At 44.7% G+C, this 130,722-nt stretch overlaps 1 protein-coding gene across 1 annotated transcript; it reads left to right on the top strand.

Moving 5' to 3' along the window:
- The first annotated feature begins 52,079 nt into the window (after positions 1 to 52,079).
- Positions 52,080 to 127,386, top strand: pou2f3 (POU class 2 homeobox 3). The gene is made up of 14 exons (XM_056285173.1): positions 52,080 to 52,185; positions 52,551 to 52,607; positions 61,751 to 61,785; positions 62,604 to 62,708; positions 63,113 to 63,215; positions 69,584 to 69,672; positions 77,581 to 77,757; positions 77,845 to 77,986; positions 102,495 to 102,628; positions 102,742 to 102,906; positions 123,255 to 123,297; positions 123,462 to 123,576; positions 124,193 to 124,679; positions 126,889 to 127,386. Exons 2-13 carry the CDS (start codon positions 52,559 to 52,561, stop codon positions 124,233 to 124,235), a joined length of 1,200 nt encoding a protein of 399 aa, XP_056141148.1. The 5' UTR covers positions 52,080 to 52,185; positions 52,551 to 52,558; the 3' UTR covers positions 124,236 to 124,679; positions 126,889 to 127,386.
- The last annotated feature ends 3,336 nt before the right edge of the window (positions 127,387 to 130,722 follow it).

The following is a 130,722-nucleotide window of genomic DNA, read 5'->3' as shown; positions in this document are numbered from 1 at the left end:
GTGAGAAACGTCTTACTTGTCTCATCCATGTGGAGCTGAGTGTAGGCCTGCGTCAAGTCAAGTTTAGTGAAATGCAGTGACGCCTTTTGCACGGCCCAGCTCTGCACTGAAAACTGCTCTGTGCTCTGAGGCAACACATTCTCACCCCCTAGGCGCCATTTTCTGTAGATTAGTCAAGTTCCTTATGCGTCAGTATATGATGCTTTTCACCCACCCTGGGCTTCCACTTCTGAAGCCCTGAGCAGTGGTCTAATTTAGACGGAAACGCGCATGCGCACTGCTCCAAGGGTCGCTAGATAGCGATTCATTGCATGCATTAGGCCTATGCACTGATTTCTTGATCGGAAATGTAGGCTATTGCTATTAAAAGTATTCCTTGCTATTTCACCATAATACTGGCGCTCATACGTACGTAGCGCTCATGAATCACCTTTTTAGCGGGTTTGAAACACCTTTCCAACGATGACGGTCGCGTCTTCTTGCTGTGCGTCTGTCAGATTAAAGTTGTGTTTGCAGACATGTCGACATTCAACTCCCATGACACTCCTCAGAGTCGCCGCCCGGACCTTCTTGTCCTTGACAACCAGCCCTGTGGCTAAAGCATAATCTTCATATTCTGCTCGGAAGATTTCCAAATTCGCACTCAGGTTGCCACTGAGCTTCATGGAAGCTGGCGGGGGTATGGTCGCGGCCATGGCTATTCACTGCTTTTACTGCGGTACGGCTAGCTAGCATTAGCAAAACAAAAAACTTGCAAAACTCGCTTGACGGCTCAATGTCCCTTCAGCCAAGAAGAGGGGGAGCAGGTACGGAACCTGCTGGTAGAGAACAGACACCTCTTCACTTCGAGTGATCTGGAGTGTGGCCGCACCAATCTTGTACAGCACCACAATGACCCAGTCCGCCAGAGAGCTCGCCGTCTCCCTCTGATGAAATTTCAAGAGGCAGAAGCAAAGATCCAGGAGATGGCAGCTGCAGGCATCATTGAACCCGCAGATAGCCCGTGGGAGTCCCCTGCCGTGCTGGTTACCAAGAAGGATGGTTCCCTCCGATTTTGTGTGGACTATCGGCGACTAAACAACCTGACCCGGAAAGACTCATACCCACTCCCCCGCATTGACGAAGCTCTGGACTGTGTAGCAGGTTCCCAATGGTTCAGCTCCCTGGATCTAAGAAGTGGGTACTGGCAGGTAGAGATGGCCCCAGAATCCCATGCAAAGACTGCCTTCACCATTGGCCGAGGACTCTGGCAGTTCACAATCATGCCATTTGGCTTATGTAATAGCCCGGCCACATTTGAACGCCTCATGGAGCGTGTCCTTGGCCCCATCCCTCGCTCTGCCTGCGTGGTGTACCTGGATGATCTCCTGGTGCATGCAGCTACGTTTACAGAGGCCCTCTCCAACCTCCGACTGGTGCTCGAACGCATCAAGGCAGCCAACCTACGACTGAATCCGAGAAAATGCAATCTATTGCAGCGGGAGACAAAGTTCCTTGGACATGTGGTGGGGCCCGGAGGTGTGTCCACAGACCCTGACAAGGTCACTGCTGTCAGGGATTGGCCAACGCCCACCTCCGGAAAGGAGGTGAGGAGTTTTCTGGGACTGGCATCATATTACCGTCGGTTCTTGCATGCCTTGGCAGACAAACCCCGTGCGCTCCACCAGCTCCACTGGACTGAAGCATGTGAGAGCTCCTTTCAGATACTCCGGAAAGCATTGACCCAAGCACCAGTGCTAGCTCTCCCAGCGGCGATTCATGCTTGACAATGACGCCAGTGATGTAGGTGTGGGAACAGTCCTGTCGCAGCCCAATGGGAAGGGGAAAGAGTGGTGGCCTATCACAGTAGAGCCTTGAGTAAGGAAGAAAGGAACTACTGTGTGACTCGGAGATAACTCCTGGCAGTAGTACAGGCCGTAAGGCATTTTAAGCCTTACCTGTATGGAAAGGACTTCCTACTGAGGACGGACCATGCATCCCTCCGCTGGTTGCTTAGCTTCAAAGAACCAGAAGGGCAGGTAGCCAGATGGATAGAAGCCTTGCAGGGATTTACCTTCAACACAGAGGACCGAAGAGGCAGCCGACACAACAATGCTGATGCTCTCTCCAGACGCCCCTGTTCTGATCAGGTCTGCCGCCATTGTAGCCGGTTGGAGACTCGAGAACAGCAATGGGTGGATCGTGTCACAGTGCGGACACTTGTGGTCCCAAGTGCGCCACTAGAGGAGATGTCACCAACCAAGATAGGGGAACTCCAACGTCGGGATAGCCACCTGGGACCCGTGATACATTGGCTAGCACATAAAGAGATCCCAAGTAGAGAGATGGCAGGTCCCCACTCCCCCACCACCAAGGCATTGTTGGGACAGTGGAACTCACTCATGCTTCATGAGGGCTGCCTCTATCGCGTGTAGGAAGAGCCAAGGAGGGGAGGCAGTATGTGGCAACGTAGTTGTTCCCCATGCACTACAACAGCAAGTGTTAAGCACAGTTCATGGCCCCCCTGGAGTGGGACACTTCGGCATTACCAAAACTCTGCGGTGGCTGCAGGAAAGATTCTACTGCGGGAGGTGCCGGCAAGACGTGGAGCGGTTCTGCCGTAACTGCAACACCTGCAATGCAAAGAAGGGGCCAGCTGGGCAATCCCACCCCCCCTGCAGCAATACAGGGTGGGGGCGCCCATGGAAAGAATAGGAGTGGATGTGGTTGGGCCATTCCCCGTGACATAGGATGGCAATCGTTACATCCTCACAGTGATGGATTATTTTACCAAGTGGCCAGAGGCCTATGCCATCCCTGACCAATCTACAGCCACGTTGGTAGACTGCCTCATTGAGGGGATGTTTACCCGGTTTGGGGTGCCAGAGGAATTGCAGAGTGACCAAGGGCGCAATTTTGAATCCCAGGTGCTTGGGGAGATGTGTTGGCGCCTTGGGGTGCGGAAGACCAGGACCACTCCCCTACACCCTCAAAGTGATGGCCTGGTTGAGCGGTTCAATCGGACCTTGGTCACACAACTAGCCATGCTAACGGCGAGGCATCAAAGGGATTGGGACCGCCATCTGCCCCTGGTACTCATGGCATACAGGTCGGCCATTCAAGAGTCTACGGGGTGCACCCCAGCTGCACTAATGTTTGGTCAGGAGCTACGGACGCCTGTGGATCTGGTCTTTGGCAAGCCGCCAAACCCACCAGTACAAGGGCCGCCGGGCCAGGACTATGTAGACGCACTACAGGACCGGATGAGGCTACTCATCAGCTGGCTCGAGAGAATATGGCTTCTGCAGGGGAGCAGAAGAGAGCCTATGATGTACATTGCCACCGCAAAGAGTACCAGCAGGGGGATAACGTATGGGTGTATAACCCACAGCGAAAGAAGGGACGGTCCCCAAAGCTGGACACAAACTGGGAGGGGCCCTGCCTCGACCTGAAGAGGATCGCAGAGGTTACCTATAGAGTGAAGCTCCACAGCCGCCCTCGGATAGTCATCCTTCACCAAGATCGCCTCGCACCTTACTTAAGCCAGGACAGTGACCAAGCCGGGACTGAAAGTGCGGTGGGAGGAGGTGGGGTGTCAGACTCCTCTTCCTCTGTAGACCAGGCTACCGGGGTCCAGGGAGGGGGTAAGGACACTGCTGGGTCAGAGCCAACCTCCCTGGATGTCAGCAAGGAGCTACCATCAGAGCACCTTGTTTTGGACCAGGGAGGGGGCGGGGACACTGGGTTTACAGAGCTGCCGTCCCTGGCCACGAATGGAAACAGCGGTGACGTTGAAGGTGGGGGCTCAGACCCAGCGGATGCAGAGCCGCCCCCGTCATCCATCAGCAGCCCGCGGCAAGGAGCAGCCCGGGATGGGAGAGGTGCTCGGCGGAAGAAACCCTCATGGTGGATGGACCCATTCACATGGGATTTGGGTTAAGCCAACGGGACGTTGGTCTTTTAAGGAAGGGGGCAGTGTGGCGAATTCTACTGGAGTGTTGCTGCTCGAAGTCAGGGGGTTCATTTGCATATTACCCACGATGCAACTGAAGCGTCAATGTTTTGGTTATGTTGTGGGATATTGAACATGTTAAAAACGGGCATATCTGTTGCAGATAGCGGGGATGTGGTGGAAGGTAATGGGGACGTTAGGAGAGAAGTTGTATTAGACAACATGCTATTTCCCACCAAATAGATAAGGTCGCTTCTGTGGCCAAGAGAAGAAGATGAGCTGAGACCGATACGAACTTGGGTCTGTTATGACTAGCTTGGCTTGCGGTCATTTAAAGCTTGCTTGTTAACTCTGAAAGGTTGGCTGAGAAGTCCATTATTTGACCACGTCACAGTATACAGCGGCGATGGTAATGACCGTAAGCTCCCTGGGCTGGTAAAAAGGCCTGCACTGAATCATAAGGAGCTCCAGATCAGCAGAGCAATGGCGTACAACGATCTTTATATTGTTGCACCAACAGTTACTGACATAAATACTCAAACCTCCTCCGCGGGTCTTGCCGGAGTCCGCTGTCCTGTCGGCACGGAAGGCTGTGCGGCCCCGCTAGCTCGACTGCCGAGTCGGCTATGTTGCTGTTGAGCCAGGTCTCCGTAAACATCAGCAGGCAGCAGTTCTGCAGCCTTTTCTGAGAGGACAGCCTGAGTCTTGTCTCCTCCATTTTGTTAGCTAACGACCGGACATTAGCCATGAAGATGCTGGGGAGGGAAACTTTGAAGGGAACGCTAGTTAGCTTAGCATGTAGCCCGCCTCCTTTCCCCCTCTTCTGTTTACGTTGCCGACGGGGGGGCAGCATTTTCGCTGCGAGGCCGGTGAGCGGATAATATTGTAGCGAATTCGGGGGACAACGCAACCACAGGAACTGCCGCGGCCGGGACGCGAACCCGTATCGCCCGCACCGCAGGAGGCATCGCTAACCGCTCGACTAAAGGGTCAAGCCAGCGTGTCTTCTTATCCGTGCACGTTACACTATGTCTGTTAGGAAACGACTGACACCAAAATTAACATTTCAGCAACTTTAACACTATTTTTAAACAATTTAAAATCGCCGCTGTCCAACACATGTAAATACTGCAACACCTCGGTGGTAGTCATGGGGAGTCAGTAACCAGACGTGGTTGGATATCATCAAAAAATCAAGTTTAGACTGTTACTCTGCAGTGGAGAGCGCTAGTGTGTTTCTAGGATAGAGCAACGAACTTCACGAAGGAAATGATGCGAAAACACGTCATAAATAGTGACATGACACGCACGATCACGCGCAAATTACGTTCGGTCATTTTGACCGCTAATGGTCGTTTTAGGTAGATCTTATCATAACTTCCCTTTGTGCAGTTGATCTAAAAATCATTTCAATGCAAATATAGGCAATTTTATGACCATTCAGGGAGCAGCAGGTTTGTATCTTTTCTTTTCCCCCACAAAGTTATTAAAACTTTGAAAATCCAAAACGGTCAAAATGACCTGCTCAAATTAATAACAACATAAGAAAATCTCACTCTAAATAGAAGTATGCTGTGTTATAACGTATACGCAGAGCCTACCCTTCCGACTGCAAAAGTAGGTGAGCTTGTGCGCTATGTGGCGTTTCGCTCTTAGAAGTTTAAGGACATAAAAGGACAAGTATATAATATAGCCACACCTTACATTTTGATTGACATGTAACTTCGAAATGGAAAGGCATATCAAAATTCTTTCGACAACTTTTTATCAGCATTGTCTGGAGATGACGCATACCAAATTTCATGCTAAACGGATGAACAGCCTCCGACTAGTTCATTTTACTTGCTCTTCCGGTTTTTTTGAAAATGGCGGAAAATTTGGAAGGCGGAAATTGGCAAGAATGGGTGCGTTAGATTCAGGAGCTTGCAAGGAATTAGAAGAAAAAAATAATTTCTCAAAAATTCCATACAGAGCCCAAGATATGACCCAAAACTTAAATGCGCTTATTGTGACGCCCTGCAGAAACAACAATAATAGAATAAAAAATAAAATATAATAATAATCCTTAGAAAAACAATAGGGGCTCCCGCAGCTGTGGCTGCCTGGAGCCCCTATCAGCTGCACATACTCGTTATTTCACATCCTTATTATTGTAGCAACAACGGATAAATAGACTCGCTAGCCCTTGGCTAACGGGCCGGACCCTTTAGTCGACTTGTTAACGTTGTCGCCCGTGGTGCGGGAGATCCGGGTTCGTGTCCCAGCTGTGGCGGTTCCCCGGCTGCCCCTTGAATTCGCTACAGTGGTGTCAGAAGTGGGATGGTGAGTCCGTGAGGCCATCGGAAGCGCGTGCACCCAGAGGCGTGAGGGAGCTGATATGCTGAAGCGCCGGGACGCGCTTCCCGAAGGAGGGGGTGGTAGTGTAACGTCCACGGATGACTAGACTCGCTAACCCTTGTCTGGTTAACGTAGTGTTGCAGGCCCCGGGTTGCGGTCATGCAAGCAGATTATATTCCCTGTAATACGGGAGAAATAAGTTGACAGAGAAACGTATTGTAACGTGCATGGATAAGTAAGAGACGTTGGTCCTTGACTAACGGGTCGGACCCTTTAGTCGACTGGTTAACGTTGTCGCTTGCGGAGTGGGAGACACGGGTTCGCGTCCCAGCTGTGGCGACGGTCTCCCAGACTGCCCTCCGATCGGGGTGGATTCCACAGGAACCGCCGCGGCCAGGACGCGAACCCGTATCGCCCGCACCGCGGGAGACATCGCTGACCGCTCGACTAAAGGGTCAGACCCGTCAGCCAGCGTGTCTACTTATCCATGCACGTTACACGTCAGTGTCTGGGGAGGTCTTCTGTCACACGTGGATCTCCTAACTGATTCATTCGGAGGAGTCACAGGCCTGTCATTACCACTATCTTCACATCTGACCTGTTCATCTTCATGTTCTCCAGTATGATCAGGTTCCACAGGGACGGATTCATAGTCGGGTTGTCTCTCCGGTAGTCCTGGAGTGGTTGCTCTTTCAGCTGTAATGACTACACTAGGCACCAGTCTAGCCTCTCTTGCAGGTGCTGTAGGCCTTGACTGTCCAAATGGTCTTGGATCCGGGAAACTCACTTTGCTCATTTGGGGTTCACAGGTCGGTCTCACACTTGGCATTTGAGGCTCAGTCCGTGTTGGTACTCTTAACCAGTGTTGTACTCTGGGAACTTCATCGTCAAAGTCTGAGGACTCACTGCTTTGAGACAACTCCACCTGTCTGTGTTGTCTGCCTTGACCTTTGTCGTTTTGTTTTTTATTTTTATTTTATTTAACCTTTATTTAACCAGGAGGATCCCGTTGAGATTACAAACCTCTTTTTCAAGGGAGATCTGGCCAAGATAGGCAGCAGCAATTAGAAAGCAGAGTTACAAAATCACACAGTTGCAAAATTACGCATTTGAAAACACAAACAAAGGACAAAAAAAATTAAGAAAAAAGTAAATTAAAAGCAAATTATAAAAAACAAGTACATGTTTTGAAATCAGCTTCACGTACTCTCAATTTGGATTTAAAACGGCTCAGTGAGATTAACTCTGTAAATTTCCAGTCATTCTGCAACATATTCCAGGTTAAAGGTGCAGAATGAACAAAAGCCTTTTTACCCAGTTCAGTGCGGGCATACGGAACAGAAAGCAAGACATAGTCAAGACAACGAAAGGAGTAAGGGCCAGCACTTCTCAGGGCAATTCGGTCACAAATGTAGGAAGGCAGTAGACCGAGGATTGCCTTATATATAAATGTATACCAATGACTGAGCCTTCGGGGGGCCAGAGCAGGCCATCCCACCCGAGCATACAACTCACAGTGATGTGTCAATGATTTGCAATTAGTAATAAATCTCAAAGAAGAATGGTAGGCAGTGTCTAATGCATGGAGACATTGAGCAGAATCATTCATATACAAAAGATCTCCATAATCCAACACAGGTAAAAAGGTGGCAGCAACAAGTCGCTTTTTTACATTTAAAGAAAAACACAACTTATTTCGAAAATAAAAACCCAGTTTCAACCTCAGTTTTTTCACAAGATTCTCCACATGTGGCTTGTCAGTGAGGGAGTCATCAATCAGGACACCCACGTATTTGTACACAATGAGCACCTCTATTTCATTTCCCTCTGAAGTGGTAACTGAACGGATAATTTGTGACATCTTCCTAGAATTTGAAAACAGCATAAGCTTAGTCTTATCAGCGTTTAGAACAAGTTTCAGCTGAATAATGAGTGCTGGACAGCTACAAAGGCTTTCTGCAGGGATTCAATGGCCTGAACAAGAGTAGATCCACAGCAATAAATAACTGTATCATCAGCGTAAAAAAGAAAATTAGTATCTGACACATCAAGACCCAAGTCACTGAATAAAAGGGGACCACAGGGGGGATCCTGCGGCACCCCCCTGTGGACAATAACAAAATCAGAACACAGATCCTAATGTGTAGTGCACTGAGTTCTGTTACTAAGGTAATTTGAGAACCAAGTGACTGCTTGCTCTGAAAATCCTGAAAGGCGGAGTCTACATTTTAAAATACTGTGGTCAACAGTGTCAAACGCTTTTGACAAATCAATAAAAAGTGATGCACAGTGTTGTTTCTTATCAAGTGCAACATAAATGTCGTTAACTAACTTCATTGCAGCTGTGATGGTAGTATGTTTTTTTTCTAAAGCCTGATTGATATTTCGATAGGATGGCATTGGAGTGTAAAAACTCCCTTACTTGCTCCCCCACAAGAGCTTCAAGAATTTTGGCCAGCGCAGATTGATTCTATATTGGTCTATAATTAATTAAAATCGCTGGATCACCCCCTTTTAATAGAGGGAGAACAAAAGCTGATTTCCATACCAGGACAATTTCATTATTTTCCACTGTAAGATTAAAAAGGTATGCCAGAGGCTCTGCTACAAAATCAGCTGCCAGTTTCAAGAAGTAAGGTTCAATTTGATCAGGTCCAGAAGATTTTCTTGGATCTAAAGCCTTAAGGGCACTATAAACTTCCTGAACAGAGAAAGGTACAAAGTTGAAAGGCTGACCACCATACATTGAGAGGTCTGCGAAAGATTTCACAGAGACAGATACAGAGTCAAAGAAAGAGCCAGAAGATACAAAAACGCTCATTAAAACAGGTGAGTACCTCCATTTTATCATAGACGGGAACAGAATCCTTTAAAACATAGGTAGGAAGCGCTTGAGAGCTTTTGCTCACAGAAAGAGAATTAATAACTTTCCAAAAGTTTCGAGGATTATTTAGGTTTTCAGTGGTGACAGACAAATAGTATTCTGATTTGGCTTTCTTAATAAAAGAAGAGCATTTGTCTCTTAGTTGTCTGAAAACAAGCCACTCAGCTGAGGAACCTGATTCCTTGCCTTTGCCCAAGCCAGATTACGCACATGAATAGTATCTGCAAACTCTGGGGAGAACCAGGGGTTATCTCGACCCTTTACCCTCTATATTCTTAATGGGGCATGTTTATTTACAATTTGCATAAAACCATCCCTAAAGAATGTCCAAGCTATCTCGACATCAGGGATCAAACCAATTCTTTTCCAGTCAAAATTAGGCAGATCATGACGATAGGCTTGTTCACTAAAGAGCTTGAGATTCCTTTTATGAATAATGCGAGGCTTTAATTTGTGCACCTTAGTGTTTCTAACAGCAGCAACAATACAGTGGTCACTTAAGTCATTGCAAAAGACACCCAGAGCTGAGAATTTATAAGGAACATTTGTGAAGATCAAATCAATCAAAGTGGACTTCTCAGGGCTTTTAAAGTTTGGCCGAGAAGGTAAATCGACCAACTGGGTGAGATTAATGAAATCACAGAAAGATTTAAAATCATCAGAAACTGGCTTAAGCCAATCCCAATTCAAATCACCAGCTAAAACTAGTTCACTATAGTTCAGTCTGGACAAAAATGTACAAAGATTGTAAAGCCTCCTTGGAGGTGGATGGAGGCCTGTAGCACCCAACAACAGTTAAACAAAGGCCCTTAGCAATTTCCACATTTAATGCCAACAGTTCCAGTTGTTTGCAGATGGACTCAGACAGAACTAACAAAGCATCAAATTTTGAATTAACATAAATAGCAACACCACCACCTTTCTTTGGCCTGTCGACATGATAAACAGTGTATCCAGCCATGTAAATATCTTCATCAGCAATGGATTTAGTCAACCAAGTTTCAGAAATTACAACAATATCTGCATCTGTTGATTTAGCCCAGATCCTGACCATGTCTATCTTGGATAACAAGTTGCGCACATTAAGATGAACAATTTTAAGCCCTGACAAAGAATTAAAATCAGATGGAGTCTGGATACACTGCAACTCAGGGCCGGGGTTAGGTTGCACATTACCAGATGAAAGTAATAGTAAGACAATCAATAGTCTCTGTTTAGCAACATTACATGTAGAATCTGACATTTGGTATGTTGAAGTCAAGCAGGATCTCTCACGAAACGTGAGATAATTATGCAGTGCTAAAAGGCTTTGGAGGCGAGGTAAGTCTCTTGGCAGATCAGTTAATAAGATCTTGTCCTGTGCCAAGTGAATTGGTGGATGCACAAGTTGTACAGCAGCCAAAGAGCAAGTGCATCTGTGAGCTATGTCCAGCAGAATGCATACATTATTAGCTGTACTCACCCAGGAACGATTGTTTGCCCCCGAGTCCCACACAGTCAGTAATAGAAGTAAAGTCAAAAGAAATTCTATTGTCCATAACACTCAACACTTATCAATGTAGAGTGAATAGAAAGCAGCAAGCTACACAGGCCTCAGTGTGGTATAGATGGCTCCAGCAGGCAGCACAGGCCTCAGAATGGTGATAAAGGCTTCAGCAGACAGCGCAGGCCTCAGAATACAGATAAAGGCTCCAGCAGGCAGCATAGACCTCAATGTGGTGTAGATGGCTTCGGCACACAGCTCAAGCTAGATTAGCCAAAGTAGCTGAGATTACTGCTGCAGATCCAGGCTAAAGGCAAGCCACACTGCAGCAGGAGGTCTCTGTGTTGCTGACTTGCTGTGTGTCTTGTTGCTATGTTCCTGCTACAACTCTAGGCTAAGAGCGAGCCAAGATGCAGCATTTCCCTGGGTCTCAGGAGTTGGAGGACAGGCATTCAAAGCAGATGGAGTAGGCCAAAGCCCTCAAAAGCAGCTCACAAGGGTAACTGAGATAAATATGTCCGAGCCCCATAAACTTATATAATACTTAAAATAAGTTAACAATCCGCAACATAAAAGAAAAGGCAATTTTTCAAGATTAAAAAAGCACTAAAATCATTTTGTGGCACCGGCGGGTGCCACAAAACAGCTTTAGGTTGGTCTTCTTGGTGGGCAGCAGGTCGTGAAGAGTCAGCAGTGTTCGCTTGGGTAGTATTGTTCTCGCTGCTGGGACTGCTTGTTGCTATCACTTTGCCAATGAGTTCAATACTGCCTAAAACAGTTAAGCTAGGCAGGGTCACACTGTGTTTGGAGTGATTTGACACAGGTACTCTGACAAAGGGTTTGTCCGTCTGGTGAATCTCTACTAGTCCCTCTCCAATGCTCAGCAGTTCCAGCAGTACATTGTCGAGTTTGGGCTCAAACAGTGCAAGCGAGTCAGAAAAGCTAATATCTGTGGGCACCGGGCACTTGACATGAGCTACTTGGCCTGGACGAATAGTGATTTCCTTCAAGCCTACCCTCACCATGGCATGTCGTTCCTCTTGATTCTTTTTGAGATGAGACTGATGATAGCCTCTGCGCTAACACTGTCGATTTCCATGGCCCCAGCGAGGGGGTTGGTGAGAATGAACATGAGTTTAGGCCTGCTCTCATTGCTCTTAATGAGTTCTTGAATTACATTAAAGCCAACTAAGGGTCCGTCTAGCTTCAGACGACTCACTAGGAAGGGTACACGAATGGATAAGTCTGGGTCATCATCACCTTGAAGGTTTAACACCACTTCAACCCATCCGTCATATGGCACTTCCTCTCCCGTGACAGCAGTCACATCAAGGTCTTGATTGAGGAGTTCGCTGAGGGGCCAAACATCTTGATGTGGTAAGTACCTATTCTTCCAAATGCGGTCAAGGAGGCTCACATTGGCTCCAGTATCCAAAAGGACAGTGACGGCGTAGCCAGCCATGTTACATTTGAGTAGAGACTTTCGGCCGATGAGTGGGGCAACCCTCTCAGTTGGCTGGACTGGGTTATCACTCTTAGCAGTGACACGGGAGTCAACACTACCTGAGGCTTCGTAGGGGTGGGACTTATGCTTGTGGTCAGTCAAGGGTGGTCCAGCTCCCTTGACTGATTCCCATTTCCCGACTGTTTATGCTTCCTTAAATACCCTATAGCACGATGGCCCTCTTCCCCGCAGGCAAAGCAGTGATTGCAGTCCAGATGACCCCGTGCGATGCGCTGTGTACAGCCATAAGGTCTTGGTGTCTGTTTCTCTGGTCTGGGTTTGTCTGAACCATACGTAAGCATGTGTGGGTGGACCTGGTCGGGTGGTTGGATCAGTGTGGTACGTTGCACCAGTGTGTTCATGGCCTGTGTCAAAGCCTCAACCTAGGCACTTAGTTTTTGGAATGCGTTGTCTTTATTTTTGGGTCTAGCCCTCTCCTCACCTTCAACTTTCTCTTCAGGTCCAGTCAGGGTGCTGTGGACTTGAGTCACCTTGCGGTTGGAGCTGCGGCCAAGTCTGCGCTTCCTTTCACTTTCCTCTGTTGTGGTCTTGCTTACCTGTTTCAACAGGGCCTCGTCGGACACAGTGGGATTAGCAAAGAGCAGCTTCAGTTGTCACCGAACATCCTCGTGCTTCTCTCCTATGCCCTGATAAACGGTATTCAAAAACACACTGTGCCGTGAATGCATCACATCTGACAACAGAGTTTGTCTGTTTGGAAGCGAATATTATCTTCTGTTTCAATCCAATCATCCTATATAAGAACTGCTGTGGTGTTTCATGTTCATGTTGTTTGGCACACATCAGGTCTTGGGAGAGCTCTGTACTGCTTTTTTCGCCTAAATGGGCCTGAAGGAAGCTTTTGAGTTCTGTGACTGTCATGTCTTCCCTATTCACTAACGTATCCTTAAAGTTGCCTGGTTTGATGGCACGGAGTACACCTCGCCCACTTGTTTGCATACACTGCTGTAGTTATTATCAGATGTTGTGTCACTTATCTGGCCATCGTGTATCTTAAACTCTCTTCATGACAGCAGTGGAAGATCTCTAAGAGCAATCATGCTCTCTCCAGCCTGAGTAGGTTGTGAGTCAACAGTGGTGTGAGATGAGTGGGGACTGTGTTGGTGGTTGGTGTTGATATGAGGTGTGTGCCAATGTGGAACATGAGTAGCATGGCCACTCATGAGAGGCTGTGGCTGTGGCAAATGATCAATGTGCGGCCTACTGGACGGTAACCCTAGAGTAGGCTGTGACCTTCCTGTATCAGGTGAAATAGTGTGTATGCTGTGCTGGCCCAGCATGTGCTGTAGCTCATTACTCAGAAGCAGTGCCTGTGTATCAGTGCCATGTGCGTCAGCCTTAGCAATAGTGTAATCATCAGCATGCGTTTTACCCCCTAGTGCTAAGTCATGGGTGTCAGTAGTAGCATTGGGATCAGCTAGTAGCAACAAAGGTGATATTTCAAGTTCAACCTCAGTGTGAACTTCAACAGGTACAGTACCCTTCCCACCATTTGCAATAACCTTATCAACAAAATCTTTCAGGCATAATAATGTTGACATTCCCTCATCCTCTAACTCTAACAGTGTATCACTGGTCATGTAGTCGGAGAGATATGCAACACATTTCTCCTAATCTTCTTTGTTTAGTGTTTCTAGGTCAAATCCCTAAACTGGCCCAATGCTGGTGGTAACCTCGAAAGCTTCATTGGCTGTCAACTTATCAAGTCTTTTCTTGATGGACCAGACAAGTTCCTTGCGCTTGTTGCCAGACATGCTGCACACTGTAGATACCCTGGGCTAACAGTCCTGCACTCTTTAGACATGTGTCCCCTTTGCACATGTCACCTCACCTCCTTAGTCGCACACCGCAAACCCCTCTCTCTGGCAACGTGTAGTCACTCCTGGCCCCAGGTTCATAGATCACTGGATCAGCAGCCAACCATCAGTCCAACAGGGAACAGGAAGCGCCATCCCGGAAGAGCCCCCAAAAATCTGTTGCAGGCCCCGGGTTGCGGTCATGCAAGCAGATTATATTCCCTGTAATATGGGAGAAATAAGTTGACAGAGAAACGTATGCTGCTTTTCAGACGTTGCTCTCAATAGAATGACGAACCCTAGCGATCGCCGAGCAACAACCATTCACTCCAACCATACACCTTCTGTACGTTCCAAAGTCAGGGCCCCGGACTGGTTTATTGTTTTTTGTCCCAAGTAATTCAAGCCATTACACAAAGTCAAAAACTTTGCTCATTGAGGACGTCGTTGAGGACATCGTTGGATGGTTTTCACGGTTGATCTGCACCTTTGATCTGATCCATTGAGGACGGCGTGGGATTTGTTTGTGCATCGCTTTCATGTGTGGATGTAAACGCGGACGCACGGAGAACGCCGACCGTCAGATCAGCGCACCGGAGCTCCAACGGTGGTATGTGGTAGGTACCCATTAATGGCCATTTAATTGTGTGCACACAACTTTGCGTTTGCGAGTGTAAATTCCAATGCATTGGTAGCTGAATGACTGGGCGTTCTAGCCTATCACTGACTTTGGATTGAACGAACTTGCGCGCATAAAGTTACTGCGGATTGTCAACATGGACGGTTCTGAGGACAGTAATGTTGACAAACCCTTGAGGGCCGAGGCGGCTGCGGACAGTGTTGTCACAATGGGGAAAAGGGAAATTAAACCGACCTATAAGGTTTTATGTGAAAGGTTGGGGAAGTTGCAAAATTAAAGATCAGAGAAACTAAACAAAGCTAAAAAGCTGAGGCGAATGATTGAGGTATTTATGCAGGCTACTAATGTGAAAGGGGTACAAGGTGTATTTGATGAATATGGTAGGCTGTGCGAGACAGCCAAAGGTCTGCATAATGATGTCATGTCTGTGTTACCTATGCCCCCGGATGAAATAGAAAAACAAAACGCCTGGTTTGGGTCAAGAATGGCAATTGAGGAGAGTTTCCATGTTCAAGTTGAACAATGGTTGGCGCAAAATATTGGTAATGTGAGCAATGTGGTTGACGTGCACCCAGACCATGTGCACCAAGATAATGTACCCACAGAGGATGTGCACCCAGAGGACGTGCAACCAGATAATGTGCTCTCTCACAATGTGGATGATGATGTGAAACCAGGTGACAGCGCATCAAATGTTGAATGTAGACACTCTCAAACCAGCAGACAGAGTGGTAACAGTACAGCCTCGGAACGTATCAAAGCAGAGGCTGAGAGAGCTGCACTGCTGGTGACAGCAGCATCTTTGAAGGAGAGACAAGCTCTGGAGGCTCAGGAGGAAGAGTTAAGGAGGAAGAAGCAGCAGCTGGAAATTGATGCTGAGTTGGCTGCATCCGCTGCTAAACTGGCTGTTCTGCACACTGCATCGGAGTGGGAGACGGCCACGAACCTCTAATGGAAGGATCTCGCACGTGGAAAATCACACTGGACCTCCTCAACCAATCTCTACTGTGCTAAATCCAGCAGCGAAGCCATTCAATCTTCCTATGCAAGAGCCCGTTGTCAAACCAAAGACAAAACCAACTGTTTCAATCCAACAGCCCAGTGGCAAACCAAAGTCAGTCACTCTTTCACTGCAACAGCCACAACAGCCTGACTCCGGTGTCAAACTAAAGGCTAAAATGTATGGAGCTGCTGCACAACCGCAGCCCTCCCAAATGCCACCACAAAGTGGAGCTGTTGCACAACCACAATTTCATTCTATGCCAGCTCATACTGGGTCACCTGCACTATTGTATCAACCTTCTCAAATGCCACCACAAGGAGACTTGAGCACAATCGTGCAATAACAGAACGAAATCATAGACGCCCTTATGCAACAACAGCTCTCAATGTCTCTACCATCCAGAGATATCCCTGCATTTGATGGCGATCCGCTTCAATACAGGAACTTTATACGAGCATTTGAGCATACTATTGAATCAAAGGCTAACAAAGCAGATCGCTTATATTTTTTTGGAACAATTCACAAAAGGCCAACCACGAAAGCTGGTAAGGAGTTGTCAGCACATGATGCCTGATCGTGGTTATGACATGGCAAAGAATCTCCTGCATGAACATTTCTGGAATGAGTTTAAGATTGCTACATCTTACATTGAGAAGGCTTTGGCTTGGCCCACAGTTATGTCTGAGGATGTAAAGGCGCTACAGGCCTATTCTCTGTTCCTGCCCAACTGTTGCAACGTGATGACAGAGCTGCAACACATGCAAAAGCTCGACATGCCTACCAACATGCGCATGATCATGACCAAGCTGCCCTACAGATTTAGGGAAAGATGGAGGACAACAGCTCACGAGCTACTGGAGCGATGACATCGCAGAGCTGTTTTCAACGATCTCGTCACATTCATGGAACGCCAAGTTAGGATCCTTTCTGACCCACTTTTCGGCGACATCCAGGACCGACCAATTGGCAAAGAAGTATTGAGCAACAGGAGCAAGTCCCAGCCTCAGTCCAAGTACAGCAGAGCTAAAGGCAACAGCTTTGCTACAACTGTGACACGTCTGGACTCCAAAGAACCAGACTCAGGCTCTGTCCAGAAGAGGCATGATGCCAAAGTGCAGAAATCTGGATCTTGTGTGTGCTGCTTTCGGAGTCACTCTCTGAAAAGTAAGAAACACAAGGATAAAATTCTCTTTCTGAAGCAAAAAGGGATTTGTTTTGGATGTTTGTGTTCCGGTCACATGAGTGGTGATTGCGACAAGCGCCTAACCTGCAAGGTTTGCGGACAAAATCATCCAACCATGCTTCATATTAACAGGCCTTATCCCAGCACACACCATCAGCCTAAGGAATCTGCAAGTGTCACTTCAGCTGTCAATCCAGTTGTCAGTACAGCTTCAACGCAAACTTGTGATCTTACTGGGGCCGGTGTAGGTGATTGTAAGCTGTCCAAGTCAAGTCCACAAAGGGAGACAAGATACTGCAAACGTATGCCTTTCTCGACCCTGGCAGTTCTGCAACATTTTGTTTTGACCACCTAATGCATGCGTTGAATGTGACTGGACGACAGACCAACTTCCTTCTGCGCACTTTGGGACAGGAGAAGGTGGTCCCAAGTACCTCACTGAAAGGTTTGGAGGTGTCTGGTCTCAGTGGTGACACCTTCTATAGCCTCACAGAAGTCCTTTCGCAAAGGAAAATGCCTGTGACCAGTGACAATATTGTCACCCAGGAAGATTTGGTGAAGTGGCATTACCTGTCTGATGTCAAAATCCCCAGCATTAAGGCAAATGTTGACTTATTGATTGGTACCAATGCACCCAGATTATTGGAACCTTGGGAGGTGATCAACAGCCATGGAAATGGTTCGTATGCTGTGAGAACTGTTCTGGGCTGGGTGGTCAACGGGCCCCTTCAAGCAGATAATGGTTCTGAAAATGGGCTTCCAGTGGCCAATGTCAATAGGCTTTCCGTGAGCAGATTGGAAGAGATGCCGAGCAACCAATATAACCATGATGTCAACGAAAGGAATTCAGAAGAAAAGGGAATGTCAAGAGAAGATGTTCGATTTCTGAAGATCATGGATGAATCAGCACAGCTCATGGATGGACACTATAGTGTGAAGATGCCCTTCAGAAGTGACCAGTTTGCTCTTCCCAACAACCTCTGTGTTGTCAAGTAACGACTACTTGGATTACAGAGGAGGTTCAAGAAAGATGGAACGTTTCACAAGGAATACACCAGCTTTTTCACTGACGTTATCAGGAATGGATATGCTGAGGAAGTGCCTCAGCATCAGCTGGATCGTGGAGTTGGGCAAGTTTGGTATGTTCCCCACCATGGTGTGCATCATCCAAGAAAGGGCAACTCAAGGGTGGTGTTCGACTGCGGTGCTGAATACCAGGGAACTTCAGTGAACTGTTGCAAGGCCCTAATCTCACCAGTTCGCTGCTTGGTGTTCTTGTAAGATTCAGACAGGAGTCAGTAGCGTTCATGGGAGACATAAAGTCAATGTTTTACCAGGTCAACGTTCCTGAAGAACACCGAGATTTTCTTCGCTTTCTCTGGTGGCCTGAGGGCAATACAAGTCTGGAAGTTGTGGAACACCAAATGACGGTGCACCTGTTCGGGGCAGTTTCCTCCCCAAGTTGTGCGAGCTACGCACTAAAGAAGACGGCTGAAGACAATCGCAATCACTTTGCTGCTGATGTTGTTGACACGGTCAAGCGAAACTTTTATGTTGATGATTTTTTAAAGAGCCTACCCACAGAGGAGGAAGCAGTGGCCATGGTCCAAGCTCTTTCAGAGATTTTTCAGAGAGGCGGCTTCACATTGACCAAGTGAACCAGCAACAGCCGGTCAGTGCTGCAGTCAGTTGCAGAAGAGCACCGGGCAAGGGACTCAAAAGAGCTGAATCTGGACAGAGATGAGCTCCCAATGGAGCAAGCCCTAGGGCTACTGTGGTGTGTGGAACCAGACTCCTTTAAATTCAAGATGGTGAAGAAGGAGCAACCGCATACCAGGCGAGGTATGCTGTCCATCGTGAGTTCAGTGTATGATCCCCTGGGCTTCCTTAGCCCAGTTACACTGCCTGCCAAGTCCATACTGCAGGAGCTGTGTAGAAGAGGGTACATTCCCGAAGATATTGCACACCAATGGACAAGATGGCTGGAGGAACTGGAAAAAATTACGTCATTCAAAGTCAACAGATGCGTTAAGCCTAAAGACTTTGGACGCCCCACTCGTGCAGAATTACATAATTTTTCTGACGCTAGTGAACATGGATTTGGCACTGTTCCCTATCTTAGGCTGCAGAACAGCAGGAACAGTATCCATGTTTCATTCCTCCTGGGGAAAGCGAGAGTCACACCTCTGAAACATATAACCATTACCCGTCTTGAACTGACAGCTGCGGTCCTGGCAGTCTGAGTGGACCAGATGTTGAAGACTGAGCTTCAGCTGCCGTTGGCTCAATCAACATTCTGGACAGACAGCATGTCAGTGATCAAGTACATAAGAAACGAGGACAAGCACTTTCACACCTTTGTCGCAAACAGGGTGTCAACCATTAGAGAAATGACTGACGTGTCTCAATGGAAGAACATCAACACCAGAGACAACCCCGCTGATGACACATCCAGGGGTATGAAAGCTGAAGAACTGCTGACTGGTGACAGATGGATTGAGGGCCCGAAGTTCCTTTCTCAGCCTGTGGATGAATGGCCTACTTATACAGCAGACTGCATTGATGATCCAGAGGTCAAGAAACCTGTTGTCGTGAACACGATCATCAAAGACACACCTAATGCTACAGAACAGCTTGTTACTTACTTCTCCGACTGGAAGAAACTCAAGACAGCTGTTGCATGGTTTCTAACGGCGAAGAGGACTCTTCTGGAGCTGGTAAAAAGGAGGAAGGAGTTGCAGGCTGTTAAGGTCCATGAGAAGGATACACGTGGTTCTTCCACGCACATTGAAGCAGAGATGGAAAAGGCCAAAGGAGCCCTGAGAGGGCAGACCTTGTCATTGGATGACCTATTGAAAGCCGAAGTTTCCATCATTCGATACTGTCAGCAACAAAGGTTCCAGAAGGAAATAGCTGCATTATCAGCTGGAAAATCAGTTGCAAGAGACAGTGTGGTCTACAAGCTGGACCCACGATTGGATGATGGCCTTTTGAGAGTTGGGGGACGACATGAGTAGAGCGGCGATGCCTGAAGAAACGAAACATCCACTCATTCTGTCTAAAGATCAGTACATCTCCACACTCATTCTGAGGCACATCCATGAACAACTGGGACACAGTGGAAGAAATCATACACTGTCGAAGCTTCGCAAGAAGTTCTGGATCACAAACACCAATTCGGCTGTGAGGAAGATCATTGGAAAGTGCTGCTTTTGCACGCTCCACTGTGCAAGGGTAGGAGAACAGAAGATGGCAGATTTTCCCAAGGAAAGGCTTCTGCCTGATTTACCTCCCTTCACAAACGTTGGAGTTGACTACTTCGGGCCATTTGAAGTGAAGAGAGGCCGAAGTATATGTAAGCGCTACGGGGTGATTTTCACCTGTTTTTCAAGTAGAGCTGTCCACTTGTAAGTGGCGCCATCTCTGGATACCGATCTATGCATCAACGCCATACCGAGATTCATCTGCAGAAGAGGGCAAGTATCCCAGATGCGATCTGACAATGGAACGAACTTCGTGGGAGCGGAGTGAGAGTTGAAGGAGGGTCTTGCAGCTCTGAATCAGGAACGGTTGAAGGGAGCCTTGCTCCAAGATGGAATTCACTGGAGTTTCAACCCACCAGGAGCATCACACCACGGAGGCGTGTGGGAGCGAGTTATCCGCATGGTGAGGAAGGTTATTACGTCTGTTTGCATTTGCAAACTCTGGATGACGATGGTTTGCACACTGTCTTGTGCGAAGTGGAGGCAATATTAAACGACCGCCCCATCACCAAACTTTCTGATGATCCTAACGATCTTGAACTGCTCACTCCCAACCATATTCTCCTGATGAAAGGCAAGCCAGTCTTACCACCTGGGCTCTTTGTGAAGGAGGATTTGTATGTGAAGAGGAGGAGGAGGCAAGCTCAGTATATTTCTGGACTTTTCTGGGAAAGATGGGTACAGGAGAACCTCCCTCTCCTTCAAGAACGGCAAAAGTGGAGTCAACCCAGGAGACATTTTGTACCTGGAGATATCATCGTTATGGTCGACTCTACAGCTCCTGGAGGCTCTTGGCTCCTCGGCAGAGTTTTGGAGACCTTCCCAGACAAGAACGGCTTGGTGCGCTCAGTGTGTCTTAAGACCAAATCTAACGTGTTGGAGCGACCAGTAACAAAGCTTTGTCTTTTGCACAAGGCAGCAGTTTCACAGACTTGAGACTGTTAACGCAATATGGTTCCCTATGGCACACGTCTCTTTGGTTGCATTTACATGGTGTAATTGTTACGCCTGCCAACATGTAACAATTAGGGGCCGGTGTGTTAGAGCCAATTTGCTGGTTTAGTGCCATATTTCATATTTCATTTATTTTGCTTGCATTTCTCTATTGTTATGCAATATGTATCATTCTATGCATTATGCCTCTGTATGAAACTGGGTTCTTGATGGCAGTTCCCTTTATTGCCCAGTAGGTGGCTCTACCTGTCAGAGCGGAAATGCCTTACCTGTCTATATAATGTGTACTAGAAGAACCCCGCTACAATGTAGCGGTTTGGTTATCCACCCATCTAAATCTCCCTCCTCTTCATCCTGCCAGCTAACCGCCTTCCCTCTGCCCCTAAACCCCCCCCCCACTCCAACTCCCTCCCCCCAAATGCTCAGAATCATCTGAAATGCCGAGAAAAGTGGTTTTTAGCCATTTTTAGAAAATGCATATTTTGCACAATTATGCATAATTATTATAATTATTTTTATTTTCTGCTATTTTTCTGGTCCTCTCTGGAACAATACCTACCACCTCCAAAAAAAATTAGGATCATAAGTGCATTTTTGCAAAAATGCATATATTTTGCATAATGCCAAAACAGTCCTGTCCCAGAAAAAACTTATATAGGTGAAAAAAATCAAAGATGCTCAGAATCATCTGAAATGCCGAGAAAAGTGGTTTTTAGCCATTTTTAGAAAAATGCATATCTTGCATATTTATGCATAATTATGCATAATTTTAATTTTCTGGGATTTTTCCCTTACTCTCTGGAACAATACCTACCACCTCCAAAAAGAATGAGGATCATAAGTGCTTTAGTTTTCGGTCCCGCTATCTACACTAACACCACACACACACACATTACGAAACTATATGAGTAGACTAGAAGAACCCCGCTACAATATAGCGGTTTGGTTATCCACCCGTCTAAATCTCCCTCCTCTTCATCCTGCCAGCTAACCGCCTTCCCCCTGCCCCTAAACCCCCCCCCACTCCAACTCCCTCCCCCCAAATGCCCAGAATCATCTGAAATGCCGAGAAAAGTGGTTTTTAGCCATTTTTAGAAAATGCATATTTTGCACAATTATGCATAATTATTTTAATTTTCTGCTATTTTTCTGGTCCTCTCTGGAATAATACCTACCACCTCCAAAAAAAAATTAGGATCATAAGTGCATTTTTGCAAAAATGCATATATTTTGCATAATGCCAAAACATTTGAGTCCCAGAAATTTTTTTTTATATAGGTGAAAAAATCAAAGATGCTCAGAATCATCTGAAATGCCGAGAAAAGTAGTTTTTAGCCATTTTATAAACATGCATATTTTGCATATTTATGCATAATTTTAATTTTCTGGGATTTTTCCCTTACCCTCTGAGACAATACCTACCACCTCCAAAAAGAATTAGGATCATAAGCGCTTTAGTTTTCGGTCCCGCTATCTACACTAACACCACACACACACTAACACCACACACACACACATTACGAAACTATATGAGTAGATGGTCCTGGTGACATTCAGGCGTATTTGTTACCGGCGAGGACAAACAAGTTTTTGACCGTCACGTCATGTCGTCTGTTGTGCACTTGTCATGGTAGTACCGTTTGCTTTAGATCTTTCATGCAGTTGTGCATCGGATATTTTTGTGGTGTAAATAAATACACTTATGGAGTATTATTGCAACGGACCTTGTGGAAATTCAATCATTGATCTGACAAGTGGCCTACTTCAACACGGACGTGTCAGTAAGTTCTAGCCGGTTTCAGCCTCCTCATTCAGTGTTCTCACAGCCTTCCTGCCATCATCAGCGGCTTCATGGCTTATCAGCAATAAGCTTTTATCATCCATCAGTCTTATCAGCTCAGCATAGCAATCAGCATTCTTCCTCCTATCTTCAGCTAACTGTTCTTCGCTAGCGCCGGTGGGCTCACGTAGAATAGTCTCTGTTAGCTTCAGAGTAGGTAAGCAGCCTCGGAATCTTGTTTCCCAAAGTTCCTACTTATCTTCGGATCCGTCGAACAAAAGCTGCGGTGCCAAGACTCCCGTTGCTCTGCTTGCCATTTTGCTAACGCGCTGATTTTACCGTGGCCTACTAGCTTGCTATACTTTCTCTTTGCTAAGCTAGCTTGTTAGCTTCATTGGCTAACGCATAATACGTCGCGTAAAATTTCTTCCGAGACTATAAACACATATTAAGAAACTCTGTGATATAAATGCTCACTTGTCTCCAAGCTGGTCCACATGGCCTGCAGAAGTTCCGTGTAGTGCTTCGCGTTAAACTTCTCCTGAAATGCTAGCTTGTGTCCAACTCTGCCTGGGCCCATAACCTGTTCAGCTGGGGTGCGCAATCTTCTTGTTGTGTATGGAGGAAAAGCAAAGCTTTACTCGGTTTTCTCTTTAGCCTTTAACGTTAGGCACGTTTATTTAGGCAAATACAGCAGGTCTTAGCTCTCTACTACCGACTCTTACGACACACACTGTCTAACACGGAGAACGTGGCGACATCACATCCGAATGTACCGTAAAGCCTTAGATAGAACAATAATACGGCTTGCACCGTAATACAAGGAGTAAGGGCGCCATCAAATAACACTTTTCAACAAAGGTATGCAACTTTCTGTGTAGCTGAACTGAAGTGTTTAGTAATGGATTTTAAAAATCTATACATTTGAATTGATATTTATTGGTCATTTTTAGACCTCTGGTTTGCAATGATACTTATTGTTAATTTTTACAAAACTATACAAATGTAGAGTCCACAAAGGTATGCCACTGTTCTTACATTCATACGCTTTTCCAATTGTGTAGCTGAACTGAAGTGTTTGGCTGCAGTGGACAGTGTTGTAGTCGAGTCACTAAACCTTGAGTCCGAGTCGAGTCTCGAGTCCCCAGTGTTCGAGTCCAAGTCCAAGTCCGAGTCACCAAAGAAACGTCGAGTCCGAGTCGAGTCCCCATTACCTGAGTCCGAGTCAAGTCCCTATTACCCTAGTCCGAGTCCGAGTCATCAAGGTTGAGTCTGAGTCGAGTTCCAAGATGGCTCCAGTGATCCACTCGGGCACAGTCAAAGATCTGACATACAAATAAAAAAGGTCTACATTAAACAAAAATGACACAGCTGTCACCATTTCAAAGGGAGTTTATTTACTTTGTGACACGATAGCCAAACAAATGCACACCCACACACTCGCACACATGCACGTGCAAGCATGCGCGCGCACACACACATTTTTAGAACAGTCTGAATTTCTTTGGCATTCTGAACACTGGATGTGCTTCAAAACACATTTGATAGCTGTGAATAGCATGATATTAGCAAATGGTGGAAACAGTATACAGAAGTAAGTTCCACAGCATACAATACATTCATAAAAACTAGTCAAAAGACATTGTCTCTCAGGAATAGTTAGGAACAAAAGGCTGGTGGCACTAGTTTTAAGCATACACGTTGCATTTCAAAAACATAAGATCTGACAGCATGGAACTACTCAACCTTGCACGGTGAGGCCTCATCAAAATGCCTCCATGACTAAATACCCTTTCAATGGGCGCACTGGAGGTAGGGATAGAGAATACCTGTGTGGCAATCTGATAGAGGGTAGGGAATTTGGATTTGTTTTGCTGCCAAAACCTGAGGCACGGGACTGAGTCAGAGTCCTGCTCAGCGATCAAGTTGAGGTATGCAGTCAACTGAGCCTGGCCAGACGGCTTCTTCTCGGTGGAGGAGGGAGTCCTCCTATAGTGGGAGAACATTCTCAACTGCTTCTCAGGAGGAGACTCTGAAAGTTCACCTTCCCCTGGTCCTGTTGCTTCCACTGCATCTGCTGTTGATACCGCTTGCTTGTCACCCTCTGCCTTTATATACTCTGAAATGAGAGGGGGGCATGGGGGACTCATTACAAATATGTTATTGACTAGGCCTACATGACAAATGACATGTCTATGTGCTTTATTGTAACACCTTCAATGATATAAACATCACAACAATCAAATAGTTAATCACTTAACTAACATTAATCAAAACATTTCTCACCTTTGATCTCAGTCTTCAGCACATCTTTGATGTCACTGTCCAGCTGCACATCATGTTCTAGCCGCTGGAAGCCAAATGCTGGGTCCAACACAGATGCTATGAAGTAGGCATTGGTGAAAGGAAATTTGGTGGGGCCTCTTCCTTCAGCCGGCTCACATCCTGGTATCTTGACTGCACTGAAAACCTCTGCAAACCTTGTTTTCAAGGAGCTCTCCAGAGCTCTCACCAGAGGCCCACAGTATCTGGCTTTTCCTCTTATTTCCTGCAGGTAACAGCACAGAGTGAGGAGACAGGGCACAATCACACTGACGGTGACAGTAGTCTCACCCTGAGTTAGGTTGGTTGCCTCTAAGAACGGATCAAGAACTTCGATCAGTTCTTTAAGCTGAGCATACTCTCGCGGGGATAAGATAAGGCTTTTGTGCCCCACTGATTCCAACACACTGGACAGCTTTTGCATGTCTAAATGCACATAAGCCTTCACCTGCTTCAGAGTGGAATTCCATCGTGTGGCATTCGCTGTTGGAATTGTTGCATCACCAGAACACGCTTCAAAGCAGTCTTTAAACGAGGTGCCACTGTGGAGGAGGTTGGCTGCACTGGATAGCTTTGCTAGGGTGCTTGACAGCCCACTGGTGTCTTTCAGACCATCTTTTATGACCAACTGCAGTGAATGTGTGAAGCATGATAGTCTCTGCATCTTACAGTTCTCAGCCAAAGTGTCATTGACTGTCTGTTGATCTTCTGGCATCAGGTCTTGCCATATTTCATCATCCTCCTCAAATGTGCTGGGATCATGAGCTTCAGCATCACAAGGATCCTCTAGGGGAAAGCTGGCCTGGAAAGCTTTTCTCATGTTGGATGAATTGTCAGTTATGACAAAGTTGATCTTGTCCTTAATCAGGTATTCTTCAGCACAGCATTCAAACATCATTGCAATCTTCTCTCCTGAGTGTTTCCCATGCACTCTTTTGCAGGAAAGAAGATATGACTGAAGGCTGAGTTCCTGTTTTTTTTATCCATTGCCACTGTGTGTGCTGTCACTCCAAGGAATGACTGCATCTTTCGATCACTCCAAATGTCTGTGGTAACAGCAACACTCGATGCTTCTGCCAGCTGGTTCTTTATCTGTTCTTTCTTGACTTCCACCATTCCTGGAATGGTCACAGAGGAAATTGTGGATCTTGCTATGGGCCGGTACTGAGGGTCCAGGACATGCAGGAAGTGCTTGAAGTCCTCGTTGTCAACGATGGAGAGTGGCAAGCAGCACTTAATGATTAGATCTTTTACAAGGGCATCACTTATAGCCTTCTGACGTGGATGTTTGAGGTCGTACATCCTTTGCTGTCCATCATTTAAAAATGATGTGATAGTCTTCTGACCTGGAGCAGCTGGCATCACATCTGAAGCAGTGGAGGCACGGTATTCTTGGAACCTAGGGGAAGATAGGATACACACTTTAGCTTGCTGATGCCAAACTGTTTCAAGTAATCTTTCTCACAGCAAAAAATGTGTAACGTTATAGCTATAACAATATGCAATAACAATACAAATGTTACACATTATACACATAGTGGTTTGAACCATAACCAGTTAAGTTACATATTTAGCTATCTATATAACTAACATTACCATATTAGTAGATTAACTAATGTATACTAGCTGGATAAATGAAAAGTATGAGAAAAGATACATAATTTATGAGACTAACAGGACAGGGATTAATTAGCAAAACCCAGTCATTTAATTATTGATTTAAGTCTGTTACATGCTACCTAGCTGAGCTTTAACTCTGTATCCTCCGTGAGTCTGTATGTTTATTCTGTATGGGTCAGGGAGGGTGTGATTTTGTTAGAAGATAGAGCCAGTTCATAGTACTGTTCAAAAGCTACGTCGCGCGTGTCTATTTTTAGAATTTGGCACGGCCAATGCTGCATATATGCAAAGAAAAATATCCCCATATTTACAGTAGCCTATGCGGTGTCACCAATCACCATACGGTTCGGTAGTTTTCGGTACATCGGGGGGGGGGGGGGGAAATGCCACATCCGTCAAATCTCGTACCGTCTCCAGCTCTCAAGAAAACCAGTGGCGGCATCCACATTAGCTTTCTTCAATTAGTCCATTTAGCGAGTAATAGCCTACAATTATTTTTATTTGCATTGTAAAGTTGTGCACATTTTATCAACATTATTTGTGGATACATATAGGCTAGACTTCTTCCTTCTCCGCACTTGGAGAATATTCATGGCGGAGACCTGCAATGTGCGGATTTGTTATTGCTAGTTAAGATTAATGCTAACACGGTAGTTCAGAGTGGTGTGTTTTTTCCGTTAAGTGTATGCTACTTGGTAATTAGCTAAATGATAAATAAGAAAAATCAGTTTTAATCTCCCTATAACACGAAGACGCTGCGTGTTACTTACCAACTCATCATTAGTGAGATGGATGGCACGCTCGTACCGAAAGCGAACCGTACTGTGACTTTTCTGTGCAATGCTGCATTAGCATTCTAACAGTAACGTTACTTAACTTACCTATACAATCTCACTTGGTTCTAGTGATATGATGCACCCGCCACACGACCTGACCCAACATCTTGGACCAGTGGTTGAGTTACTTCAGAGGCTATTGTTACCGTAGCTAGATAGCTAGCTAGCTAACGGTAACTGATCACCAACCATATCATCAACTGACTGCATATCACTTACTTTTCTGGGTGCATCCTTGACAGATGTCTGTTGAAGTTTGAGGTTGTCCCGGTCTTCTCCTCAATAGTTCGTTTACATATCGAACATCTAGCAGTGATCTTGCTGGAATTTGTTGTAAAATCTGTGTAAGCAAAGAGCACAATTCGGGGTGTCTCTTTAGGCATCTTCGCGCTACTGAACATGACGGTATGCACGCCACGTGAATCCGCATGTAGGTGGAACACACGTGCCTGCCCTTACACGAAATTGAATAATGTTACAGTATTAATATAGCTATCAATATATTTTAATAGGGCCTATTATTTAAAAAAAATCTAACAAAAACAGTCTTTATCAATTAAAAAGTCAGAGTCCGGGTCTCCAACTTCCGAGTCCGAATGCAGTAAATTCGCGAGTCCGAGTCCAAGTCCGAGTCATCAGTGCTCAAGTCCAAGTCGAGTCACGAGTCATGAAAATCAGGACTCGAGTCGGACTCGAGTCCGAGTCCTGGACTCGAGTACTACAACACTGGCAGTGGATGCTTGCATGTGTAAGGGATTGAGAAATTGCCTTCATTAAAAGTTTAGAATAACCCCCCCTCCATTTTTTAGATTAAATACAATGTGGGTTTACACCACCAAGTCAGTAGGTAGCGCTGCAGCGCTTCTGGGGATCAGTTCGAAAGAGAGCAAAGTTTCCGTAAGCCAGACCAGAAATAAACTGGCGCGAGCTTGAGTGACAACGTATTGTAGTGAATTCGGGGGGCAGTCCGGGAACCACAACAGCCGGGACGCGAACCCGTGTCTCCCGCTCCGCAAGCGACAACGTTAACCAGTCGACTAAAGGGTCCGACCCGTTAGTCAAGGACCAACGTGTCTACTTATCCATGCACGTTACAATACCCCCCTCCTTCGGGAAGTGCGTCCCAGAGCTTCAGCATATCAGCTCCCTCACACCTCTGGGCGCACGCGCTTCCTGTGACCTCACGGTCTCACCATCCCACTTCTGACACCAATGCAGCGAACTCGGGGGGCAGTCCGAGAACCGCCACCACCGGGACGCGAACCCGTGTCTCCCATTCCGCAAGCGACAACGTTAACCAGTCGACAAAAGGGTCCTACCCATTAGTCAAGGACCAACGTGTCGAATTATCTATGCACGTTACACTACCTCCTCCTTCGGAAAGCGCGTCCCTGCACTTAAGCATATCAGCTCCTTCACGCATACACTTCCGATGGCCTTACGGTCTCACTATCCCAATTCCGACACCAACCTAGCGAATTCGGGGGCAGTCTGGGACACCGTCGTCACAGCCAGGACGCGAACTCGCGTCTCCCACTCCGCAAGCGACAACGTTAACCAGTCGACTAAAGGGTCCGACCCGTTAGTCAAGGACCAATGTGTCGACTTATCCATGCACGTTACAGTATTTTCATTGTGCCTCTCTTTTTGATTCATAGATCCACAGTGCTATTTAGCCTGTGTGTCATTTGCTGGCGCTCCGGATATCCCCTAGGTCTGGAGCCGGTAACAATTGGGGGCTCATCCGGGATTTAGCACCGCCCAGCTGAGGAAGCAGTAACTGTGACGACGAGATCCTGTGCCCAAAGCTTCAGGGAAGACTGCTTACAACACGCCTCATCCAGAGAGCCATAGCCACAGGTGTGAAGTCATGATGTCAACTGTAACCCCCCGGCGGATGCTGATATTCCAGATCCAAAAGAAACTCTCAGATTTGAGAACCAGTCAGCTACAGGCCGTGGCAAGCTCGATTGATGATGGCCAAAGTACTTGTGATGTTAAAGACCTATGTGAACCAGAACTCTATGACTTGATTGTTAATTATGTCAGAAGTGAGAAGCTGGAAGCTATGGAAGATGAAGGTATGGCTAACCTCCTCCTCCTTGATGACATGATCAATGGGGCGTTACTAGCCCAAGACACCGGAGTGGCTGAAGCTAGCCAGGCCACACCCCTCGTGATGGAAACTGAAACATACACAGACCCATCCTCGATAGACAGAGACATTCACACACACCCATCCTCCATGGACAGGGACATCCACACGCATTCAACCTCCATGAACAGAGACATTTTCACTCACCCAACGACCATGGACAGAGAAATTCCCACCAATCCAGTCCCACCAGCCAGAGGTCCCGCCATGCTGATGCCAGCCAAATCCAGCCTCAATGGTGCCGGGAGTACTCCTGGGTCGTGTGAACTCATCCTCCACTATCACAGATCAGGCGGTAAGGTTGGCTGATGTGGCTACCCTGTTTCCACCCAGAGAGTTTAAGGGGCATGGTGGTCAGATCTCTGATGAGGGTTCTGACATCTCATATAGTAGGCTGGGTAAACAGATTGATGAGGGGTTGCGAGGTTTAGTGAGACGGAGGTCATAAGAGCCATACTTAAGATAACTAAACCTGGTGTATTCAGGGAGATGTTAACCAACAAAGATAACCTCACAGTGGATGGTTTGAAGCGGTTTCTCCGCTCCCATATAAGAGATAAAAATGTTACTGAGCTGTTCCAAGAGTTAAGTAATGCCAGACAGCAAGACAAAGAGAGGCCAGAACAGTTTTTGTACAGAGTTATGGGGTTAAAGCAGCAAGTTCGTTTTGAATCACAACGGCCTGATGCATGTTTCAGCTATGATGAAAAGCTTGTGCAGGGCACTTTCCTTCACACGCTCTACCAGGGGTTAAATGAGAGAAATAGCCATGTCAGGCGTGACCTAAAGCCCTTCATTTCTGACATGGAGGTCAGTGATGACTTTCCCTTAGAGCAGGTCACCACATCGACCAGTGAAGAAGAAGGGAGGATAAAACGCCTAGGTACAACAGCCAAAACCAGACCAGTGTTGTGTTAGTGCAGCTCAGCATGACAGTAATGAACAGACTGACCAGACTAAACAGACTAAAGTCGACTCTGAGTTACAGACTAACCGTGCTGCTATTCAGGAGCTGACAGTCCAAGTGTCCGCTTTAAGCACATGGCCCAGATGGCGAAACCCACTGAAAATGTTACTTCTGGAGGCCCAGGCTTAACTATGAAATGTCACCAGTAACTTAGTCCAAAGGTAGGTGCAATGACTGTGTCCAAAATGGCAACGTGAGTTGTCCCCCACTGTTTTATCTGTGGCCAGGCAGGACATAGGGCCATTGGCTGTCTGCAGAAGAGGATGTCGGGAAACGGGGGGAGGTCATTGGAAAGGGGCAGCCAGCGATCTTCAGCAGCAATAGGCCCCCAGTAAAGGTCAAAACAACTAATCGAAACACACAAGTCAGCAAACCTCAAAAAACGTGTAGCCCAACTTATTGGAAAGCGATGTATGGTCTCTTGTTCAATCGATGGCGTCCCTCTCCAAATGCTGTTGGACTCTGGGGCTAAAGTGACCATGGTGGGGAGAGAATGGCTCAAGAAGACATTGACTAGTGTCAAAATCCAGCCGCTTGCATCCTTATTTACTAACCAACCCCTTGAAGTATCAGTGGTGAATGGTACAGAGGTTCCCCTGGATGGTTGGGCAGAAATCGACCTTCAGATCTATAGTGTGAATCATGGACATGTAACTATCCAAGTACCAATAGTGATCGGTCGGGACTGTAACCATCCCCTACTAGGTAGCAATGTCCTTGCAGAGATTATCAAAGAAAACGCAGGGCAGGGCGATAGGCTGGATGTTACAGCTATACTTAAAGAAGCTTTGAGTGTCAACTGAGAACACAGCAGAGGCCTTAGTTTCTGTTCTCCAGATAATGGCCCCTGAGGAGACACCACCCCATTGTAAGTAAAAGTGAGTAAGAAAGGTCTAACTATTCCCACAGGCCAAATCAGAGAAGAGAGATGCAAGGTTAGGGGGTGGCCAGAGGGTGGCACAAGGTTGTTTCAGCCTAGTCCAGAGAATAACTACCCTGAAGGTTTAGAGCTGTTTCCAGCTCTAGTAGATGTTCCTTGTGGGTCAGCTAAATGTACTTTAGTCCCCATTCAGAACTCCACTAGGCATGATATATATATAGCACAGAGAACAATCCTTGGAACTCTCGAAGAAGTCATTGATGTGAAACCAGTCAAGTGTCCCACTTTGCGTTCTGAGCCCACACCCCGACCCACTGCCCAAACATGCTCAGCTCAGTTGACTACAGATAAACAGATATGAGCAAAGGGAAAGACAGACACTCAAATGCGCAAACGACAAAATATAAGTTGCATCCACCTGTTGACTTGTCACATCTCGGAGAAGATGAACAGAAGATAGTTAGCCACATGTTATTCAACGAGTCAGATGTGTTCGCCAAGGACGATGCAGATATAGGTTGCATCCCAAACCTGCAACTCAAAATCCACATAAAAGACGAAACACCAGTTCTCAAAAGTCATACAATGCGATTCCAAAGCCACTGTACAAAGAGGTAAAGGAATATGTGCAGAACCTGCTCAACTGTGGATGGATCAGAAAATCCACCACACCGTATTCTTCTCCCGTGGTCTGTGTTAGAAAAAAAGACACAAGCCTACGTCTGTGCGTTGATTTCCGTGAGCTGAACAGCAAAACAGTCCCTGACCGCCACCCACTCCCACGCATCCAGGATCTACTGGATAACCTTGGAGGCTACTCATGGTTTTCAATACTCGACCAAGGCAGGGCATACCACCAGGGCTTTGTCGATGAAGGCTCCAGGCATCTGATAGCTTTTAGTATGCCTTGGGGGCTGCATGAGTGGCTCCATCTCCCCTTCGGCCTGACCAACGCTCCAGCAGCCTTCCAGAGATGTATGGAAGGTGTTCTTGACGGTCTGAGGGATGAGTTCTGCTCCCCATACCTGGATGACGTGCTCTGCTTTTGCAAAACCTTTCATGACCACGTGGAGGATCTGAGAAGAGTGTTTTGTCACTTACGGGAGCAAGGTGTGAAGTTACGCCCAAAGAAATGTGAGTTGTTCAAGCGCCAAGTGAGGTATGTTGGACGCCTGGTGTCAAGTGAAGGTGTTCAGATAGACCCTTAGGACATGGAAGCAGTACTTCAGTTGAAGGAGAAGGAACCAAAGAACGTGGGAGAAGTCCGCGCTCTGCTAGGGTTCTTAGGCTACTATCGATCCTTCATTCAAGACTTTTCCAGGATAGCACGGCCGCTGTTTAAGCTTCAAGAGGGCCCCGGGGAGTCTAGTAAGCACTCTGTTACATCTACGTCTGCCAAGGCTACACTGAAGGGCACAAAGAGTAGCCAATTGTCATCCAAGACACCCATACAATGGACCCCCGAACACAGTGCTATCGTGTCTCACCTGGTCAACATGTTGACCAACCCCCCATCTTGGCATACCCAGAATTCAATTTACCATTCGTCGTACACACCGACGCATCCAATGAAGGCCTGGGGGCAGGGCTCTATAATTACCACCTCCATTCTAGCAAGCTCGAGTTCCTCGCCTTAAAGTGGGCGATCTGCGATAAGTTTAGGGACTACCTGTATTACGCACCCACATTCACGGTATACAAAGATAATAATCCCTTAACTTACGTTTTAAGCACGGCCAAGTTAAATGCTGTCGGACACCGCTGGGTGGGTGAGTTGGCCGACTTCCATTTTATGATCAAATACAGGCCAGGCAAGGCAAATATTGATGCTGATACCCTCTCTCGGTATCCATTGAAACTCCAAGACCACATGAGAGAATACACAGAGACCATGCCCCCCGATGTCATCTCCGCCGTCTGGCAAGGGGACAAGGCAAAAGACACGAGGATGTGCCATGGATGGCAGCATTACAGCTGGGTTCCATTGATGATGACTCACTTCCTACGAGCACGCCCATGTACACCCCAGAGGACAATCAGAGCTGCGCAGAAAGATGATGTGTCATCTGGGAATTGATAACCTTAAAACAAAGAGGATGGAATCCTAACGATAAAGACAAGAGACAGATGGGACTGGAAACACGAAGACTGATACATGAGTGGAACAAACTCAGACTTGACAAGGGGATTCTGTACAGGCAGACAGGACAACATAAACAACTCGTTCTTCCCAAGATGCTCAAGTCCATTGTACTAAAAAACCTGCACGATGACATGGAACACATTGGGGCTGACAAAGTCATCCACCTGGTGGGGCAGAGGTTTTATTGGCCATTCATGCAGCGAGAAATCGAAGATTATGTCATTAGCCAGTGCCAATGTATCAAACTGAAGCGACCCACCATCCCAGAGAAATCACCAATGGGCTCGATTACAACCAACAGTCCCTTTTGAGCTCATTTCTGTTGATTACCTCCATCTCGAACCAAGCCGAGGAGGTTACAAGTACATCTTAGTCCTGGTAGATCACTTCACACGATTTGCACAAGCCTACCCGACTAAGAACAAGTCAGGCAAAACCGCAGCGGAGAAGATTTCTATGACTTTAGTCCACGCTTCGGATACCCTCAAAAACTACATCACGATCAAGGCCGGGAGTTTGACAACAGACTATTCTAACGACTTCAGTAGCTGGCGGGAATTGCCCATTCTCGAACCGACCCCTATCACACCCGCAGGAGACAAAAAAAGCTGAGTGGAAAGACCACTTACCAAACATGGTCCACGCTTACAATTGCACATGTCACGAAGTGACAGGCTACTCACCCTTCTTCCTCCTGTTTGGAAGAGCACCGCGGTTGCCGATCGTTTTGCTCTTTGATCACGCACCTGAGCAGCAGGCACAGAACCGACAGGAATATGCACAGAAATGGGCTTCTCGGATGCAGGAGGCACATAAGATTGCCTAGGAAAACAGCAAAAAGTGCTCAGCGAAAGAAAAAACTACTATGATCGAGGTGTCAAGGGAATCATGCTTCAACCTGGTGATCATGTACTCATCAGAAACATGTCTGAGAGAGGCGGTCCAGGCAAACTTCGTGCATATTGGGAGGAAAAGGTCCACTGCGTGGTTGAAAGGCTGGGAGATGGTCCTGTGTATAGAGTTCAAGCAGAGACCGAGGACGGGATCCCCCGTGTGCTTCACCATAACATCCTCCTGCCAGTAAATGATTTGCCAGTCGAGCTGGAACAGGACTGTCATGGACAAAAGAAACCACAAAGACGGAGACAACAACAAACAAACAACAGAGAGACAGCAGAGGAGGACTCCAATGAGTCTGCGGAGGAGGAAGAATTCTCCTACAACTTCCGACATTTGCCTTATACGAAAGGAAGACAGTCAGAGTTCCATCACCTCAGGTGGAGCAACACTGTCAGCTTAGAGCTGCAGAACCAGAATATCAGTCAACGTGTCAGGAGACTGAGTTTGGCAATGTGCAACAGCAAAAATGAACCTGCTGTAAGGCCAGAGTCAGTACGAGTACCAACACCTGCTAATATGCCATCGGCTGTGGGAGCTCAGGAGCAACCCGAGGGGGATGATACTATGGACCATGGAACTCAAGGGGAACCTGGAATGGTGGTTGAACCTGTCTCAGAGTCAGGGGATGAGGAGGAGCTGCCCTTGAGAAGGTCTGCCCGGGAAGTAAGACCCAGAGGGATGTTTACATATGAACAGTTAGGGCAGCCCAACTACCACCCATGGAGACTAGGAGCAAATGTAATGTTGACCTGTATGCCTTACCCCATTCCTACCTACCCAATACATCCCGAGGCCTGTTACTACCCTACACAAGCAGTGTGGACATACTAGACGCAAAGCGGAAGACTTGAATGAACAAAGGACATGAGAGACTTTGACACTGACAAACACTAACCGTGACCTTACAGCTAGACAGTTGACTTGTTTAGTTCTAGATGTCTAGACATCTCTGAAAGCAGGGGAGAGTGTAAGGGATTGAGAAATTGCCTTCATTAAAAGTTAAGAATAACACCCCCCCTATTTTTTAGATTAAATACAATGTGGGTTTACACTACCAAGTCAGTAGGTGGCGTTGCAGCGCTTCTGGGGATCAGTACGAAAGAGAGCAAAGCTTCCTTAAGCCAGACCGGAAATAAGCTGGCGCGAGCTTGAGTGACACCGTATTTTCATCGTGCCTCTCTTTTTCATTCACAGATCCACAGTGCTATTTAACCTGTGTATCATTTGCTGTCGCTCCGGATATCCCCTAGGTCTGGAGCCGGTACCACATGCATGCTTTGCAGCCAGTATCACTTTTTTAAAAATTTTTTTTAACTTTTGCTGTGTTTTTTTTTCTTTTTTCAGGCTGGCTGAAGGCATCATGCCACATTTTCTTTTCATTGATTGACAATTCATCTCCCACTGTTACATTCCACGTTAAAGGTCCAGGGGATGAGGGGAAGTAACAAAGAAAATAAAAGTATCCCGGGGGAATAAGAAAGGTGGGAGGCGGAACCAGGTGTAAAAACAGATTTATTAACAAAATGAACTTTTAGTCAAACTACAGAATAAACGGGTAACTAAAGATGCTGGCTCTTAACTAACCAGGCTTTAACAAAAACTCAGATCAAACCAAACCGAAACAAGACACTAATAAGTTTCACCCTCCTTCTCAAGGAGTCTAGACACAAGAGCTTGCTTTCTGGTTGGCAGCAATGGCCCACTGGCCGTCTCTCTCCACACACTGCTACCAACAATGGCCCACTGGCACTGTTGGGTGTCTCTCTCCAAGTTATATACCCAGCTGATGAGGAATTGGGGTCACCTGGGCTCAATCAGCAGCTCCACAGGAGGCGGGGCATCACCTGGAGAGGGAAAACGACAGACACATGGCACTAGGGCCATAACACCCCCTCCCATAAGTAAAAACCCTAGGTTTGTATATATGAGAGGGTAATCGCATACACAACACATGGCATTGGGGCCGTAACACACCCTCTCATAAATACAAACCCTAGGTTTGTCTACAAGAGGGTAACTGCAACACACGGGACTGGGGCCGTAACACCCCTCCCATAAATACAAACCCTAGGTCTGTCTACAAGAGGGTAATCGCATACACAACACACGGCACTGGGGCCGTAACACCCCCTCCCATAAATACAAACCCTAGGTTGGCATTCAAGAGGGTAATCCTCTTCACTCCCTTGGAAGTTGGCTTCATTCTTCTCCCCGAGCTGAGCATCAGTCTGATGTTTTCCTCCTGCATGTCCTCAAATGCCTGGCCTGTCACATCCATCTCCCTGAGCAAGGCATCCTCCTGTTGTTTCGCTATATTGAAAGCTTCTTGTTGAGGATGTCGACCTGCTCCTTTACAGAGCGAATCTTCCTCCGGGCCTCTTCATCAGCCATCTTCTTGCCTTCTCTTCGCTCCCTCTCTTCCAGGTCCTTCAGCCTCAGCTCCTCTGCCTCGGTCTTCTCAGCCGCCATGAGCTGGACTTTGTCCCTGTGCTCCTTGGGTGCTGAGCGGTACATATCAAGCAGCAGCTTCATCTCCCGCTGAGACTTCTGGGCTTCTTCGAGTTCTACACGGACAAACCTCAGCTGCTCCATATCTTTCCTCCTTTGACTCGCCAGCTCCAAATGAAGCTCTTCCGCCTCATTCCGCAATGCATGGCACTGGCGTGTGAGGTCAGCGACGGCAGACTCGAGGTGTGCAATTCTCACCTCCTGGTTCTGGTGCTGGTTTAGGTCCTCCCCATTCCCTCTCACCTGGGACACGGCCGCCCGCCGACTGCGGTTCTGCCGCTTACATTTTAAGGCCTCACAATGGGCAACCAAATGTCCAGGCATATGGCAGAAAAAACACCGTTTCTCCACTTTAGGTTTTGGAGGGGTACCAACACGTGAAGCTTGAGTAACTGGCAAGTTAGCGTTTCGTAAGTCGTCGCTGCAGGGGAAGGAAATATTACGCGGCGCAAAGATGTTTTTATGTGGGAGCGCGAATTCGTCCGCCAACACCGCAGCCTGCTGCGTGGACACTTTATGCTCGTACTGCACCTCTAGCTGTCGCATTTTAACAGTCGTCTCTGCTTCCAACTTCCTCAACTCCAACTCCCTACGAAGCTGGAGCTCCCTCTCCTTTTCCCTTTCCTCTTTTTCCAACTGGAGACGAGCAAGACGGACTTTTAACCACACATCCAGTTTAGAACCAGGCGTGGACTCTACGGAGAAAGGTTCAAAGGGGGGTAGGGTAACCGGTTTCTTCTCTGTCACACCACGGGAACCTAGAGTAAAACTAATTGGTATTTGCTCAGCTGGCTCCTCTGCTGGAGAATCAGAGCGGCTGTCAGCCGAGAACAATGCGGCTTCACTACGAGGCGCCGGTAAGCTAAGAACCCCTCCAACAATTAGTGCATCTGTAAGCGCAGCTTTCAGGTCCATTTTAGAAAGAGAACCTGAGATGGAGATGCCATAATGCATCGCAATATCACATAGCTCTTTTTTCCTACAATCATCCAGCTGAGCTAATGTAGGATTAGCTTTAAATTCACAAATCAAACGTAGCCATAGTTGAGAACACCACAACACCACGTACGTGCCTCAGCTACCACCACTCAACCTCACACCTTCAAAAGGTCACATCCACCAGTGGCAAATTACGGCAAGCTGAAATTAGACGTATGGCTAGCCCAACAAACAAACTTCCCCCGTTCCTACCTGGTTGAAGCTTCACCTATCTGTCTTCTCGGAGCGTCCCGGGCTCGAGGCGGCTTTAAAGGCTGAACTTCGGCGGCCTGAGCCCCGAAAAGCCTACCCCCGCCAGGGAGCGTTGTCCCCACCCAGGATTACTCCTAAAACAAGAAAGGCAAAATAACAAAAGAGTGTCCGATGGAAGGACTGGTCACAGCCCAGCTGGACACTCCCCTGTTCTAACCAGAGAAGCTGTCTGAAACACCAAACGAATTTACAATATTCACTGTACCCGCCACTGGAGACAAGCTGAACACAGCAACAATTAACACACCAGGAATCCATCTCCTTACTGTCTTATTCACACAAAATTATCCCGGACGAGCCCCCAATTGTTACATTCCGCGTTAAAGGTCCAGGGGAAGAGGGGAAGTAACAAAGAAAATAAAAGTATCCCGGGGGAATAAGAAAGGTGGGAGGCGGAACCAGGTGTAAAAACAGATTTATTAACAAAATGAACTTAGTCAAACTACAGAATAAACAGGCAACTAAAGATGCTGGCTCTTAACTAACCGGGCTTTAACAAAAACTCAGATCAAACCAAACCGAAACAAGACACTAATAAGTTTCACCCTCCTTCTCAAGGAGTCTAGACACAAGAGCTTGCTCTCTGGTTGGCAACAATGGCCCACTGGCCGTCTCTCTCCACACACTGCTATCAACAATGGCCCACTGGCACTGCTGGGTGTCTCTCTCCAAGTTATATACCCAGCTGATGAGGAATTGGGGTCACCTGGGCTCAATCAGCAGCTTCACAGGAGGCGGGGCATCACCTGGAGAGGGAAAACTACAGACACACGTCACTAGGGCCGTAACACCCACTAATACACCAAACACAGCCCTGAAAGTTGTCAACCATTTGAAGTTTACAGATTTGTGCAAGTCATCTCAGTTTGTCTTCCATTTCTACAAATCAGTGCAATTACTCATAAAATAATATTTACTGTTCACTTTCACTATACAATGTTTGTGATTATGTTGACTCACGTTTAAAAAATGTTTATCTCATCTGTGAGAAGGTAAACATACAATAACATGTAACCCATCATTAATGCATCTCCTGTGCAGTTAGATCCCAGTCCAGTTAGACTACATCATATAACCACTTGTAGATTTTTTTAAGTGAATCCAGCCTCTCTCCAGAATTTGGTACCAGAGCCCTTGCTATGAGTGGAGGTGAGCCCAAGTATATCTACTTGGTACCACTCCACCTCCCGCACCAGCTCAGTCTCCTTCCCTGCCAGAGAAGTGACATTCAACGTCCCAAGGACCAATCTGTGAAGTCGGCATGCCCCGGTCCCCACCTTTGCCTGCCGCCTGGCTTGCATTGCATCCTTCTCCAATGTTCCTCCCCACGGGTGGTGGGTCCACAGGGTTCACCTCCAAGTCTGAGGCCATGGTTCTCTATGGATTGCTCCCTCCAGGTTGGGGATGGATTGTTGCCTCAAGTGAAGGAGTTCAAGTATCTCGGGGTCTTGTTCACGGGTGAGGGTAAGATGGAGTGGGAGACTGACAGGTGGATTGCTGCAGCATCAGCAGTAATGCGGACGTTGTACCGGACTGTTGTGCTGAAGAGGGAGCTGAGCTGGAAGGCAAAGCTTTTTTTTTTTGCCGGAAGGCAAAGCTCTCAATTTACCAGTCAATCTTCATTCCAACTCTCCCCTATGGTCATGAGCTTTGGGTAGTGACTGAAAGGTTGAGATCGCGGGTACAAATAGCTGAAATGAGTTTCCTCCGTAGGGTGTCTGGGCTCAGCCTTAGAGATAGGGTGAGGAGCTCGGACATCCGGAGGGAGCTCGGAGTAGAGCCGCTGCTCCGTCGCGTCGAAAGGAGCCAGTTGAGGTGGTTCGGACATCTGATTAAGATGCCTCCTGGGCGCCTTCCTTTGGAGGTTTTCCGGGCACGTCCAACTGGGAGGAGACCATGGGGTAGACACAGAACTCGCTGGAGGGACTACATGTCCAATCTGACCTGGGAACACCTTGGGATCCCCCAGGAGAAGCTGGAGGACATTGCTGGTGAGAGGGACGTCTGGATTGCCCTACTTAGCTTGCTGCTACCGCGACCCGACCCCGGAGAAGCAGCTGATGATGAGATGAGATGAGATGAGAGCTACTTTTTTATATTGTAGCGAATTCGGGGGACAACGCAACCACAGGAACTGCCGCGGCCGGGAAGCGAACCTGTATCGCCCACACCGCAGGAGACATCGCTAACCGCTCGACTAAAGGGTCAGACCCCCGAGCCAGCGGCCAGCGTGTCTACTTATCCATGCACGCTACAATATTACCAAAACCGATTCAAATTGTCATGATGGTGGTGATGATAAAGAAATTCTAGCGCCTTCTATCGCTTTTCTTGTAAACTATGCAGGTTGTGTTAGCACTCCACACTGTTGTTTGAATTATCCAGGGCACAAAAATCGAGAAAAGACATTCTGGGAAGACGTGGCATTCATGTTGTCGACATGGTGAATACAATAATAATAATAATAATAATAATAATGTAAACTACTAATAAGACACGTTAGCCCCTAGCTAACGGGTCTGACCCTTTAGCCGAGCGGTTAGTGACGTCGCCTTGTGGTGCAGTACACCCCGTATCGAATCCCGCACCGGGCAAGAAAATAACCGGTTACAGTAATAATAATAAATCTTATGTAACCCAGTTAAAACATGTGGTTATAAGGGGTGATGCTATAGTATAAATAGTGTTAAAAACATTTAAATAAGTTTTAGTTTAAAAGGGTTTAAGAAGGTTAAAATGATTTTAAAAAGTGTGATGTGTGGTTTTGTTTATGAAAGAGTGTAATGTTTTCCTGGAAACTGTCTAAACCAGCAGCATTTCCGGGGGTTCATGACGTGCTGCAGGAGCGCCGGTGGGGGAGGTGTTTCCGCACGGACGAGAGAGGGGCGGGACGGTGGACGGCGGAGCCGGAAGGGAGCGGCGAGTGAGCGCGATACAGACGACTTCTGTGTTGTATGTTAAGTTTAGAGTGCCCAACCCATTGTGTAATTTATATCTCAGGATTGTTTACACAACAGTCGGGGTGAGAGTATAAATTATATATTGTCGGAACGTGAGGGATTTCTACCCGAAATTCAAAGCGCGTTTAGGTGTGTGCTAATGCTAATGCTAAGCGCTCGACGTGTAGCATAGAGTCGGTTCATTACCCGTGGACGGACATTTGCTAGCTTAAGTTGAACTAGCTCAGTTGAACCGTTGGAGGGGTGAGCTGCTGCTTCCCACCACCAGAGGGCAGAGCAGAGACCTGGGACGAGGTTTGGAGCAACCAGGGCTTGGGGCTTCACTCAGCGTGTTTCTGGCGACGCGGGAGAGAGCATAGACATCAGACGGTGACTGTGCGAGGTGCCGACCTGCTGCTAAACCTGCGACCGGGACGATCACAAGCAACGAACCAGGCCTGCAACTTTATATTTTGTTTTAACATAATTTTGGTTTTGCCAGCTTTAGGGGACAGTATCCAGGTGTGTGTGTGTGTGTGTGTGTGTGTGTGTGTGTGTGTGTGTGTGTGTGTGTGTGTGTGTGTGTGTGTGTGTGTGTGGGCCCACCAGTTATATTGGTTGAGTTTAAGTGACATTGAGATTGGTTAATTGTGATTTTCTAGGAGAATCCATTTGGGTGTTAAAGTGTAGTGTTGTAGAGGAGCTCAAGCAGGAGTCGTGACAACTTTCTCTTTCAGCTACACAACGTGCACCATTTATTCCTTCCACCATTACAACGACAACAAAAAACCCGCGCAGCGGAAGTGTGTCACTTAGTCCATGGGCCAGACGATATTTCGGTACACTCAAGGTGGCAAAACTTACTTATAATTTTTGAAAGGATCCATGTCTGTAGATGATATTTTGGTATGATAACCATTCCTGAGTGGCAGCTGTATCACAGTTATCAGCTCATGAAGTTAACCACCCGCTAAACTAAATTGCATTTTAGACGCTGGTGCATATCCTGGTTTAGCCTCATGGTCAGGACATTTTTCAATGTTCTATAATATTGTCTTTGGTATCATTTTAAAGGGGACCTTCTTAGCTTTCATTCAAGCCCTGTTGTGGATATTTCTCACAAATATAGAGGTCACTTGAGCTCTTCAACCCGTCAATAACACACATCTTTCTGCAATGTTCGCCTAAACTATATACTTTCTTTTAGCCCTGTGGCATCTAGGAATATCAGGGACACAAAACACAAAAACTGGAATACTCACAGGACTGTAAAGATTCAGAAAATGTATAATATACCCATACTATTTCATTGTGTGAGGTGATTGTGAGCCTTAAATGAGAACTAGACCAAAGCCAGTTAGGTCACAAACTGGTCTCTATACATTTGTTTAAATACACAATCAAAATACATGATAAAAAGGAATCCCATAGTGAGGTAATGAACTATTTTAATATTTTAAACAACATTGACATTTACATATACTTAGTCAATGATACATGTAATCCCATATCATTAGTGGGTATATGTAATGGTAATGGGTAGGGTAATGGGTATATGTGACTATGGTTACATTATTGTTATCAAGCTCTGGGTAACCAAGTCCAGAATCAACATCCTGTGCATCAATAGACTACTACCACAGTAATACCATCAGAATCATCACACTCTCATTCATCAAACTGCTCGTTTCTCTCATCATCTGACTCTCCAAGTTCAAAGTCCAGTTCTGGACCATCCTGCTGTTTTTGGTTACTGCAGGTCTGTAACCTGCACATGTCTGTGCATGGAAGTCCATTTGACAGGCACATGCAGCTTGGCATTTTGCATGAATGCACACACTTGCATGTTAGCATTTCCAAGACCACATCTGGTGCAGGTGGGGAGCGCATCCAGTAAATGGCCAGCTTGCCTTCATTGTCTGTCCATCCATACTCAGTAGGGCTTGGCACCACAGGGTTAGCCTGCAGACAGCACTTCCATATTGCTGCCTGATAGTTGGCTCGTTGAACATGCATAAAGAGACAGTCTCTACATGGTGGCAGCTGGCTGGACTCAACCTCTCCCCTTTTGGTGCAGAAGAGCTGGTAACGCAGTTTGTTCACCTCAGCAGTGCTGCTATTAGCAACATACATCCGACAGGTGAACTGCTCAATTTTCTGGAACAGCTCATCACTCACATTCCATGTCTGTCCCAGTTGACTAAAAGTCTCTTGGCAGGAAGTGTGCTTTCTCACTATCTTCAGGGCATTCAGCTTCCCTCGACCAGCGAATGCACTGACAGTGTCGCAGCCTGTGAAGGCATGTAAGCCAATTAGGCTGTCACAGATGCTGTCTCCAAGTGAACTTGCCAGTTTGGTGATGTCGACAAACCGTGTGCGGTTCTGAGTCCCACACTTCTGGTAGATGGGACAGGTGATGTCCTTCTGGAAGCCAAGACAAGGCACCATGACATCAGTGTCCTCAGCTGTGATGATAACTGACTTTGAGCCCGCATTTGCTGCATGCAATGCATGCAGGAGCAGACGGATGTCAGCTTCTTCATGTGTGGAGTGCAGTTCTGCTGCTTCCTCACACCCATCTTCTGTCAACTTGTAGCAGGTTTCCTCACAGGTCATGTACAACACCTTGCCATGCAGCATAGCTCTGTATCGTGGAAGTTTCCACTCTTCCACCAGAAACTTGATGAGACTGGTCTTGTTGGAGGAACTGCACAGAAATTTTCTCCACTGCTGGACGTGGTGTCCCCCTGCAAGATTCTTGTACTGGAGAGTGATGTCTCCAACCCGGTTCAGTCGTTCAGCATCTTTGATCGAAGTCTGGTGATAGACATCAAAAACAACATCAATCCTCCCACTCTGTGCTCCCTCATGGAGGACCTGGGTCAAGGCTGACTCTGCCACCTGTGCAAAGGTTTTGTTGTTGCCATTCATTTTTTGGACCAGGCTCATCCCATCAATGATGGAAGTAGATGGGATTGGGATGTCTTCTGCAGGAGATACATTCTTTTCAAGCTCTCTGGCAAGTGCAGCCTTGTTTGTTTTTCGTAAGGACCCATCAGCATTTGCCAGTGCCCATGGTAGTGGGCCCAATGGGTAGGCAAGGACATCCTTCAGATTCACCTTTCTGCTTTCAGCCACCAGGATCATGTGACTGAAAAGGTTTCTATCTGCCTTCAGAACCACATCCTGTGCTTTCTTTCCATGAGCTTGTTTTGTGCTGACATTGGAGAATGTTTTCAGACTTTGCTTGGTCATCTTGTCGTGGAATTTCACAGGTGGTGGGTCTGCATCTAACCTTGTTTGCTGGAATGCTTGGTAGGCCTCTTCTCCTTTCTCAAGAGCTCTCAAGAGATCTATGGTCACATCAGGTGGAGCCATGTTGCCAGTGGAGAGGCTAACCAAATCAATCTCATCAGGGGACATAGGATTGAGCCAGTTATTCTCCATAAGGTCCATGAGAGACTGGACATCTGCTTCATCTCTCTTGATCCTTGGACTCTGTAGATCTGGATGAGACCATTTGCACCTGCCTTGACCTGTCAGGTCTCTCAGCTGTCTGAGGTACATGCTTCTATACTCAGCTGTGAGATAATATTTGGTCACAGCTCCTGGCTTCAAGCTGAATCCCTTTGTCCCTCCAGCTGTTTGGGTGTCTTTGTTCACCGTTTCTTCTATAGCTTGGTCAACAGGGATTCGGCCAAAGGGATTGGTGGAGCCCAGTTGGACTGAGAAGCCTCCTTCCATGAATTCTGTGTACACATCTGGGTGTGTGATGGGCAGCTCAGACATCTGGGCGTAGTAGTAGGGGAGGTAGCGTGCATAATTCATCCTGTCATAAGCAAAGCACCATGGGATCATTGCTCGAATGCTAGCCAAGTGTAGCATCCAGTCTCCCTCTCTGGATGCTCGGATGAGCCCCAACAAGATTTCAACCATGTCCAAATAGGACATCCAGAAGTTCGAGAGGCTGCCGTTTCCACCTCTAAGGAACTCACGGTAGACTTCAAATAGATCCATGATGCGTGTACAAGAGCTGTTCTCGAGGACCTCCTTCAAAGAATGTTGTGAGACTTCTTTCCCAAGGCTGTCAATGGTCTTCAGTGTCTCATTCAGGTGAACCTGTCATTCCTGTGAGTTTCTTCCAACCAGGACAGGAAACCATTCAAGGTCAGTCGCATGAGAGCCTCATACAGGAGCTTGTGTAGTCGCACTGCCCTGTTGTACTTGCGGCCATCCATAACACCAGCAATTGAGCCTTCTGCAATCATGCCAGACTCAATGCAGAGGTCTTTGAGTCCAGCATCTTGGAAACGCTTTCCTATTATTGCCAGCAGTGTGCAGATGGTGTGGAATACCCCAAGCCTAACGATGATATCATGGAACTTGTCATGGTGTTTCCATGTGATCTCGACAGCCTTCGCATACAGGGCTTGGTCAAAGACACAGACAATCTTTCTCAGGCCTAAGCACTGCATGATGCTCAGTGACTGGTTAAGCACCTCGTTGACAGTAGACATTTGTGTCGCTGGAGCATTGATGGTAGGCAGATAGCCTATATTGTCGGGGATGACCGTCATCTCTCCTCGAGTCAGGATGTTGAAGCCTGTCCAGCTGCTGACTGACTGTTCTTCTTGTTGTGACATGCGTGCTAGGACCCAAAGAAGGGTTTTCTCTCTGGCAAGCTTAGTATTGGCTGCAGTATCGGCATCTGACTTTTTGCTTTGTGGTAGCCCTACCCGTTGTCCAGCATTGTAAGTTGGTAACATTGGTGGGGGTCCATCAATGCTTCTCTTCTTTGTTTTGGGAACAGTGGGCATGGGTTGGACAGGAAGTGGGTTGACTGGCTTTGCTTGCACAGCAATCCCATTGACTCTGTGAGATGTTCCCTCACCACTGACAGTTTCTTCAAGACGGTCAATATTGTCCCAGGCTAAAGTTGTGAACATGCCAGGATGGATGTTAGCTGGAAGGGCAATGCCACTCCCTGATGATGAGAGTTTCTGGAGACACAGGGCAGTGTTGATCTCTTCCATCTGTGAATAGGACACACTGTGATCAAGTCGGTTGAGGATGTTTATCAACTCTACATTTCCTGTCAACGATTTGACACTGAATGGCAGAACAATGTGCTTGGAAGGCTTGGTATTTCCACATGTCACTGCTTATACTATGTCATGGCCAAATGACTGCAGAAGGCACTGCACTCTCTGGGATGCATGATCAGGATCATTTGAGCCTGTGAGTAGAGAGTACAGGAAGATAATGAGCGACTCTGGAATGGTAGGACATTCTGCTTCTGGTTTGACTTCAGGCGGCCAGGTTTGAGGAACATCTTGACTTTTAATGTCTGCTCTCAATTTGATGGCTGCTTTGGCTATAACATCTTGTGCACTGACACTTTTCAGGGTCTGCAGCTCCCTTTTGAGAGACTGATTTTCTTTGGCAAGTTCCCTCATGGACAAGTTATCGGGATAGAGGAGGAATTTTCCTTTCTCATCAGGGAATATCTGCAAGGCTCCACCAAACTCACTCTCCAGGTTTCGCCTTATGTGCTTCTTGGTTGATTCCTTGACTTGGGCAATACCTTGGGAGTTCATTGAAGCTACCAGTCTAGAAGAGAGATCAGTCATTGTCATCACTTGAGGATTGCCAAAAAGCTCCATCCTGATGAAGAGGAACAGCTCATTGTATGCCTTATTCACAGCAGCTTCATACTGGGCTGCAGCATCATCATCTTCATTGCTGGCAACCTCTCCTTTGGAAACCTCTTCTTTGGTGTAAAGTCTATAGCATGACCTGTGGTAGTGCCCTTCAGCTGCTACAAGGTCTCTACTCACAATGGCAAGGATTCTGCTGTCCCTTTTCTTTGTGGCTGCACTCCTGATCTTTGCATCAGCTCGCAGTTCTCGACACTGCACCAGTACTTCTCTCGTATTCTGTCTCTTGGAATATTTGCTGTTTTTCTGACAAAATATGCACTCTGCATCATAAGTCCTAGATGTACTTGGAGCATGTCGAGCTACTCTCTTAGATTGTTTCTCTTCAGCAGAGACACAACTTTTCTTTTCTTTTGCAAGGAGGCCATCAAGAATTTGCTTCATAGTGAAGATACTGCGACACATTCTGTGGTAGTAGATTGCTGGAATCTGTCCCTCAGGAATGTCTTTTGCTAGTTTCAAAACTGGTGCATGATTTCGTATCTGAGCTGCCCTGAGCAGAGTTCTCCATGAGTCGACACTTTGTAGTGAAACCAGCTTATCTGTATCATCAGAACAGTGGATAATGCACTCCACCCGTGGGCGCTTTAGTATTGGGTAAAAACTTGCTTGTTCACCAGTGGCCATATTCAGTCAGTTTTCACCTGCCACATACAAACAAATACATGTAACTTAGGTGTATGAACACTACTAAAACAAAGTTTACTTTGCTTCACCAGCGTCATATTACCATTATTTATCTTACATAGCCACAAATAGATACATTACCTAGTTGCTATGCAACAGCTGTATTTTGTCCACATGAGGCCGCTAAAATCAACACAAGATGAAAGTTCCTCGTAGCCACTTTAACTAATCATATTAACATATACATTAAAAGAACATGCTAACATTATGGGAAATTAGCTTACAATCTTCTCCAGAGTGAGACAAGAAGATAGATACCAGTTTCCTCTATATGTGTTTAGTAGAAAGCTATCTGGCTGCACGTTAGCCTAGCTTAGCACAATGAATGGAAGTACACAGTACTGGTTATCCTTGGTTGTTGGCCAACTAAGAACTGTCCCAGAGTTTAAGCTAGGCTAATCAGTACCAGGGGTGTTGAAATGCTACATTTGTAAAAATCTGGGCAAATACACAATCGTGAGAGGCACAGAAACAGGTTTCCTGAAAGAAAAATGAAATAGCTTCTCATTTGGAAAGGTTATGTATTATTTTTACTTCTGTTAGTGTACCAAATAAAATGGCACCAGTGAAGTTGTGTCACCTTGGGTGATATCGATATCTGGTCTGACCCATGGACTAACTGGCTTTGGTCTAGTTAGTTTCTTAGTAATAATGCCCTTCTAATTTAAGGTTCACAATCACCTCACACAATGAAATAGTATGGGTATATTATACATTTCCTGAATCTTTACAGTCCTGTGAGTATTCCAGTTTTTGTGTTTTGTGTCCCTGATATTCCTAGATGCCACAGGGCTAAAAGAAAGTATATAGTTTAGGCGAACATTGCAGAAAGATGTGTGTTATTGACGGGTTGAAGAGCTCAAGTGACCTCTATATTTGTGAGAAATATCCACAACAGGGCTTGAATGAAAGCTAAGAAGGTCCCCTTTAAAATGATACCAAAGACAATATTATAGAACATTGAAAAATGTCCTGACCATGAGGCTAAACCAGGATATGCACCAGCGTCTAAAATGCAATTTACTTTAGCGGGTGGTTAACTTCATGAGCTGATAACTGTGATACAGCTGCCACTCAGGAATGGTTATCATACCAAAATATCATCTACAGACATGGATCCTTTCAAAAATTATAAGTAAGTTTTGCCACCTTGAGTGTACCGAAATAGGAAATTTTGGGCTCTGGCCCATGGACTAACTGTAAACCCGAACCGAGGAAACGGCAGCTGTAAACTAACGTTCCTACCGGCTCAATAAGGGGAATTATGTAGCCCCATAACCACTACAGTGTTTTGTTATGCACTTACGGTGCTGAAAAACCTTAAGAGGGTTTTCCTGAAGAAAGGGACATTTCAGTTTGAAGAACATACCTATTATTATTTTATTTTTCATTTTAAATCAAAACTCATTATTTAGTTAAGTAAATAATTGAGACTTATTTTTCTATAAAACCTGAGCTGTGTGATTTTATTATACTTACCTGCTTAGAGGGAATGATTTCATATTGAAGGAGACATACAGACACATTTGGTTAGAAATCTTTATTAAAAACCATAACTTTAAAGGCAGCTTTAAAGGTACGTTCATAATAGGTAGGTTTAAAACACTGCAGGTGTGTACTGTAAAACGGGATCCAGGACAATAATTAAAACTGAGTTAATCAGGGTTAAAATTTATTAAAAGAACCCAAAAGCCCTGCCCTTATTAATATAACTGTTGAGGGGAGCGCTACACTTAGCCCTTTTTAACACTCAAAGTCACTTTACAATAAACGGGGTGAAACAAGACAACAGATAAAGTTCACTTTTATGTAAATTGGATTTTTTTTGGGGGGGGGGGGGGGATTTTGAGATACTTTTTTGACCCCCGTGGGGAAATTATGCTCTGCATTTAACCCATCCTAGCTGTGTAGCCAGGAGCAGTGGGCAGCTGCCGCGAAGCACCGTAGAAATAATAAAAAAAATATTATAAAGATAATATAGAAATTAATATATATAAAAAGCAGATATACAACACAGCTAATGCTAAGCTAATACAGCTAATCTAATACAGTTAAACATCATGTTAAAGGTATGTGTGAATAGCATCAGTGTTGACATTGTTCTTAATAAGCCATTTCTTGACATTACACTTAAATTAATAATAGGATGGGGACTCGCTAATTGATTGTGGTAGAGAGTTCCTTTGATGTGGTGCTCTAAAGGGGAAGATGGGCTGACTAAATGTAGTTCTCCTGAGTGGGATTGTGCAGCCCCCTCTAGCTGCACCTCTAGTAACTCTGTGGTAGAATTGAAGTTGATGAAGTTGGACAGAGGAGGAGGAGCTAAACCATGCATAATTTTATAAACTAGGCAGACATTTTTGTATTTGGTGAGGTTTTCCCAACTAGGTAGATTATACATTTTTAGAATATGGCAATGATGAAAAGTGACCGGCTTCCTGTCTAAGGTTTTGAGTGCTTGTTTGTATAATGATTCCAGTGGTTTTAATGTTGTAGAGTGTGTGTTAGACCAGCTTATCAGACAATAGGTGAGGAAACAACCATTGAGTGGAAGTATATCTTTGCTGCCTCAGTTGATAGGAGGTCTCTGGTAAACCTGAAATTTGCCAAACTAAACTGTACTTTATTGCAGACCCAGGTCACTGGGGGAACAATGTTTCATTTCATTTAATGTGCGCAGGTGCATGGAATGAAGGTAGTTAGGTTGTCCATAAGGACGACCCATAACTGCTTCCGCATGGCATTTCCAACTATCCCGCTCTTTCATGATTGTTTTTAGCTTCTGTATGTTCTCCAGTCCTGTGTCCCTTAATAGTTTTTCCACATAGGTGATTCTTCTTCTACCACATTGAGTTCTTCCATCAGATGGTTGCCAGAGCACAAGTTTGTTGGCACTGGGGCGCACGCAGTGGCCTGTGAAATGCATCCTTCTCTGTTGCACTTTTGTGGATACCATAGGGAGCTCTTTGTATAGCTGTACATTTGTCAGATGTCTCTTCCATGTTACATTGACAGCAATTCTAAGCATCCTAGTATAGCATGCATCTAGTTGTTTCTGTAGAGACTTTGTCACTGTCCAAGTCTCGGTGCCGTAGAGTAAAACTATTTCAACAGTTGCCACAAAAAGTCTAACTATTATCTTTCTTGACAGTGTGGTGGTCCATATTCTTCTCAACTTATGGCACGCACTCCAGGCAAGTGCTTTCCTTACAGCATGGTCCTTTTATGTAGTTTCAGTCAATGCTCCAAGGTTTTTAAAGTTCTTTACTTCCTTTATTGTAGTGCCACCTTTAGCTTTTATATGATCACCGGTTCTTCTTGGTTATAAGCTTGCAATTTTGTTTTCTTTGCATTGCAATGCAGTCCTACTTTTCTAGCTTCATGTTCTAGGCATGTGAGTATTTCTTCTTCCGTAAGGAGTGCAAGCTCATCGGCAAAGTTTAGGTCAGTAATTGTGATTGGTGCGACATGTCGACTCTTCCGCTTATGTAGTTGGAAGCCTAGCTCTTCTTCTCTTCACTGATAGTTTTGCGCATGACATAGTCAAGTGCTATAGTGAAGATGTACGGGGCTAGGGTGTCTTCTTGCAGCACACCTGCAATTACTTTGAAATGAAATGAGATGGAATGAAATGACAAATAAATGTTCCTGATTTCTGAATTATGAGGTGTCTCCAGCCGGCATCAAGAATGAAGACGCGATCCAGATGAATGTTGAAACATCGTAAAACTGAAAACTAATGTCCAGTGAACAGATAAAACCTCCCCTGGATATTCTATCCAGAGTGTTTTAGTCTATCTTCATCTATGTCTTATATAAAGAAATGTTCAACTTTTAATGTCCGATGATTTACCATCATTGTGTACTAAAATACGATGTCAGGACCAAAGTTAAGAAATAAGAGTTCACCCAAAAAAGATCCACAGTGCAATGAAAACTTTCTGACTGAACTGGATTGCCCACTACGGAATAACAGCCGTGTCTTTAGAGACAAATCAATTCAGTTCTTGTGTATTCTTTAAAAGTCGTCCATTAGCGGCTGTTGTTCACCATATACAAGTAATAATGAGTGTGAATACCAAACAAAACCTCAAGGTGACACATACGTTTCCTTTACAAGTCAGTGAAATGCTAATAAACCCATGTACTCTCAGGATGAACTCTTTCACAGTCGTCTGCTGCCTATCTGTCCAATCTCTTGTTTAAACACACACACAAGCACACACATGCATGCTCTCTCTAACCCTGTTGTTGTTTTATGCAAAGAGTGTGAGGCTGGATAGGACACACATAGACGTATGCAAATTCACATGTATCTGCATGTGTGGGGTATGGTGAGAAGATGAGTGTTCCTCCACTAACCAACTCAGGAAAATGCAGATGAGCACACGGCCTTCCAAAGTTTTTCCACCAATATTCGTGTTCTTTTAAATAAACAGGGATTTGGGATATCAAGAAGTAGTAGAGACTGTTCAACTCAGGTGAGCTGTTCCCCCGGCGTTCATCATTTGGACTACACGCTACATATTTCTAATGTTATTGTGCTTCATTTGAGCCATATTCATCATGTATTTGTGAATTGTACTATGATTTTGAAAATGAAAGCTAATGTAAAGACTTTAACTAAATGTTTAACAGGGCTAAACTTATAATCCCCGTTTATGAGTGTTGTAACTAGCAGCTCCATGTGCCTGCTCATTTGTGTAGTGGTGGGGTGGATGGGTGGTGGTGGTGGGGGCATCACATTAGAATAAAGTAAAGATCATTTTACTGGGTGACCTGAGTGCCACCGTGTCCTGGTAAAGTTGCAGTCCTTTAGGAAAATCAGCTGTATTTATCATTTCAGATATTAAGATGAGCACAGACACGGTGGAGCAGTCGGAGGCTGCAGCTGAACATGCAGGTAAGATGATCTCAGCTGGCTTTCTTTACTTCAACACCTTCAGGAAAGAGACTATTTGTTTAACTTGATAATTTGAACCCTAAAGTAGGAAACTGTTATTTCCCATGCTTTGCTTTTTGTCCTTTTTGTTAATTGTACACATGAACTCGATGGTAAGCGGAGTTGTGTTGGATCAGTTTAGATATATCAGGGTTGTGTGAGTCCGGGTCCCGGTTGCTCACCTGGTGGATTGGTACCACATCAGGGCTGAGTCATTACTGCAGAGGCCCAGGTTCGAATCCTGCCCAGCCTTTTGCTGTATGGCCCCCCCTCTCTCTCTCTGCCTTTCCTCTCTCTCTGCTAGCCAATGAAGGCCAAAATGTCAAAAATAATTTTTTAAAAAAAGAAAAGAAAAAAGATTATATGCTTTAAGGACAGAGTATTATTTTACAAGCGCTCGTTGTTTTTTCTTCAGTGCAGTGTTTTAAGCTGTAAAAGGTCTGTGACAAAATAATGAACTTATTTTTTGTCAATCAAAGAAAGTTGAATCAGTTCATCTGGACACGTTTATTGAGAGAGATCTTGTGTCCAGATGAACTGAGCCAACTTTCTTTGAGTTTCATACCTGCAGTATTGAGCAGCAGGGATCAAGAGATTTATTGTTTGCATTTTCTTATTGATCTTAACATCCTTTGTCATACATTATTACTTATAATATTATAAGCAATAATGTAATAATAATAATAATTATTGTTATTATATAACTATAATATAATATATAAAATAATAATATATAATATAAAGAGATAAAATCAGGTGATAATTTCAACAAGTTATGTAATAGTTATATAATATTGTATAATTATATAACAGTTATATAATATATTATTATTATTATATTGCTTATAATATTATAAGCAATAATGCAATAATAATAATAATAATAATAATTATTGTTATTGTTATTATATAACTATATATAATATATAATATGATATATAAAATATAATATTTAATAATAATAATGTATAGTATAAATAAGAAAATCAGGTGATAATTTCAAGTTATGTAATAGTTATATGATATATAATTATATAAGTTATATAATAATTATATTATTAATATATAATTCTTGCTTATAAGCAATAATGTAATAATAATATCATTATTATATATTTATGTGGGTATTTGTTGAAATTTGCATCTGATTTTCTCCATTAGTTTAGTATGATAATGAAATAAAATCAGTCATTCCTACTTTTCATTCATAAACAAATTTGTTCGTTATTTATAACATGACTTCTTTAAAAATTGCTTGTGGTTATTACTGTTGAATGGGTTTTTCCACCATCATTGCTGATACCAGAGTGCAGGTAGATTAAATGACTTCCTACTTGGAGATAAGTAGGTAGTATTACTGTGTAATGTTCCTTGCTTTCTCTATGATGGTGTAACTCCACCATGACAAATCCAATATGTCTGTGAAGTGTTGTTTGGTGAGTAGTTGCCCGGTGAGACAGTATAGTTGCATGGTGAGACAGGATAGTTGCATGGTGACACAGCATAGTTGCATGGTGACACAGCATAGTTGCATGGTGAGACAGTGTCATTGCATGGTGAGACAGTATAGTTGCATGGTGAGACAGGACAGTTGCATGGTGAGACAGGATAGTTGCATGGTGAGACAGCATAGTTGCATGGTGAGACAGTATAGTTGCATGGTGAGACAGGACAGTTGCATGGTGAGACAGGATAGTTGCATGGTGAGACAGGATAGTTGCATGGTGACACAGCATAGCTGCATGGTGAGACAGGATAGTTGCATAGTGAGACAGGACAGTTGCATGGTGAGACAGGATAGTTGCATGGTGAGACAGGATAGTTGCATGGTGACACAGCATAGCTGCATGGTGAGACAGGGTAGTTGCATGGTGAGACAGGACAGTTGCATGGTGAGACAGTATAGTTGCATGGTGAGACAGGATAGTTGCATGGTGAAGCAGTATAGTTGCATGGTGACACAGCATAGTTGCATGGTGAGACAGTGTCATTGCATGGTGAGACAGTATAGTTGCATGGTGAGACAGGACAGTTGCATGGTGAGACAGTATAGTTGCATGGTGAGACAGAATAGTTGCATGGTGAGACAGGACAGTTGCATGGTGAGACAGGATAGTTGCATGGTGAGACAGGATAGCTGCATGGTGAGACAGGATAGTTGCATGGTGAGACAGTATAGTTGCATGGTGAGACAGGACAGTTGCATGGTGAGACAGGACAGTTGCATGGTGAGACAGGATAGTTGCATAGTGAGACAGCATAGTTGCATGGTGAAGCAGTATAGTTGCATGGTGAGACAGGATAGTTGCATAGTGAGACAGCATAGTTGCATGGTGAAGCAGTATAGTTGCATGGTGAGACAGGAGGTGTTTGCTCTGTCGGTTGGTAGTGTAGCAGGATGTAGTTGGGGCTGTTTGCAGACTAACGCTCCTGCCTCAGGGCTGCCTGGTGGCAGGACTGCTGTCTGAACATCAGCACACATGTGCAACTTATATTTACAGAGTCATCTCTGTGAATGTGTTGGTAACCAGAATCATTTTTGTTCAGTGTCATTTTACCATTTTCATCTCAGCTGCTGTCTTACATGCACTGAATTTCATTTACTATGTTGAATGAACACAATCTTAGGACAGTCTTTAAAAAGTTAACTGTTGAGCTCTTAAAAAGGACAATTAAGCAAACAGTATTTGCTGCATTATATTTATGTGGAACGTAAAGGAAGGTTGGTTCATGCTGAATAGGGAAAAAGTAAAATCTACAAATTTTATATATATAATCCAGTTAGTCAAGTAAATTACTGGATTATTTTGGTCCTTATTTGTTGAGCACTATCCCTACCATTGAGTGTTTCTTTTCACAAAATTTATATATATATACACATATACATATATACATATACATATATATACACACACACACACACATATATATATACACACACACACACACACACACACACACACACACACACACACATATATATATATATATATATATATATATATATATATATACACTACCGTTCAAAAGTTTGGGATCACCCAAACAATTTTGTGTTTTCTATGAAAAGTCACACTTATTCACCACCATATGTTGTGAAATGAATAGAAAATAGAGTCAAGACATTGACATGGTTAGAAATAATGATTTGTATTTGAAATAAGATTTTTTTTACATCAAACTTTGCTTTCGTCAAAGAATCCTCCATTTGCAGCAATTACAGCATTGCAGACCTTTGGCATTCTAGCTGTTAATTTGTTGAGGTAATCTGGAGAAATTGCACCCCACGCTTCCAGAAGCAGCTCCCACAAGTTGGATTGGTTGGATGGGCACTTCTTTGAGCAGATTGAGTTTCTGGAGCATCACATTTGTGGGGTCAATTAAACGCTCAAAATGGCCAGAAAAAGAGAACTTTCATCTGAAACTCGACAGTCTATTCTTGTTCTTAGAAATGAAGGCTATTCCATGCGAGAAATTGCTAAGAAATTGAAGATTTCCTACACCGGTGTGTACTACTCCCTTCAGAGGACAGCACAAACAGGCTCTAACAGGTACTATTTAATGAAGATGCCAGTTGGGGACCTGTGAGGCGTCTGTTTCTCAAACTAGAGACTCTAATGTACTTATCTTCTTGCTCAGTTGTGCAACGCGGCCTCCCACTTCTTTTTCTACTCTGGTTAGAGCCTGTTTGTGCTGTCCTCTGAAGGGAGTAGTACACACCGGTGTAGGAAATCTTCAATTTCTTAGCAATTTCTCGCATGGAATAGCCTTCATTTCTAAGAACAAGAATAGACTGTCGAGTTTCAGATGAAAGTTCTCTTTTTCTGGCCATTTTGAGCGTTTAATTGACCCCACAAATGTGATGCTCCAGAAACTCAATCTGCTCAAAGAAGTGCCCATCCAACCAATCCAACTTGTGGGAGCTGCTTCTGGAAGCGTGGGGTGCAATTTCTCCAGATTACCTCAACAAATTAACAGCTAGAATGCCAAAGGTCTGCAATGCTGTAATTGCTGCAAATGGAGGATTCTTTGACGAAAGCAAAGTTTGATGTAAAAAAAATCTTATTTCAAATACAAATCATTATTTCTAACCTTGTCAATGTCTTGACTCTATTTTCTATTCATTTCACAACATATGGTGGTGAATAAGTGTGACTTTTCATGGAAAACACAAAATTGTTTGGGTGATCCCAAACTTTTGAACGGTAGTGTATATATATATATAGTAACGTGCATGGATAAGTAGACACGTTGGTCCTTGACTAACGGGTCGGACCTTGTAGTCAACTGGTTAACGTTATCGCTTGCGGAGTGGGAGACACGGGTTCGTGTCCTGGCTGTGGTGGTTCCTGGACTGCCCCTTGAATTTGCTGCAGTATATGTGTATATATATATATATATATATATATATATATATATATATATATATATATATATATACTCACTGACCACTTTATTAGGTACACCTTGCTAGTACCGGGTTGGACCCCCTTTTGCCTTCAGAACTGCCTTAATCCTTCGTAGCATAGATTCAACGAGGCACTGGAAACATTCCTCAGAGAGTTTGGTCCATATTGACATGATAGCACCACGCAGTTGCTGCAGATTTGTCGGCTGCACATCCATGATGCGAATCTCCCGGTCCACCACATCCCAAAGGTGCTCTATTGGATTGAGATCTGGTGACTGTGGAGGCCATTTGAGTACAGTGAACTCATTGTCATGTTCAAGAAACCAGTCTGAGATGATTCGAGCTTTATGACATGGCGCGTTATCTTGCTGGAAGTAGCCATCAGAAGATGGGAACACTGTGGTCATAAAGGGATGGACATGGTCAGCAACAATACTCAGGTAGGCTGTGGCGTTGACACGATGCTCAATTGGTACTAAGGGGCCCAAAGTGTGCCAAGAAAATATCCCCCACACCATTACACCACCACCACCAGCCTGAACCGTTGATAAAAGGCAGGATGGATCCATGCTTTCATGTTGTTGACGCCAAATTCGGACCCTACCATCCGAATGTCGCAGCAGAAATCGAGACTCATCAGACCAGGCAAAGTTTTTCCAATCTTCTATTGTCCAATTTTGGTGAGCCTGTGCGAATTGTAGCCTCAGTTTCCTGTTCTTAGCTGACAGGAGTGGCACCCGGTGTGGTCTTCTGCTGCTGTAGCCCATCTGCCTCAAGGTTCGACGTGTTGTGCGTTCAGAGATGCTCTTCTGCATACCTCGGTTGTAATGAGTGGTTATTTGAGTTACTGTTGCCTTTCTGTCAGCTCGAACCAGTCTGGCCATTCTCCTCTGACCTCTGGCATCAACAAGGCATTTTCGCCCACAGAACTGCCGCTCACTGGATATTTTCTCTTTTTCGGACCATTCTCTGTAAACCCTAGAGATGGTTGTGCGTGAAAATCCCAGTAGATCAGCAGTTTCTGAAATACTCAGACCAGCCCGTCTGGCACCAACAACCATGCCACGTTCAGAGTCACTTAAATCACCTTTCTTCCCCTTTCTGATGCTCGGTTTGAACTGCAGCAGATCGTCTTGACCATGTCTACATGCCTAAATGCATTGAGTTGCTGCCATGTGATTGGCTGATTAGAAATTTGCGTTACCGAGCAGTTGGACAGGTGTGCCTAATAAAGTGGTCTACAGGAGCTTTTATGACATCCCATTCTAAATCCGTAGGCATTAATATGGAATTGGTCCCTCCTTTGCAGCTATAACAGCTTCCACTCTTCTGGGAAGGCTTTCCACAAGATTTTGGAGTGTCTGTGGGAATTTTTGCCCATTCATCCAGGAGAGTATTTGTGAGGTCAGCAACTGATGTCGGACGAGAAGACCTGGCTCGTAATCTCCGTTTTGGTTCATCCCAAAGGTGTTCGATGGGGTTGTGGTCAGGGCTCTGTGCAGGCGAGCCACGTTCTTCCACACCAAACTCTCCCAACCATGTCTTAATGGACCTTGCTTTGTGCACTGGGATATAGTCGTGCTGGAACAGAAAAGGGCCCTCCCTAAACTGTTCCCACAAATTTGGAAGCATAGAATTGTCCAAAATGTCTTGATATGCTGAAGCATTAAGATTTCCCTTACTGGAACTAAGCGGCCTAGCCCAACCCCTGAAAAACAACCCCATACCATTATCCCTCCTCCACCACACTGAACAGTTGGCACAGTGCAGTCAGGCAGGTAACGTTCTCCTGGCATCCACCAAACCCAGACTCATCCATCAGACTGCCAGACAGAGAAGGGTGATTCGTCACGACACAGAGCATGTTTCCACAGCTCCAGAGTCCAGTGGCAGTGTGCTTTACACCACTCCATCCGACACTTGGCGTTGTGCTTGGTGATGTAAGGCTTGCATGCAGCTACTCGGCCATGGAAACCCATTCCATGAAGCTCCCAGCGCACAGTTTTTGTGCTGGTGTTAATGCCAGAGGAAGGTTGGAACTCTGCAGTTATTGAGTCAACAGAGCGTTGGAGACTTTTACGCACTATGCACCTCAGCACTCATCGACCCCGCTGTGTGACTACGTGGTCTGCCGCTTCATGGCTTAGTTGCTGTTGTTCCTAAACGCTTCCACTTTTCAATAATGCCACTTACAGTTGACCGTGGAATATCTAGCAGGGAAGAAATTTCACAAACTGACTTATTGCAAAGGTGGCATCCTATGACGGTACCATGCTTGAATTCACTGAGCTCTTCAGAACGACCCATTCTTTCACAAATGTTTGTAAATGCAGACTGCATGACTAGCTGCTGGATTTTATACACCTGTGGCAATGGGTCTGAATGAAACACCTGAATTCAATGATTAAGAGGAATATCCCAATACTTTTGTACATATAGTGTGTGTGTGTGTGTGTGTGTGTGTGTGTGTGTGTGTGTGTGTGTGTATGTGTGTGTGTGTGTGTGTGTGTGTATATATATATATATATATATATATATATATATATATATAGTATATACTTAGCACAAAAAGTAAGGAAATTTGTGTTTGGTAGGTTATTTCTTTGTTGTAACAATGCTTCTTGGCAATAAATCTTATACCGTATGAAAGCCTGGTTATTTCCCTTTTAGATGGGGCCACATTTTGTAAGGAACATGCATTTGTGGGATGAGCAGCAGAGCTGAGTATGTGGGTTGCACCCATGAAAAATTTGCCAAATCTTCTCTGCCAATGCCAAACAGCTTATTTTGCTGTTGCTATTGACTTTTGTTTTGAGCTTCTGGTACCCCAGGTGCTGACAATCAGGTGCCTGATATAAGATGTGCCAAGGTTATATATGTATATATATATATAGAGAGAGAGAGAGAGAGAGAGAGAGAGAGAGAGAGAGAGAGAGAGAGAGAGAGAGAGAGAGAGAGAGAGAGAGAGAGAGAGAGAGAGAGATCTCCTGAAAAACAGTTTCCCGTGCAGACTGTTCCAGTGAAACCTTATTAGTATTATTATTACTACAAGAACCTTATTATTACAAAAGTTTGCGATAACTTATTCAAGAGGGCCAAAAATATAAGAGTAAAATGGTCTCAGACGTAGGTTTCCACATAGCTGATTTGTGATGGAGTGTGGTGGACTCAGACTGGTGTACTGAGTTGTGATGGAGTGTGGTGGACTCAGACCAGTGTACTGAGTTGTGATGGAGTGTGATGGACTCACACTGGTTTACGGAATTGTGATGAAGTGTGGTGGACTCAGACTGGAGTACTGTGTTGTGACGGACTCAGACTGGTGTACTGAGTTGTCATGGAGTGTGGTGGACTCGGACTGGTGTACTGAGTTGTGATGGACTCAGAATGGTGTAGTCAGTTCTGATGGAGTGTGGTGGATTAAGACTGGTGTACTGAGTTGTGATGGAGTGTGGTGGACTCAGACTGATGTACTGAGTTGTGATGGAGTGTGGTGGACTCAGACTGGTGTACTGAGTTGTGATGGACTCAGACTGGTGTACTGAGTTGTGATGGAGTTTGGTGGACTCAGACTGGTGTACTGAGTTGTGATGGAGTGTGGTGGACTCAGACTGGTGTACTGAGTTGTGATGGACTCAGACTGGTGTACTGAGTTGTGATGGAGTGTGGTGGACTCAGACTGGTGTACTGAGTTGTGATGGAGTGTGGTGGACTCAGACTGGTGTACTGAGTTGTGATGGAATGTGGTTGACTCAGACTGGTGTACTGAGTTGTGATGGACTCATCCTGGTGTACTGAGTTGTGATGGAGTGTGGTGGACTCAGACTGGTGTACTGAGTTGTGATGGACTCAGACTGGTGTACTGAGTTGTGACGGAGTGTGGTGGACTCAGACTGGTGTACTGAGTTGTGTATGTACACACAGTCCCAGTGTGCAGCCTGAATGAGGCTGCTGTGTCTGATACTGGATTTGCATGGTTTGGTAATTTCCATACTGGAAGTTGGGCTGTGGAGAGTGGGAGGTGAGGGGGGGGATGGGATGATTTCCATTGTGTGGCTCCAGCAGGCTCTCTGCCTTCTGCAGACACCCACGGGCACCATTTGACATTCAAATGATGCAAGATTACCTGACACACCTTCAAACTACCTCCCCCTGTAAGCCTGCGTACTTCTGTCTGTCCTGTGTCACCTCTTCACCCTCGTCTCTTCTCATCTGGAGGAAGTTTCAGCCTTTTAAGAATGACCACTACCACTGTGTGGTTTGTACAGTAAATAGGTTTATCTAAGTGCTGTACGCTCCAGGTCGGCAACTTGAGTCTGGTTCTGCATAAACCAGAGTAAACTGTGTTTTAACAGAAGACAGCTTGTTTCCTCTGGCCAAAGCAAAACTTCTCAAACCCCAGATTATAAAACAATGCTCTTACCCTTAGTACATGTTCCTTTTACTGTGCATAGAGCTCTTCTTCTCTACTGGCAGTGTGTTCACTACATGCAACATCATCTCCAACATGTACTGCAGTACATGTACTGCAGTACATGTACTGCAGACACATGCTGACACGATGGTTGACATGAATTTTGAATGTGGGGACACACTAAGCTACTGTACAGGATGTCTGTCAGAATAAGTCTGAACATTTTATTCATTCAACTCACTTGTAAAAACTTACATGCGTGTTTTTTTTCTTTTGAAGATTTAGAACAAAATGGAATTAACTTCAGTCGGCAAGTAAGTAAAGTTTATTTCTTAAATATCTCTCTGAGACCAGACATAAACTCACTTCTACTGACATGGCCACTGACATGCAAAAGTACACACACCACATTCAGTTTCCCAAGAGGATGAAGCAAAACTTCGTAAATCAGGTTTTGGAAGGAAACGGGAAGTAGATCATGTTGGTCGTTCAAAAATACTGTCTCACTGCCAGCTAAGTACAGGGAGCCTGAAAACAGCCTGCACAAATAGGATTCCATGTGTCTGTTTACAAGTATTTAAACTACGTGTTTAGTACATGTCAGTGTCTCCGGTGAGATGGCAGCAGACATGTTGAGTATTAGTGTTGATCGCCTGGTGTTGTGGTGTCATTGTCACCCTCAGGTGAGACTTGACGTTCTTCACCACTTGATCCTCAGGGCACACCAACAGTCCAGCATTGTTCAGATCACTTCGGTTTGCCTCAAATGGTTTCCAGCTATTTGAATAATTCTTCAAATATTCCTTTTGGCACAGGATCCCTTTTCTTCTGGCCCTGGTGTTTACAGGAAGTGGGTTGGGGGTGGGGAATATTTGCATATCGGCTTGCCTAAAGGGAGGGTGAGAGTATCAGACTGCAGATCATGTTTTGAAAAGGTTTAGCAACCAAACTGATCCTGGTGTATGTGTACACCGATGTTTGCACAATTTCTCTCTGTGTTTAACATTCACACATGCCACTGATTATTTACATTAACACAACAAAACGATAATGCTTCACATCTAATCAACAATTTAACGTGGTATGTGTAGAAAACCAGCAGCTAGTGTACATCGGATTTGGTATGTTCCAGATAAAGACGGAGGATATCCATGACTCGCCACACCCTGTCTCATCACTGAAGACATCATGTCACCTAACACAGAACCCTGCAGCAGCCGGCAGCCAGCTGGCAGCGGTATGACACACACACACACACACACACACACACACACACACACACACACACACACACACACACACACACACACACACACACACACCTCTGCTCTTGGCTGCTGCAGAGCACCCAGACTGCCGCTTTCGAATCCGCATGTTCTTTAGTGTGGTTTATTTCTCAGGAAGTATGGAGCCAGGTCAGTTCAGGCCCAGCCTCTGCAGCCACAAGCTCCTTTTCTCACCTACAACCAAACTGCTGAAGCCTTTGCTCCAGTGCATCTGCTGCAACTACTCTCAATGACAATCTTCATGTCCACTGGAAATAAATGATGAACTCCACCTTCATTTAAGATGTATTTTAGTGAGGAGAATGTAATTAGTTATTTTGTGATTTTTATAATACAGAGTTTTATTTGCCAACAGGATCTGCCCTCTCTCCACACCATGCAGCAGCTGGTTCTGATGCCACCTTCTCATCTTCCATCCTCCTCCTTCCTGCTCTCACAGACTCAGACGGGCAACCAAGGTAGACATGTTTTCTTCCACTGTCACATGACATACAGGTCACATGACATGCTCATCACATGACACGCTCGTCACATGAGCACAGCGTGGCCCGGCACCTTTCACTCTCAATAAGCTCCATGTCAAGGACAATGCCTGTTGTTTTGTTTGTTTTTTCTTTACCATGTGCTAAAGCACTAATAGCATCACAGACTGACATAAAAAAATCTGATATTACTGTAAAAAAAGCTTTTAAAGAGTTGTCTTGTTTTTTGAGATGTTGTGTTTTATACATTTTTGTTAGCTAGATGAAAAAGCCTGTCAGCGATCAGGTTTCGCCAGGTTTAAGGGTGCACCTCTGAATTCTTCAAAATGTCCCAGGTTCTCTCATCAGGCTCTCTACCTGCTCCTGCAGTCTTGGATTGTGTCCTTTAACATGTAAAATTACCGTCAGGAATTCTTTTCTCTTGTGACCACAATAAGCAACAATGTCTGCATATTTATCCCGTTTAAATGATTAATGATTTCACATCCTGCAGACATGTCAACTGAAGAGGTAATAATGTTTTAAAACACTGTACGGTTATGAAATTTACCACACAGGGCTGTGCATTATTATGATACAGGACATTATTATGATTCAGGATATTATTAATTATACAGGACATTATTATAATACAGCACATTTTTATGATACAGGAAATTATTATGATACAAGACATTATTATTATGATACAGGACATTATTATTATTATTATTATTATTATACAGGACATTTTTATGATACAGGAAATTATTATGATTCAAGACATTATTATGATACAGGACATTATAATTATGATACAGAACATTATGATGATACAAGACATTATTATTATTATTATACGGGACATTGTTATGATACAGGACATTATTATGATACAAGACATTATTATGACACAGGACATTATTATTATGATATAGGACATTATTATTATGATAGAGGACATTATTATGATACAAGACATTATTATGATACAAGACATTATTATGGTACAGGACATTATTATGAGACAAGACATTATAATGAGAGGGGACATTATTAATTATACAGGACATTATTATGATTCAGGAGATTATTATGATACAGGAAATTATTATGATTCAGAATATTATTATTATTATACAGGACATTATTATTATGACACATGACATTATTATGATAAAGGACATTATTATGATACAGGACATTAGTATTATGATAGAGGACAGTATTATGATACAAGACATTATTATAATACAGGACATTATTATAAAACAAGACATTATTATGAGAGGGGACATTATTAATTATAGAGGGCATTATTATGATTCAGGAGATTATTAAGATACAGGACATTATTATGATACAGGACATTATTAATTGTACAGGACATTATCATGATACAGGTCATTATTAATTATACAGGACATTATTATGATACAGCACATTAATATGAGACAGGACATTATCATGATACAGGTCATTATTATGATACAAGACATTATTATGATGCAGGACATTATTATGATACAAGACATTATGAGACAGGACATTATTATGATACAGGACATTATTATGATTCAGGACATTATTATGCTTCAATACATTGTTATGATACAGGACATTCTTATGATACAGGACAGTGCTGCTGGCTGGTCCTGCAGGAACACGGCCTGCTCAGCAATGACTTTTATGCCTTTATGGTCATTGTAGGTTTTGACCGCTCTCAAAGCAGTACCTGTATTTACTTTCAGAGCAACATTTATCATGTAACTTTTTCCAGATGATGAGGCCTTTTGGATTCTTGAGGGTTGTGAATATTGGATGTAAAAAGGGTGAGGAGCCCTCTGTTGGTTTGTTTAGCAAATTAAAGTTTCTAGGCCGGAATGCAGGTTTTGAAACCCAGAAATCTCATTACCAAAACTACCCTTTTGCAATTAGTAAAGATCGAGGACTCTTTTGTTATTATTATTTATTTCACGTTTCCCGTTTTACATCCTGTAGAGCCAGGTCCAGACTATGGACCTGAGGCACTATAGGGCAGATGTCACTTGATGGACAGTACTCATCGTAACATGTGGGCTGTTCCGAGTAGGGCGATCTTCTGGACTGCACTGATGTTGATGTTGCCTGGGATACGGTTGGTGAACTTTTCCATTCCCTTCTTCATGAGTCCTAGAGTTCCATTCCCTTCTTCATGAGTCCTAGAGCTCCAATGACCACTGGTGTTGTTTCGGTCTTCATTCCCCACATCCTGTTGATTTCAATCTCCAGGTCTTTGTACTTGGTCAGCTTCTCTGTGACTTTCACTGAGGTGTTTTTTTCGGATGGTATTGCCATGTCGATGCGCATGCGCCTCTTTTGCTTCCTGTCCTTGATAATGATGTCGGGCTTGTTGGCTCTTATCTCTAGGTCAGTGTGAATGGGCATGCCCCAGAGGATGGTGATGTCATTGTTTTCAGTGACCGTTTTTGGCTGAGGTTCGTACCACTTCTCAGTCGTCTTGATCTTGTAACTCCTGCAAATCTTCCAGTGCAGGTATGCTGCTGCCTTGTTGTGCCTGTACATGTACTTGGTCTTTGCCATTTCCAGGCAGCCTGAGACAATGTGGTCGATGGTTTCTTCATACATTCCACAGAATCTTCATTTTGGGTCTTTTCCATCTTTGATGATGTGATGGTGATAAGATCTGGTTGCCAGGCTCTGGTTTTGTGCAGCAAATATCAGGCCCTCCGTCTCTGCTTTCAGCCTGGTGGTCCTCAGCCACTGGTGTGTCTTTTGTTGGTCCACGTCTGCATCTTTCATTCTTTTTGGGTACTTCCCGTGCATTGCTTTGTCCTCCCAGGTTTTTTGCAGTTGCCACTGGCCATGATGTTTTGCCTTCTGCTTCACTCGCTTGGCATAGATGGTAGTTGCCTCATTTTCTGTTGGTGGGGTTTCTGGGACATCAAGCTCTTTCTTGAATTGTACAGCTTCTTTCTTGATGGAGTAGAGCTGATGTTTTACTATTCGGAGGAGTGGGTCATCTGTTTTTGTCAGGTATGCATCCAGCCTGATAGTGGTAGTCTTGAAGGTCAGTTTGAGTTGGACTAGGCCTCGTCCTCCTGAAGCTCTTGGTAGGTACAGCCCGTTGACATCTGCTTTCGGGTGGTGCATCTTCTCCATGGTCAGTATCTTTCTTGTCTTGATGGCTAGTCTCTTGATGTCATTCAGTTTCCAATTGATGATGTTGAAGCTGTACGTCACTACAGGTATCGCTGGGGTGTTGATAGCTTCAATTCTGTTAGCCGCATTGAGTTCGCTCTTCAGTACCATACGCACTCTCCTGTGGTACTCTTTCCGGATCTTCTCCTTCATGGTTGAGTGTTGTATGCCTTCTCCTTCGTTCACTCCTAGGTACTTGTATGAGCTATCTTGGTCTAGCTCTTTGATTACGGTGTCAGTGTCAAGGTCTAAGTCTGTAGTCTTGGTAAGTCTTCCTTTTTTGAAAGTGGCTTTGGCACACTTGTCGATTCCGAATTCCATCTTGATGTCATCGCTGAAGGTCTTGACAATGGTGAGTAGACCCTTCTGCTGATTGTCATCCTTGGTAAATGTCTTGAGGTCATCAATGTAGAACAGGTGGGTCAGTTTGCGGTTCTGTGATTTGTACCCATAGCTGCTGTTGTTCAGTAGATTGCTGAGTGGTGCTAGTGCAAGGCAAAAGAGCAGCGGTGATAGTAAGTCCCCTTGGAATATTCCACTTCTGATGTTGATCAGTCTCGATGTTAACGACCCCTCTGCATGATGGAGATTCAGGGTGGTCTTCCAGGTCTTCATGCTCTCTGTGATGAATTTGACAGTTGTTGGGCAGACTCTGTAGATCTTGAGGCTCTTCTCTATCCAGGAGTGTGGCATGCTGTCAGATGCCTTCCTGTAGTCAATCCATGCTGTTGACAAGTTTTTTTTTGTTGATTTGACCTCTTGCAATATGGCTTTATTGACGAGTAGCTGGTCCTTGCATCCATAGGTACTTTTCTTACATCCCTTTTGTTCTGCTGGAAACAAGATGTTTTTGTTGAGGAAGCTATAAATCCTCTCTGTGATGATCTTGTACATTGTTGGTAGGCAGGTGATGGGTCTGTAATTCTTGGGTTCTGTGTCTCCTTTGTCTTCAGGAGCAGGTACGTTCCCCATGTGAGCCATTTGGGACAATTCTTTGGATTCTTGATAAAATCATTGTAGGCCCATGCGAGGACTTCGTGGATGCTGGGAAGGTTCTTGATCCAGAAGTTGGCAATTCTGTCTATCCCTGGTGCCTTCCAGTTGTTGGTCTTGTTGATGGCAGCAGTGGTCTCAGTGGTGTTGATGTCTGACCATTCTTGGTGCTCTGTATGTTTGTATTGATCCTGTTGTTGATGGATCCATGTAGCTCCCTCATTGTGTCTTTTGTTATTCTCCCAGATCTTACTCCAGAACTCCACGACTTCTTTGATTGTAGGTGGTTTGTTGACATCTATTTTCTTGCTCAGCTCACAATATAATTTTTTGGCATCTTCTTTGAAGATCTTGTTTTGCCAAAAGAACTTGCTCCTCTTGTCGAATCTCCTGAGTCTCTGTGCCTTTGCTTGAATCTGTTGTTTTCGCATCTCTTTGACTATTGGTATATCATTCTTCTGTTTGATGTTGAGTTTTCGTTCCAGTTGTTTCCTTTTTCTCTCTTTGATGTTGGAGTTTTTCTCGACTTCACTCAGGAGTGATAGTTGTCTCCGCAGTTTCCTAATCTCCTTCTCAATTTTCTCCTTCCAAACTGGTTGTTTTCTGTTTCTGTTGATGTCTTGGTCTTTTTCCTATTGTGTCTGCTATGGCTGAAGCGGCCACATATATGAGCTGGTTGATTTCTGTTAGGTTCAACGGTCTTGTCATCTCGCCCTTCATGTTTTGAATGGCTTCGTTGGCGAGTCTGATGGCTTCTTTGGAGTGGTGGTCTTTCTTGATCTTTGGGATTATTAGTCGTTCTTTGATGGGAATTACTTTCAGGGTTTCCCATCTCTGCTGGATACTTACTGTCATCTCTGCTTCTTTCTCGTTGTATTTTTCCTGGGCTGCCTCTACTTGGTGTTGTACTTCTGGGGGGTCCGTGATGGTGGTTTCTGCTTGTTCTGCTTTGTCTTCACCGTTGCTACTGTGTCGTCTGGTTTGTTGATATTTAGCTCCTCGATGCTCATGTTGGGGATGCTCTCTGATCTTTTCTTGTATGTTTTCGAGTTCCAGGTCTGTTAATCTATGGTTTTTAATGATGTCGTGCCTGACATTGGAGAGTTTGTTGGCATCCAGATTCAATCTGTCTGTGGGGTGTTTTTCTCGCCAGATGTTGTAGACAGCTTTGGACGTTGACGTTACTGTCAGGTTTAGTGAAGCAGTGTAGAAGGCTTCCATGACATCTTTATACTCTTCCCTAAATCATTTCTGTCTTGTTCTTTTTGTTGGGTTTTTAGTTGTTGTACATAGAAGGCCACTGTGAGGAGTGTCCCCAGTGTGGTGTTCCTCAAGTATTTGGTGGGTAGAGTTTGTTCCAGTCACAGACTTTTTGATCCCAGCCTGGTTCCTCGCTGGGGATCTTGGTCCTTGTTGACCTGTGCGACAACTGATGCGGTATGGTGATTTAGTTAGTCGTAATTGCATCATTATGTTTAATTGTCAGAGCCCCTTTGGTCGCTTGTATTGCTGGCTTGCCATAGTTGCGTTGCCCGGTCTGTGCCACGTGGAGGAGGGGTTGAACTTCTATGGACCTTATTATTATTATTATTGTTATTATTATTATTATTACGTGTCAGGGGTAGCCCTAACACATAGTTTTAATAATATATTAATGTATATTAATCATGACATATATTAATAATTTGTTATTATATAATAATATATTAATAACAATGTTAATAATGATAATACTCATTACATTTATATAGTGCTTTTCTCGACACACAATGGTCTTTTTTTGTTATGATAAAGTAAGAATTTTCCTGACAGTACCTTTAAACATTGTTATTTGGAAGGCAAAACCATTATCAGGTGTAGAGACATAGACTGTACATAGTAAACTGGATGATGAGGATTTCCTGACTTGGACTACAAGTTTCAGGTTTCAGTGGTGATTTAGTCATTTTAGTTGAGATTTTAACATTTGCTCAGTTGTTTCCAGCACATTGACGTGATGGATGAGCAGAGATAGGATGTGTGAGATGATATTTTAGCGTGTTAGTGTCTTTCTCAGGGAGTTTAACCATTATACACTTGGAGACAGAGAAAAAAGCCCTAATGGCTGGACCGCTCATTTATCCAAACAGGTAAACGTAAAATAATCTCCTGCATGCTGTTTTCCTTTGTAGCGCTTCTGCAGCAGAACCTGCTGTCCCTTCCCACCCAGAGTCAGTCTGGTCTTCTTCAGCATCAGCCTGGACTCGCTCTGACTCCACAGGTAACTGCAGCTCACTTCACACCTCCACAAGCCATGAACACGGTGCTCCTCCGCACAACAAGGGTGCCAAATGAAACATTACACTCATTTGCAAAGTCAACGAAAGTCCGACTTTTAAAAAAAAATTTTTTTTTAAGGAAATGAAAACACAGGTAACACCGCTATTGGTATATCTTGGATCACCTGATAACAGTAAATAACTGCTGCCTGCGGTCACTGTTGACTGAAAATATCGCTCGTAATACAATTTCTCATGCTACAACATGATAAACCATTCATTTATACCCTCGGCTAACTTCTGTTATATTAAATCTACCTTAATAACTAAACTGAGCTAAAAAGGGTGTAGAAAAATAAACTCAGGTTTTATTTAAGTCCAAAAAAAAATCAACAATAGATGTTTATATCAAGTCATATATTTTCGATTGTAAAAGTTAATCCAAAATATAACCCAAAGCAGCAATCAGCAGGGCTCCAGCGATGTCATTAAGTGCTGTCTGAACGCGGAAGGTGGATCCCGAGAAGTGTCACCCTTTGCAGACAGTCGATACCCAGCATGCCTGTGGCATCCGCCTCCCTCCTTCATTACTCCTGCCTCCACACGTGAACCTGGACTGCAGGATTCCCACCTGTGGACCAAAGCACAGCCAGGAAAAACAGTCCCATCCCCAATATAATTCAAACTTAAGTCTCAGTTCCCCATCAGCGTCGGCAGGTCATTTTGCTGGGGCTTAAGCCCCGAACGTTTTGAGTGGAGCCCCGAATATAATTTTAAATGTTAGCGAACCGTGGGTCTGGCAGTAGGCCTTCAACGGCGCAATGATATTGTAATCAGCCAAATTTTTGGGGTATTTTTCAATAGGTGAACAGCTCTGACACATAGCTCTAACACGCACACACACACACGCACACACACACACACACACACACACACACAAAGTGCACCTATCGCAGCACCACAGGTGAAAACCTCCGACACACACCGCTCACCTACACACACACACACACACACACACACCACCACCACCACCACCATTAACTCAGTGCCTCAAGATCCACCAAAATCAAATCCATTGGATATCAAATAGCCTTTGTCTCTCTCCATACTTGGCAAACAATGAAAAGTCACATGACATGGCCTCCACTTCTGGCCTACAGCATCACCATGGACAGCGCTTACATGCAGCATCATAAAACCTCTTCTTTACAGCTTGACCAGACCAAGTCAAAGCAATTCATGAGCAAAGAATAGAAATAACAATAAAATCAACCTTCACATGCAGAATATGCCATGAGCAAAGTCACAATACAATCATATGCTAAATATGACAAAACCTCACGCCATAATTGTGACTATAGTAGGCCTAATGTTACATGAGCAAAATGTGGTATTAACCAACTATGAATGCCATCACAATATGTAAAATGAATACGCCAGCTTTGATTTGGGGTAAAATAAAATCAGGCAGCTTATCTTATTAGGCTACTTGAATATAAAGTCCATCCGTCGGCCATTCTTTGTGAAGTGGGCAATGGCAGCATCATGCAGTTCGTCCTTGGATTTAAGTTCCATCAGAAGGCCTTTTTCTATGGACATCATGGCCAAAGCTCCCAGTTGATCCCATCCGGTTGTGTTTCTGGTGTGTGTTTTGATGCGCTTCAGGGCTGAGAAAGACCACTCAACTGAAGAGGTGGATGTGGGGATGGTAAACATCAGACAGGTGAGGTGATGAAGCATAGGCGAGACAAGAGCGGGAGTTGGTCTTCCATTTCCGATCACTTGTTGCTTTTCCCCGAAAGCACGTCTTCAGAAGGGTAACGCTAACAAGCTAGCTACAACGTCGCTCTCGTCTCCTCCTGTAGCCATGCTTCGTAAACTTCGTCGCACTCGTCTGATACACAGACTAACGTTAGTGATGTGCAGTTCGACTGGTTTAAGTGAACCAGTAGATTTGGATCGCCAATGACCCAATCACAAGTAATGACTCCTCACCAACCGCACATCAGTCTTTTATATGAGTGAGCCCGTGTCTGGATGGGTCTGGACTTCTAGAAGTCCTAGGGCGATATTTTTTTGTTCCACCCACTACAACAGCAAAATATGATTGGCTGATTCATGTGTCACTTTCTAAATGAACACACAAGCACAGGACTTCAAGCAGTCCTAACCAATGAGGGAGCCAGCCAGCTAACCCTTTCTCTGTCAAGAGACAACAACAAAATGTGATTGGATAACTTGATTTTCATGGTTTCAGGAAAGTAACCCTTTCATTACTGAAGCAAACTTGATAGAAACTTTCATTACTGAAGCAAACTTGATAGAAACTAGGGCTAAAATTAGAATTAGAAGAGATAATTATTATTAAATGAAAGATTTTAAATATAGGATTTAAAGTGTTGATATGATGGGCCTTTGCTGAAGTCCTAGAAGTCCCTAAGGGTTCCCTTCTGAAGCCTATATGAAGCCTGAAAAAAACAAAAACGTAACGTGTGTGAACGTCCGATAGTCTTTGTAACATAACAGCCTGTCAAAAATGCAGGTCTCGGGTAGCGTAGCAGTCTATTCCGTTACCTACCAATACAGGGATCGCTGGTTCGAATTCCCGTGTTACCTCTGGCTTGGTCGGGCATCCCAACAGACAGGGCGGGAAGCCGGATATGGGTGTGTGTCCTGGTCGCTGCACTAGCGCCTCCTCTGGTCGGTCGGGGCGCCTGATTGGGGGCGGGGGCGGGAGAATAGCATGATCCTCCCATGTGAACATCCCTTTATAATAAAGTCTTTAGAATATTTTGGTTTTGGTCCAAAAATTATAAAGGTAATTAATATGATGAATAATGACATTAATAGTTCAGTTTCTCTCTCTAAAGGAACATCTAAAAGATTTGAGGTTAAACGAGGGATTTGACAGGGTTGTTCGTGCTCCCCTTTATTATTTGTTTTATTTGCAGAATTGTTGGCTATTTTTATAAAAAATAGTCCAGACATTGAGCCTGTAAATGTGCTAGGCAATCATCTGGTCATAACTCAGCTGGCAGTTGATACTACCATCTTCCTCAAGAGGTCAGAACAGATCCCTCTGGTAATCAAGAAGATAGACGAGTTTTCTAGAGCATCTGGAATACACTTAAATTTTAAAAAAAGTGAACTAATTGCTATACATGACCATCCACTAATAGATTTGTATGATATTCCAGAAAAAAATGAAGTAACATACTTAGGAGTGGTTATCACTAAAGATTGTAAAGCTAGAGAAGAACTAAATATTGAGACTGTTATAACAAAAAAAATTAAATCTATACTCAATTCTTGGTTACAGAGGGATTATCAATCTTCGGACGCATTTTGATTACTAAAATTGAAACATTAACTAGAATTATGTATCCAGCTTTTTCATTAGCAATTCCTGACAATTTAATTAAATCAATTAATCAAACAAATTTCAACTTTATTTGGAAAAACAAACATTATATTAGAAAAGGGGATGTGATAAAATCGCTAGAAGAAGGGGGCTTAAATGTGATTGACTATGAGGAAATTAATGGAATGATAAAACTAAAATGGTTACAGCAATTCATAACAAATACAATTTACAACAATTTAGTAGGTGCGGTGGGATAGATTTTCTGTTAAGATGTGATTTCTGTATTGCTATTAAGCTGTCTAGATTTCATCAGCAGGCTCTTTTATATTGGAAACTGGTTTATAAGCACAATTTCACTCCACATAGCTCTCCGATCTGGAGTAACAGATGTATCCTGTTTAAAAGAAAAGCTTTATGTTTTTATGATTGGGTGGAGAGAGGTATTTGGTCTATTTTATATTTGATGGATTCAAGAGGAAATGTTCTAGAGTACAATGAATTAATTGATAAATTCAATGTGATGTGTACCAAAAAAACCAAAAAAACAATACTCGGTGGTTATCAAGGCAATCTCACAAGTAATGGTGAATACGATAAAAGGAATTTTGACTTATGACTTGCCTTCACTTTACATAGACAATCTCGATTTCATGGAGAAAAAATGCACAAACAAAATTTAAGGGGTGCCCTTACCTCCGTACATTTTCCTCTACAATTAAAAAGAAAAAAAATCTTTTAAAAAATTATCCCAAAGAGATTATAGGCAGAATTAGAACCAGATACCTCACTCTCCCTATTTCACCAAAAGCGAAAGAAACTTGTTTTAAAAGATAAATGATATTTATTATTGTAATGAGTTTCTGAGACAAAGATTTAACATAAAAAAAACAATTGTATGTTTTGTGATTCTGTTAGCGAAACATTAGAACATTTATTTTTTACTTGTAAATAAACTAGAGCCTTTTGGGAATTATTTAAAAATTGGATATCTGAAAAGAACTTTCATTTGCCCATTTAGAGTATAAGGATATTAAATTTGGAGTTATAATGGAGGATAAAAATATGGAAATGTTGTACTGCTTATTATGGCTAAACAATTTATCCATAAATCTAGATTTTTTTTAAGGCCAGGCCACTATTCTTAGTCTTCATGAATGAATTAATAAATTTAAAGAAATCACTGAAATGTTTACAAACCAAACAAGCTTTGCATATTTATAAAAACATAGATATATTGATTTCTGATTAGACCTCTTTGTCTTTTTGTTTTTTTATTATTTTATATTGTTTTGTGAAATACTAAAAAAATTGTAATAGCTCAGTCTGATTTGTACTATTTGCTAATTTGTTATTGTTATGACCAGATTTTGTTCATATAATAAAAGTGTTTAAAAAAAATAGCGCGAGAGGAAACAGGAATTGGAGGGTCTTCCGTGTCGAGTGACTCGCCTACTTTTCTGCGGAGCATATGCCGTAAATGGCATATTTATCCCGGGTAAATATGCTTAAAATGTTATTTCTGTACAAAATGATCAAAAGATTGACATTAATATAGTTGTATAGAAGGAAAAATGTAATGTTTACCGCCGATGGTAATGTAGTTGGTCCGATGTTTACAGATTTTATCTATGTGCGGGCACATATAAATAAAATCGTGAGGTTGATGACTTCATGAAAGCACTGTAAGTTCATTTTACAGAGATGTGTTTTGTTATAATTCATGTTTGAAAATATTTAATGTGTGCACATTGTGCCGAAAATATTGTTTATTTTCATTGTGTAATGGAGTATAATGGCTGCCGCCATTTTGTGCAACTGAGTTAGCGCAGAGATAAAACGTCTTATTTTGAGATATACTGCACATTTCATTTTGATTTCATTCAATATTAATGTACCAAATGTTTCACGTTTTATAGAAACTGACCTTGTGTTGTTTTGTTTATTTTATTTTATTTTGTGTTAACAGAAGGGTTACCACTACAGTTATTTATACATTTTATATTTTGGTTACTGATTAGATAATAGTTTCTGTAGGCCCTGTAAGTTAACCTAAGATTTTGGGCACTCTACTTAAGTGTACAAAGATACACCAGCTGCAAGTGGCCTACTTGCTTTATGCCAGCACATCGTAACATCGTATAGGCTATATAAATATAGACACTTAAGCTCCCTCTGTATAAAATAGGCTATAAACAAAGCAAATCAGGCTGCCTACAATCGAGTATATCAGCCATTCAATTAAGACATCGAGGGTCATGTAGACCTATAACAACCCAGCCACAACACATTGGGAATAACATGCCTTACCTTAATACAGAATCGACCACAGAGGCCTGGGGTCAGCTGCCTTTGCTGTTCGTCCAGAAATCCATGATGTGGACGGGCGTGTGTTTTTTTTTGTTTTTTTACTTGATATTGTGTGAAAATATGCATGTAAAAACGTTGATTCCAAAACCTCTCTTAAAGGTGACACATACTGCTAATGGAGATGTAATATAACATCACTGGCCTGTGGCGCTGGGTTTGTTGTCATGATTTGGCTGTCTTGGTGTTTTAGATCTTTTTCATGAGGTGCTTTAGTTATTTTATCCACTCCTTGTATTTTTACCCTTTTCAACCAGTGTGTCTGGCCAGTTTTGGTGGGTGCAGCTGAAGAGGGAAGTGGAATCAGAGACTAGCAATGACACGCATTTAAAAAACTTGGATCATCGGCAAACCTATGTTCCTGTTGGTGAAAAACAGCAGGTGCAAGGTCATCAGTGCACAGTTAAGGGTTGTGCAAATGAAATTGTGCAACATCAAAACTTGTATAGTCAGGTGCTTGTGTCAATTATAAATTAGAGCCTTTCACTACAGTTACTCCCAATATAGTTTTCTTGTCATATTCATATTTTTGTATATGTGTTGTGGGCACTACAGGTTTGAGCTGACCATTTGCTTAAAGAGAACTTAAATTCTAGGGTTGTGTATTGGCGAGAATCTGGTGATGCGATACATATCACGATACAGGGGTTATGACTCAATATATCGTGATATATTGTGATACTGTAAGAAAGGTGATATGTTGAAATTTCATAGGTCTGTGTTCTTTGTGCTTATGCTACGTCCTGTCTCAATTTACGTTGTTGGGTTGGAGTGGAAGAGTCAAATGGCTGAAGATAGATTACAACACTGTTATCTAGCGATCGTGGGGTTACACACAACACAAAATGTTTGTTACGAACCTTTCCATATAAACCATTAAAAATCTATATATTTTTTCTGTGATCTATTTAAAGACGAAACATTCACCTCATTTGAAACTCTTACCAAAGGCCATAACATACCCAGATCCCATTTTTTAGATACCTTCAAATCCGTAGTTTTGCCAAGAAAGTGTTTCCCTCATTTCCGTATCTGCCACCCAGGAGCCAATTAGATGTTATTCTAGAGAAGGATCCCTTTGGGAAGAGACGGGTCTCTATAATTTACAGACTACTACAGGGATTGAAACAGATATCCTGGGACAAAACAGAAACTGCATGGGAGAGAGATTTGGGTGTAGAGCTTTCTGAAGAGGCATGGCGGGACAGCTTAACTCGTATACACACTTCCTCATTGTGTATACGACATGGGTTAATTCAGTTTAAGGTGCTTCACCGTCTTCACTACTCAGGAGACAAGCTGGCCAGAATCTTTCCCACCACAGACCCTGGGTGTCCGAGGTGCAGCCATAGTCCAGCCTCGGTGGGACACATGTTCTGGGCATGCCCCTCCCTCAACACTTATTGGGGACAGATATTTAATGTATTCTCACATATCTGTAAACAGACCATAACCCCATCTTTGGCATACCACCCCCTAACTGTAAGGTCACAACTTCGCAGGCAAATGCTCTAGTATTGCTTCATTGCTAGCTCGCAGACTTATTCTGTTTAACTGGACGTTGAATAAAGCGCCATCATTTTTGCAGTGGTTGTGGAAGGTGCTGTCCTTTCTACCTTTAGAAAAGCTCCGATATAAAATATCTAAAACCCGCAAAACTTGACTTTGACCTGGGGTCCTTTCATAGACTTTATTGAAGGTTTTCCCTTTTATTGAATGTACTTTTTTTTTTACCTGGTTGTAACGACAATATTTATAGATATATGTGTACAACTTTATATCGTCTTCAAAAACACGGTTATTATGTGGAATTGGAATAAGAAATCCCTGCATAGTCCTTTTTTTCCCTTAAGCCTTGGGGGGGGGGGGATGTTTTGTTGTTGTTGTTGTTGTTGTTGTTGTTGTTGTTCGTGTGTCTTGTATACCTGTTCCAAAAAACTTGAAAATTAGAAAATACAGTTCAAAAAAAAAAAGTGGTTTAAAGAATCGATACAGTGTCACACAAGATAATATCGCGATACTCGAGTGTATCGGTATTTTCTTACACTCCTACTAAATTCATAAAACATTTGCGTACTGGTGTTTCATTTAATTGGTTAAATCCGTGGTCCCGGGCTCACGAGAGATCAACATGGTCTGATGAGACACGCATTCCCATTTTCTGTCACATTTTCTGTCACAGGCAATGAATCGCTCAGGGCTGGCAGGACCATCAATGGACAGTCACATGGACATGCCCCACATGCAGATGCCTCGGCACATGGCGGTATCCCAGCAGGAAGAGCCCAATGATCTTGAAGAGCTGGAGCAGTTTGCCAAGGCCTTCAAACAAAGACGGATAAAACTAGGATTCACTCAGGTAGTTTTTTTTTTTTACAGCAGTTTAAGAGACCAAATATTATTTCATGTTGAAATATTTTTTTTGTGTATGTGTGTTTTAACACAGGGAGATGTGGGCCTAGCCATGGGGAAACTGTACGGCAATGATTTTAGCCAGACAACAATCTCCCGCTTTGAGGCTCTCAATCTTAGCTTCAAAAACATGTGCAAGCTGAAACCCCTTCTGGAGAAATGGCTGAGTGATGCAGGTACACTGCACTGAGAGCAAGTTGTCCACGTGTTTTAACTGCCATTTTGTAAACACACAACACTGATTTCTTTTCATCCAAATGTCTGTACACAAAATTGTACTATATTGTGTTTAATTGTTATGATTATAATGAGCGGCACGGTGGCACAGTAGTTAGCATGGTTGCCTCACAGCAAGAAGGTCCTGGGTTTGAACCCCGGGGTAGTCCAATCTTGGGGGTCATCCCGGGTCGTCCTCTGTGTGGAGTTTGCATGTTCTCCCCGTGTCTGCATGGGTTTCCTCTGGGTGCTCCGGTTTCCTCCCACAGTCCAAAGACATGTAGGTCAGGTGAATCGGCCATACTAAATTGTCCCAAGGTGTGAATGTGTGTGTGGGTGTGTGTGGGCGTGTGTGGGCCCTATGATGGCCTGGCGGCCTGTCCAGGGTGTCTCCCCGCCTGCTGCCCAATGACTGCTGGGATAGGCCCCAGCATCCCCGTGACCCTGAGAGCAGGATAAGCGGTTCGGATAATGAATGGATGGATGGATTATAATGACAGATACAGCCGCTGACTTTCAAAGCAGTTTTATTAAAGGCATACTGAGTAGCATTCTGCCACTTGTGGCTTGTAAACACAATGTGAAAAGTTGGCTCCTCTTCCCTAGCCCAACAAGATGTGAGGCCTACAACTCTGTCACTTTTCACCTCATCCAGTGACCAGTGACTCAATTTTGGAAAAGTTCAGCCAGCCAGTCAAAATTCCTCCAAGCAGATATGTCGGCAAGGTTACAGCCAGTCCCAGTCCCTAAACTGCCTAAATTGGTCCTTGACAGTGAGAGAGACTTTGCTGACCTGAAGATGGCGCCGGACCACTTACTCAGTTCACATACTGAACTTTCTGAACATTATAAGACCGTGTACTAATGGAGCATCTGGTTCTGGATGAAGCCAGGCTAATAGCCCAGTCCTGCAGGTATTATATACAGCCCTACACTGCCACCATGCAGGCCTTAAAGCAGCAATATTAACAGCCACATCAACTTGCGCAAAGCAAGATTGCAGTGATCCTGAAGTCTTGTAACCTCAAACCAGGAGAATCCAAAGCCTTTCAGAGCTTCGTCCTTAGCGTTGACCTGCTAGTGGGAATGCTGACATCGTTAGAAGGGCCCAATGGGATGGAAGTGATGTCGACCGACTACGTCAATCGGCTCCTGAGTAAGCTCCCTAAGCAATTGAGGGATGGCTCCGTGGAGCATCTCCAGGCTCAAGGTTGGCTCAGTATAAACAGCCCAAGCCCATAGAACCTTTGAGACCTCTCCGATTGGCTCAGGGTAAAGACCGAAGCTCAAACACTGTCCAGGAGAATGGTACAGCGCCATCGGATTGAAGAGCCACAGGTGCCCAAGGGAGATAGGCAAGTTCCCACACCCAGGCCTCACAACCAGTCTGTCTCAATGTATCACGGCTCTAATGAGCCTCAATCTGACAGCCGTCGGTCCTCCGAGGCGTTTCAATCGAAAGCCAAGCAGCAGAAGTTAAAGAGGATGTGTCTCTTCTGTAAGAGTGCCAAGCACTACCTATCAAAGTGTCCAGACATCATCCGGCACTCAGCAGAAGAACTCGAGAGGTGGATAGCAGATGAAAAATGTTGTCATAAGTCCGGCCGCACAAACCATGAGCAAAACGCCTGCACTCTGAAGAAAACATGCAGTGAATGCCAGGAGATACACCTTAGAGTTCTCCATGCCATTACCAAGCTGGGTCCTCACATCTACCTCATCATGCCAAAGGATCGTGCCACACTCGCCAACTCCAAGCAATGAGGAAAGGTGTACCTTAAGGTGGTGCCAATCATCATTAGCCATGGAAGCAAGTTGCTGCACACCTATGCAATCCTGGATGATTGGGCTGAATGCACGATAATACTGCCAGCTGCTATTCGACAACGGGAACTCAAAGGTGAAGCCGAGATCCTCAACCTGCGGATGATCCGCCAAGACGTGGCTTGCCTTACTGGTGCATCAGTCAACTTCCATATGGCTTCACCGACGCCGCCTTCAGAACAGGAGCTGGTTAAGGTTGCCTTCACAGCGGGTCGGCTAGCCCTGGCAGAGCAATCCTACCCCATGACCATACTCCAGAAGCACTAGTGCCACTTGAGGGGGCCTCCAGCTGAAGAATCTCAGTAAGGTGCATCAGCTACTGCTAATCAGTGCAGATTACCCCCACCTAATCACAGCCAAAGAGCCTGTCAGGTTCGTGCCCAGAGGTGGACCCTTTGCTATTCACACAGCACTCGGCTGGGCACTCCGGGGTCCAGATGGTCTCACATTGCATGCTACCTTGTGCTACTTCACGTCTCTCAAGCCATCGCCAGACGACCCCTACCAACATGTCGAATGTTTCTGGCCTCTGCTCCGCGGCAGGAATGCACCAACGCTAAAAGCCACTGCTGAGGCAGTTATGTCAGCGTGCTGCAGTACCGAGTGACGACCGGTAAAAGACCCAGCTGAAACGAGAGTCTCCGAGATCCAGGACCTGATGGCACTCCACACCTGTTAGTATCGGGACATGGCCATCAATCCAGTGGAGGATCTCACTTGTGGCAAGACCTTGGCCGAGCTGTTGACACTAAATCAGTGGATTCAAAGGCCATCATTCCTTCATGGTCCACCTGACGAATGGCTGTCATTTCCTGCCTTCATGGAGCCAGAAGACGCTGATTAGTTCAGACAAAGTATCTTCCATGGCCTCATCATCATCGGCGGTCACTCGGGGTCGAGTATGACTGTCCTCCTTCTTGGTTCTTGTGGGTCTTCAGGTGGGCACAGAGGCCGATCCTGGAGCCGCATATTTTGGTGCAGTGTGGGCAGGGGTGGGCGGTGGTAGTCGTGGGATTGGTTTGGGCCTTTCTGGTGAACACTCCCTCCTATCTGAGTCTGCACTTGTTTTCTGCAGCATGGCGGAGATCATTGTTATATAGTGCAGCTCCTTCCCGGACAAGTTTTCTCCAGGTCGCCCTGTTGGTTGCTGTGTCCTCCCAGGTCTTAGGGTCTATGTGGCATTTTTTTGATATTCGCTTGGATGTTATTCTTGTACCTTTTGTTTTGACCTCCCGAGGCACGTTGTCCTGTGAGAAGCTTGGAGTATAGGACTTGTTTTGGAAGGCGAGAGTCAGGCATATGGATGACATGGCCAGTCCATCTGAGCTGGTGTTAGGCGATGGTGGCAGTGATAGGGGGAATGTTAGCCTCCTGCAGGACGTTGGTGTTGGTGCGTCTATCTTCCCAGATGATCTTGAGGATTTTTCAGAGGCACCTCTGATAATGTGCCTCTAGTGCCTTCAGGTGCCTGCTGTATGTGGTCCAGGATTCTGAGCCATACAGTAGGGTGGGCAACACTACCGCTCTGTAGACCAGAATTTTTGTCCTGGCCTGGAGGTCGCAGTTTTCAAAGACCCTTTTCCTCTGTCTTGAGAAAACCCCGCTGGCACAACTAAGGCGGTGGTGTATTTCCTCATCAATATTAGCTTTGGAGGATAGGAGGCTTCCGAGGTATGTAAAGTGGTCCACATTTTCCAGTCTGGCTTTGTCAACATAGATAGTTGTGCGTGGAGCAGGGTTATCTGTGTTGGGTGGTGGCTGGTAGAGGATCTGGGTCTTTTTTTATGTTAAGGGCCAGACCAAGCTGCTTGTATGCCTTGGCAAAAGCATCCAGAATGCACTGTAGGTCCTTTTCTGAATGGGCCACGGGGGCATTGTCATCGGCATACTGCAGCTCCATGATGGATATGGTGGTGGTTCTGCTTTTAGCGCTGAATCTGTTGATGTTCAGGAGTTGTCCGTCAGTTCTCTACATGATTCTGACTCCTTGTGGCTGGTGTTTACCCATAAGATGGAGGATAGCGGAAATGAAAATGGAGAACAGGGTAGGAGCAATGACACAGCCCTGCTTGACCCCAGTGTGAACCCTGAAGGGTTCCGTTTCATCTCCACTGCCACCGAGTACTGTGGCTGACATATTGTCATGCAATAGTCTCAGTTTCCGGATGTATTTGTCCGGGAAGCCAATTTTTGCCAGAACCAGCCACAGAGCCTGACAGTTCACAGAGTCAAAGGCTTTGGTGAGGTCTATAAAGGCTATGTATAGTGGTTGATTTTGTCCCTGGCATTTTTCTTGTATCTGGCGAGCAATGAAAATCATGTCCATAGTACCTCTATGTGGGCGAAATCCACTCTGAGACTCAGGGGGAATGTTTTCTGACAGGGGGAGGAGTCTATTTGCCAAGACCCGGGCAATAGTTTTCCCAGTGGTGGATAGGAGGGAGATGCCATGGTAGTTTCCGCAGGCTGCCTTGTCTCCCTTCTTAAAGATGGAGACAATGAGGGCATCCCTAAGTTGTGCAGGGATTTCCTCCTTTTCCTATATCTTGAGGAGCTGGGTGTGGATTTGACTAAGGAGAACTGGCCCACCATCCTTCAGGATTTCTACTGGGATACAGTCAGGTCCAGCGGCCTTGTTGTTCTTCATCTTCCTTATTACATCCTGCACCTCGTTCCGACTGGGTGGTGCTCCCATATTCTCATTGATGGGTTGTTGAGGGAGTTGGTCAAGGGCCTCCATCTCAGGAGTTGTGTTCCTGTTCAGTAGCTCCTCATAATGCTCTTCCCATCTGTTGGTCATTGACTTATTATCTTTTAGTAGCATTAGCCCATCTTTGGAGTGAAGGGGGGCTAGGCAACGGTGGTTGGGGCCACCGCTCTTGTGGCATCAAAGAAACCTCTGGTATCACCACAGTCAGCAAGCTGCTCGATCTCCAGAGCCTTCTTTGTCCACCACTGGTTCTTCAGTTGTCTAACCCGAGATTAAACAGCTGCCTTTGCTATGGCATGGGCTACTCTTTTAGCCTTGCAGTTGATGTCATTTTGCCAGGCAATGAAGGTTTGCCGCTTGATGTCAATGAGCTGTTGGATGTCGTTGTCATTTTCATCGTACCAGTCTTGATGTTTCTGGGTTTTGTAGCCAAGGGTGCTTTTGCAGGAGTCCATGGTGATAGACTTAAGCAGGTCCCAGTGTGTATCAATATCTTATGGGTATTGCTTGGGCAGAGCAGCGCTGAGAGTAGCCTGGAGCCGTTCTCGAAAGGTGGTGTCACCCAGCCATTCGATGTTGAGCTTTGGCCGGCATGGTCTTTTTTGCACCCTTCTTTTCCACGTGAGACTGATGGACATGATGAAGCGGATGAGGCGGTGGTCTGTCCAGCAGTCATCCACACTGGTCATCGCTCTGGTGTTGAGCACATTATGGCGGTCTTTGGCGTGGACAACTATGTAGTCGATGAGGTGCCAGAGCTTAGAGCAAGGATGCATCCCCGATGTTTTGAGTTTATTCTTTTGGCAGAAAAGTGTGTTGGTGATGACCAGGCTGTGTTCTGAGCATTTTGATCACAGTAATATGCCGTTGGAGGTCGTGTTGTCAACTCCTTCCTTCCTATTGTGCCTCTCCATAGATTGTGGTTTCGTCTCACCCTGGCATTGAAATCTCCAAACCATGGCCTCACACACACACACACACACACACACACACACACACACACACACACACACACACACACACACACGCACACACACACACACACACACACACACACACAGTCTGGCACCTCAAACACCAGATGGATAGACCTGGTCAAAACCACCCAGCAGTTCCTTCACGGGGCGGCAGCTGACCCCTCCTCACCTCAGCCTTATCTTCGGGATGCCGAGGTCCTCTTGTTGAAGGCCAGCCAAGCAGATTGCTTCCCGGAAGAGATTAAGTGTCTCAGTGCTGGCAAACCAGTATTGCCCAATAGTAAGCTCAGCATGCTCTCACCAGAGATTGATCCTACAATGGGTCTTATCCGAGTTGGTGGACGTTTTCGTTGCATGGGCACCTTCAGTTCCACTGACATCCACACCATAATTCTTGATCCTTGCCACGCAGTGACAAGACTCCTCATCAATAGATGTGGATGGACACCTATTCCACCCAGGGCCTGATAGGGTATTCGCTGAGATCAGGCACCAGTACTGGGTCCTGCGTGGGAGACAGACCATCAAGCATCATCAGAGAACATGCACTGAATGCATGAAGTGGAGAGGGAAGCCGGTGGTTCCAAAGATGTTGGATCTACCTCCTGCACCCTGGTCGCTTTTCAAGCCCCCGTTCTTCTCGATGGGAGTGGACTGCTTCGGGCTATACGTCGTCAAGGTCAGCCGGTGCAGTGAGAAGCTTTGGGGAGTCATATTTAAATGTCTTACCACTCAATGTGTCTACTTGGATCTACTGAATGGCATCGACATGGACGCCTTCTTCTTAGCATTGTGGTGATTAATCGCCCGTATAGTCACCCCTTTCAAAGTTCTCTCTGATCAGGGAATAAACTTCCGAGGGGCAGAGAGAGACCTGAATGAGGCGTTCGTGGCAATGGAGCCACAGCTGCAGGAGACACTTGCAAAGCAACGGATTAGGTGTAAGTTCAACCCACCAGCGGCTCCCCACTTTGGTGGCGCCTGGGAGCGTGAAATACAATCCGTCAGGGGTGAGAAGCTCGGACATCCGGAGGGAGCTCGGAGTAGAGCCACTACTCTTTCACGTCAAAATGAGCCAGTTGTGGTGGTTTGGGCATCTGATTAGGAGGCCTCCTGGGCAGGTTTTCTGAACACCTCCAATTGGGAGGAGATCCCGGGGTAGACCCAGAACTTGCTGGAGGGACTACTACATCTGGCCTGGGAACGCCTTGGGATCCCCCAGGAGGAGCTGGAGGGTGTTGCTGGGGAGAGGGATGTCTCCCTACTTAGCTTGTTGCCACCGCAACCTGACCCCGGAGAAGCCGCTAATGATGAGATGTGATGAGTATACACTACCGTTCAAAAGTTTGGGATCACCCAAACAATTTTGTGTTTTCCATGAAAAGTCACACTTATTCACCACCATATGTTGTGAAATGAATAGAAAATAGAGTCAAGACATTGACAAGGTTAGAAATAATGATTTGTATTTGAAATAAGATTTTTTTTACATCAAACTTTGCTATCGTCAAAGAATCCTCCATTTGCAGCAATTACAGCATTGCAGACCTTTGGCATTCTAGCTGTTAATTTGTTGAGGTAATCTGGAGAAATTGCACCCACGCTTCCAGAAGCAGCTCCCACAAGTTGGATTGGTTGGATGGGCACTTCTTTGAGCAGATTGAGTTTCTGGAGCATCACATTTGTGGGGTCAATTAAACGCTCAAAATGGCCAGAAAAAGAGAACTTTCATCTGAAACTCGACAGTCTATTCTTGTTCTTAGAAATGAAGGCTATTCCATGCGAGAAATTGCTAAGAAATTGAAGATTTCCTACACCGGTGTGTACTACTCCCTTCAGAGGACAGCACAAACAGGCTCTAACAGGTACTATTTAATGAAGATGCCAGTTGGGGACCTGTTAGGCGTCTGTTTCTCAAACTAGAGACTCTAATGTACTTATCTTCTTGCTCAGTTGTGCAACGCGGCCTCCCACTTCTTTTTCTACTCTGGTTAGAGCCTGTTTGTGCTGTCCTCTGAAGGGAGTAGTACACACCGGGAGTTCCACCACGAGACTACTGAATCAGATTGATGTTGAATTATTAAAGGAAGATCCAGATGTTGGCTGTCTGCTGGAGATGTTGGCTGTGTTGTCTGCAAAGGAGGACAGCTTGTGTGAACTGGACCGAGAAATTTAGGAACGGACCACCGTGGTGGAGGTGGAGATCAAACTAGCAGAGGATTACAGAGACCGTATTATCAGGATGAAAACGCGAGCTCACTGAGTGTGATAACGGCACATGAGACTGTGAGTAATAACAAAAACCCACCTGCATGTGTCAGTGATCCATCCATCCATCCATTATCCAAACCGCTTATCCTGCTGTCAGGGTCGCGGGGATAATGGAGCCTATCCCAGCAGTCATTGTGTGGCAGGCGGGGAGACACCCCGGACAGGCCGTCGGGCCATCACAGGGCCGGCACACACACACACATTCACACTTTGGGACAATTTAGTATGACCGATTCACCTGACTTACATGTCTTTGGACTGTGGGAGAAAACCGGAGGACCCGGAGGAAACCCACACAGACACGGGGAGAACATGCAAACTCCAGACAGAGGATGAGCTGGGACGACCCCCAAGGTTGGACTACCCTGGGGCTCGAACCCAGGACCTTCTTGCTGTGAGGTGACCGTGCGAACCACTGCACCACCGTGCCACCTGTGTCAGTGATGTCAGTGCAAATTCTGCTGGATCTCAACACAGCAATCCATTAGTGAAGTTGCCTAAGTTAATGGCGACATAAGTTTGTAGCACAAATTATGGAGCCAGTATGACGCTGCTATTCATAGCAATAATGCCCTTTGCAAGAGAGAAATTTACCTATCTGAAAACTTACTTGACAGGGCCAGCTGCAAAGGCAGTAGCAGAATTCACACTAACAGACAGTAATTATAATGGTGTGGTTGATATATTCGAAAGCAGATTTGGGAGAAAGGATCTCATTGTAAATGCCCACATGTCAAAGCTACTGAATCTCACTCCTGTGAAGAAATCATTGGAGGTCAGTGCACTGAGACAGCTGTATGATGAGTGCAAATTTCAAATAAGGAGCTTAGCGGCATTAGGAGTGGTACCAGATATGGAGCCATGTTGTGCCCAATACTGCTACAAATGATGTCAGAGAACACGGCTCTTGAATATAGCCGTCAAAGAGGAGAAGATGATGTATGGATGGTGCCGGATGTCCTCAAGTTTTTGCAGAAGGCGGTTCAGAGTAGAGAAAGCTTTTTAAATGATGAGAACATATGATCAAAACGGAAGCCAGCCTGCTCATAAGCCAAGTAGCAAATCATATTTCTCCAGTGACATGAAAATAAAGAAAATGAACATGACATCTGCAGCTGCTCTACACACAACTAATCAGAAGAAACAAAAATGTCTATTCTGTGATAGTGCTGAACACAGACCTGAGAAATCTCCAGACCATGAGGTTGCGGCATGTAAGGTGAAGCTGAAGAAGCTAGGCAAGTGCTTCATATGTTTATGGGCTAAATATATTGCAAGGTTCTGCAAATTAAAGGGCGTGTCATGTGCAACATGTGGAGGAAGACATCACATAGCCATTTGTGAAGGAAAGGAGGCACACCCACCTATGGTTGCTGAAAAACCGGACACTGTCATTTCCTCAGTAATTCCCAAGCAGAGAAGATGAAGCCAGACAGCATGCTACTGCAAACTGCCAAGGCATGGGGGTAGCTCCTGCTGGTAGGAAAATAGTCTGTTGCTTGCTGGATGGAGGCAGCCAGGGAAGCTTTGTGGATGAAAATGTAGTGAAGGCACTGAAACTTCCCATAATTAAACAAGGGACATTCAACTCCACACATTTGGCTGCCCTGCTCCAACAGCCGTGAAGTGCAACGTAGTGAAGCTCAGCCTGGAGAATGTCTGGGATAAACAGCAGAATATTGAAATAGAGGCAGTTGTGACCCCTCAGGTGTGCTCAGCCATGATGAATGTAACTTTTTAGCATATACAGAAAGAGATGAAGAGCAGAGGTCTTCAACTCGCAGACTTCCCTGGAGATAACAAAACTTAACTTTCAGTGCTAATTGGCTCAGATTACTACTGGGAAATAGTATCCAGCCATGTAGAGAGACTTACAGAGAGCCTGGTAGCACTAGAGAGCACCTTTGGATGGGCAGTGGAGGACCCAGGAGCAGTGTCCAACATGACAGAAACAACTTGTATGCAGATCCAGCTCAGCGAGCATGCACAGATTGATAAGAAGCTGCATGGATTTTGGGAGCTTGAGTCACTGGGATTCACAAAGGAAAAGTCTGAGAGCCCTGAGGACGCAGAAGCTCTATAGAGGTTTGAGGAAATCACCATCTACAAGGATGGGCGTTACCAAGTAGAGCTGCCATGGTGCCAAGACCATCCTACACTCCAGGATAACTTCTGCATTGCCAAGAAAAGGTTGGAGGGTTTGGAAAATAAACTCAAAGGATGTTACGCTCTACAGCAGATACAATGATGTAGTGGAGGACTACTTAAAACAAGGAATGGCTGAGGATATGCCCAGAGACAATACATCGCGCAGTGAGACATATTACCTTCCTCGTCATGCTGTATTGAGAGAGGATAAAGTGACAACCAACTTACGAGTTGTGTTTGATGCTTTGTCCCAAGAAGATGGAAGTCCCTCCCTCAATGATTGTCTTTTAACTGGACCCAACCTAAAACCAGATTTGATGAGCATTTTGATAAAGTTCAGACTGCATGAAATTGCATACATGGCAGACATCAAGAAAGCATTTCTACAGATATCACTGGCAGAGTGGGATCGGGATGCTGTAAGATTTTTGTGGTTTACAGGCCCGCCCACTGAAGAGGAGGGCAAGAAGCTGCGGGTGCTACAAATGACAAGGGTGGTGTTTGGAGCTTCTTCAAGCCCATTCTTACTCACGGCCACCATAAGAAAACATTTAAGGCAACATGAGTCAGAACACCCACAAGAGGTAGAAACCATCGGAAGCTCACTTTATGTTGATGACTTTATTGTGAGCTCAAGGGAGGTGTCTGAGGCCAGCTCAGTGACAACAACAGCTAAGGCCATCATGTCCACTGTAGGCATGGACCTCTGCAAGTGGATGAAAAACTCTCCGGAGCTCAAGGAAAAATGGTAAGAGAGCTCGATGGACTGCACTATAGAGCCAGAGACACATGGGTCAGTGCTAAATGTTCCAGGCTTAGTGTGGAGACCAGCAGTAGATAACATTGTGTTTGACCTCAGGGGGTTGCTAGCCATTCTTAAAGAGAGAAAAAACCCAAAGAGAAGTGTTCTGCAGTCAGCTGCTTGCATTTTCGACCCTCTGGGATTCCTCACTCCTTTCACCATCAGAATAAAATGCCTTTTCCAGGAAATGTGGGAAAGAGGGCTCAATTGGGATGAGGAATTGCCACCTGGTCTGACAAGAAAATGGCAGCAATAGTTTTCAGAACTCCCTCAACTGCACCAGCTGTCTAGCTCATGGTTGTACAAAACAAAGGTGTAGCCACAAAACAGTCATCACCTAAAACTACATGTGTTCTCTGACTCAAGTGAAAGGGCTTACAGTGCAGTGACATACCTGCAGGGAGAAACAAAGGGTCGATAAATGACTACAAAGCCTAGTTGCATCCAAGTCCAGGGGGGGCCCACTCAAGAAGATGACACGGCCACGCCTGGTTGATGAGAGCCATGATAGGGGCCAGACTAGGGAGCACCCTTATGAAATCACTGCAAATGGACAGGACACAACTCAGACTGTGGACAGACTCAATGACAGTGCTAAGTTTGAGCTGCAGTTCTGCTCAGAAGTGGAAACAGTTTGTTGCAACAGAGTGACAGAAACCCAGTCTTGGACTGACCCAGAGTCATGGTCACATTGCCAAGAGAAAAGGATCACAGCAGACCTTCCCACCAGAGGTCTAACAGTGCAGGATTTGAAGCAGAGTGAACTGTGGTGGGATGGACCTAGCATTCTGATGTCACTTGATCAGTCAGAGGAAACTGAGGACAATGTTCAAGGAGATGAGGTGAACTCTGAACTCAGGTCCAGATACCAGGTCACCGTACAGCTTGTTAATCGAGACACAGAGCTCTTTAAACCAGTGCTATGCTTGGAAAAGTACAGTAAGCTGAAAGCAGTGCTCAGAGTGACAGCCTGGATAAAGAGATTTATTGCCAACATGCTTTCAAGCACAAAAATGTGTGGTGAACTTACAGCAGAAGAGATGCATGATGCAGAAAAATGTTGGATAAAAGAGACTCAGAATCAGAGTTTCAGCCCAGAAATCAACCTTCTCAATGCGGGACAAAATCAGAGATCTAAAACAATTTCTGGATGAAGATGAGCTGCTCAGTGTGGGGGGAAGGCTCCAGCATTCCGACTTCACTTACAGAGAGAAGCACCCATGGATTTTGCCCAATGATCACAGATACACAGAAATGTTGACACAGTATTAACATGAAAAGATAATGCATGCGGGTGTGAGAGAGACTTTAGTGCAGACCAGAGAGAGATGCTGGATTTTAAGGGCAAGGCAGATGGTTAGGAAAGTCGTGTCAAGGTGCATACTCTGCAAGAGATTCAAGGCACGGGCTGGACAGCAAACTACTGCAAGGGACAGAATAACAGTCACCACCATTCGAGGTCACAGGTGTGGACTTCGCAGGACCGCTCTATGTGAAATCACAGGGCTCTATGAAGGACTCATAGATTGCATTGTTCACTTGTGCGGTAATGAGAGCAATACCCTTAGAGCTGGTCTCTGATCAGTCTGCTGAGAGCTTCCTGTAAGCCTTGAAAAGATTCATCTCAAGAAGAGGATTGTGCAAAGTGATCTACTCAGATAATGCCAGAACATTCCGGAGAGCTGATCAGGATTTGAGAGAGTTGTGGAAAAGCACAAAAGGTCCACAGCTACAAGAGTTATCCTCAGAAAAGGGCATAACCTGGCAGTTCATTGCTGAAAGAGCAGCCTGGTGAGGAGGATTTTGGGAGAGGTTTGTGCGCTCAGTCAAAATAATTCTGAGAAAAGTGCTGGGAAAAGCTAAACTCAATTTTGAGGAAATGAGCACCATTCTGACAGAAGCTGAAGCCATAGCTCAAGGTCCCTCACTTACATGCACAACGATGTGAATGAACCACAACTGCTGACACCAGCTCACTTCTTGGTGGGTCAGAGACTCACTTGCATGCCTCCTAAGCCATTTCCAGCATATACTCGCCACTTAACAGTGAAGAAGGAGGAAATGACACGGAGGTGGAGATACAGACAGAGACTCATGACCAGTTTCTGGAACAGCTGGTGGTGAAAAGAATATTTGTTGGACTTGAAGTCAGCCCATCGCTGTGACACACCACAGCCCTCCCTGCTGAAGGTAGGGGATGTTGTACTCATCAGAGAGGACAACACACCAAGGCAGTCCTGGAGATTGGGGGGGGGGGTTGTGGAAGTGTTTCCAGGTTGTGATGAACTTGTGCAGTCCGCACTGCCACAGGCACTGTATTAAGGAGACCAATTCAGTTACTCTAGCTTTTGGAAATTTAGATGAACTGTTCATTGGGGGGAAGATGTTGTGACTTTATTTTGATAAAGCTGATGTTTATTTGATAAGAGCTGTTGATAAGTTAACAATCAGCTAATTCCAGTTTATATGGCAAATATTGAGTTTAAATGACTCTACGTTTCATTTGAATATTTTATTTGCAAAGCAAGTACAGAGGATAATTTAGAGATTGCAGTGTATGTTCAGTTGTGTTCAGTGTGTATGTTCAGTGGAGGAGAGATATTGGATATATTGGGAGAAGGGATGCTGAATATGGAGCTGCCAGGGAAGAGGAAAAGAGGAAGGCTAAAGAGGAGGTTTATAGATGTGGTGAGAGAGGACATGCAGGTGGCTGTTGTGACAGAGGAAGATGCAGAGGACAGGAAGAGATGGAAACAGATGATCCGCTATGGCAACCCCTAACGGGAGCAGCCAAAAGTAGTAGTAGTAGTAGTAGTAGCAGTATACGTTCAGTTGTAGTTAAAAGACTACATTTCATGTGATGCTCTGAGAGTGAAAGTAAGAGGAATGGGATTATGGGAAGCTACGTTTTGGAGATGTTGATTTAGTTTGGTTAGCTTGTTATTAGCGGCCAAGTTGTTTACTCCTCGTTATGATGCACTTAAGTGTATAATCCCTTTTTATTCATGAAAGGACATTGTCTGATTTTATGTCCATAGTCTCTTCTCGTCATTTTTGAAGGTAGTTTGACTGATCTACTACATTTTTTGACCTGGTCGTCTGCATAGACTTATCATCATTAAATTTGAGAAAATTTTCAGTCATCCAGGATTTCATGTCAGAGAGGCAAGTTATGAGATGAGATTTGCTACAGCGCTAGGATCTGCGGGTTTTAGTGGCATGTATAACTGAGTGTTGTCAGAATAAAAGTGTTTGAGTATATCATGTTTTTAAATGAACTGGCCAAGGGGCAGCAGAGGACAGGGCCAAAAACTGAGCCTTGAGGGACACCACAGCTCAACTGAGCCACAGAGGAGGTGGAGTTACCCAGAACAACAGACATACCTGAATGCAATATGATGTAATGTAAGAGGATATTGTGATCGACCATGTCAAAGGCAGCACTTAAATCCAAAAGAACTAAAACCGAGCAGTCACCACTGTCTGCAGTCAGCAGTACGTTATTAGTGATCTCAAATAGAGCTGTCTCGTTACTGTGAAGTGCTCTAAAACCAGATTTGAAACTATTAAAAACAGTATTAGTGTTCATAAAAGAAATCGATCGAGAAGAAATTCCTCGCTTCAGAACATTAGCTAGAAAAGACGATTTGGAGATTGGCCTGTAGTTACTTGATAGGGGATCTAAATTATGTTTCTTCAGCAATGGGTGAACAATGGAATGCTTACATTTGCCTGGAAAACAACCAGAGGCCAGATAATTATTAAGAATTTGCAGAATAATGGAGCTGATAGTTGAAAATATCTCATTGAGCAGCTTAGTGGGAATGATGTCTAGGATGCAGGAGGAGGATTTCATATTGGAGACTGTACTCTTAACACTGAAATTGTAATTGAAACTGGCGGAAAGAGGCAGAATTAACACGGGGAATGGAATGAATGCGAGAGTCTGGCTGGATTTGGGACCTAAGGCTGGATTTGGGACCTAATGTTCTCCACCGTATTTACAAAATGAGTGAGAAATGTTTCAGACAACTCAACATCAGGTTCAAAAAGAGAAGTAGAGGGACCGTTAATAACAGAATCTACAAACCCCAATTCCAATGAAGTTGGGACGTTGTGTAAAATGTAAATAAAAACAGAATACACTGATTTGCGCAATCCTTTTTGACCTATATTGAATACACTACAAAGACAAGATATTTAATGTTCAAACTGATAAACGTTATTGTTTTTTTGCAAATATTCACTCATTTTGAATTTGATGCCTGCAACACGTTCCAAAGAAGCTGGGACAGGGTCATGTTCACCACTGTGTTACATCACCTTTCCTTTTAACAACACTCAATAAGCGTTTGGGAACTGAGGACACTAATTGTTGAAGCTTTGTAGGTGGAATTCTTTCCCATTCTTGCTTGATGTACGACTTCAGTTGCTCAACAGTCCGGGGTCTCCAGGTTGTCGTATTCTGTGCTTCATAATGCGCCACACATTTTCAATGGGAGACAGGTCTGGACTGCAGGCAGGCCAGTCCAGTACCTGCACTCTTTTACTATGAAGCCCCGCTGTTGTAACACGTGCAGAATGTGGCTTGGTATTGTCTTGCTGAAATAAGCAGGGACGTCCCTGAAAAAGACGTCGCTTGGATGGCAGCATATGTTGCTCCAAAACCTGTATGTACCTTTCAGCATTAATGGTGCCTTCACAGATGTGCAAGTTACCCATGATGCCATGGGCACGAACACACCCCCATACCATCACAGATGCTGGCTTTTGAACTTTGCATTGATATGAATCTGGATGGTCCTTTTCCTGTTTAGCCCGGAGGACACGACGTCCATGATTTCCAAAAACAATTTGAAATGTGGACTCGTCAGACCACAGCACACTTGTCCACTTTGCGTCAGTCCATCTCAGATGAGCTCGGGCCCAGAGAAGCCGGCGGAGTTTCTGGGTGGTGTTGATATCTGGCTTTGGCTTTGCATGGTAGAGTTTTAACTTGCACTTGTAAATGTAGCGACGAACTGTGTTAACTGACGATGGTTTTCCCAAGTGTTCCTGAGCCCAGGTGGTAATATCCTTTACAGAATGATGTCGGTTTTTAATGCAGTGCCGCCAGAGGGATCGAAGGTCATGGGCATTCAATGTTGGTTTTCGGCCTTGCCGCTTACGTGCAGAGATTTCTCCGGATTCTCTGAATCTTTTGATGATATTATTGACTGTAGATGATGAAATCCCTAAATTCCTTGCAATTGTACGTTGAGAAACGTTGTTCTTAAACTGTTGGACCATTTGCTCATGCAGTTGTTCACAAAGTGGTGAACCTCGCCCCATCCTTGCTTGTGAGCATTTCGGGGATGCCCCTTTTATACCCAATCATGACACTCACCTGTTTACAGTTAACCTGTTCACCTGTGGAATGTTCCAAACAGGTGTTTTTGGAGCATTCCTCATCTTTCCCAGTCTTTTGTTGCCCCTGTCCCAGCTTCTTTGGAACGTGCTGTAGGCATCAAATTCAAAATGAGTGAATATTTGCAGAAAACAATAAAGTTTATCAGTTTGAACATGAAATATCTTGTCTTTGTAGTGTATTCAATTGAATATAGGTCGAAAAGTATTTGCAAATCATTGTATTCTGTTTTTATTCACGTTTTACACAACGTCCCAACTTCATTAGAATTGGGGTTTGTATTACCCTGAAGAGAACTTTAGGATTGTGGTTATTTCTTGATATTAGTTCAGAGAAGTACGCTGATCTTGCATCCTTAACTGCCTTCTGGTAAATTAACATTTGTTTTTTAAAGGTGTTATGTGCTAATTCGGACTTGTTGACCTTCCATTGTCGTTCTGATTTTTTTACGGAGTCTTCTAAGGGCACGAGTGTAATCATTCGATGAGGGGAGGTTATTTAATTATTGTTTCCTAGTTTTAAATGGTGCAATCTGGTCAAGGATTGATGGGCACTGATCATTGAATGAAAAAAAAAGTTTTTTTTGATTCCCCCCCTTTTTTTCTCCCCAATTGTACCCGTCCAATTACCCCACTCTTCTGAGCTGTACCGGTTGCTGCTCTACCCCCTCTGCTGGTCCAGGGAGGGCTGCAAACTTACCACATGCCTCCTCTGATACATCCTTCTTTTCACCTGACAGGGGGACGTTTGCACGTGGGAAGATCACGCTATTCCCCCCAGTTCCCCCTCCCCTCTGAACAGGCCAGTAGAGGCGCTAGTGCAGTGACCAGGACACATACCCACATCTGGCTTTCCACCCGCGGACACGGCCACTTGTGTTTGTATGTAGGCATGCCCGACCAAGCCGGAGGTAACACGCGGATTCGAACCGGTGATTCCCGTGTTGGCAGGCAATGGAATAGACTGCTAATCACTGAATGAATTTAATAGTGCATCTGGATTGAAGGGGGACAAAGAGGGATTAAAGGATGATTAATTAAAAGCAACACAGAATTTAAGTGCAGAGCCAGTGTTGAGAATGCAAGAACATGTTTTAGGATAGTGACTAGGAATAGGGAGCTGTAGTGGGACTTTGAAAATGACAGCTTTATGGTCAGATACAGGCATATCCATCAGATTAAGACATTGGAGAGAGAAATCAGATAAGAGTACAAGGTCTAAAATGTGGCCTTTGGAATGTGGGGCCCCTTTAACAGATTGAATGATGTTAAAAGAGTCTATAAGATCCACGAAATGGGAGGTGAGGGAATGGGAAGACAACACACATGAATATTAAAATCGCCAAGGATGTCCTCTTTTGGCATGACAATAGATAAAAGGTCAGAAAACTCAGAGATGAAAATAACTGAATTAGGGGGCATATAAATTAAGATGCAGAGTAAACGGGAAGGGCCAGTAATTTAAAAAAAAAACATCAAATGAGATAAAATTACGAAAAGTAACAGGATGGCACTTAAGACCCAACTTATAGAAAACAGCTAGGCCACCCCCTCTACCAGATGGCCTGGGAATGTGAAAAGATGCAAAATCAGGGCGACTAGCCTCAATCAGGGGAACAGTGTCCCATGGGGACAGCCATGTCTCAGTAAAAATAATAAAAAAAAGTCCAGGTAATTAGAAACAATAAAATCATTAATGATAAACCACTCATTATTCAGAGATCTCGCATTCAAGAGGCCAACATTGTTTGGTGCCAAAGCAGAATTAACGCCAACGGGAGCATAACAAATAGAACACAAATTGTAGATATTTGCTCCAGATATTCTGTTGTTGTTGTTTCTACTAATAGATACGTCGTGTGGATGAGAGGCACGGTGCCTGATAATAGTCTGTATGGGTAAAACTCCCGGCGAGAGGGTCAATGACCGATGAGGCCAGCGGAGGGAGTCAGCAGGCAGAACAGTACTGTCGAGTGCCACCACAGGCGGAAGCGGATGCTCTGGGAGGGAAGAGTGGGATGTAAGCAGTCAGTCACGTGGAGAGGACTGTATTGCGTGCTGCAGGTTGGCCGCCAGCATCCGGCTACCCAGCCTGTTTGGGTGGACTCCATCAGACATGAAGAAGGGGAGACAATCCCAAAACAGATTAAAATCATGAATAAAACCAATATTGTGAGCTCTGCAGGTGGAGATAACCACGTGTACAGGTTGAGGATTCTGCTGAAACACCCCACTCCACGGGCCAGTGTTGGAATAGGACCTGAGATAAAAACAGACTTTCCGCATGTATTTAAAAACCTGAAAAGGTCGATAAAATCCTTTTTAATTAATTCAGACTGCTGATGAGAAGCATCGTTTGTCCCCACCTGAACGATCACACAATTGAGGGAGGATGGGACTGAGCGGGTCACTTCCAGGACTTTATTCAGGATATCAGGGACTGTGAATTCCAGGGAAACAGCGAATGACTGTGTTGAGAAAACGGATGTTCCTGATTATGGAATCCCCGACTATTAATGTAGCTGGGGGGGAAAGGGGGCGAGGAGATGTCGATTGTGAGTGTATACGATCCTCACTTTGTGTTGAAATTGCTGACTGAGGATGTGGCGTCCGAGCAAACAAGTGTTGTGATGAGGCAGTGACATCAGCTCTGGGAATGGATTTCTCTGCACGGGCACTTTGAGAGCATCTTATCACGGGCCCCTTCAGGATCTTATGACAGGAAGAGGAGGTCATTAGCCAGGATGCGGGCTGTTGTTTTGGCTTCACAGTGGGATGGCGAGCAACCTGAACACAGATAACGAACAGCGGGGCAGCTGTAGTGTCGGCAGATGCCATTTTCTCAGAAGGGCCCCGATCAAGACACGTCAGCTGGGTGGACTGGAGTGTCATCACACAGGGTCGTGTATTAAGTTGCAGAGGCCTAGGTGAGGGGGGTAGGCAGCCCTGTCCGAGCCTGTCTTGTGACTGCGGACCACCACTTTGGCCCAGCATGACTGGAGGTTTGGTGTCGAGCAGGAGGAAAGCCATGGACAAGTGGAGGGATCCCAGAGAATTGTGTCCTGGATGGTTGCACTGAGAGAGGCAGTCCGTTTGGACTGGCCAGAAGCCACATCCATGAAGCTGGTCAAAAGGGAGTCTTTCTTATGGAGTTCATCGGAAAGCCGTCGAACATCCTCTTCAAGGTCATCGATCTTTCTGTTTGCTTTCTTTAGTAGCACACAATCTTCACAGAGCAAAGTTGGCATAATTGTTTGGTTAGCTTAGCCATAAACTAGAAACAATCCACATGCAGCCCCAGGGCACTACAGAATCTGAGGCCTCAGTGCAAACAAGTCAGTGCAGGAGTCGTTCACCGAATAACATCCACAAAGGGGTTAAGTTGTTAGTTATTAAAGTTAAAATGATTAAAGTGAAAGTTAAAAAGTTAAAAGCAAGCAGGGCAGCAGACAAACAAACCATCAGCTGGGAACAGATGATTAATATACTAGGTTTTAACCTAGTCTTGTTTACCTGCTACATCAAGTGTGTATGTGTTGCATGTGGTTGCCTGATAGCTGTTTAACGCTTCTTTAAATGATAGGGAACAAGGCTACCTTTTGAACTTTTTGAAATATTCAACTTTTTTCAGCCATTTTTTGAATGGGAGTCAATGGGGGACTTTTGCAAACTTTCCACCTCTTTTACTCCTTTATACTTTTAGCCACTGAAACCATTCAGGTATCAAAATGTGCATCTCTTTAAGCCCATTAAGGCTCATATTTCGGTCTTTATACTTTTAGACATATTAAGCTTTTTCTACTTTTTCAAAACAATGGAAGTCTATGGGGAAAGGTTGAAACCCTCATCACCTTTGAACTTTATCTCCTCCATTTTTTGGGCTAGAACCCCCATTTAAAGCTTAAACAGTTCAGGACATTCAGCTCTTTCAGAATCCTATTCAGATTTTAAAAATATTGTATAGTTTTTGAACAATTCAGCTCTAAAGTTTAGCAATTCTGCCATACACTTTGCCTGTTAGAATGTTCAGTCCTATTGTGACATCACATATCAATTTGAAACTCAACTGTCAGCCTAATTACTGTCAACTCTCAACACCTGGTAGATTTGATCAGCTTCTGCCACTTCTTAACTGCTCTTCCTCCCTCTTCAACCTTCCTACCTTCCTTCCTTCCTACAACCTTCCTACCTACCTTCCTTCCTTCCTTCCCACAACCTTCCTACAACCTTCCTACCTACCTTCCTTCCTTCCTTCCCACAACCTTCCTACAATCTTCCTACCTTCCTTCCTATCTACCTTCCTTCCTTCCTACAACCTTCCTACCTTGCTTCCTACCATCCTTCCTACAACCTTCTTACCTTCCTACCTTCCTTCCTACAACCTTATCTTCCTTCCTACAACCTTCCTGCTATCCTACCTTCTTACCCTCCTTCCTACCCTTCCTCTTCATCACTACTCCTTTAAAACTTTTAAAATATTCAGCCATTTCACATTTCAGTTTCCAGGTATTTCAGGTAGGCTAGTGACTTTCTGACTTTTCCTATTTATCCATTTTCAGCGATGCTTTCGCGATTTCTTTCAGCAGCTCAGCATTCACACGCTTTTTGTGTGGAAAAGCATTTTTCTAGTCATTTAATATATGCCATTTATTTTAGATATTTTTTTCATTTACATGTTGATATATTGTGCAGCTATATATTTTAAAACAGGGAAAGAGACCCTGTCTGCATTTGATTTTAATCCGTTTGATCTGTTTTAATAAAAGTGCTTGTGACATCTCACATGCGGCTTTGACTTAAAACTGAACATTTAGCCTACTTCATAGAAAATATCGAGATATGTATCGTGTATCGCCATTCAGCCTAAAACTACCAAGATATAATTTTTGGTCCATATCGCCCAGCCCTAGATTACACTGGACAACTTTTTTTTTCAAACGTTTTGCTCCCTGAAAGAAAATTAGAGTATGATAGACAATATCAAGCTGAACACAAAAGTAATTTCAGATTTGCTGTATCATATAGGAATTTGGAGAACCATTAAGATAACTTTTATTGAATTTAACATGTTTAATCACACAATGTTGCTGACACATTGTGTTAGTTCAACTGAGCTTAAAATGTTTTGCAGCTGATGTTGGTTTGTACTCAGCATCTGGTGCCTCTCGTGTCAGTGTCCAACAATAGTCGGCCAGTATTGATGGATTGCAGCTGCCCTGATACCTTTTTTCCATGGTCGCAATGTCCTGGTGAAACCTTTGACCATGTTCATCACGGGCTGCACCAAGATCAGCAGGGAAGAAGTCCCAAGTGTGATGCAGAAAATGAATTTTCAATAACATGTTGCACTTCATGGTTTTGTATGCATTAAGCATGTAGTTTGGTACTCTGTAGTTGCCAAGATAATTCTCAGCGACATCTTTAAATGCTTTCCATGCTATTTTCTCTGGTCCCACCAGCAGATCTTCTAACTTCCTGTCATTGATGACCTGTCTGATCTGTGGACCAACAAAAATGCCTTCCTTAATCTTGGCATCAGTTATTCTTGGAATCGTCTGTCTCAAATAGTGAAATCCATCATCTTCTGTGTTCATTGCCTTCACAAAATTTTTCATCGATCCGAGTTTTATATTAAGAGGAAGCAGAAATATCTTTGTTGGGTCAACAAGTGGTTTAGGTCACACTTTTCTGCCCTGGAATGAAATGCTTACGGAGCAGCCAGTTCTTTTTAATGTAATGTGACTCTTTAGCATGGCTACCCCATTCACAAAGGAAACAACAGTACTTTGTATATCCGAGCTGTATTCCTAGTAGCAGTGCCAGTACTTTTAGATCACCACAGTCATAATCATTGTACTGTATGTGTTTCAACAACAGGTCCATGTTATTGTAAGTTTCTTTCACGAGTACTGCATAGCCAATGGGTACTGAAGGGTGGACACTGCCATTGTGTAACACGACAGCTTTCAGTCTTAACTTTGACCAATCTATAAAAAGACGCCATTTTTGTGGGTCATGCACGCAACCCAAAGCCATGAACAGTCCATCATCAGTGCAGAAACAGTGGTTGCCAACATGCGTAAAGAAGTTTGTCAAATGTTCTTGATGGTTCCAAAAGATAAACATTTTTGTACCTGGTGACAGCAAACCCCATCCTTGCAATCTTGAATCTACTTTAGCTTTTGACAAATCTAAATGCCTGATGAAGTCATGTAATTCTGGCTGTGTTATCAGATGATAACCAGGCATAAAGGGTTCAACATCTGGATCAGTGTTGTTTTCCACATCTGGTTCATGCGGTGTGGCATCTTCATCTGCCTCATCTGGGCGCCATGTCTCTGGTGGCTTCGGTACTGGCAAACTGTCATCATGTGGCGCTGGTCTCATGGCTGGAGGCAGATTAGGGCATTCAACAGATTTCTTATTTTTAGTAGAGAAGCCAGATACATAGGTCAGACAGAAGTAACGGTACAACACATCTTCTATTCTCGCCATATCGTTGGGACTGCAAATGGCTTTGACTTCCGAGTACCTCTGAGCCAAGCTCTCAGGTTGACTGCACATGTTGTACAACAAATGTGAGGAGCCCAGGGTTTCTCTTGGTCACCGATATTACACCTGAAGTAGAGCTCATATGCTTTCTTAATAAGTGCAGTCATGGTGCGTCTTCGAGCCTTGAGCGTCTACTCACCACAGATGTAACAGGATGTATTGCAGCTGTTGCAGTGTTGACGAGACATTGCTGCTGTATTAAATCTTCCTGAAGACAATAAATCCTGTTGTTAAGTATACTCACCATGCTATTGCCTGAAGAACATGCGTCCAAACAGCATCTGTGAATGTGAGCAGCTTTTATAGCCTGTCTGCCAGCATCTAATCTGACTCGGCATGCCAGACAACATGTGCATAGCACCTACACTGAGTGCATGCCCAGGCATGCTTGGACTGACCAAAGCAGCTTTCTTTTGTGGGTAATCACAAAAGTGGGTACAACAAGGCATGTGATAGGAAAATGTTAAGGTGATTTTCGTGATAAGCAGCCCAAAATCCATAAAATACACCCAAAAGTGTTCGGGAAGCAAAATCTTCTTCTTGCAGTGTTATTGCCCCCGGTGGCTTCAGTCATCGAGGACAGACTGATGCAGGAATTTGCCCGATTCTCGCCAAATGTAGAGCCACTTTAAGTACATCACATGTTCCCAGATGCAATGGTCACCTGACCATTGTTATGTTTTTTGATAAACGTGGAAAGATCATGTGCTCTCTGAGAGACTCTTCTGAATAAATGGCGATCACATTTCCTTTTAGGTTTTTTCTCAGAGGCGACTTTAGTGATCTACAGAGTTTATGTTCTGCTTAAACTTAAGTTACTGTTTTTTTCTTTTTCTGGTATTTCCATTTTTTCTGAGCTTTCTTCCTTTTCTCTCCTTGTGAGGATTACGGGTGGGAGGAGGATGGTGTCCGTTGGATGGGGGGGGTCGGAGTTGGATTTTGGGTTTCTGTAAAATTTAAAAATGTCTTGAACATTTTTGGAACGTCACGAACAATTTCACGTTTCTTCTGAATGTTTTTTAATAAAAAAATATATTTTAAAAATACCATGAAAACTAACATTTGATTACACCTATAACTGATGTAATTTACAGTACAGGTATATTTTTCTGTTACATAAATTCAGATCTTGGCATTCTATCCCAACTGATGAGAAAATAAAAACACTGCGTGAATCTATTTTTAACATTTAAGTAAAGGTGCAAAACACTTTTTCTTTTTTTTTCCTCCCCAATTGTATCCGGCCATTTGCCCTGTTTTCCGAGCCGTCCCGGTCTCTGCTCCACCCCCTCTGCCGATCCGGGGAGGGCTGCCGACTACCACATGTCTCCTCCGATACATGTGGAGTAGCCAGCCGCTTCTTTTCACCTGACGGTGAGGAGTTGCACCGGGGGGACGTAGCGCGTGGGAGGATCACGCTGTGCCCCCCAGTTCCCCCTCCCCCCTGAAAAGGCACCCCGACCGACCAGAGGAGACGCTAGTGCAGTGACCAGGACACATACCCACATCCGGCTTCCAACCCGCAGACACGGCCAATTGTGTCCGTAGGCACGCCTGACCAAGCTAGAGGTAACACGGGGATTCTAACCCGCGATCCCCATGTTGGTAGACAACAGAATAGACCGCCACGTCACCCTGATGCCTCCAAATGTGCAAAACACATTTAAGATAATTTTTTGAAAGCTATTGTATTGCATCTACTTCTTTGAATTCATTGGTAATACTCCAGTGTGTTTAACTGATTGTTGATGCTTACCTTGTGTTTCTTTTTCTATTAGAGAACTCACCTTCTGATTCTATGAGCAACCCTGCTTCTCTGCCTCCCTTGATAGAGGGCTATGGACGAAAAAGAAAAAAGAGGACAAGTATCGAAACAAATATCAAGCTGACTCTAGAGAAACGCTTCCTTGATGTGAGTAAATCCATTGACATCAATTTACAGTCCCGACTGACAGTGTCATACATTCACTATGAAATAGTAATGTGAGAAATGACTGTGTTTGGTTTTGGATTTTTGGTTTTCAGAACCCCAAGCCCAACTCGGAAGAGATAACGCTGATCTCAGAACAGCTCTCCATGGAGAAAGAAGTGGTACGGGTTTGGTTCTGCAATCGTCGTCAGAAAGAGAAGAGGATCTACTGTCCTGTGGCAAGCTTACCAATCAAACCCCATAACTTCAGTTCCAGAATGGTTAGCTATAGCGTTTCCTGGCAAATCACTTCAGTTCAGATTCTAACACTATGTTATGTCAGGAATATAATTCATATTCATTGTTTTCCACATTTTCAGTCCCTTTCAGGAGTCTCAATTTAACAGCTGTAACCTGAAATCTTATTTTGACCATAAGTACAATATAAGAAGTTATCCTTAACATATAAAAACTAGAAGAGTGCACTCAGCAGTAATGCCGACGTTGTACTAGACCATTGTGGTGAAGAGGGAGCTGAGCCGGAAGGCAAAGCTCTCAATTTACCAGTCAGTCTTCGTTCCAACCCTCACCTATGGTCATGAGCTTTGGGTAGTGACTGAAAGGGTGAGAACACGGATACAAGCGGCCGAAATGAGTTTCCTCCGTAGGGTGTCTGGGCTCAGCCTTAGAGATAGGGTGAGGAGCTCGGACATCCGGAGGGAGCTCAGAGTAGAGCCGCTGCTCCTTCGCATCGAAAGGAACCAGTTGAGGTGGTTCAACCATCTGATTAGGATGCCTCCTGGGCGCCTTCCTTTGGAGGTTTTCCGGGCACGGTCAACTGGGAGGAGACCCCGGGGTAGACCCAGAACTCGCTGGAGGGACTACATGTTCGATCTGGCCTGGGAACGCCTTGGGATCCCCCAGGAGGAGCAGGAGGGCGTTGCTGGGGAGAGGGACATCTGGAGTGCCCTACCTAGCTTGCTGCTGCCGCGACCCGACCCGGGAGAAGTGGCTGAAGATGAATGAATGAATGAATGAGTGCACTCAGTAGAGTGCAGGTCCTCACCAGTCGTATCTCCCATTCTCCGGTGTTCGGACTCGGCAACAAACCACCCCTTTTTTCGCCTGCTGGGAGAAGAGAAAATACAGAGGTACTGCTCGCGTATCTTCTCTTCTCCAGTGCTCGGTGCTGAAAAGCCAGCTGAGGAGTTAGCACTCAGTTGCAGTATAAAACAGATTTTTCAAAGGTTTTGAATCACCGCAACCACAAGTGGTCCTTGATCATACAGCCATAACTGTGCAAAAAATTATTAGGCTGACAGGCCCAGTAGTATGTGAGATTAGCAGTGGACAGATACATGCACACATGGACATAAAAAACAGTTGTTTTTGCTGCCATTACAAGATTTTTGCACAGCGCCCAAGTCGTTTGAACAGGAAATATGAAGAAAAAAATAAATAACGTGCAGAGCTCAAAATTTTACATCGGATGCCCTTCCTGACACAACCAGATGGGGGCACAAGGTTAATGGTTGTGTCAGGAAGGGCATCCGATGTAAAATTTTGCCAAATTATTACGCGGATTGACAAAACTATACCGGATTGGTCAAGGCCCGCGTTAACAACAGCTGGCATTGTTGCTGTGCCCTCACAGTGTACCAATGGAAACTATCAAATCTGCTGTGGCGACCCCTGGGAAACGGGGAACAAGCCGAGAGAAGGAGGTGTGCAGAGCTCAAGCTAAAAGAATCTGCCTAATAAAAGCGTTTTGCCTGTCAGTCTGTGGATGCGCAGCCTCCTCATCAGACCCTTGCATGAATGCGACCAATGACTTACACTTTCCAAAAAGAAAAGGTTTGCTATGCAACCATTTCGGTCTAACCCTAGCCCTGTCTTTATTTTCATAATATAATAAAGCTGGGTAAACCATTTACGCTCACACATGCGCAACTCGCATCCACAGTTGACTCGGGTCAGGCAGCGACAAGAATATATAGCACTTCCTGTTTTGACTGCAACCTAGAGGAAGTTGTTCCTTTATAACTTTCGCATTTTTGGGATTATCAGAATTCTTTTAATAACTTTTGATCATGACGCTGCCCGAGCCAATTCAACCGCAATGTGTTACACATGTGCACCATTGACTTAGATCAGGCCACGACGGAGAGCGGCATTGGTCGAGCGAGCTAGAGAGTGAAGAAAGAGTGGCAATCGCGAAAACGAAAGTTTTTCTAAGGTTTAAATAACCACAACCGCAAGATGCTCTTCATCAATACAAGCCATCATACTGTCCGAAAAAAAAAAAAAAATTAGGCTCATAGTTCCAGATTAGCCGCGGACAAAGAAACACACATATGCACGCATGCACGCACACACCACGCACACACACACACACGCATGCATGCGTGACCAAACACATAATACCCTCTAGGCTATCCACCTAGTGGGGATAAATATAACAGGCATATTGCATCTGGGTACCCCCCCCCATTTTTTTTCTCTCCAATTGCACCCGGCCAATCACCCCAATAATCTGAGCCATCCTGGTCGCTGCTGCACCCCCTCTGCTGATCCAGGGAGGGCTGCAGACTACCACATGCCTCCTATACATGTGAACTCGCCAGCCGCTTCTTTTCACCTGGCAGTGAAGAGTTTCACCAGGGGGATGTAACACGTGGGAGGATCATGCTATTCCCCCAGTTCTCCCTCCCCCCTGAACAGGTGCCGCGACCGACCAGACGAGGCACAAGTGCAGCGACCCAGACATATACCCACATCCGGCATCCCACCCGCAGACACAGCCAATTGTGTCTGTAGGACGCCCGACTCAGCCGGAAGTAACACGGGGATTCAAACCAGCGATCCATATGTTGGTAGGCAACGGAATAGACTGCTACGCTATACCCGGTTGCTTGCATCTGGGTGTCTTGACAGGTATATCTGTCCATATGTATGCAATGCTTTCAGGGGCCTTTGTTCACCAACCATCCATCCTTGAAGACACTGAACTTCAGGCTGGGACTGAGCTAGGTTGAGACTTAATAGGGTTTTCACTCGTGAACCTTCCCTAGTAGAGGGGTGGCTAACCATGTACTATGGAAAGCCATGTGTATGCAGGTTTTCATTCCAACCAGACTCCACACCAGGTGATTTCACTGATTAGCAATGCTTTAACCAAAGAGGAAGAATGTATCAGTGAAATCACCTGGTATAGAGTCCAGTTGGAATGAAAACATTCTTACACATGTCTCAGAAAGTTTAATCAGTTCATCTGGACACAACGTTTACCGAGAGAAATGTTTCATTACTAATCTAAGTGTCTCAACTGACTGCAGGTATCTATCCCCACCCTTATAAACAATACAGTGGCATAACGACCCAAAATAATGATTGGTTTCATATGTAAATTGCTCTGAGCATTAAATAGAGTGACAGTGGCAATGTGTACTATTCACAGAGGATTTGGGATTAGTTGCAGTCACACCATAGTAAAGTGGTGATGTACTCTTAGGCTCCTCCTCGGTTCAGGGATGGCCATTCCCTCTTCACATAGATGGCCTCTTTGACTCCTCATTCAAACCAGTGTTCCTCCCTACCAAGGATGTGCACATCCTCATCCTTGAAAAAGTGGCCACTGGCCTGTAGATGGATGTAGACTGCGGAGTCCTGGCCTGATGCATTAGCTTTTCTATGTTGTGACATCCTCTTGGCCAGCATCTGTTTGGTTTCCGCGATGTACAAGTCACGGCAATCCTCCTGGCACTTAACAGCGTACACTATATTGCTCTTTTTGTACCTGGGGACCCGATCCTTGGTGTGGACCAATTTCTGTCACAGCATGTTTTGGGGTTTGAAAGCAACTGAGATGCGGCGTTTGGAAAATATGCGTCTAAACTTTTCTGACACTCCCACCACATATGGAATCACCACTGGTTTACGCCTATGCAGCTGTTGTCCTTCTCTTATATTGGCTGGTACACTGTTTGGGTGTCTTCCTGGCTTTGAGAAATGCTCAGTTAGAATAACCACACTTAACCAAGGCCTCTTTAATGTGGGATGTCTCCCCTTCTGTCAGCTTAGTGGTACAGCGTCCTGATGACTCCTAGTTTGTGCTCCAGTGGATGAGGAGAGTCAAACAGTAAGTACTGATCAGTATGTGTTGGTTTATGGTAAACATCAGCAATCAAATGTTCCCCGTCACTAATTGCAATTTCACAGTCTAATAAGGTTAATCTGTAATTTTGCCCATACTCCCTGGTGAACTTGATGTGGTTGTCCAGAGTTAATGTGGTCGGTGAAATGTGCTATGTGCTGAGATTTGTTTTTAACCCAGGTGTCATCGACAAATCTGAACCAATGGCTAGGTGGTGCCCCTGGATAGGACATCAGAGCCCTCTTTTCAGCTTCCTCCTTATTATATTCCTCCAAAAGTTGGCCATTGTAGGTGAAACTGGGTAACTCATAGCACACCCATGCTTCTGCCTGTAGTACTGCCCCCTGTACGTAAAGTATGTGGACTGAAAACACAGCTTAAGGAGCAGACACACTTGGCCAGTGTTAAGGGTGGTCCTATTGCTAAGGGTGGGGTCGTCTTGTTATTTCATATGGACTACCTTCACTGCTTCATCAACAGGAATGCATGAGAAGAGAGATGTAACATCATAAGAGACCATTGTTTCATCCGCCTCCATAATGATGTCCCTCACCTTATCCACAAAATTCATAGTGTTCTGAATGTGATGGTCATTACTGCCGACCAACGGGTTAAGAATAGATGCCAGAAACTTAGCGATGTTATAGGTCACTGAGTTAATCATACAAACCCCAATTCCAATGAAGTTGAGACGTTGTGTAAAACGTGAATAAAAACAGAATACAATGATTTGCAAATCCTTTTCGACCTATATTCTATTGAATACACTACAAAGAAAAGATATTTAATGTTCAAACTGATAAACTTAATTGTTTTTTGCAAATATTCACTCATTTTGAATTTGATGCCTGCAACACGTTCCAAAGAAGCTGGGACAGGGGCAACAAAAGACTGGGAAAGTTGAGGAATGCTCAAAAAACACGTGTTTGGAACATTCCACAGGTGAACAGGTTAATTGGAAACAGGTGAGTGTCATGATTGGGTATAAAAGGAGCATCCCCGAAAGGCTCAGTCGTTCACAAGCAAGGATGGGGCGAGGTTCACCACTTTGTGAACAACTGCATGAGCAAATGGTCCAACAGTTTAAGAACATTTCTCAACGTACAATTGCAAGGAATTTAGGGATTTCATCATCTACAGTCCATAATATCATCAAAAGATTCAGAGAATCCGGAGAAATCTCTGCACGTAAGCGGCAAGGCCGAAAATCAACATTGAATGCCCGTGACCTTCGATCCCTCAGGCGGCACTGCATTAAAAACCGACATCATTGTGTAAAGGATATGACCAGGTGGGCTCAGGAACACTTGGGAAAACCATCATCAGTTAACACAGTTCGTCACTACATCTACAAGTGCAAGTTAAAACTGTACCATGCAAAGCGAAAGCCATATATCAACACCACCCAGAAACACCGCTGCCTTCTCTGGGCCCGAGCTCATCTGAGATGGACTGATGCAAAGTGGACAAGTGTGCTGTGGTCTGACGAATCCACATTTCAAATTGTTTTTGGAAATCATGGATGTTGTGTCCTCTGGGCTAACGAGGAAAAGGACCATCCAGATTGTTGTCAGTGCAAAGTTCAAAAGCCAGCATCTGTGATGGTATAGGGGGGTGTTAGTACCCATGACATCATGGGTAACTTGCACATCTGTGAAGGCACCATTAATGCTGAAAGGTACATACAGGTTTTGGAGCAACATGTGCTGCCATCCAAGCGACGTCTTTTTCAGGGACGTTCCTGCTTATTTCAGCAAGACAATGCCAAGCCACATTGTGCACGTGTTCCTACAGCGGGGCTTCGTAGTAAAAGAGTGCAGGTACTAGACTGGCCTGCCTGCAGTCCAGACCTGTCCCCCATTGACAGTGTGTGGCGCATTATGAAGCGCAAAATACGACAATAGAGACCCCGGACTGTTGATCAACTGAAGTCGTACATCAAGCAAGAATGGGAAAGAATTCCACTTACAAAGCTTCAACAATTAGTGTCCTCAGTTCCCAAACGCTTATTGAGTGTTGTTAAAAGGAAAGGTGGTGTAACACAGTGGTAAACATGCCCCTGTCCCAGCTTTTTTGGAACGTGTTGCAGGCATCAAATTCAAAATGAGTGAATATTTGCAAAAAAACAAAGTTTTATCAGTTTGAACATTAAATATATTGTCTTTGTAGTGTATTCAATTGAATATAGGTCGAAAAGGATTTGCAAATCATTGTATTCTGTTTTTATTTACGTTTTACACAATGTCCCAACTTCATCGGAATTGGGATTTGTACAAACAATTGTCTGTAATGACAAATCCTGTTTATGTATCTTAGGTAAACCATACAAACTAGGTGTAGCTTCCCCCTTGTATGGTCTATGGTACAAAACTTTGTTAATAGCATTGTCCTGTTCTAGCAGCTTCAGACAATCTATCACCTTTTTCTTGTAACCACTGTCTGGATCTCATTTCAGGGGCTCATAAGTATTCATGTATATTCATTCATAAGTAACGTCATAACTTTCTGATGATAGTCTGTCTAGTTGAATACAACAGTGTATCTGCCTTTGTCTGCCAGAAGGATTGATGACGTCATCATCCTTACTGAGAGTCGTGAGCGCATTCCTCTTGTCTCTGCTAATGTTGAGCGGTAGCACCTTCGCATTGCCAAGGCAGGCTGAAACTTTCGTCCGCAGGTGCTCTGCTTCCACGTCCGGGATATTATTTTAACGGATCACTGATTCTGTCGCTGTGATCAGTTCCACTAGTGGGATTTGCCTCGGTGTGACAGCAAAATTCAGCCCCTTAGCAAGGATGTCTTTCTCTGCCTGGGTGAGTTGTCTGTTGGACAGATTCTTCACCCACTTGTCCACATCCTGGTGTGTCGCTCTGTCTGCCATTGAGGGTTTCCATCTGTTGTCTGCTGATGTCTCTGGCATGCAGCAAGTACGTCGAACTTCTTTTGCTACCTGGTTTTTGACTTTCCTTGTTGTGCTAGAGGAGCCTTCTGTGTGAACTCAAATTATATTTTGGTAAGTGGTCTCATCTAGACGTGATGTAAGTCTCTGTTGGATTTGCTTGTCTTTGGTTTTCAAAGTGTTGATGGTAAAATTAGTTTGTCTCACCCATTCATTCAACAGCTGGCTCTGTGCCTTCTGGAAGATCTTGCTAGGTCAGTGGCCCTTAACCGAAGACTTCACTTGCAGGCTCTTAGGTGTAATCCTGCTCTGGCTGCACCTAAGCCTTAACCACAGGGGATTCCTGTAGTCTGCCATCATACTTTGCTTGTACTCCTGTAAAAGTTTAAGGCAGTCCTTTCTGAAATGAGTCAAAATGTCTTGATGCATGCTCAATAGTCTAGGTAAGAAATCACAGAAAGTTGAATCGGTTCATCCGGACACGTTTATTGGCAGAAACCTTTCATTACTCATCTAAGTTAAATCTCAACTGACTGCAGGTAGTTGAGACTGAAGAAGTCTTTGGGTACACACAGGAGCCCTGTATTTTAATAGATGATGGTGATGATGGATTACATTTATATAACGCTTTATCTAGACATCCAACTCACTTCACACTGAAATGGGCAAACTCACCTCAACCACCACCAATGTGTTGCATCCTCCTGGGTGACGCATTGCAGCCATTTTGTGCCAGAACGCTCACCACACATCAGTTTGAGGTGGAGAGGGAGAAATCATTGAGCCACTTAAACAGAGGCCAGATGGAGAGAGTTGGGGATTTTGCCAGGACATGGGGGGGACCCCCTACTCTTTGTGATAAGTGCCATGGGATCATTAGTGACGACAGTGAGTCAGGACCTCATTTTAACATTTCATCTGAAGGATGGCATCTCCTACAGAACATTACCCCCATCACTGTACCATTGGGATTTTTGTTGTGTATTAGGACCAGAGGGAAGACTGGCCGCTACTGGCCCACCAACACCACGTCCAGCAGCAACTCAGTTTTCCAAGTACTAGCCAAGTACGAGCAGTACTAGCAAAGCCCACACCTGCTTAGTTTCTGTCATTGGGCAGAGCCAGGGTACATACTGGTATGGGTGTTGGCATACCAGAGCGGCTAGCTCGAGATGGAATGTGTGATTTAAGGAGATCAGACAGGTATGATGGGGCAAGTCCATTTAGGATTTTATAAGTCAGAAGAAGCACATTGAAGTCTGATCCACATGAATAGGAAGCCAATTAAGGAGGCAAGAATTGGTGCAATATGGTCAGCATTTCTATTTTTAGTTAGAATTCTATCTGCAGCATTTTGAACCATCTGAAGACGTTTAGTTATAGCATGTGGCAGACCTGAAAACAGAACATTAAAGTAATCAAGTCCGGATGAAACAAAAACATGTATTAGTGTCTCTGTGTCAGCCATAGACAGGAAAGTGTTGTGGTCACACCGCCCCGAGCTGCCTCCCCGGCACGTTCAAGCCACTCACCCAGCTCGGACGTGCCGGAAACATCCGAGCGCTCGGCTCACGCTCTGAGGAGACGACCGCTGCACTGCACCAGGTGTTTGCCATCATCTATCAGGCACACCTGCGGCAATCAGGCAGCCCTCTACAAGAAGCCTGCCAGAACGTCTCTCCATGCTTCGACGTACTGAACCCTGCGGTAAAGCTTTGATAAGTCCTCCAGTGTTCCTTGCCCTCTTGCTATTCCGTTTATTCCCAGTGTCTATATTCGTGTCTCTCTTCCACCCCCCACCCCCCGACTCTCCCTCCGCGACTTCCAGGGCTCCCCACGTCTCCCTCGCTCCTTGCCCCCAACGACCTTCACGTTTCCCCCCCGGACCTCTCCAGCGATCTCCCTCCGTGTCTCTCTACCTGGACCCCTCCTATTCGGACTTGACTTCCTGGATCTCGGACCCGGACTTCCTCGTACCTGAGACTCACCTGACATTATTCCCTGTGGCAGTGTTGTTTGTTTTTCTTCCCTGCATTAAATCGCCCTTCGGGTTATCCCGGTGCTCTCTTGTCTGTCTGTCCTTTTGCGTTTTGCTACACTGGCCTCTGGTCTTCATTCGTGAAACGTAACAGAACGTCGAAGCCAGAATGAGCCAAAGCAAACCCGAGGGGCAGACGGTCACTCAGGGAGCTATAGTCCCTAAGCCTCAGAACCCTATAGCTCTCGAGGTAGTGATAAAGAACCACAGCACTCAACTCATCCAACTCCATTCTGAGCTTAGCGCTGCCTTCTCCCGGATCACGGAAGAATCAGCGGGCTCCAGGCAAACTCACATACCTCGGCGAGCACCCTTGCTTCACTCTCTGCGCAGATCGCTGCTCTGACTGTGGCAGTGTCCAAGATCAGCGACCACCCTGCTCTGGCCTCGGTCCCTGCCCCCAGCCCGGCTTCCGGATTCCCTGTTCCTGGTCCCGACGTTCCCCCTCCTCCGAGTCAACCCACACTGGACCCCCGGTTCGAGCCTAACCTTCCCTGCCCGGAGGCCTTCGGTGGGAAGTTCGAGCTGTGCAAGTACCTGCCCTGGGTGGAGTACTCGCGAGTTCGGCTACAGGTTTGTCCCCCTTTGAGTGTTCCCTTGGTTATCAACCCCCTCTGTTCACCCGTCAGGAGTTGGAGGTGGCGGTCCCGTCCACGAAGGCCCATCTCCGCCGATGTCGGGGCGTTTGGAAGACCGCCCGGGCCGCTATGTTGCGAGCTACAGAGCGGGCCCGGCGCAGCGCCAACCGGCAGAGTGCCGACCCCAGCCTATCGACCTGGCCAGATGGTATGGCTCCTGGCCCGGGACCTGCCCCTCCCTACCCTCAACCGGAAGCTGGCTCCCCGCTACGTCGGCCCCTACATCATCGACCACATCGTCAACCCTTCGGCGGTGCGTCTCCATCTCCCTACTTCACTCAAAATCCATCCCGTGTTCCATGTCTCTCACCTCAAACCGGTAGCCTCCAGCCCCCTGTCTCCCCCTGTCCAAGCTCCTCCACCCCCCAGGGTCCTCGACGGTGGTGACATGGTCTGGGATGTCGACCGGCTGCTCGCCGTACGCCGCCGGGGGCGTAGGTACCAATACCTGGTGGCCTGGGTTGGCTATAGGCCCGAGGACTGCAGCTGGGTTCCCTCGTCCTACCTGGCCGACCCCGCACTCCTGGAGGAGTTCTATCGGGCCCAACCCAATGCCATCAGACGGTCGCCCGGTGTCTCCCGTAGGAGGAGGGGTCCTGTTGTGGTTACAACGCCCCGAGTTGCCTCCCCGGCACGTTCAAGCCACTCCCCCAGCTCGGACGTGCCGGAAACATCCGAGCGCTCGGCTCGCACTCTGAGGAGACGAGCGCTACACTGCACCAGGTGTTTGCCATCATCTATCAGGCACACCTGCGGCAATCAGGCAGCCCTCTACAAGAAGCCTGCCAGAATGTTTCTCCATGCTTCGACGTACTGAACCCTGCGGTAAAGCTCTGACAAGCCCTCCAGCTTTCCTTGCCCTCTTGCTACACCGTTTATTCCCAGTGTCTGTCTCTCTTTTTTCCCCCCCAGGACTCTCCCTCCGCGACTTCCACAGCTCCCCGCGACCTTCACGTTTCCCCCCCCGAACCTCTCTACCTGGACCCCTCCTATTTGGACCCGGACTTCCTCGGACAACCCCTTGCTCTACGGATTTGGACTTTGGTAGCCAGGCGCACATCGTCTCAACAACGCCCACCTGAGACTCACATGTCATTATCCCCTGTGGCAGTGTTGTGTTTTTCTTCCCTGCATTAAATCGCCCTTCGGGTTATCCCGGTGCTCTGTTGTCTGTCTGTCCTTTTGGGTTTCGCTACACTGGCCTCTGGTCTTCATTCGTGAAACGTAACAGACCGAATTTTAGCTATTTTGCGTAAGTGAAAAAACGCAGTCTTGATGATTTATTTAATGTACAGGCTGGGATCAAATATAAATGGAACACTAAGATTGTTGGCTACCACTTCCTTCCTGTTCTTACCTCATTACCCACAGAGGAGACCTTGGTGTCAGCAGAATCTCGGTAGAGCAGGACTTCTCCAGCTCGGGTGACTTTTAACGCCTCTGCCAGACTGCTGAGAAGAAGCTGTTGCTTGGTGTTATGCCCATAACCTGTGTTATGCCCTTGGTGTTATGACCGTGTTACCGGCCTCAGGTCTAGGGGTGCCTGAGCCAGTAGCTAGAGTTGCTGCACAGTCCTGAAATGGCTGTGGAGCAGTAAGTACCAGACACGGGTTTAGTGTGTTATCAACTCAAGCGCCATATTTATTCTGCCTTGTCACAATCCTATTCCATTTCAGTTGTATTCTTCTAAGTCATTCAATTCAAAATATCGTGGTCATTAGCCCAAAACAATAAAATAAAATAAACCTACATGCCCTTTAAATGCTACTATCTTCAGTAGTTGCTTTGGATTACGATCATATTTCAATCACATACATCCCACTTAACATTCAACCTGACCTTCACAAGTCAGTATGGTTGGCTTAGTGTTCTCCTTACTGAAAATAAGTTCTCAACTACCAGAACCTTAGCAATGATAATACTTTCATGTATGTGAAATACTACAGCACAACTGCAATGTCAAAGGCAATAAAAACGATCAAATAACATGAAATTGCATGTCAAATGCATGAAAATAATGAAAACAATTCAATAACAATACAAACGTTTCTACATATATTTCCATTCTTCAGAGAACAACTTCCGTCGGTTTACATGAACCAGCACCCTCGGGTGGCCGCCATTATGAAAACCACTGCGTCTCCAACTACCATACATTCACTAAGTCCATTTATAAATCCTGAGCACAAAACGAGATACTTTTCCCTCACTCGAGGAACTGATCAATACTCCTCTGTATTTTGTTGCCTTCAGAATATGGATAAAACAACACACAAGCATTCTTTCATATCTCATGTCTTTTCACATAGTCATTTCGAGATGAGCTACACAGTGAAACAATAGGCTAGATGCTAATATTCGCTAGCAACTACACTCGACATCAAAACAACATTCAAACTCAGTCTTGGAACACTTATATCGTCCACAAAGCTAGCCAAATGCTTACCTGACACTTGGGTTTTATGTCAACCCATTCTTAGTTGTTTCACACCATATTTTACGTACCTGTGGAGCAGTAAGGAACAGACACGGGTTTAGCGTGTTATCAACACAAGCGCCATATTTATTCTGCCCCTGACGTAACCAACACGGCTTGAGTTGGGCGTTTCCCTACTGTACCCGGTGTTACAGTGATACCTGCTGTCACCAGAAGATAACATATACAAAGAAGACTTTATAAAGGAGCTGGCGATTTACATGTTTTAGATTAACAAAAAAAATAAGGGGGGGTGTCAGTTTTTATTTAACTTTCAATAGAGGCTATTTTTCCCACCCTCTACACCCGCTTAGGCTCTGCGGCAGGCCCAGTCACATGTGCAGGAACTGGCTGATCTTCCTTTCAAAGCCCTCCATGATGGTGATTGAGACTTTGTGAGTAGCAGTGGCCAGGGGAGTCACGGCAGGATTCTATGTTGATATATCCAGGCCTTGAATTTTCCAGGAAGACCTGACTTGTCCACTGTAGAGAGCCAAGTGTTGAGATCATCACTGGTTGCCTGGTATGCTGCTGTGTCCTTCAGATTGCTGGTGAAGATCTTACCCAGGCTCTATCCAGAAAAATAAATCTGAATACAGTACGCTCTTGTCTAAGTGGGGCAATTGTAACTTCCCGTCTGTTTGGCTTTGCAGTAATCTTGGTGGCCTGTTGTTCCTTGACATGGAAACTCTCCAAAGCAATGCTCATTATTAACGTGCCCATTGTCTAGAGCCTCTGGTCTTCACCACCCTTGACTGTTGCTTCAAGGGCTGAATCCACATCTTCATCGAACTGGCACCACTCTGGCTCTTTGTTGGCAGCAGGCCACAAAATCCGACAATGTTCTGATGGTCTATTTTGGGGTGTAGCTCGTGGTGCTTGGACGTTCTGGGCACTGTGGGGTGTCTCCAGGCCTAGCTCCTCCTTCGTCTCACCAGATGCTGTATCACTTATTTGCCTTTTCCAGCAGCTTCTCATCATGTTGCTCCATTCCATGTCGCTCTGCTTCAGTGTACTCTGGCTCATACAAGCGCAGTTGTACAGTAGACTTTCCCATCATTTTATAAAACATGTCCACGTCCATTACAAATCTAATCTCTACATCTCTACTGTTTGATCCCAGTCTGCCATTTCTGCTTTTTGTATTTTACTGAATCAAATGACTCCCTATAAAGTGAACAAAATTGTTTAAAAAATAGTACCAATCGCACTGAGAATCAACACCCCAGTCTACATTTGTACCAAAAGTGGAGACAGGCTTTGCCTTCAATTTCGGTTCATTATTTCTACTGGTCCAAAAAAAGGGCAACCAGCCCCAAATGTATAAGCCACTTGCAAGTTGAAAACGCCGTCTTGTGTAAACCTAGGGGAGGAGAAGAAACAAGTACAAAAACATAGCGATATCAAATCAAATCAAATCAATTTTATTTGTATAGCCCAATATCACAAATACAAATTTGCCTCAGTGGGCTTAACAGCAACACAACATCCTGTCCTTAGACCCTCTCATCGGATAAGGAACAACTCCCTAAAAAAAAACCTTTAACAGGGAGAAAAACTAGGAAGAAACCTCAGGGAGAGCAACAGAGGAGGGATCTCTCTCCCAAGACGGACAACATGCAATGGATGTTGTATTTACACAATTTACACAATACAACATTGAAAGAGGATAACAGAATTATAATGCAGTGTCCAGATGCCATCGGAACAGTCCGGGACCAAGCCACGCGACCAGCATCGTCACGTAAAAAAAACAACAACTGCATACTTACATATCCAGAAGAAATGGAACAACATTGGCATCACCTTTGAATTTTCTGCGAGCACTATCCAGCTGGGGGAAAAAAATAAATTTGAGCGTGTTGTTTGTGACACTTCATCCACCGTAGACAGGAAAGGAGCGGTTAGAAACACAAAATGGAAAAATCTGTAACACTACCACCTGACATCTAATGGTTAGAAATCACTTAACCCAGCTTTAAAATGACCAGAATCTAAATTAAACAGATGTAAGTGAATGTGTATCATTAGCGATGCTCCCTGGTTGAAACTGGAATCCTGTCCATTGTAGCTTGTTCCCTCCCCATAGTGGCGTGATCGTAACTCAGAACGACAAACTGCTTGTGTTCCTAATTAGTCTAAAATTCCTAAAAAGTCATCAAGTTACATCTTCAGCCTATCCACAGCATTCCCAGGGGTCATGGAGCAACTAGACAGAGATGGCAACTGTCCTACAGTGAGCATTACTGATGACCAATATATGAAGATAAAGATGAGAAACCGTGGATTTTCATTTTAAGATCCACATTAGAAGGATTCAATGACATCGTTGCATGCCTGCCCCAAGTACACTAGTGACAAATTCAGATGTAAATTCAATTTTCAATAGACAAACAGTGGCTGCTTTTGCAGTTTAATTTCCATGCCATTTGAGAAACTTGTCAACATGAAAATACAAATCAGAATTTTAATCATCTCCAGCTCTGTCAGTGATATTTGAACGGACAGAGATGACCTGGCTGGCAGTTGATTTTGGGTGCAGTGTCCATGGAAGGACAAGCTCAACGAGCTCTTTTTCTAGTATACAACCCAAGACTGGTAGATATATATGTTACGGGTAATGTCGAAAAACTGTTAATGTGCAGACTAGCTGGGTAATGTGCAGATTACCCAACGGGGCGGTTAATGTGCACATTAACCGGGTAGTCTGAACACCACCCGTTTGGATGGTTAATGTGGATGGAATGAAGCTGCAACTCGTCTTTTTACGATATATTGATGTTTAAATCAGCAATAGGCCTTTAGCCTAATGACTCATGAAGTGAGGCCATCTGAGGAATCACAAGTTGTGGAATTGCATTTTGACATGTTTTCGCTGCTTCTGCTCCTACATACTGGGTTTATAAAACGAATCTCGTTCTGTTTTCATATCATCTAGTCTCAGTATTTCCCCTGCCAGTACCCCTCTTCCATAAAGTGTTATTTACCAGTCTGTCCACGGAGTGATTGCCATTTGGGATTGGTTGAATGACGCATGTCTCCAGTGAGAGTAGGCTATAGCAGCCTGATGGGAGACGGCCGAGACTGATATTTCTTTTCACCCTTGTCAAATGTGTAGGCTATTCATTCATATCCGGGATCAGATAGAGAGCGAGGAGGAGGAGGAGGGCTCATGTTTGTGTTCTTTGGTGCCAATAGCCTCGTGGGGGGAAACGTTGATCTAAAGACAGAATGATATCGCCAACGTCTGTTCTTTCATTTACCACAACTTGTGATTCCTCACATGGCCCCACTTCATGAGTCATTAGGCTAAAGGCCTCTTGCTGATTTAATATCAATATATCGTAAAAAGATGAGTTGCAGGTTCGTTCCATCCACATTAACCATCCAAACGGGCGGTGTGCAGACTACCCAGTTAATGTGGATAATGTGGTTCATTCCATCCACATTAACCGCCCAAGCGGGTAGTGTGCAGACTACCCGATTAATGTGCAGACTACCCGGTTAATGTGCACATTAACCGCCCCGTTGGGTAATCTGCACATTAACTGGGTAGTCTGCACATTAACCGATTTTTCACATTACTCGTAACATATACACAAACGCCTACCAAGGAAACCTCCCACAGAGTACTTTTACTGCGTTCTGTGTAAATGAAAATGAAAATATAAAAACGAAAATGATAAATGGATATCATGAAATGGCAATCTGGAAATGGAAAATAAATTGTTAAAAGAGAAAATTGCAAAGTTTTGGCATCCGGATGGTGTGGCGGTCTATTCCGTTGCCTACCAACACGGGGATCGCCGGTTCGTATCCTCGTGTTACTTCTGGCTTGGTCGGGCGTTCCTACAGACACAAGTGGCCGTGGCCGTGTCTGTGGGTGGGAAACCGGATGTGGGCGTGTGTCCTGGTCACGGCACTAGCGCCTCCTGTGGTCGGTCGAGATGCCTTGTTCGGGAAGGAGGGGGAACTGGGGGGGAAAGTGTGATCCTCCCACGCACTACGTCCCCCTGGTGAAACTCCTCGCTGTCAGGTGAAAAGAACCAGCTGGTGACTCCACATGTATCGGAGGAGGCATGTGGTAGTCTGCAGCCCTCCCCGGATCGGCAGAGGGGGTGGAGCAGAGACCGGGACTGCTCGGAAGAGTGGGGTAATTGGATGATTGGGGAGAAACTACCACTACGACTTTCGGCTGCTCCCGTTAGGGGGCGCCGCAGCGGATCATCAGTTTCCATCTCTTCCAGTCCTCTGCGTCTTCCTCTGTCACACCAGCCACCTGCATGTCCTCCCTCACCACATCCATAAACCTCCTCTTTGGCCTTCCTCTTCTCCTCTTCCCTGGCAGCTCCATATTCAGCATCCTTCTCCCAGTATACCCAGCATCTCTCCTCCACACATGTCCAAACCATCTCCATCTTGTCTCTCTTGCTTTGTCTCCAAACCGTCCAACCTGAGCTGTCCCTCTAATATACTCCTTCCTAATCCTGTCCTTCTTCATCACTCCCAATGAAAATCTTATCATCTTCATCTCTGCCACCTCCACCTCCACCTCCTGTCTTTTCATCAGTGCTACTGTCTCCAAACCAAACAACATAGCTGGTCTCACAACCATCTTGTAAACCTTCCATTTAACTCTTGCTGGTACCCTTCTGTCACACATCACTCCTGACACTCTTCTCCACCCACTCCACCCTGCCTGCACTCTCTTCTTCACCTCTCTTCTGCACTCCCTATTACTTTGTACAGTTGACCCCAAGTATTTAAACTCATCCACCTTCATCCTCTCTACTCGTTGCATCCTCACCATTCCACTGTCCTCCCTCTCATTCATGCATATCCTAAAAAAAAAGGAAAAAAAGGCAAAGTTTAAATTCAAAAATAGTTGTGGAAAATGGAAAATTAAATGTCTTGATGCGTGCTTGATAGTTTATTTATTTATTTTCGATGTGAGATACTTTATTGATCCCCGTAGGGAAATTACGCTCTGCATTCAACCCAACCCAGCTGTGTAGCTAGGGGCAGTGGACAGCCACCAGGCAGCGCCCGGGGACCCAGTCCATGTCTTTTGCCATGCCTTGGTCAAGGGCACAGTCAGGAGTATGAACCCTAACATGCAAGTCTTTTGATGGTGGGGGAAACCGGAGCACCCGGAGAAAACCCACCACAGACACAGGGAGAACATGCAAACTCCACACAGACGACGACCTGGGACGACCCTCAAGGTTGGACAACCCCAGGGTTCGAACCCAGGACCTTCTTGTTGTGAGGCGGCAGTGCTAACCACTGCGCCACTGTGCTGCCAAAGCATCCCCCGATTTTATAAACAGCACAGCTGCATAACGACTGGAGCTGATGATCGGTGTCATATGCAAGTTGCCATGATCATTAACTAGCGTTACAATGGCCATGTGTACTATTCACAGAGGATTTGGGAGTAGTTGCTATCACAGCATTTTAGATAGTGACAGATGTACTCTTAGCCCCCCTCGGCTCAGGGATGGTCGTTCCCTCTTTACATAGATGGCCTCTTTGACTCCCCGTTCAAACCAGCGTTCCTCCCTGTCAAGGATGTGCACATCCTCATCCTTGAAAGAGTGGCCACTGGCCTGTAGATGGTGTAGACTGCGGCGTCCTGGCCTGACGTGTTAGCTCTCATGTGTTGTGCCATCCTCTTGGCCAGCGTCTGTTTGGTTTCCGCGATGTACATGTCGGGGAAAATAATCCTCCCGACACTTAATGTACAATATATTGCTCTGTTTGTCGGGAGACCTGATACTTGGGGTGGACCAATTTCTGGCGCAGCGTGTTTTGTGGTTTGAAAATAACCAAGATGCAGTGTTTGGAAATACGTGGGCGTCCGGGTGGCGTGGTGGTCTATTCCGTTGCCTACCAACATGGGGATCGGCAGATCAAATCCCCATGTTACCTCCAGCTTGGTCGGGCATCCCTACAGACACAATTGGCTGTGTCTGTGGGTGGGTATGTGTCCTGGTCGCTGCACTAGCGCCTCCTCTGGTCGGTCGGGGCACCTGTTCGGGGGAGAGGGGGAACTGGGGGGAATAGCTTGATCCTCCCACGCGCTACGTCCCCCTGGTGAAACCCCTCACTGTCAGGTGAAAAGAAGTAGCTGGTGACTCCACATGTATTGGAGGGAGGTATGTGGTGGTCTGCAGCCCTCCCTGGATCAGCAGAGGGGGTGGGGGGTGGAAGAGGGGGGTAGTTGGCCAGATACAACTGGGGAGAAAAAGGGGGGGGGAATGAATGTAGAAATTAAAGCGTATGGATAACATAGGCACAAAAGAGCAGGTGCTCCACACATCCTCCTGACTTGAGTCACTCCCCCAACCACTGTGAGTACACACCTGCATGGTTGTAGGTTTCCATGAGATAAGGAGCAGTTGTGCTCCATGACCAATTTGTTAGTTCATCAAAAACCGTGCAAATATGTATTTTTGTACTAAAAACATTATTTAAAAGACCTGCAACCTAAGAAAACATATGCTTTATTCTGTTAGACCAGCCCAGACTTAAAATTATTCCGTTAGACCAGCCCAGACTTAGAATTAATCTGTTAGACCAGCCCAGACTTAGAATTAATCTGTTAGACCAACTCAGACTTAGAATTAATCTGTTAGGCCAGCCCAGATTTAGAATTAATCTGTTAGACCAGCCCAGACTTAGAATTAATCTGTTAGACCAGCCCAGACTTAGAAATAATCTGTTAGACCAGCCCAGACTTAAAATTAATCTGTTAGACCAACTCAGACTTAGAATTAATCTGTTAGACCAGCACAGATTTAAAATTATTCTGTTAGACCAGCACAGATTTAGAATTAATCTGTTAGACCAGCACTGACTTAAAATTATTCTGTTAGACCAGCCCAGACTTAACATTATTCTGTTAGACCAGCACAGATTTAGAATGAATCTGTTACACCAGCAGAGACTTAAAATTATTCTGTTAGACCAACTCAGATTTAGAATTAATCTGTTAGACCAGCCCAGATTTAAAATTAATCTGTTAGACCAACCCAGATTTAGCATTAATCTGTTACACCAGCAGAGACTTAAAATTATTCTGTTAGACCAGCCCAGACTTAACATTATTCTGTTAGACCAGCACAGATTTAGAATTAATCTGTTACACCAGCAGAGACTTAAAATTATTCTGTTAGACCAGCACTGACTTAAAATTATTCTGTTAGACCACCACAGACTTAAAATTATTGTTAGACCAGCACAGACTTAAAATTATTCTGTTAGACCAGCACAGATTTAGAATTATTCTGTTAGACCAGCACAGACTTAAAATTATTCTGTTAGACCAGCACAGATTTAGAATCATTCTGTTAGACCAGCATAGATTTAGAATTAATCTGTTACACCAGCAGAGACTTAAAATTATTCTGTTAGACCAGCACTGACTTAAAATTATTATGTTAGACCAGCACTGACTTAAAATTATTCTGTTAGACCAGCACAGATTTAGAATTAATCTGTTACACCAGCAGAGACTTAAAATTATTCTGTTAGACCAGCACAGTCTTAAAATTATTGTTAGACCAGCACAGATTTAGAATTATTCTGTTAGACCAGCACAGACTTAAAATTATTCTGTTAGACCAGCACAGATTTAGAATTATTCTGTTAGACCAGCACAGATTTAGAATTAATCTGTTACACCAGCAGAGACTTAAAATTATTCTGTTAGACCAGCACTGACTTAAGATTATTATGTTAGACCAGCACAGACTTAAAATTATTCTGTTAGACCAGCACAGATTTAGAATTATTCTGTTAGACCAGCACAGATTTAAAATTATTCTGTTAGACAAGCACACACTTAAAAGGGTCTTTATTTAAAGACCCTTTTAACAGAGTTAAATAGGTAAGCATGTTGCAGTTGTATGGTTTGACTGCATATGAACTGAATTTTGATCAAATTTATGGATTATGCAGATTAAACAGTTGTATTTTCATATATGCATTTGAGTTAAATAATCTATGTGCTTTAACTACCATACTAAATGTTGGGGCATATCCAGTGGTAAAAGGGAACCAAAATACACAAGCAGTGAATGTGAAATACACTTTTTATAATCTGCTATAATCTACATTAGGTGTCGCAAATAGAATTTGCTTTTACTGAGAAAACATATTTGTACAATTTGCTGTCCTTTTATGAAAATATATTTGCCAAAAAAAAACAAAACAACAACACAGGAACGAGTATAATTTGGTATCTATTCCAAATTTGGCTGTTAAAGATTTTTGCAGTGTTTCAATCAGAAAAATGTAACTTCTGGAGGGACTGAGATGTGCTGTTGAAGATGACAACTAATTGCTTTGCAGCAACATATCTGAGGAAGCTGGCTTACAACATGCTTTGTCTCATCCCATTTTATTTAACGCATGGTTTCAGGCTTCCACGTCCAGATCCTACAGTCCACTGGCATCAGGTGGAGGCAAGTGTCTGCTAATTTGTCCATTGTACTTGAATTTCTGTAATAATATAGAGCCCTTTACCCATTGCACACGTGTACTGCATGGTTAGGTGTTTGACAATCTTTGTATGTTCATTGAAGTGTGAATGCCTGACATTGAAAAGACAGTGTTGATTTCTCTCTAGTTTCATCAAGTTCCTCTCCTAATAGTTCAAGTCGTGGAGCCTCGCCGAATAGTATGTCCACATCCTGTACTACTCTGACATCTCAGGTCAACCAAACTACCTACAGCACACCAGGGTATGGTTCTTTACCTAAAGAGCAAGTAATGGGCTGTGTTTTGTGCTTTTGGATCAAACCTTGTGCAGAGACTAAAATGTTGTGAACAATGACCGCCTCTGAAGTTGGGCCGGAGAGGTTAAAATATCCTGTCGGGGGGAAAAGCTCACTCTATATTTTTGCTTAAAGACATGAAAGACATTTGTGGTTAAATTATATTTTTAGTCATATTTCCACATTGAAAAGGTTGTTTTAAACTGTAGCACTATAGGATGTAAAGATCTGTAGAGGGGACATGTTTGCCTTTCCCCATAATATGTATGATTTTACATTTATTAGTTCTAAATATTTCTTAGAAATTATATCCAGTTTTAATTGAACAAACTAGCCAAAACATCAAGAATGAAATAAAATCAACTTCTCCTTCACCTTGGCATGGTAATCACGTCATTGCACTGGCTGTGTTATGTGTAGCTGCTGCAAAGGACAAATAGACCTACAGCTTGGAGCTTGATGAATTGGGCAGTCTTATTCAAACACTCACAGGCAACTGACCCTGAAACGATTAAAGAGTAGGTTAAACTAATGGCATTCTTCATTTCTAAATGTAATAAAATGTTGGATGTTTGTGTTACAGGTCCTGGTACCGCACATGGAACTCAACAGCGTATCATCACTGAGAAAACTGTATCATACACAGCTTCTGAAGAGGAACAACAAAACTCTTCTGCTTGTGAAAGCTATATGATCAGAAGCAGTAACCCAGAATATATCAAAACGTCCTTAATGCAACTAAAATGACAGTAGAGGCAGATTAAAGTGACATATAATGTCCCAAACATCACCCAAGCCCTTAAAAATTGTTATGACTTTGATTCTGAGCTGTTTAGTTCATGATCATAATTCCACAGCTCCACCAAGCTTTTTGTTGGTTGATGGCCTTTTTTTTCTCAACATTTTAAAAAGTTATTTTTATGAACAACTATGGAGGAAAGCAGAAAATCGACAACCACAAGGAACAATTCCAGAGTTCAAGTTAACTTGGCTTAGTTTGAGGTTCCAACTACGAAGGACCAAAGGCTCTATGGTGGTGTAGGCATAGCAGTAGTCACAACTTGTTCCAGGTACATCTGCCTTTGTAGTAAAATTGTTCCAGGTACATCTGCCTTTGTAGTAAAATTCTTCCAGGTACATCTGCCTTTGTAGTAAAGTTTGTTCCATGTGCATCTGCCTTTGTAGTGAAGTTGTCACATCTAGCTTAACACTTAAAGTGTGTTAGCCTCCTTATCGACATTTGCATAAAAAGGGGTGACCACGTTTTATGGCAGTACAAAACTTTCTTAACTCTGACTTGACTGACCACAATTGACAAAAAAAACTCTTCACAGTGATGATGTGAATCCAGTGGATTTTATCTGATTTAAAATGGCTATTTTTTATTTTATGAAGGTTTTAAAAGCCTGACCACTCACCTTTTCATCAAGTCTGTCAAGTTTAAACATGAATATAATAACTGCCAGCAGGCTATGACCCATCCCATAAGAGTAGAAAGTATTTTTCAACATTTATTATTTGAAATGAGTGCTGAGTGATTGAATAATTTTGATGTTTAAACAACTATTTGATCGGGAACAGCTCAGCACTTAGGAACCTTGAAAGTCAGTTAACATTTTTTTCCTGAGCTTGCTGATCGGGAAGAAAATGGACACGCAGAATGTACAGAAGTCTGTGCTCCAGCAGCATCTACCCTGCCGGGAATTTATCTTTAAAAACAAGATATCCTACCAAACTTAGCTAAACATCAAGCAAACATGACCATAATCCGTTGTGCACAGCAGCATGTTCCAGTTTACACAAAGCACCGCATAGAGGGGAGGTCTGCAGGCTGAGGTTTACACTCGTCACAGTTGTCAATATTGTATAAAATCGATGGTATTTTGAATTTTAAATGCCATTTTAATTTGTACCAGTGGATACTTTTAAACAGTTTCAGTTTAAACAGGTCATATTCGAAATAAATTAAACCAAAATCGAAATGTATATCCAAAACCTAATCAATACCAAACCGAACTGAAAAACCACTAATTGCTCAGCACTCAGATCTCTTGCTGTTCAAAAACATGGCCGTGGGTTCGAATCTGTCCCACCTCATTCCATCCCTCTAGTTGTTGCACTGCCCCAATATGTATGTTTGAAAAGCTGTGTTGATGGACACACAACATTTGTTGCGATTACCAACCATTTTGCTAACCATTACCCGAGCGAGGCCCAGCTTCCAAGATACCTGACCTAGACCAGACCAGTATGAGGCGTACTAGTTGGTCTTGTGAGTGTTATCGACAAGCTCACAAGTTGTTTTCCTTGACTACACAAAAAAAAAGAATAAATAAATGCTGCAGAGCCTTGATAAGTCTAAAAGGTAGAATATTAACAGTACGTTACATCCGTAGTAAATTCATATCCAGGATTTTGTATTTGCGTAGGTTTTGGACACAGACTGCAGCATGTCCAGTTCAACACATTCTGACGACATTAAATGAACTGAAAAACTTTATGGGATGGGTAATCGACTCTGCATCAATGTAGTCAGCTGACTTCCGGTTTCTACCGCAGCGTCATACCAGTTTACGGTTTGTTGGCGCGTGCTATTGACAATAGCATAGTTTTCGCGATGCCTGCCAGATTTGCCATGGATAAATGTCAACCACATGCACACAACTGCCCACACACTTCCAGAGGAGCTACCAGCACACGGGCGGAAAGTTTCAAGTTGTACATATCAAGTTACTTCCACAGTTATGAGGATGAGCGGGTGGATGGACAGACGGACGGACGGAATTGTGGACGTAGCTTGATGCGTACAACTTGAAACGTTTCACCCGTGTGCTGGTAGGTGCAGGTGAAAGTTAGTCGACAGTTCTGTGCATGTCGTCGACATTTATCCATGGTAAATCCACCGTCAAATAGCACGCGCCAACAAACAGGAAACTGGTGTGACCGCTGCGGTAGAAACCGGAAGTCAGTGGGCTACAGCGATGCACAGAATCGATTCCACTAAAAAATAATGTTATATTATTTTTTTCTGCGCAATGTGACATTTTCACATTCTATACTTATATCAAACATGGACCTTTCTCCCTGGTTCTAGATTTGTGGATACAGCAAAACAATAAATACCACTGAATTTCATACGGTGATGAAAATTATGGGACAAATTGCTTGGTTGCACTCCATAAACTCTACAACATGTGATATGTGTGGTCCAGTTAAAGGTCAGAAGTGGTGATCAACGGTTGGGACAAATGTGTGTGTTTCTTATTTCCTAATTCGTAGCACAGTTGTCCATGTGGATGTTGGTCTTCTGTCAGGGCTGCTGCTGCTGCCTTGCTGAATGTGAAATGCCTCCACTGGACATCCGGGTACCTACCGCCTCTCAGAGAGCTGTTCCTGAGGCTTACACACATTTTAATTGTTTGCATGGTTTATGTAAAACTTGTTTTTATCTGTTTTCATCTCGGTGACACCAGAGATTGGCCGCACGGAGCTGTTTTGCTGTCCTTGTGGTACCAGAAGCTTGGTTGTGAAAAACTGTTTCATCAGTTAAATTCATGAAAGAGTTTTATTTGTTATCTGCTCCTGCTTCACGACTGGTTGCACACCATGCTGCGGATTTTATGAGTAGAAAATGATGTTCTGGCAGAGCACAACTGTATAAACCTGAGTGACGTGTCACTGCTAGAGTGACAGCTTCCTCCACGTTCGACTCTGCCCCACTTCACTGTGATATGTTGCGGCCATGAATACTGTTGTGACCGGTGCCTTGTTTTGGTTATGTGTTTGTTGATCCATTTCATAAAGAGTTAGAGTACACTCTTAAGGCTGCCTTCCAGGTCTTGATTTCACCAAAGGGATTTGTGTGGCTGGTGGTTGGGTGAACTGTGTGTTACTTCCTGTTTTGAGCCATTGATATCTTAGTTTAGTGAGAAACTGCTTGTGTGAAATGCTGATTAATATGAGCGGCAAACACCCACATGCACGAAATATGACAAACCTTTACACTTCTGAAAAAAGAAACACTGGACAGTGATCTTTACAGTGACCTGTACACGGTGTTCTCTCTGAAGGGATGTCTCAGGGTATCCGCTTATTTACCTCTCACCCAGAGGACCTGCGTGTGTTAAATGTAATTAAATGCTTATTTGGCATGTTTGTCACGTGTCTTAGTGGTTAACTTGAAATTTTAAGATGAAATTTTTGATCATGACCAAGTTCCATTCCATGATCCAGACCGCCTATCCTGCTCTCTGGAGCCTATCCCAGCAGTCACTGGGCGGCAGGCGGGGAGACACCCTGGACAGGCCGCCAGGCCATCACAGGGCCATGACCAAGTTATGCACCTTAAATCACCCTGCCTTCCAACACGCGGGATGTGGTTCGAATCGCCGTGTTACCTCCGGCCAGAAGTGTAAAAACCAGGTCCAGAAAGTAAATGTCCAAACCGTGTATCTGCTCCAACCATGTTACTAAACCAGCTGATTTCATTAGCTAGTTTTCCCTACCTAGTTGAGGAGGAGTGCTGTTGACTAGAATCTGCGGGTGTAGTGCATGAGTGTAGCAAATACAAACATGGTTTGGACTTTTACTTTCTGGACCTGGTTTTTACACCTCTGCCTCCGGCTTGGTCGGGCGTCCCTACAGACACACTTGGCCGTGTCTGCGGGTGGGAAGCTGGCTGTGGGTATGTGTCCTGGTCGCTGCACTAGCGCCTCCTCTGGTCGGTCGGGGCGCCAGTTCGGGGGGGGGGACTGGGGGGAATTGCATAATCCTCCCACGTGCTACGTCCCCCTGGTGAAACTCCTGACTGTCAGGTGAAAAGAAGCGGCTGGCGACTCCATATGTATCGGAGGAGACGTGGTAGTCTGCAGCCCTCCCCGGATCAGCAGAGGGGGTGGGGCAGCGACCGGGACGGCTCGGAAGAGTGGGGTAATTGGCCAACTGGGGAGAAAAAGGAGGAAAAAAATACCCTGCCTTTGTGTAATGTGTGTATTGACCCGCATACACACAAATATGTATGTCTGTACTACTGCGTCTTTGGCCTATTTGCTCTCCTCCAAATCCTGCCTATCCTCTAGAGACAGAGCAGGTTGTTTGTCTCACGAGTGGCCTCACAAACGTTGCACTCTCAGAATGTGGCAAACTCCCACCTGAAGAGGAGGAGTGGGGAGAAGGAGTGGGCTGGTTCACTATCCCTAAGCCATAACCAAACCCTCCCCGACCGTCCTGCAACCCCGGTGCAGACAACTCTGTTTGGAAAGCTGGGAACCAACGGTGATTTTACTGGCGTTGCGATTGCGCTCCCTAGTGGTAATCTGGAAACATACATACACCGAGTTTCCCTTTCCGGATTATAGTGTTATTAATGACAACCAGGCTTATTTTTTTCCTTCCCTTGCCAAGTGTAGCTGTCGTTGAATATATTTAATTTCTTCTCATGGGAAGCCACGGTGAATTTCAGCCGGAGGACAGACTGGACTACATCGCTCCGAGTTAGTGTTGCAATGTGTGTGTGTTTTAAGATTTGTGACATTGGCGATAGATACTAGAGTAAAATACGTATCAATAGACATTTTTATACTCTCCGATACATAAACACACCACACAGCCCTACATGGAGCATTACTAACCGGCACGTCATTTGGACCTGGAGGAGAGAGTGCTGAGAAGGTGGAAGGAGTACTTTGAGGGGATGATGAATGAAGAAAATGAAGGAGAGAGAAGGTTGGATGATGAGGGGGTGGTGAATCAGAAAGTGCGGTGGATTAGCCAGGAGGAGTGAGGGCAGCTGTTATGGGTTGTGCAGGAGGACCCAGACGACCACTCGGGAGGCGGAGGACTCTAGTAACGTTTATTGGAAAGTAACAAGTAAAGGGAGAAAAAAAGGGGGAGAGAAACGCGGGATGTGTATGGTGTTCGGGTAGTTTAGTTTGTGGGGTGTGTGAATATGCCATGTGTAGTGACAGGCGGTAATGTGTGTTAGTGTAAATGATCCTAAGTGTGTGTAATATGTGAATGGGGCGTTGGGTGTTGTGTAAGTGTGCGTGTGGTGGACAAGGAAGGCTCTGGAGATCCAGCAGCTTACTGACTGTGGGGATACCAGAGGTTTCTTCGATGCCACAAGAGCGGTATATGGCCCCAGCCACCGTTGCCTAGCCCCCCTTCGCTCCAAAGATGGGCTAATGCTGCTGAAAGACAATGAGTCATTACCAACAGATGGAAAGAGCACTATGAGGAGCTACTGAACAGGGACACAACTACTGAGATGGAGACCCTTGACCAACTCCCTCAACAACCCATCAATGAGAATATGGAAGCACCACCCAGTCGGAACGAGGTGCAGGATGCCATAAGGAAGATGAAGAACAACAAGGCCACTGGACCTGACGGCATCCCAGCAGAAATCTGGAAGGATGGTGGGCTAGTTCTCCTTAGTCACATCCACACCCTGCTCCTCAAAATATGGGAAAAGGAGGAAATCCCTGCACAACTTAGGGATGCCCTCATCGTCTCCATCTTTAAGAAGGGAGACAAGGCAGACTGCAGAAATTACCGTGGCATCTCTCTCCTATCCACCACTGGGAAAACTCTCGCCTGGGTTTTGGCTAATAGACTCCTCCCCCTGTCAGAAAACATTCTCCCTGAGTCTCAGAGTGGATTTCGCCCAAATAGAGGTACCATGGACATGATTTTCATTACTCGCCAACTACAGGAAAAATGCCGGGAACAAAATCAACCACTATACATGGCCTTCATAGACCTCACCGAAGCCTTTGACTCTGTGAACCGTTCTGGCAAAAATTGGCTGCCCGGACAAATACATCCGGAAACTGAGACTGTTGCATGACAATATGTCAGCCACAGCACTCAGTGGCAGTGGAGATGAAATGGAACCCTTCAGGGTTCACACTGGAGTCAAGCAGGGCTGTGTCATTGCTCCTACCCTGTTCTCCATTTTCATTTCTGCTATCCTCCATCTTATGGGTAAACACCTGCCACAAGGAGTCAGAATCATGTACAGAACCGACGGACAACTCCTAAACGTCAACAGATTCAGGGCTAAAAGCAGAACCACCACCATATCCATCATGGAGCTGCAGTATGCCGAAGACA

This window comes from Lampris incognitus, chromosome 8 (assembly GCF_029633865.1).
Source record: "Lampris incognitus isolate fLamInc1 chromosome 8, fLamInc1.hap2, whole genome shotgun sequence".
Lineage (NCBI taxonomy): Eukaryota > Metazoa > Chordata > Actinopteri > Lampriformes > Lampridae > Lampris > Lampris incognitus.
This window is presented reverse-complemented; position numbering and strand designations above follow the sequence as displayed.

Excerpts from the sequence above, each read along its gene's own strand:
- pou2f3 (XM_056285173.1), top strand. The coding sequence starts at position 52,559 with ATGAGCACAGACACGGTGGAGCAGTCGGAGGCTGCAGCTGAACATGCA. Across the intron at positions 52,608-61,750 it reads GGCTGCAGCTGAACATGCAG|ATTTAGAACAAAATGGAATT; the intron begins GTAAGATGATCT and ends TTTCTTTTGAAG. Across the intron at positions 69,673-77,580 it reads GACTCGCTCTGACTCCACAG|GCAATGAATCGCTCAGGGCT; the intron begins GTAACTGCAGCT and ends TTTCTGTCACAG.